This window comes from Suncus etruscus, chromosome 3 (assembly GCF_024139225.1).
Source record: "Suncus etruscus isolate mSunEtr1 chromosome 3, mSunEtr1.pri.cur, whole genome shotgun sequence".
NCBI lineage: Eukaryota > Metazoa > Chordata > Mammalia > Eulipotyphla > Soricidae > Suncus > Suncus etruscus.
This window is the reverse complement of record NC_064850.1, coordinates 147,908,479-148,052,657: the sequence shown is the minus strand read 5'-3', so window position 1 is coordinate 148,052,657 and position 144,179 is coordinate 147,908,479. Positions and strand designations below refer to the sequence as shown.

Genomic DNA, 144,179 nt, shown 5'->3' with positions numbered 1-144,179 from the left:
TGAGAGAGTTATAAATACAAAGATTGGTGAATCTGAACTTTTTTCTTTATATTTAAAAATAATTCATTAGGTAGAGTTGAAGCAATAGTATAGTGAGTAGGATGTTTGCCTTGAACCCAGGTGACAGGGGTTCAATCCCCAGCACCCCATTTGGTCTCCTGAGATAGCCCAGAGTGATTCCTAAGTGCAGAGCCAGAGGTAGACTTGAGTACAGCTGGATGTACTCAAAACCAAAAACCAAAAATCTAGTTTATCAGATTTACATTGCTTTACAGTACTAAAAATGTTTTGGATTACTATGTTATCATACCACAAACACAGCCTAAGAGCCATTATCCTTCTATCCCCATCTGCTGGACATATTCAGTCTTCCGTATACCCTTGCTAATCTTACTTTTACAGTCTAACCTAAAACTATAATCTAGTCTTTAAGTCTTTTTTAGGAGTGCTTGAGGTCATGGGACCACACACTGAAGTGCTCAGATTGGGGGACAGATATTAATCCAGGTTTGATGGAACTCAAGGCAAATGACTCCATTCTTTAAATTTTAATGATTTTAGGACAAAATCTTAAAAAATATGTTCTCTAACCACAGGATTAAATGAAATAGAATGGAAAATAAATAAAAGGGGAAATCACAAAATATTTCTAATTCAATGCCACATACAAAATGTGTGTGGATATTGCTAACATAACACCTAGAGAAGAATTAATAACACAGAGACTTAGCTTTATAAAGAAGAGTTATCTTGTGTGTGTGTGTGTGTGTGTGTGTGTGGCTTTTGGGTCACACCCGGCAGTGCTCAGGGGTTACTCCTGGCTCCATGCTCAGAAATTGCTCCTGGCAGGCACGGGGGACCATATGGGATGCCGGGATTCGAACCGATGACCTTCTGCATGAAAAGCAAACGCCTTACCTCTATGCTATCTCTCCAGCCCCAGAAGAGTTATCTGAAATAGGTTACCTTAGCTCTTACCAGAAACTAGAAAGAGGACAAAAAAAAATTAAGCCCAAAGTAATCAGGAGTGAAAAAATAAAGATCAAAGATAAACATAGATAGCTAATATCAACAAGGAGAGAATTAACATTATAAAAGTTCATGGATATTAAAAAGATAAATTTGAATAGCTTTATTATTTATTTATTGGTTTTGGGGTCACAGCTGGTGGCACTCAGGGTTTACTCAGGGTTTACTGAGCTCAAAAATTGCTCCTGGCAGGCATGGGGGACCATATGGGATGCCGGGATTCAAACCATTTGTTCTGAATAGGCTGCATGCAAGGCAAATACCTTTTTTTTTGTTTTGTTTTGTTTTTTTAGTTTTTGGGCCACACCCGGCGACTACTGTGCTATCTCTCCAGCCCCAAATTTGAATAGCTTTAAGTCAATACTTTCAAAAACTTTAAGGTGTTAGATTAAATCCTTAAAAACACATACTAACAAAGTTCACCCTGAAAAAAACCTAGATAAACTAAGCAACTCTAGGGCAGAAGTGAGAGTACAACAGATAGAGAAAATACTGTGGCTGACCTGGGTTCAGTCCCTGGGATCCCATATCATCCCTCAAGCCTGCCATGAGTGATCCTTGAGCACAAAACTAGGAGTAAGCACTGAGCACTGCCATGGGTGGCTTAAAAAAAAAAAGAAAGAAACCTAAGCAACTCTATAAAAGATATGAAAAATTACAGTTAAAAAATTCCTACTATGTTAGATAATGTTAGATCCAGATGACTTTCTTGGAGAATTCTACAATTTAAAAAAGAAGAAATGCGGGGCTGGAGAGATGGTGCAGTGGAAGGACATTTGCCTTGCACACAGCTGACCCAGGACTGACCGTGGTTCGATCCCCGATGTCTCACATAGCCCCCCAAGCAAGGAGCAATATCTGAGCGCATAGCCAGGAGTAACCTCTGAGCATCACTGGGTGTGGCCCAAAAAACAAAAAAAAAAAAAGAGGAAGAAATGACATCAATTTTATACATAATTTTAACATTGAAAAGGAAGATATCAGCTCAATTTACTGTGGTCCTCAGACTGTGAGCACCTTGCTCCAGAGTGACCCTTAGCAGCACTTGGGAGACCAGAGACCATATGTGTGTAAGGAATCAGCAAACAATATCAGAAAAAACTATAGACCCTTATATTACAATCTAGATGTAATATAGTTTAAGCAAAATTTTAGTAACTTCAAATTTACAGATATAAAAAAGATAATATAACATGATAAAGTAGAATTATCTTTCACCTTATTCTATGCTTTTCTAGAAAATATTTAACTTATTTATGGTTACCTATTGTATAATTAATTATCCCCAAAATTTGTGGGTTGAAGTAATATTTTGATTTTTTTTCAAGGCAATTTAACTTACTTAGAAAGATGTGGACAGAAGAGAGAAAATGTGTTCAAGAGAGAACATGGGCTGCAAAGAAACAGAGAAGTGAGAGATACAGGTTCAAGGAAAAATATGGGCTTGAAAGAACTAACCAACCACTGGATTTTAAACAAGTTTAATCTATTATGCTGAGTGAAGTAAGTCAGAAGGAGAGAGATATACACAGAATAGTCTATCTCATCTATGGTTTTTAAGAAAAGTAAAAAACATTATTGTAATAATACACAGAGATAATAGAGATGAGGGTTGGAAAGTCCGGTCCACAATATGAAGCTTGCCACAAAGAGTGGTGAGTTCAGTTGGAGAAATGACTACACTGATATCTACCATGACAATGGTAGTGAGTGAGAGAAATAGAATGCCTGTCTTGAATGCAGACAAGGGTGGGGGAGATGGAGGGAATTGGTGGTGGGAATGTTGCACTGGTGAAGGGGGTGTTCTATATATGTATGTATATATATATATATATATATATATATATATATATATATATATATAAAACTGAAACCCAACTACAAACATGTTTGTAATCATGGTTCTTAAATAAAGACATGAGAAATGAAAACAAGTATATTAAGACAAGGTTAGGACACTTGTAAGCCCAGGCAGGCTTGGAAATCATGGCAAATTCCACATAGCCTCTGATAGAAATCCTTTGATGGAGAAGTCTGATGACAGCGATCCTCATGTCTGTGTGACCTCTACTCTCTCCTGCTGGTTTTGTGACATCTCTTGAGTCCTGAGAAAGAGTCCCATACTTAGTAAACAGCTCTATCCTACCAAGTGTCAGGTGAAGTCATAGCAAGATGATATCTCTTCTGAATTTAGAAATCACAAGCAGCAAACACTCAACAATTACAGTTCAGTAACTGTGCATGGATATTGGGAAGTGGGGAAGAACTTTTCTTGGAAAACATCAGGAAACATTGGGGATAATCATAAATTCTTGGGCAAATTCAAAATATTCATTTCAGATAAGGGGGCTGGAGAAAGAGTATAGAAAGCTGAAAATTGCAGGAAGAAAGTTGAGGTGATTTGTACTTCAGAGCAAAACATTCTGATTAAACTGCATTTTCCTCTGAATTCATGTGTTGAATCCCTAATCCTCAGCGCCTCTGAATGAGATGTGTTTGAAGATCTGGTTTTATTTGATGAGAAATTATAGAATTCCATTATATGGAATTATATGGGCCTTAAACCTATATGACTCCTTAGGAAGAGGAAGGATTTGGAGACAGACACTCATACAGCAACATCAGAGAGAGTGCAATGGATTTATAAGCCAAGGAGAAAACACTGGGAGCTGTAACAATGACATCAGCTGTGTGAATTCCCTAAGTTCATACTTTCATACTCCAGAATGACGAAATGACAATAGATTTCTGTTGTTATAGCTTGTGATTCTTTTCCCTTTTTTAGTGGGTAGGGGTAGGTGTTTCCGGTGGGTTTGTGCCACACCCAGCCGTGCTCAAGGACTTTCCTAGCTCTGTGTTCAGGAGTGACCCCTGGTGGTGCTCAGGTGGTGTTGGAATATTAGGGCAGACCCAATGAGACTGGAAGCTGTCACATGCAAGACAAGAAAGAGCTTTATTTTACATCTTATACTATCTCCCTAGCCCTTCTTTCTCTTCATTTAAAAACAACATCTATATCAGCCAGAGCTCTCCAGTAGACTATATACCTGTATGTAAAGGGAGAAATGCAGGCAGAGATACATGAAGATACTGACATTCAGAAATACTGATATTCAGAAATTAGCTTCTGATATTGTGAAGGTTGTTAAGTCTCAATTCTACAAATCAGAGATTGGGGAAGAGTTGTGAAGGCCCAAGTCTGAAGACTTCCTGGAGGGAGAACTTGTGTGTGTGTGTGTGTGTGTGTGTGTGTGTGTGTGTGTGTGTGTGTGTGTGTGTGTATGTGTGCTTTTTGGGCCACACCCGGCAGTGCTCAGGTGTTATTCCTGGCTCCAGGCTCAGAAATTGCTCCTGGCAGGCACTGGGGACCATATGGGACACCGGGATTCGAACCGATGACCTCTTGCATGAAAGGCAAGCACCTTACCTCCATGCAATCTCTCCGGACCCTGTTTTTTTTGTTGTTGTTGTTGTTTTTTTAATAAAGACATGTCAGTCTTTCCTTTTGTTGGAAGGGGCTGGGCACCAACAGTGGCGTTCAGGAGTTATTCCTGGTCTGAGCTCAGCTCAGAGTGACCCCAGGCAGTGCTCAGGAGACAATAAATGGTTTGGGAATTCTTATTTATTTATTTGGTGTTTGAATTTTAATTGTGTCAATAAGATTTCAGATAATTTCATTAACCTTGGTACAATCTCTATGGTCCATTTCTTTTCTTTTCTTTTTTTTTTTTTTTTTTTGTGGTTTTTGAGTCACACCCGGCAGTGCTCAGGGGATACTCCTGGCTCCATGCTCAGAAATTGCTCCTGGCAGGCACGGGGGACCATATGGGACACCGGGATTCAAACTAATGACCTTCATGAAAGGCAAACGCCTTACCTCCATGCTATCTCTCCGGCCCCTATGGTCCATTTCAATCTTTTTAAGGGGTGGCTTCACCTAGCAGTGCTCAGGGTTTGCTCCTAGCTCTGAATTCAGAGATCAGTTCAGAGATCAGTTGAGGGACCATATTGGATGCCAGGGATCAAACCTAGGTCTGTCACATGCAAGGCAAACATGCTACCTGCTACTATTGCTCCAGCACCCACCTCAATATTTTTAAGGGCCAAGTCTTGTAATGCTCAGGAGATACTCTTGGCTCTGCACTCAGGATTGCTCTTGGAGGGGCTGGCGCCGTAATACAACAGGTAGGGTGCTTTCTTCTACATGTCTGACCCAGGTTCAATCTCAAGCACCCCAGATAGTCCCTGAGCACCATCAAGAGTGATCTCTGGGGCCGGGCGGTGGCACTAGAGGTAAGGTGCCTGCCTTTCCTGCGCTAGCCTTAGACGGACCATGGTTCGATCCCCCGGCGTCCCATATGGTCCCCCAAGCCAGGAGTGACTTCTGAGCACATAGCCAGGAGTAACCCCTGAGCATCACCGGGTGTGGCCCAAAAACCAAAAAAAAAAAGAGTGATCTCTGGGAGTTGGGAGTGGGCAAGAACAAAACAATCCTCTTCCCCAACAAAGCAATGTTTGGAAACAATAAATCAATATAACAAAGTAGCAGGGTATAAAAGAAATTATATCTGACAGTGCTCATGTGACCAGACCCTGAGCAACCACATGTAAGACAAATGCCCTGATCCCTATAACTCTTGTTTTTCTAATAGCTCATTTTTTCATATTGATGTTATATGACCTGAATCTATGTAAGGATTATAATTATAATTCAGATTGGCCAGGGTTTGGAGGGGGGTTGCTTAAAGGTAATTCTCTTTAGAAAATTTATAAATTTTCTTGATATCTTATACATATTAAATGTTTTAATATAAACAATTAGGGGCTACTTGGCTTCTTAAGGGCCAATGAGGGACTTGGGATGTGGTTCAATGGTTAAATGATGAAAGGCTTATGCTTATATATATAAATGTATATTTATATATAAACAGAATACATATTAGTCATATAATATATAAATATAAAAATATATATGTTTATATATATACCTGAGTTTAATCTCCTGCATTGTTAAGAAAAAGATGGACTACTTGGGGTCTGAGAAATACCAGGTATGACCCCAAAACCAAAAAGGGGGATAAAGGTAAGTGAAGCACCTACCGAAAGTTTCAGAAAACGGATGCAACACTAAGGGTTGGAAGCATCAGCAACTTCCAGGTGTGTGGTTGTGGAGCACGACCTGGGAGATGCAGACTCACCACTTGGCTGTGTATCCTGTTACACCGTTGCCTCTGAGAAACAGTCTCTCACTCTGCCTTCTCTCCACTCTCCAGCAAGAACTATCTCAGAATTCTCCTAGGAATTCTCCTTTACAATGCAAGTCCCATAGGAAGAAGAGTCTCAGACACTGGTTGACAGTATGTATATACATGCTGCCAACTTTACTGTCTTTGTTTCCATTCAAGGGGAGCTGCGTTTGCACATCTTGCTTTTTCCTCTTCCATGCCAGGTCTATGAATTTTAATGACAGTGGCTGGATGAACATTCTTGTATTTCCTTTGCAGACTTCCCATTTGTTGTCTTTTCTATCATGGAGCTGGGAGGATGAAAGCAGGGCTGGGAGAGGTTACAGCTGTCTGTGGAGGCCTTGATTCAGTAACTGATATAAGATTATATACTTTTTTCATTGGCTGAGATGTCTTGTTTTAAATCTTCTTCCAATTTCCTTAGTCCAAAATTGCACTCATTCTCTCCCATGCTTCTCTAAGAGATAAAACACATCCTGTCAGTTCTTTCTTGACATTATTTAGTTCTAGAATGAGTAACCTGGACCTTTAGTTTTCAAACAAATTTAGTGGCTACCTTCTTGTATATGCTAAACAAACAGATTCTCTGATAGTCTGTTTTCCACCCTTTTCTTCCTGTGTTTAATGGATGATAGAAGTTGCACAAATGCTTGGCTGTTGTTCGTGCAAATTTAATTGTGATGCTCAGGCATGTGCTGCTTATAGTGCTCACTGGGCTGGCAGTGGGGCTCATTGGGGGTAGCTCTGGGCCTCATGGTAACTCCTGACAGCAATATTTGAAAATATTTGTTTTTTTATTTTTGGAACACGCCCAGAGTGCTCAGGGGCTATTTCTGGCTTGATGCTCTGGATTCCATCTTGGTAGTGCTCATAGGGCCTTGTGATTCCAGGACAGAACTTAGATCTCCTGCATGCAAAGCATATGCCCCACTCAGTTCTCTCTCAGGCAGTTGTCCTTCTCTTTCAGAAATCACTTAGAGCACCAGTGGTCACAGACCACAGACTTTCCAAGATCATGCTTGGTAGCACTGGGCATCAAACTCATGCAAGCCAGATGCTTTAGTCACTGAGCCCTTTCCCAGATCCCATTAGTCAATTTTCAGAATTCTCAGAGGGTTTTCCTTTCTTTTTCTTTCTTTCTTTCTTTCTTTCTTTCTTTCTTTCTTTCTTTCTTTCTTTCTTTCTTTCTTTCTTTCTTTCTTTCTTTCTTCTTTCTTTCTTTCTTTCTTTCTTTCTTTCTTTCTTTCTTTCTTTCTTTCTTTCTTTCTTTCTTTCTTTCTTTCTTTCTTTCTTTCTTTCTTTCTTCTTTCTTTCTTTCTTCTTTCTTTCTTCTTTCTTTCTTCTTTTTTCTTTCTCTTTCTTCCTTCCTTCCTTCCTTCCTTTCTTCCTTCCTTCCTTCCTTTTTCTTTTTTCTTCCTTTTTCTTCCTTTTCCTTCCTTCCTTCCTTCCTTCCTTCCTTCCTTCCTTCCTTCCTTCCTTCCTTCCTTCCTTCCTTCCTTCCTTCCTTCCTTCCTTCCTTCCTCCCTCCCTCCCTCCCTCCCTCCCTGCTACTTCCTCTCCCTCCCTCCCTTACTTCCTTGCAAGTCCATGGGTTGTTAAATGAGATGTAAGTTTTGGTTATATTTTAGTGGGATTTATAGAGCTAGAATGTTATGTTCTGGACATATATTACAGCGGAAACTCTTCTGGAGCTGGGGAAATAGCTTAATGGGCTGGAGTGAATGTTTGCATGATGGAGCCTCTAATCTGATCCCTGGCACTGTATTGTTCCCATGAATGCTGAGCTAAAAGTTGTGTCTGAGTCTTGTGCTCCAAAATGTAAAAATAAATTAAAAAATAAAAATAAATGAGATTTGAACAATAGTCCAATGGAATGGTGCTTTTCTTGCACTTAACCAAACTGATTTTGATTCCTGAATTCTGTTGGAAATGATCACTGAGCACAGAGCCAGGAGTAAGCCCTGAGCATAGCCAGCTCTGGCCCCCAAATCCAAAATAAATAACTAGAGTCTTTTTTCAGTATATCGGCTCCTCACATTTTACTGGTGCTAGACAGATCAAGCCTGAGAGAAGGGTGGTGGTGGTATGAATTTAAAAAAGGGCCAGGGCTGGAGTGGTGGTGCAGCGGTAGGTCGTTTGCCTTGCATGTGTCTAACCTAGGACATACAGTTCGATCCCCAGGTGTCCCATATGGTCTCCCAAGCCAGGAGCGATTTCTGAGTGCATAGACAGGAGCGTCACTGGATGTGGCCCAAAAAACCACAACAAAAGAAAACAAAAAAAAGAAGAGCCAATTGATGAAACTCTCAACTTCTTAGAATCTTCTTATAAATAAAAACTCTCACTTAGGAATTTTATTCTTTTCCAGAGAACATCTGGATGGCATCATTGTCACTAACTCACTCTACTGTACTGCTTTCTGAGAAACAGACATGGAAGGGAATCTCTGGTAACCATGTTTTTCTTTGCAAATATAGTTCCTTATTATGGAGCAGTGTGATTACAGCTATTGACAGAGCTCTCAACATTGAAAACAGGAATTACAGTAGGTATCCACTGTTACAGATCACTAACTATGATAACTGCTATTGTTGCTAAGAACAAGTAGTCAGTGATGCAGGGTTTAAACACAGCTGCTGTCTGCAAAGAATACTTGGCTCCATGGTAGGATAGTATGAATGGTTCAGGGATACTTGGAGGCAATTAATGACGCAGTTCTGAAAAAGGGTCGAAAAGGACAGGGAATGCTTGGCGAGTAAGGATACTGAAAATTGATTATTTTTGAAACATGACATTACTTTTTGGCATAAACAATACTTCCCTGCCATCATTTCACTGTTTGTGGCCTGGGAATCTGGAAGTAGCACAAGTGAGTGATTTGATTCAGGGCATTTCAGGAAACTCCTATGGAGGCATCTGCAGAGCTGGAGAATCTTCTGAAGTCTCTGGTTGAGAGTAGACACACCTTTGAGCAGCTGCACCAAGATATTGTGTCCCCAGATGCTGCTGTACTAGGGGTGTCAAGCCTAAGTGGCTGCTGGTAGAGCAACTCTCAGTTCTTTGTGCCATAGGCTTCAAGAGTGTAGTGGTTGTTTCCAAGTGAGCAAGAGAAAGTCAGTCAGAAGGAATAGGACAGATCCAGAATGATGTCTTTCATATGTGGGACTTAAAGGCAGCAAGGAAGCAACAAAGGGTCAACGGTAACACCATGAGGGAACTGATCAACAGAACTGAGTTTGTGGGATAGAGGTGGTGGGGGTGTTAAAAAGGGAGGGCCTTAAGACCTTGCAGAGGGAAGTGGGTATAGTAAGGAAACCATCATTAGCAGTAATATAAACAAAAAACCAAACCAAAAAAACCCAGTAGGAACAATAAAACATTATTTTAATTCATAGTACCTCTATTAATAAAGATTTATTTTAAATAATTAAAAATACACTTATTTGGGGCCAGAGAGATAGCATGGAGGTAAGGCGTTTGTCTTGCATGCAGAAGGATGGTGGTTCGAATCCCAGCATCCCATATGGTCCCTTGAACGTGCCAGGAGCAATTTTTGAGCATAGAGCCAGGAGTAACCCCTGAGCACTGCCGGGTGTGGCCCAAAAACAAAACAAAACAAACAAACAAACAAAATACACTTATTTTAGAAAATGAAAGAAAGTGACTGCTGGAGATCACCACAACATAGTACCTAAAGGAGAAGTGATGCTGCTTCACTGAATACTCTTCTACTGGTCATAAGCAATTCCCAAGCTTTGTGACACACAGGGTCATGTTTACTGTGCTTACTGCTATGATTGTATCCATAGGGAAGAGATGCCTTTGTGAGGACAGCCACAGAGATGTGGGGCCATGAGGACACACATCAGATCAAGCTCCCTCAAAAAAAAAAGTATCTCAGCAAACAAACAACCTTAAAAATGAGAATTTTAGGTGAGAATTTCTCATTTCTTCAATAACTCAAGAAATAAGGGTGAGGGAGGCTTTAGATTTAGTAATACAATGCATGGATCATGAATCCCAAAAAATAACTATAGGAAGCATTTGGGGGAAATTATACCACTGGAGAAATTTGACTATGAATTGAACATTAGATTATAGTTGGCCAGTTACTGTGTGTTCAAGGATCACTCAATATACAGTTCCATGTGACATGAAAAAAAAAACATAAGAAATATCCATGTGAAGAGGCTGGAGACACAGTACGGGGGTTAAGGCACTTGCCTTGCATGTGTCTAACCTAGGTTTGATTTCAGGTAGCAACAGGAGTGATGATTAAATACAGAGCCAGTCTAAACCCTAACCACCATTGGGTATGACCCTCAAACAAAACCACATTGCAAAAACTTTGTAATTTGGGCAGGTAAGTGAATTCACTGGACCGAGCCTGGACTTTGTAGGGAGGTTTCGGGTTTGAACCCCAGTACCAAATAGTTCCCCAGATCTGCCAAAAGTAAATCCCTTCATGCACAGAGAGCTGAGAGCAGCCCCCAGTACTATCGGCTGGGGCCTGAATGACAGAAAATGAAATTATAAGTCAAACCTTTAGAATTATGACCCAGGCATAGTAATTCAATGCAAAGTGCTGATCTGGCAATCTTGTTGCTGCATATGTGACCCTAACATGGCCCACATTTGCCTAGTATGATCCTAGTAGCATTGTTTGAGATCTCAGAGGCACACATAGTGTGTAAACTCCAGCCCTCATCCCTCCATTCTTGTGGAATGGATGTTAATATTGCTTTGAGTACATTAGGGCTGGCACTTACCTTTAGGGGAACCGCAGATCTAGAGGGCAGGGCTGGCACAGATATCTCCTAGAAGCCTGTCTCCCTTACAGTAGTCAGTCTAGTAACGAGCATTCTGAGCTGCAAGGGAGTTTGGGAAGCAGAATTCAGCAACTTCTGCCTTTCTGAGGGCCAAATAATAAAAATGGCAATGTTTGAATTAAGAAGCACCTAGAAAAGGGATTCCCCATCCATTCCTTTCCTATTATTTAATTGCATTTTCTCAGGAAATCTTAAGGAGAGCTAGTCAAACTCAGAAAGAAAAATTGATTTGAGGGGCTGGAGAGACAGCACAAGGGTAAGGCTCTTGCTTTACACACTGCTGATTCTAATTTTATCCCTGACATTACATATGGTTCCCTAAGCACTGCCATGAGTGATCCTTAAACACAGAGCCAGAAATAAACACTGAACATTGCCAGATTTGGCCTAACACCAACCCTCCAGACATACAAAAAGAAAAATTTATTTGAAAAATTATTGAATTATTATAGGTACAATATTAATTTCTTCCATGAATATTTCACAAGCCACCAAGCACTTGGGAGACATAGATGAGTGAAGGTGTGTTCTTTAGCTGCAGCAAGTTGACAGAACAAAGTGATATTGCACCTGTAAATAGTTAGAATAAATGTCACAGTGAGGGAAGCACTAAGCAAGTAAATAAACTAACGGAGACTCTGAATTACTTTTTTAATTCATCACAAAGAGATGTGTGGTGACAATGACAGCTTAACACCCAGAGGAGCTGTGAGAGGCTTTGGATGATCACACTTGTATGAGATTGCTCATATTTCTCAAAGATTTATCCATGTTTGCTTTGCAGAAAATACTCAGAAAGGGCTGTAGAGATAGTACAACAGGCAAGTTCTTTGCCTTGTATATGGCCAATTGGGTTTGAGCCTCAACATCCTGTGTCCCACCAGTAATAATTCTTGAACACAGAACCAGGAGTGAGCTCTGAGCATCAGTGAATGTGGCCCCAAAACCAACAAACCCAACCCAACCAATCAAATAAACAACAGTAAAACTAAAGCAGAAAAAAAAAAACTGTGAATGAGAAACGGAGTCAGGAACCTACTCCTAGTTCTGCGCAGATTAACTGTGTTCCATCCTGGGCAAACCTCTCTGCTTTTCACTGTGATTTTAGGGCACTTTCCCTCACTTTCAGAGTGCTATGTGCTTCCTTTGCACTAGTTCTTAGCTGCACAACTAACATGGTGGTTGGAATCATACTACCTGCTAGCATTTGGTGTGCAGTGTGTGTGTGTGTGTGTGTGTGTGTGTGTGTGTGTAGGCAGACAACTTAATACAGAAAATTTGTACCTGGTGTGTGTGTGTGTATGTGTGTATGTGTGTAGCTAGACAGAACTTATTACAGATAATTTTGTACCTGAAAATTACTGAGCTATGAGAGCAAAACAAGCTTTGTAGCTGTCCAGGAGTCTCAGCAAAGCATGAAGCCAATCTGCATCTCACAGGCAATAATTTCCCTGACAATATTGACTTCCTGATGACTGGAGGCATCAAAACAAACCACGACCAAGAGGAAAAGGTGCTAAATCAGAAAACACTGAAATAACAATTTTTTCTGCCAAACCAGGATTGTGTCTTTGACACTTCAACTGAAAAAAAATTTTTAATAGAAATGTTACCTTTCTTTTGATTTGGAGGTTTCTTAAACTTTTTTTTTTTTTTTTTTGCTGGTGGCTTTAAAAATATCTTTTAGTGCATGCCATTATGGGAAAGTCACATTCTTAGCCACAGTTTGGTTATAAATGACTCTCGCACAACTGGTTTTTATTTCCATTTGTTTCACTGACTGAGAATGTAAATTGAACTTTAGTGCTATTGTGCTTTGTTCTGCCTCTCTTTGTGAAAATGTGTTCTGAATTAAAGCCCACGAATAAACCAGAGCAGTCCCAAATATTGCCCTTCAGCTTTTGAATAGTCTGAGAGCCAAGAAAAGATAGAGAATGTGGTTTTATGAGCCCCAGATGGCGTAGTGGGTGTCGTGAATGTCTTTATGTGGAGAGGTCACGGGTTCAGCTTCCAGCTGTAGTGGCTTCAGAGCCACTTGGGTCTGAAGGATGGGGACTTGGGAAGGAAGTGGCTGCTTTCTCTATTGGGGACTGTCCTTCTGGTCTCTTGTCTCTACTTTCTCTTGGCTATGATTCCTCTAATCAGCTCTTTTTTCATTTGTTCTTGGGAAATTCACAGCAGTGCCTCACTCTGGGACTCCCAGTGGAGATACAAAGGCTTCAAGGTTTTATTTGGGTCATTCTCAGTCCTTGCAGAGGGATTAATTAAAGAAATTTCTTTTTTTTTTCTCTTTTAACATTGTGATTTTTCCAAGTTGTCCATAATATAGTTGACTCAGGCAAACACTAATCCCTACTCCAGTTTCCCCAGTTTCCCACCCACCTCCCTAGCCTGCCCCCTTGCAGGAACAGACAAATTTACTTTATATCGTTTGTTACAATACAAAGACAAATAGAATTATCACAGTTTAGATCAATAAGGGTTAATTTGGGGCTGGAGAGATAGCACAGTGGTAGGGTGTTTGCCTTACACACAGCCGAACCAGGATGGAAGGTGGTTCGAATCCGGCATCCCATATGGTCCCCTGTGCCTGTCAGGAGTGACTTCTGAGTGCAGAGCTGGGAGTAATCCCTGAGTGCCACTGGGTGTAATCCAAAAACCCAAAAAAAGGGTTAATTTTTTTTTTTTTTTTTTTTTGGTTTTCAGGCCACACCTGTTTGATGCTCAGGGGTTACTCCTGGCTAAGCGCTCAGAAATTGCCCCTGGCTTGGGGGGACCATATGGGACACCGGGGGATCAAACCATGGTCCTTCCTTGGCTAGGGCTTGCAAGGCAGACACCTTACCTCTAGCGCCACCTCGCCGGCTCCCAAAAAGGGTTAATTTTTAATAACTGTAATATTTATCAATGGTGTTACTAAAGTCAGAATCTAAGGATTTATTGGGCTATGGTTGATGCTAGTTGACGTTCTTTGCTACTGTTTAGACTTACTGAGTTTGGTGGGCTTCTCTGCAATGTTCCCATCAGATTTGCTGTGAATCTACTGGGCTGACAGTGCTATGAAATTTTGAGGTGTCACATGGACACAGGCATTCCAGTATTTATAGATCTGGGCAAATTTGGTGACTTGGTAGTTTGATAAGGTTTTTGTTAGAGGGTGTGAGATTTGTTTGTGTGCTGCTGTGCCTTAGGCAAAAAGAAAATCCGCCTGCTCACATGAGAAGACCCCCTACATTATTCAATCCAGCAAAATGTTGGTGACCATAGTTTTCTTTTGTTTAAAGAATTTCTAAGTCCATTTTCTTCTGCTTTTCAGTTGGGACATAAATCTGAACAGGATTGGGTCAGAATGATAAAGCAGTAGGTAGGAAGTTTGCCTTGCACATGGCCTATTCAGGACTAATCCCTGTCACCACATTTAGTTCTCAGAGCCCACCAGGAGTACCCTGAGTGCAGAGCCAGGAGTAGTCCCCGAGCACCATCAGGTGTGACCCCCAAAAACAACTAAATAGGGGCCGGAGAGGTGGCGCTAGAGGTAAGGTGTCTGCCTTGCAAGCGCTAGCCAAGGAAGGACTGTGGTTTGATCCCCCGGTGTCCCATATGGTCCCCCAAGCCAGGGGCAATTTCTGAGCGCTTAGCCAGGAGTAACCCCTGAGCATCAAACAGGTGTGGCCCGAAACCCCCCCCCCAAAAAAAAACCCAAAAAACAACTAAATAGGGTGATGCATTATGTTGGACTTTTGAATAGTACTCAGGAGTCAGACCACCTAGATTTGTAATAAATGTGATAAATTCACTCATCTATATTTTTATACTTTAATTTTTGCATGGAAAAACATACCTAACATAAAATTGATCATCACAACGAAGAGCCAGCAGTCACTATGTGATTCTCTCTCTCTAGAATGCCTTGACTTGAATTCGCCTGTTGTTTCTCATGATGAGACAAGTTGCTGATTTTGAGGTAGATCAGTGTGCAAGTGAAGTTGTACCTTTCTCATGAAATGCACCCTGGGCCTTCATCAGGTTGATTCTTGGTGATGTTATCTGGATGTGGACATGTATGAGTCTCCACTCTTGGTGGCCACTATTGAGAGTGAGGGGACTTGAGACAATGCAAATATCCTGGTTGTCCACAAACTTTCCCCCACCAATTTTAGACTTATTGCTAAAGCTGCCTACATTGTCTACAGGTTTTTCCTAAGATGAGTCTTAACTGACCTTTTTCTCCTGCCCTTATTTACTGGAAATCACTTAAGATAAAGAGCTGTTTCTACCTCCTCTTGTACAAACTCATGAATGACTTTATGCTTCTTAGGGTTCAGCTCAATGACAGCTGCTACACATTTTCTTTTGAATTTATCACTGTTTTGTCCCAGAATTTCTGCATCATCTCCCTTCTGGCATGTGTGAAGAAGAGGAACTGTTTCTCACCAGTTTTACTTTGGTTAACATAAGATTTATTGAGCTAGAGTGATAGTACAGTGTGTACGGTGTTTGCTTGCGCACAGCCAACCCAGGTTTGATCTTTGACATCCTATAAGGTCTTCCGAGCATAGCCAGGAGTGATTCCTAGTTCAGAGCCAGGAATAACTCCTGAACATCATCAGGTATACTCCCAAAACAAAGAAAAACATGAAGGCTGGATTTCTTTTCTGACACTTGATATTTATTTTCTGAATTTCTTTTTGATATCTTTTTTTTTTTTTTTTTTTTGGTTTTTGGGTCACACCCGGCAGTGCTCAGGGGTTACTCCTGGCTGTCTGCTCAGAAATAGCTTCTGGCAGGCACGGGGGACCATATGGGACACCGGGATTCGAACCAACCACCTTTGGTCCTGGATCGGCTGCTTGCAAGGCAAACGCCGCTGTGCAATCTCTCCGGGCCCTCTTTTTGATATCTTAATATTACAATATTAAAATTACAATTTTGATTAAATGATTTCATTTGTCATTTATAATAGTTTAGAACATGTAGAGGAATAACATGTAGAGAAATAATAAATGCTCAAAGGCAACAAAAAATGAGAACTAGTGAAACACTTGTGGAAGGGGTGGGCATGGTAGGGAACTGAAATAATAATGGAGCGAAATGGACATTCTGGTGATGAGTGTGGGATTAAAAGTTTTATACGTGATGCCATGCCAATAATAATTTGGTAAACCATGGTGATCAAAATCAAAATCTGGCTTTATCCTAGGATCTGTGTAAAAACCAAGATCTATAATTATAGAAGACTGACTACAACAACCGTGACTGAACAGAACTTTTCCTGGGACCATAAAGAAAGACCTTGGGGTTAGACAACTAACATGCCCAGAACCTGTAGTCAGTCTTATGACAGTATGCTTATTGGGTAGAGACACCCTATGTCTCTTAGGCCAAGGGAATTTCCTTTCTAATTTCCCCAATTTTTATTGCACCTCTGCAAAAACCAAGCCAAACAAAAACTTGCAACATATGCCCCCTTTTCTTCTTATTTTTAAAAATTTTTATTTATATCTTCTAGATAGGGGCTCCTGCCTTTTTCATAGAACCTTAGAACATGAAGCATTTTGTTCTGCCTCATATTTCTGTCTTTCTACAAAATGAGAAGGAAAAAAAAGGGTAGATGGGACCCAGGGGCCAAGTGGTCTCAGGTGGATTGAGTGGAAAGAAAAAAAAAAAAAGGTCAGATCTTAAATACCCAAGCCAAAGTCAAAGACAATAGACTCAAGCGATCCAAACTATAACAAGCTAAACAAAAAATGGACTTATTACACTAGTAGTCCAGGGAGCTAAGGATGAAGGTTTGAGGTGTATACTGGGAACTATGGTAGAAAGAGGTCATCAATGGTGGTGGGAATGGCCCTGATTCACTGTCACTATACGCCTGAAATACAACTGTGAAAGACTTGTAATTCACAATGGTCTCAATAAAAAATTTTTTACAAAAAGTTTGCTATTCGAGAGCATAAAAACCGGCTAACCTTTGCGTGAAACTCTTGCGAGTGGGGCAAAAAGAGCCTCCAGAAACCTCGCTCGCCCAGACGCCATTTTCAGGGAGGGACTTCAGAGCATAAAAACCGGCTAACCTTTGCAAAAGCTGGCTCCCTGTGTGTGACACCAGGCGGGGAAAATCCGCAAAAGTACACCGGCCCAGTGGGGCTCAGCTGTGAAAGACTGTGAGTGTGACCTGTCTATGTCTGTCTACTGCCCTCTTGCGTGAAACTCTTGCGAGTGGGGCAAAAAGAGGCTCAGAGGAGCACGGCCGCTCCGCTTCGCTACGCGGCCGTGCACTCTTTCTAAGGAAAGAACTCCATTGCAACAAGAAGGAAAAATCACACTAAGAACGGCGCTATATCACAGAAGCAAACATTTCTCTCTGGACTGTCTTCTCTGTTGCATGCTCGGGCCTAAGATTTGTCCCAGTGTGAGGCTTCATCCACGGAGGACTCCCCTCCCTTAGAGGCAAGTCAGCCCATCCAGAAAGGGAGGAGCCAGAGGAGTGTGCTGCCTACATCATATAGACAATGAATACCACTACAACACGTAGAAAAACCCACAATACAAGTGTGACAATGGGGAAACAACGCAAACCAGCATCAGACATAGAGAATGAAGATGACAATTCTGAGGACCAGATAATGACTGAACAACTAATCAACCTCTCAGATAAGGACTTTAGACTAGCAATATGGAAGGTGCTCAACAGACTCCAAGAAACCATGGATCGAGTTGAACAGAACACTAATAAGAACCAAGAAAATATGAAGGCAGAAATGACAAAACTCCAAACTGAAATAACATGTCAACTAACAGGACTGAAAAAGTCAGTAAACGAAGTGAATGACAAAATGGATAAGCTCTGGGACAGGGTATCAGAAGCTGAGAATAGACTTGGTGCTGTGGAAGATGAGATACATAACAATTCCATACAGCAGGAGAGATTGGACAAAAAACTTAAAGCAAATGAGCAGACAATGGAAAAATTAGTCAAAGAATGGGAACAGACGAAAATAGAAGTCTATGATAAGATCAACAGAAACAACTTAAGAATCATTGGAGTCCCAGAGACCCAGGAAGAAAATTTCCAGGAAGAATCAATGGTCAAGAACATCATTAAAGAGAAACTTCCAGAGCTAAAGAATATATGTGATCAAATCCTGCATGCCCGAAGAGTACCAACCAAAAGAGACCCCAGAAAAACCACCCCAAGACACATCCTAGTCACAATGACAAATCCCACAGATAGAGACAGAATTCTGAAAACAGCAAGATCAAAAGGGGAAATCATGTTCAAGCAAGCTTCCCTGAGATTTACAGCAGACCTGTCACCAGAAACGCTCAATGCCAGAAAGCAGTGGTGGGATATTGTGACAAGACTGAATGAAATGAATGCTTCACCCAGAATACTATACCCAGCAAAACTCACTTTCCGGTTTGATGGAAGAATACATGGTTTCACAGACAAAAAACAGCTCAGAAACTTCACAGACACAAAACCAGTCTTAAGAGAAAAACTGAAAGACCTAATCTAAGACAAGACTACCCAAAAGACACACCAAATTTTGAAATAAAGATGGCATTAAATCCCAGGACAATTCTTTCTCTCAACGTCAATGGACTAAATGCACCAGTTAAGAGACACAGAGTGGCTAAATGGATCAAAAAACTCAATCCAACCTTCTGCTGCCTACAAGAAACGCACCTGAATAGTCAGAACAAACATAGACTCAAAATAAAAGGCTGGAGAAAAGTTATCCAAGCAAACAACACCCATAAAAAAGCTGGAGTGGCCATACTAATATCAGATAATGCAAACTTTATACTCAGGAAGGTTGTAAGGGACAAAGACGGACATTTTATATTAATCAAGGGGTACGTAGAGCAGGAAGAATTCACTCTCCTAAACATATATGCACCGAATGAGGGGCCAGCAAAATATTTAATACAACTGTTGACAAATCTGAAAAATAATATCAACAACAACACAATAATTGTGGGGGACCTTAACACGGCTTTGTCAACACTGGACAGGTCAACCAGACTGAAACCCAACAAGAATATACTAGACCTGAGGAGAGAAATGGAAGAAAGAGGCCTAGTGGATATATATAGGACACTCCATCCCCAGAAACCTGGATACACATTCTTCTCCAATGTACATGGGACGTTCTCCAGGATAGACTACATGCTGGCACATAAAACATACCTCCATGAGATCAAGAGGATAGAAATTTTGCAGACTACCTTCGCTGACCACAAGGCTCTGAAATTATTTGTGAACTCCAAAGGGACTCAGAAGAAACACTTTAACACCTGGAAGTTAAACAGCCTCATGCTCAATAACCAGTGGGTCCGAGATGAAATCAAGGAGGAAATCAAAAGGTTCCTGGAAACAAATGACAATAAAGACACAAACTCTCAGAACTTATGGGACACAGCAAAAGCAGTACTGAGAGGAAAATTTATAGCTTTGCAAGCACACATCAGGAAGGAAGAAGGAGCTTACCTGAGTAGCTTAATGACACAGCTAATAGAACTAGAAAATGCTCAACAAAAGGACCCAAGAATAGGAAGACAGAAGGAAATAACAAAGCTGAGAGCAGAAATCAACGAAGTGGAAACTCAAAAAACAATCCGAAAGATCAACGAAAGCAGAAGTTGGTTCTTTGAAAAAATAAACAAGATTGATAGACCACTGGCAAACCTAACAAAGAAAGAGAGAGAGAGAACTTGATAACTCGTATCAGGAATGAAAAAGGAGAGATCACTACTGATATGACAGAGATTCAAAGGGTAATCAGAAACTACTTTGAAAAACTCTACGCCACTAAAAATGAGAACCTGGAAGAAATGGATAAATTCTTGGACTCTTATAATCTTCCACGGTTGAAGGAAGAGGATGTAGCATATCTAAACACCCCCATCACCATTGATGAAATTAAACAGTAATCAAATGTCTGCCGAAAAACAAAAGCCCAGGTCCAGATGGATTCACTAATGAATTCTATGAAACTTTCCAAGAGGAACTACTGCCAATCTTGGCAAGACTCTTTCATGAAATTGAACAAACAGAAACACTTCCAAATAGCTTTTATGAAGCCAACATCACCTTGATACCTAAACCAGACAGAGACGCTACCAAAAAAGAAAATTACAGACCAATATCACTGATGAATGCAGATGCAAAGATCCTCAACAAAATCCTGGCAAATAGGATTCAATGCCTCGTTAAGAAGATCATCCACTACGATCAAGTAGGTTTCATCCCAGGAATGCAAGGCTGGTTTAACATCCATAAATCTATCAACATAATACACAACATCAATAACAAGAAAAATAAAAACCACATGATCATATCAATAGATGCAGAGAAAGCATTTGATAAGGTCCAACACCCATTCTTGATCAAAACTCTCAGCAAGATGGGAATGGAGGGAACCTTTCTCAATATAGTGAAGGCCATCTACCACAAGCCAGTGGCAAATATTATCCTCAATGGAGAAAAACTGAAAGCCTTCCCTCTAAATTCTGGCACAAGACAAGGCTGTCCTCTCTCACCACTCCTATTCAACATAGCACTGGAAGTACTTGCTATAGCGATTAGGCAAGAAAAGGATATCAAGGGAATCCAGATAGGAAAGGAAGAAGTCAAGCTCTCACTGTTTGCAGATGACATGATACTCTACTTAGAAAACCCTAAAGACTCTATCAAAAAGCTTCTAGAAACAATAGACTCATATAGCAAGGTGGCAGGCTACAAAATTAACACACAAAAATCAATGGCCTTTCTATATACCAATAGTAATAAGGATGAAATGGACATTAAGAAAACAACCCCATTCACAATAGTACCACACAAACTCAAATATCTTGGAATCAACTTGACTAAATATGTGAAGGACCTATACAAAGAAAACTATAAAACTCTGCTCCAAGAAATAAGAGAGGACACACGGAAATGGAAACACATACCCTGCTCATGGATTGGCAGGATTAACATCATCAAAATGGCAATACTCCCCAAGGCATTATACAGATTTAATGCCATCCCTCTAAAGATACCCATGACATTCTTCAAAGAAGTGGATCAGACACTTTTGAAATTCATTTGGAACAATAAACACCCTCGAATAGCTAAAGCAATCATTTGGGAAAAGAATATGGGAGGAATTACTTTTCCCAACTTTAAACTGTACTACAAAGCAACAATTATCAAAACAGCATGGTATTGGAATAAGGATAGGTCCTCAGATCAGTGGAATAGGCTTGAATACTCAGAAAATGTTCCCCAGAGATACAACCATCTAATTTTTGATAAAGGAGCAGGAAATCCTAAATGGAGCAGGGAAAGTCTCTTCAACAAGTGGTGTTGGCACAATTGGATAGCCACTTGCAAAAAATTAAACTTAGACCCCCAGCTAACATCATGTACAAAGGTAAAATCCAAATGGATTAAAGACCTCGATATTAGCCCCAAAACCATAAGATATATAGAACAGCACATAGGCAAAACACTCCAGGACATTACAGGCATCTTCAAGGAGGAAACTGCACTCTCCAAGCAAGTGAAAGCAGAGATTAACAGATGGGAATATATTAAGCTGAGAAGCTTCTGCACCTCAAAGGAAATAGTGCCCAGGATACAAGAGCCACCCACTGAGTGGGAGAAACTATTCACCCAATACCCATCAGATAAGGGGCTAATCTCCAAAATATACAAGGCACTGACAGAACTTTACAAGAAAAAAAACATCTAACCCCATCAAAAAATGGGGAGAAGAAATGAACAGACACTTTGACAAAGAAGAAATACGCATGGCCAAAAGACACATGAAAAAATGTTCCACATCACTAATCATCAGGGAGATGCAAATCAAAACAACGATGAGATACCACCTCACACCCCAGAGAATGGCACACATCACAAAGAATGAGAATAAACAGTGTTGGCGGGGATGTGGAGAGAAAGGAACTCTTATCCACTGCTGGTGGGAATGCTGTCTAGTTCAACCTTTATGGAAAGCGATATGGAGATTCCTCCAAAAACTGGAAATCGAGCTCCCATACGATCCAGCTATACCACTCCTAGGAATATACCCTAGGAACACAAAAATACAATACAAAAACCCCTTCCTTACACCTATATTCATTGCAGCTCTATTTACCATAGCAAGACTCTGGAAACAACCAAGATGCCCTTCAACAGACGAATGGCTAAAGAAACTGTGGTACATATACACAATGGAATATTATGCAGCTGTCAGGAGAGATGAAGTCATGAAATTTTCCTATACATGGATGTACATGGAATCTATTATGCTGAGTGAAATAAGTCAGAGAGAGAGAGAAAAACGCAGAATGGTCTCACTCATCTATGGGTTTTAAGAAAAATGAAAGACACCCTTGTAATAATAATTTTCAGACACAAAAGAGAAAAGAGCTGGAAGTTCCAGCTCACCTCAGGAAGCTCACCACAAAGAGTGATGAGTTTAGTTAGAGAAATAACTACATTTTGAACTGTCCTAATATTGAGAATGTATGAGGGAAATGTAGAGCCTGTTTAGGGTACAGGCGGGGGTTGGGGGGGGGGAGGAGGGAGATTTGGGACTTGGGTGATGGGAATGTTGCACTGGTGATGGGTGGTGTTCCTTTTATGACTGAAACCCAAACACAATCATGTATGTAATCAAGGTGTTTAAATAAAAAAAAAATTAAAAAAAAAAAAAGATATCAGCAAGGGGACTTCTTCTGAGAATTATGTTATGGGTGATTGTCCTTCCACTGTAACTTTACCTTGTCCTCTTTCTTTGCATCTTTGTTCTCATAATTAAAAATAAAAAATTAAAAAAAAAAGTTTGCTATTCATGGTAGGGTTTTTGGCTTTGGAAGAAAATCAAATAAGTGAATATAAAAGGTATTTAAATAGAAATTCTTCTAGTGTAGTTGCTCAAATCACTTGTGTTTGCAGTATAAATAGGATAGTTCATAAAGATCTGAGCAAGAAATTGTTTTCAAAAGTCTCTTCACTTTATAGAATAGGAGAATACCCACCCTACAGAATTAATTCATTATATATAGTTTGGGATATGATAGTACAGGAATAAAAGTGCCTGCCTTGTATTGTCCCCATTGTTTCCCTTCTCTCCTCTTCTTACTTGCCCTCTTGATTTTCTTCCTTTTCACTTGATCTTTATATATAACAAATATGTTTTTCTGTTTTTGTTTCGTTTTAGGGGCCACACCCAGGAGGGGTTTCGCTGGGCTCTGCATTCAGGAATCATTCCTGGCAGTTCACAGGGGACCACATAGGATATCAGAGATCCATTTCAAGTCTACCATGTGCAAGGGAAATGTCCTCTTTGCTCTACTATAGCTCAACCTCTCAGACAAATATTTCTTTACTTGTCTGGGAACTAGAGTGAACTCAAAGAGATGAGCATAGAGTTTGCATTCAGGAGACCTGGGGTTTATCTCTGCTATCACATGGTCCCTAAGCAGCATCAATAGCATCAATAGTGAATCCTGAGCACTAAGCTAGGAATAGCTTTGAAAACCACTTTGTGAGACCCCTCCTAACTGATAAAATGTCATAAATATTTCATACTGTTTTCTTAAACCCTGCTCAGAATGGGTGGAATCTGCATCTGTTGAGATGTTTTTCCCTTTTCTGCCCCCAGACCAAAAACGCACAGTTGCTTCTCTTGGGCACATTGTCCTTCTTTTACACATTAGTGTGGTGTTAGGGAGATTAGTTCACTTGTTAAACACTCTCAATTTTATTCACTGTTCTTTAGAAAATCGGACTTCCAGGAAAATGTGATCTGTTAAAATTTCCCCAATACAGTAAAGGATTTTAACTTACTTATGTTGGGCTTTGAGAAACAATATTGCTTAAATAAACTCACTCAAGACCTTGGCATGTTGTGAGCCAAGCCCTGGATTAAATTAAATAAGGCCTGACCCCTTACCTAACTGTAACTGTATCAGAGTATTAGTGTAGCTCTAAAATTGCCTTTGATCAGCACACTTGAGTAAAACCTTGAATGGACTTTTAACTTGAATGGGTTTAATTCAGAAAATTCTTTTCTCCAAAAAAAAAACACCGGAAGAACTTGCTACTTAGAACATTTGGAGTAAAGGTTTGAATCCCAACTAGAAGGAATGAAGCAAGTCTGTGTAAGCTCTCCAGAGCTTGATCAGGAGCAAGTAGGGGTAAACTCTGCCCACAGTGGTTTGACTGAGGCTAGGAACTCCCAGCAGAGCTGTACAAATGCTGGTTCTACATTTCTCATCTAAATTGACAGAGCATTAATTTGCAGCAATATCCATTCCAGTTAAAATCTGTGGTGCTTTCTTGTTTAATGAGGGCTCAGGAGAAAGGCTTAGGAAGTCTAAGCAGAAGATCTGAAAGGATGTCTGGGTCCAAAGTTGAGGACTGGGTCTGGATCCATAAGACAGTGTGGTTAGGGCACTTACCTGGCATGTCACTAAGATTAGATTTCCCACATCCCATATGGTCCCCAAGTACTTCCAGGAAAAAGATCCTTGAGCACAGAATCTAGAATAATCCCTGAGGGGCCGGTGAGGTGGTGCTAGAGTTAAGCAAGCGCTAGCCAAGGAAGGACCATGTCCCATATGGTCCCCCCAAGCCAGGGGCAATTTCTGAGTGCTTAGCCAGGAGTAACCCCTGAGCATCAAACGGGTGTGGCCCAAACAAAACAAAACAAAACAAAACAAAAAAAAGAATAACCCCTGAGCATCACCCTGTATGGAATACAAAACAAAACAAAACATAAAACCAACATCAAGTGAGGTCTGGTCCCTGTGCCCTTCCCTGTGCATTATCATGATGGGGAAAGTGCCTGACTCCCAGACCTGGTCTTTGTTTTATCTCACCCTGACACACTTGAATCATTTTCACTCACTCTCATGTGTCATCCTGTCCCCTGCATGATCCCTCTCCAGCGGCAAGTGCAAATCCTGACATAAGTGTGACCAAAGCCTATGGAGGTGATTTGGTGGGCCAGTATCAATGCACAATGCACTGGCTTGTTCTCCATCCTCGAGTGTTTGTCTTAGTCTCTTTACTTTGCCAGAATATTCTCTCTTTCTCTCTCTCTACCTACCTACACACACACACACACACACACACACACACACACACACACACACACACACTCATATATGCAGTTGAGGCACCAAGAGCAGCAGATACACAAAACTCCCTCTGCACCTTTTTCTACTGTTGTGTTAAATAAATAACGATGGGGCTGGATGGTGGAGGATGCCATCCAGCCCACGTGGCTCTGCAACCTCCATGCAGTCGGCGAGTCCCAGGCCCAGGTGAAATCACTCACTCACAGTCAGGCGTTAGGAAGAATCATCTTTATTCAAACCCTAGCCACCACGTGTGTGTGGCCTATTCATAACCTTTCAAGCACTAGTTATTCTTGGCCCTGCATCTAAACTCCTTTCAGCCATCTTCCTCAGAGCACCCAGCAGCGCAGAAAGGGCAAAGCGCCAAAAAGCCCGAATTCCCTTGGTCCATGCCTTATCTACCTTTTTCCAGACCCCTCCCAGGAATGGGAGGGGCTCGCAGGTAGGGTTACACCTACTATCCGGTCCCCAAGCCCCTCCCAGAAATGGGTGGGTTTGGGCACACTACATTCTACATTCCCCGACTTCTACCTAAAGCCATGTCTTAGGGAAGTTGACACAGGGATAGTTGTTGGAAAACCTGTTTGAAACTCAACTATGAATAACTTTTTAAATAATGAAGCCTAAATAAAAAAAAATTAAGGAAAAAAAGAAACGTCATATCATAAAATGTCCCCTGGGATATGTGCTGCCTTACATCAGATTTATTTGACTACCACCTTCTTTTCAGGAGAAGCATTATCACTGCACTCTCCTAGAAATTTATCTCCTTGAAGTGAACAAATAAACCAAAAAATCCTACCCCCATGGATCATTCCAAAATGTTCTGGATATGGAATCACCCACCTGGGAAGCACAGCTATTGCCACAGATGCTAACTAAGATGGAGCGTTACAAACAAAGCTGCTGACACGCTGCCTGTCTTCCTTTCGTTCTATGTGCCTGTTATCCACATTTTGCTGCCTCTAAACACTCAACTCTCCTTTCCTTTGACTTGTCTCCACAATTTATCATTCTTTGTTAAAAAGGGGATATAAGTTCTCAGGACTGCCTGCCTCTTTGTGGTTTTCTTTCCATTTCTATGATCCCTGCTTAGACATGTAAGACTAATCCCTTTATCCTGATCATCTATCTTTTGTACATTTAGTTTATAGGGTTCCCAAGCAGATGTGGGTGTGAAAGAGAGTAATTTGCTTTGCTTTATCAACTATTGACTTGCCACATAAGTTAAACTGCTCAAGGAACTCCAGAATTCAGGGACACTGGAGCTTTCTTTTTTTTTTTTTAATATTAAATTATTGCCTTTAATGTTTTGTGCTCTTGTGATGGAGCTTTCTTACTTGTACAAGTAAAAATAAGAGACCAAATGTACAGGTCAAAGGACTAGAGAATTGGCTCTGTGCTCTGGAGATCCAGATTTGATTCCCATCACTCCATGGTTCCCCAGTCATCACTGGGAGTTCCCCGAGCACTGAGACTGGAGTCGGCACCAGCACTGTGAATTAGGTGTAGCCTTATTACTCCCAGGACCATGGTACTCAGGGGGCCAAGCTGTGCTGGACATGAACTCTGGCCTCTAGCACATACCTCTGCTTCAGCTCTCTGAGCTCCTTCTGGCCTTAAATGGGTTTGTTTTGTTTTTTAAATGCATGGTTGTGAGTGTTCTTTTCTGCAGATAAAGAAGCAGAACTTGCAGTTTTTTTTTTTGTTTGTTTTTTTGTTTTTTTGTTTTTGGGCCACACCCGGTAACGCTCAGGGGTTACTCCTGGCTATGCGCTCAGAAGTTGCTCCTGGCTTGGGGGACCATATGGGACACCGGGGGATCGAACTGCGGTCTGTCCAAGGCTAGCGCAGGAAAGGCAGGCACCTTACCTCTAGCGCCACCGCCCGGCCCCAAGAACTTAGCTTTATACTACTGGTTTGTTTTCAAATTTCTTGACTTAGTATCTTAAACTCTTTGTTTTTTACTTTCCTGGTACGTAAAACTGGGGTAATAATTGTGTATCATTTGAAGATTGGATGGTCTATTATATTTTCTGATGCTTGATATGTTCTAAATGTCATTAATTCAAGAATCAATGAACTCAGAATTTCTAAGATTTCTCCCTGCTCTACTTACCCATAAATTTTAATAACTTTAGAAACTATGTGCAGGGTCTAGAGGGATAGCACAGTGGTAAGGTGTCTACCTTGTACGAGGCCAACCATGGATGGACCCCAGTTTGATTCCTGGCATCCCATATGGTCCTCCCAGACTCTAAGACTGTCAGGAGCTATTTCTGAGTGCAAAGCCAGGAGTAACCCCTGAATGCCACTGGATGTGACCAAACCCCCCCCCAAAAAAAAAAACTATGCCCATATATTCAAATTGACTATCCTGTCTCATCTACTAGTGGATAAACAACATTTCCCTTAGTTTCTGGAACATTCTTGTGATGTGGCTATATTTCTCCACTACTCAGGGAGGACATCAGAGTCAAATGATCTGCCTACGCTCACAAGTGTTAGGTTCATTTTCAAAGATGTCATAAGCACCAAAACAGCAATGCAAAAAAGGCATCTGCAGTCTTATGTTCATTTCAACACTATTTTTTGTGTGGTTTTTGGACAACACACAGCAGTGCTCAGGGGTTACTCCTGGCTCTGCACTCAGAAATTACTCCTGACAGGCTCAGGAAACTATATGGGATGCCAGGGCTCAAACCCAGGTCAGCTGTATGCAAGGCTAATGCCCTACCCACTGTATTATTGCACTGCAGCACTATTTACAATAGCCAGAATCTGGAAATAATCCAAGTGCTTGAGAATGATGAATGGATAAAGAAACTGTGGTACATATATATAATGGAATACTGTGCAACTATTAGGAATAATGAAGTTATAAAATTTGCTTATATATAGATGAATATGGAGAGTATTATGAAGAGTCAGAGGGAGAACAGAAATAAATGATCACACTCATTTGTGGTATATATATTCTCATACTATGTTTGTATATAAGACAATAATATATATGTATATATGTATATATATATATAACAATAATCAAAGGCAAGGAGGACGGGTCCATGGTAGGAAGCTTATTACAAAATAGGGAGGAATACAGTTAGGACAGAGAAAGAACCATTATGACTGTGGTAGTTGGAAGTGATCGCTCTGGACAAGAACTGGGTGCTGAAAGAAAGTAAAATGAGATGGATGATACACCTTTAGGAACAGATGCTTTGGCCTCAAAACCAACCAATCAAACAAATAAACAAACAAGATAATGAGCTATCACTGCATGCCTATCAAAACTGCAGGTGGGAACATAGGAAAATGGGAACTCTCAACTACTGGCTATATGTTAGTATTATAAATAATAATAAAAATAAAAAATAGGGTCCGGAGAGATAGCACAGCAGCATTTGTCTTGCAAGCAGCCAATTCAGGACCAAAGGTGGTTGGTTTGAATCCTGATGTCCCATCTGGTCCCCCGTGCCTGCCAGGAGCTATTTCTGAGCAGACAGCCAGGAGTCACTCTTGAGCACCGCCAGGTGTGACCCAAAAACCAAAAAAAAAAAAAAAAAAAAAAAAAAATTAAAAATTAAAAAAAATAATCTTATTGTCAGCATAGGCAGAAGCTTATGCTATTACTACTTACCATTTTGATTAAGGGTGATGGTTTAAGTAAAAAAAAAAAAGCTACAAAAGGGGGCAGCGAGGTGGCGCTAGAGGTAAGGTGTCTGCCTTGCAAGTGCTAGCCAAGGAAGGACCGAGGTTCGATCTCCTGGCGTCCCATATGGTCCCCCCCCCTCCCCAAGCCAGGGGCAATTTCTTTTTTCTTTTTTTTTTTTTCTTTTTTTTTGGTTTTTGGGCCACACCTGGCGGTGCTCAGGGTTACTCCTGGCTGTCTGCTCAGAAATAGCTCCTGGCAGACACGGGGGACCATATGGGACACCGGGATTTGAACCAACCATCCTGGATCGGGTGATTGCCTTGCAAGCTGTGCTATCTCTCCGGGCCCGCCAGGGGCAATTTCTAAGCGCTTAGCCAGGAGTAACCCCTGAGCATCAAATGGGTGTGATCCGAAAAAACAAACAAACAAACAAACAAAAAACTACAGAAAATATTTTTTTTTCTCTATCTGCTTTGTTAAGTTCTGTAGCTGTGATTGACAAATTACAACAAAAAATTAACAGAGGCTGAGAAGATGGGTCTGTTTCCCATGTCCCACATGGGCCTCCAATCACCCTGGAGAGAGAACAAAAAGCAAGGATTATGGTGTAGCTCCTGGCACTGCCACTCAAAAACAAAATTTAAAAGGTAAATAACAGGGGGCCGGAGAGATAGCATGGAGGTAAGGCGTCTGCCTTTCATGCAGAAAGAAGGTGGTTTGAATCCCAGCATCCCGTATGGTCTCCTGAGCCTGCCAGGAGCGATTTCTGAGCATAGAGCCAGGAGTAACCCCTGAGTGCTGCCGGTGTGACTCAAAAACCAAACCAAACCAAAACAAAAAGGTAAATAACAAAAAACAGCATAAATCTGGAGAGATAGCACAGCGGCGTTTGCAGCAGATCCAGGACCAAAGGTGGTTGGTTCGAATCCCGGTGTCCCATATGGTCCCCTGTGCCTGCCAGGAGCTATTTCTGAGCAGACAGCCAGGAGTAACCCCTGAGCAACGCCGGGTGTGGCCCAAAAAAACCCAAAACAAAACAAAACAAAAAGCCAGCATAAATATGGCCCAATCGATGACTCAAGGGCTACTGGGTTTACTCTCCTAAACACCTCTGGGAGTGATCCGTATTGCTGCTGTGTGTGGACCCACACCAAAGAGAACTAAAGGGAAAACAACCTAAGGACATTCAATATTTTCTTAATGAGAGGGTCTGGTCAGCAGCAATCCCAGGGTCAAATGCCACCTTCTCACTCACCAAGGGTCCAGGCTTCTGCCCACATTTTCCTCCTCCAACCTTCAGGTAATGAATTTTCTGTGTTTTTGGGTAGTAGTGGCGGGGGGAGAAGGAAAATCTTGGGACCTTATTGTCTTACATGGACGTGTGTACAAACAGGTAAAGAATCTGCATTCTGGATCTTCTGAACTCCAAATCTCTTCTCAAATCATTTATTACAAGACGTTTCCCTAGGAAAGCTCCTCAAAGCACCTCGTTCATCTTTGAAGCATGTGCTTGGAATTTGGTTTCTGTGAAAAGACTTGAGAAATGGTGGTGTGTTGTCCTATAGGAAAAGGCATCCATCAGAAAACACAAACAGCTGGTCAACTTTTCTAATGAGTTTTTCCTTCTCTATTTTAACCAGATTGATCATAAAAAAAATACAAATACTTCTTTGGTGGGGGGACCACAACTGGTGACGCTCAGGAGTTACTCCTGACTTTGCGCTCAAAAATTGCTCCTAGCTTGGGGGACCATATGGGACTCTGGGGGATAGAATTGCAGTCCGTCCTAGGTTAGCCACTTGCAAGGCAAACGCCCTACCACTGGACCACCACTCCATCTCCAAATATAAGTACTTCTTTTTTTTTTTTTTTTTTTGTGGTTTTTGGGTCACTCCCGGCAGTGCTCAGGGGTTACTCCTGGCTCCATGCTCAGAAATTGCTCCTGGCAGGCACGGGGGACCATATGGGACGCTGGGATTCGAACCGATGACCTCTTGCATGAAAGGCAAACGCCTTACCTCCATGCTATCTCTCCAGCCCCAATATAAGTACTTCTAACATACAAAAGCTCTATGTCACAGAGGCTGAACAGAGTTTAAAGCCGATGTGTACCTTCTTGGATGGCTGTGGTTGGGAAGGGTTTGGAAGAGACCTTTGGCTGTGAGCACTGATGGCTACAGATGAGAGAGAGAAGCTGTGGTCAAGTCAAGAGCTGCCACCACGCACCCAGAATCCCTTTGTAGTAATACCTTGGGGGTAATACCCCACTCACAGCTATAGTTATTTATTTTTTTTAGCCACACCCAATGACGGTCAGGAATTACTCTTGGCTATGAGCTCAGAAATCGCTCCTGGCTTGAGGGACCATATGGGACACTGGGATTTGAACCATCTTCTCTCCTGGATGGGCTGCGTGCAAGGCAAAGGCCCTACTGCTGTGCTATTGCTCCGCCCCCACAAAGATAACTACTTACTAGAGAACCTATTGAGTATTCCTTATGATTTTCAGAAAATACACTAAATAGCAATAAAATATTTGTCTTTGGCATGTAAGACATCATGACAAATTCAACCTAAAAGGTGCATTCTAAAATAAAACTGAGAGTAACTGAAACAAAATAAGAACTATACACTTTATTTCTAAGTATATGTTTTATTTGCTTATTTATTTATTTTATTGATCGCACCTGGCTGAGCTCTAGCTTACTTGTGGCTCTGTGCACAGATACACTCCTGGCCTGCCTTGAGGAGGGAACCACATTCATGCCTGGAATTAACTCCAGTTGGCTGAGTGCAACAGTGCCCTACTGCTGTACTCTCTCTCTAACCCTATTTCTAAATATATAAAACCCATATAAGGACCAGAGAGATAATACAACAGGTGACTGTAAACTTGCATGTGACTGACCCAAGTTCAATCCCTGACCCTACAAATAGTCCCCTGGGCCCCACCAAGAGTGAACCCCTAGCAAAGAGCCAGGAGTAAGCTTCCGGCACTGCTGTGTGAGCCTCCTCCAAACAAAAAACTTAGAACCCATGTTAATTTCCTAAATTATCTCAGGACACAAGCCTGCCTCAAGTAGCAACTTCACAGAGAAGTGGACGCCTGTACCCCACAACCCAATTTAAAATAATCAAGTCCAGATGCTGTTGCCCAGAAAAAGACTTGCACCACTCACTGCTGTGACCTGGATCCAATTTCAAAAGTGTCAGATCACAGCTGTCCCACCAAATCTGATTTCTTAATGAGTTCCTTATGCATTTCATCTCTGGTCTGAGAAAATGAAGGTATCCACTGGGAAGTAAAATTCAGATTTACCAAAACAAAGCTTAAACGATGTGATCCCTGGTAAAATACACCAGGCCCAGTTGATCCTCTCATTGTGAAATTATTTACTGCTTCATTAAGAGGCTTTCATTGTCAAAGCCACATCTGAGAGGCAAAATAACATTCACAGAGAAAAGGGAGCATGGATTGAAGGAAAACTCATTTAAACCTACAGAATTACATCATTTTTTTTATGCTGACATTCTGTCATGTTAATGTCTTGCAATTAAGGGTAAACAGTCTCAATTTCATCATTTCTATTAAACACCAGTATCTTTCCTATTAAAAAGTATTCCAGCGAATAATGTTTTTTGAGTTCTGACTTAAGATGTTACCTTGTCTGGATATTGAATAGCAAGTTTTCTTCTTTTCGAAAGGAATAAAGAAGAATAATCCTCATGGTGAGAGATTAAGAATACAGACAGAAGCAGTTTGACAGATGGAGAGGTGAATGGATCTGTATTTTCAGATAGTAGTGTCATCGGTGTTTAGAAAATAACTTATTTTATGCCCCTCTCAAAGGCAGGCAGGGTGGAGGTTGGGAGAGAAACTGGGAAATTGGTGGTGGGAAATGTCACTGGTAAAGGGTGTATTTTATGACAAATTCAATCATGAACAAGTTGGTATCAGTGGATAAAAACCCAACTATATTATGAACAACCTTGTAAGCATGGTATTTCAATAAATCAAAAAAAATTTTAATCAAATAATGAAAATAACATTCTCTTACTTTTAGATCTCCACTTCAACTTCATCCTTTACCCAAAAGATGAAACAAGAAAGTCCAAGAAATGCTTGCCAAGTACTTGGCATTCTACCTCACAAATACCTTCAGAATACAAAAACAGAAAACTCCATTCACCAATTCATTCAGTCAATAACTATGATGCTGTTTGCTCTCTGTCAAGGCACACTCACTCATGTCTCTTGCATTCGTGGAGCTTCAAGTGGCTCATTCCTGTTTCCAGTTTAAAATCGTTCAGTGCTACTGGTCCAGAAGAAGATGGCATTGAGGCATGATTCCTCCTCCGAAAAACAACGGAAATAATCCATGTGACAATAAAAATGATTTCAAAACATAGGAAGAACATAGACTTGTCAGAGACCTCAAGACTTTAGAAATGATGACTTGGTGAGTTCTTTCATCTCCCATCTGCACCATATGGGGTCAGAGAGGTCTAAAAATCTGAGTCTGCCAATGACTCCAGACAAGGAACCAAAACAAGAAATATCTGGCTAGCAGAAAGAACCCCAAAAGAGGCACCTTAGGATGCCTGATTGGCTTTCAAGATCCTGTTGGGCTGAATCAACCCTTGCACTATACCTGAGACACCCAGACCAAGCACCAGCACAATGCAGCATGTCTCTGCCTCTCACTGACAGGAGGGCACCTAGGCCTCAGCTTCAGACCCTCTCATGAACCTCCTGATAGCTTGATTTGGGATTTCTAGCCTCCACAACAGCTGGTTAATGTGTTTATGTGGAGGAAGTCATCAGTTAAGGTTTTGTTATGTATGGCAGCCAGAAGAGAGTAATATGTACAGACAATGGTTGAAGCTTTAGGAAAAGAACACAAGATAAAGAAGTAAATATAATTGGTTTTTTTTTCATCTACTTTTGATTGTAATAAAATTGTAATACCATTTAAGGTACTCAGTGTATGGAGTAGAAGCATATAGACAATTACGTTTAAGAAACGAGGAGATGGGGCCAGAGGGATAGAACAACAGATAAAGCACTTGCCTTGCCCATGACAGACCTGGGTTTAGTCCCTGGCAACACATATAGTCTCTCAAGCTCATCAGGAATGATCCTTGAGCAGAGATGAAGTAAGCCCAGAACACTGCTGGGTGTGGTTGCCAAACAAAACAAACAAAGTGAAATGGGGGAGAGTAGAAGGTTCCATCCTTAACTAACGGGAGTGAGAAGTGCTGACAGTCTGAGGTGATAAAGCACGACTTACTAATAAAGCTGTTTGTGGTCTATAGAAAAATATAAGTAACTGAATGAAAGAATGTTTAATTATCTTAGAAGAAAACAAAAGGGAGGAAGAGAAATTAAGAAAAAGAGAGAAAAAAGGCACAAATACTAAAATGGTGGGCTTAAGCTCTAACAAAGCACTGATTCATTTAAATATAAGTGGTATAAATATGCCATTTAAAAGACAGAGGTTAAGTATTCTTTAAAAAACTTAGAGAAGGGCCGGAGAGAGCACAGCGATGTTTGCCTTGCAAGCAGCCGATCCAGGACCTAACATGGTTGGTTCGAATCCCGGTGTCCCATATGGTCCCCCATGCCTGCCAGGAGCTATTTCTGAGCAGATAGCCAGGAGTAACCCCTGAGCGCTGCCGGGTGTGGCCCAAAAACGAAAAACTAAAAACCAAAAAAAAAAAATGTTAGAGAAAGTAAAGACTAAAATAAGATACAGATGGGGCCAGAATGATGGCACAACGGTAGGGCGTTTGCCTTGCATGTAGCTGACCCAGAATGGACCATGGTTTGATCTCCTGGCATCCCATATGGTCCCTCAAGCCAGGAGCAATTTCTGAGCGTGTAGCCAGGAGTAACCCTGAGTATCACCAGGTTTGGCCCCAAAACCAAAAACCAAACCCCCCCCCCCAAAACAAAACAAAACAAAACAAAACTGGGGACTGTCATATGTGGTACCAGGAATAGAGCCTGAGTCAGACTGGTAAGCTATCTGTTCAGTCCCAGATATAACAGTCTTAAATACATAAAGCAAAAGCCGATAAAATAAGATGAAAAAATAAACATACAGATTGACAATTATGGTTTGGATTTCAAAACCCACATGCCAGCACTTGGTAGAACTATTAGAAATAAAGTCAACAAGGCTATAGAATAAACACCATCAGGCTATTGGTCTTATTGACATTTATAGAAGACTCCATCTAACAGCAGTAAAATCCATATTATCTTCAAGTGCTCATGAAATGAAGTCACACAAGTCTTAATTTAAAATGACTGCAACCACAGAGTATCTTTTCCTTCCTCCCTCCCTCCCTACCCATTTTTCCCTCCTTGTCCCTGTTATGTCATGGCTTGGGAAAAAAAAAAAAAAGAGCTCCTATATGAACCAGAAATACTATTTCTTAGCATCCACTCCCAAACAAGACTCCATAAAAGGATGTATGTACTTATGTCTATGTTCATTGCAGGATTTAGTACAAGAGATAAGATACAGAAACAACCCAAATGCCCAACTAAAAGCAGCAAACTGCTGTTTCTTGCTGTGGGTAACTGATGAATGAAACCCCCAATCGCATGCAAAGTAAGAGTCTTCCCTACTGTACTCTCCAGCTCCAATTTACATGCTTAATATCTACTGGATTCGGATCTACCTTGTGATGGAGTTACTATTTCTGTCTTTCAATTCCCTTTTCTGAATTGTTAAGATAGGCATGTGTTGTGTTAACAGAGATGTATTTTCAATAAATTTAAATTTCTTATTGAAGTAGGTGTTAACTAGATGAAGTTATTGATAGTCTTAACTTGTGCTACTTCACTGTATTTTGTTAAAACATTATTATTGTTCATTTTTTATGAAGTCTAATTTTCTAGAAAAGAACCTAAGGCACTGATGATTAAGGCACTTGCCAAGCCAGTGGCAAGCCCTGGCACCTCAGCACCCCAAATACACCTGGAAGTGGCTCCAGAGCCTGGAACTAGGAGGAGTCCCTTAGGAACAAAGAAGTCCATATTTTTACTAGGTAGCATTGTACTAATTTCTCAGCTGTCACTGTTTTTTTCATAATATTCTAGTACTTTCTTGTCAATTCTGACATCTCTACATAATCCCTTATGCCCAAAATGTTATGCTTTTCTTCCTTCCCCCATTTTCAGTAATATGTATGTATATATATATGTGTGTGTATATATATACATATATATACACACACATATACACACACACACACACACACACACACATATATATATATATATATATTGGTTTTTGGGCCACACCCGGCGGTGCTCAGGGGTTACTCCTGGCTGTCTGCTCAGAAATAGCTCCTGGCAGGCACGGGGGACCATATGGGACACCGGGATTCGAACCAACCACCTTTGGTCCTGGATCTGCTGCTTGCAAGGCAAACGCCGCTGTGCTATCTATCCAGGCCCAATATATTTTTTCTTAAAGAAACATTTATGTAGTTTTCCATTTATTTCATCTTCGATGTAATTATGTTCTTGACTCATTTCTGTCTTTTTTTTTTTTTGTTTTGTTTTTGGGCCACACCCGGTGACGCTCAGGGGTTACTCCTGGCTATGTGCTCAGAAGTCGCTCCTGGCTTGGGGGACCATATGGGACGCCGGGGGATCGAACCGCGGTCCGTCCTAGGCTAGCGCAGGCAAGGCAGGCACCTTACCTCCAGCGCCACCGCCCGGCCCCCTCATTTCTGTCTTTCAAATAAAATTTCCTAATCATCCCCAGCATATTGCCCAGGAATGTTCCATGAATACAGTGCTGAATTCTGTTTATTTTCAACTGTTTTCTATAAACAGTTTGGCCTAATTAGTGTTCTACTAATAATAATTAGCAGTACTACTCAAAAAAGTACTGTACATTTTTTTTTTTTTTTTTGGTTTTTGGGCCACACCCGTTGATGCTCAGGGGTTACTCCTGGCTATGCGCTCAGAAGTTGCTCCTGGCTTGGGGGACCATATGGGACGCCGGGGGATCGAACCGCGGTCCGTCCAAGGCTAGTGCAGGCAAGGCAGGCACCTTACCTTTAGCGCCACTGCCCGGCCCCAAGTACTGTACATTTTCTATCCTCACTTGCCACAAGCCTGTTTTCTGGAACCTCAGTATATAAATAAAGGCAACAATTCTGTGGCTGCTTCTTGCTGTGGGCAACTGTTGAATGAAATGAATACCAAGTGATTTCCCTGCTGCTCACTCTACCTACCGCATTTCTAAGCAGATGGCAACAGAATCCCTCACTATTTATCTTTTGGTGTTTGGGTCACACCTGGCAATGCTAAAGGGTTACTCCTGGCTCTACACTTAGAAATGGACCCTGACAGGTTCAGGGGACCATATGGGATACCAGAAATTGAACCACTATTGGTCCTGGGTAGGCCACTTGCAAGGCAAATGTCCTACTGCTGTGCTATCTCTCAGCCACAAAAATCCCTCACTATTTCTATAAGATGGTAACATGCTTTAAGATGACATTTTTTTCCCCTCTACATTTTGCTTGACTGTTTTACACAACTGGCTCTACTATTTTTCTTTTTCGGTTTTTGGGCCACACCCGGTAATGCTCAGGGATACTCCTGGCTATGTGCTCAGAGGTCGCTCCTGGCGTAGGGGACCATATAGGATGCCGGGGGATCGAACCGCGGTCCGTCCTAGGCTAGCGCTGGCAAGGCAGACGCCTTACCTCTAGCGCCAACACGCTGGCCCCAAGGGTCTACTTTTTTTTTTTTTTGGCTTTTTTGGGCCACACCCGTTTGATGCTCAGGGGTTACTCCTGGCTAAGCACTCAGAAATTGCCCCTGGCTTGGGGGGACCATATGGGATGCCGAGGGTTCGAACCGTGGTCCTTTTCTTGGCTAGCACTTGCAAGGCAGACACCTTACCTCTAATGCCACCTCACCGGCCCCTACTATTTTCTTTCTTTTTTTTTTTTTTTTGTGGTTTTTGGGTCACACCCGGCAGTGCTCAGGGGTTATTCCTGGCTCCATGCTCAGAAATTGCTCCTGGCAGGCACGGGGGACCATATGGGGCGCCGGGATTCGAACCGATGACCTCCTGCATGAAAGGCAAACGCCTTACCTCCATGCTATCTCTCCGCACCCCCCCTACTATTTTCAATGGTTATTATTTAAATGTGGTCACTCTAACTTGATAACAAAGACCATAATGAATTAAAAGATATTGTGTTTGAAGGACTGAAACAATTTTCTCTCACTTTGTTTTGGGGACTACAACAGGTAGTATTATGGGCTAGTATGCTTGGAGGTCTCTCCTAGAGATGTTTGGGGACCAAAGCCTTAGCCTATTGAATCATTTTTCTGATCTGCCTGGGAACTTCTGGTCATTTATACAAAGTAGCACTCTACTTATAGATTTTGCCATTTGGAAATAAAAAAGTAGCAGAAAGGTTGCCATTCTTTTCTGCTTATAAAAACATTATTTTTAATATTTTGGTAATCATTAGTGGTCAAGGTTTAGAAAACTAGGACAATTCAGACACTAAGTACTTTAGTACTAAGATATTAAGATTTTCTAAACGTCAAACCAAAAATCCACATGCTATTAAAAGTATCTAAGGTTTAGAAAAACAGTCTATTTTGATTAAAAAATACATGCATACAACTGGTTATCAGGAATGTAGGTTTATTTCATTAAAAACATAGATTCACCCCAGTGCACACTGTAGTCCTGAAAGCAGCAGCAATCACAAGGCACATGTGTATGAAATACCTCCAGCAAAATAGAAAACAAACATTAAAAATTTTACAAAAGATGTTGAAGACCATTTGTTAATATGTTCATTGATTATAAAAATGACATTTTTAAACAAGTTTATTTCTTTAATAAGGAAAAATGACATGGTATTTCTGCAGTCTTGTGGCACAAATCACATTTATACCTAACTGCTAAAAAAAAATAGCCAAAGTATAGCTTAAAAATGTTATGCTTAATTCTTCACATCATTTTTTTATATATTTGGAATTTATAAGCTGAAAAAAGTATTTTCTTTACTTAGAAAAAGCCCATATATGCATATATATAGATATATACACATACATATATATATATTTATGTCTCTTGGCAAACCCACTATCCAAAATAGACATTCAAGACATTCTAAAATATCACAGACATGGTTATAATTTATGATCATCACACAATAACCCTCTTCCTGAAACAGATTAGAAGTCAGTACATAATAAATGTAATGGTCAATTATATTAAAACAAAATACTATTTGACTTAAATTATTGCCACTTAGGAAGCACAATGACTATTCTCTAGTTCAGTGTTTTTTAACCACTGTGCCGAGGCACACTAGTGTGCCGTGAGATATTGCCTGGTGTGCCAGGGGAAAAATTCCAATTTTATCCATAACATGCGGCTTCGGCTCACCAATAGACCAATCGTTAGATTATTTCATAATAAGTACTTATAAAATAACTTCTTTGTGTTTGATTCCTATTCAAGAGAATTACTTTATAATTAGTCAATATAGGCACAGAGTGAATTCTTTTTTTAACATTTTCTAATGGTGGTGTGCCTCGTGATTTTTTTTTTTTCATGAAAAAGTGCCTTTGCACAAAAAGGTTGAAAAACACTGCTCAAGTTAATATATTAAGATTAACTGTTAGGAATGATATAACAGCAATATTTATTTATTTAGTGCTCATGGCTCTGTGCTCAGGGTTCACTCCTGGCAGAGCTTGGAGGACCATATGGGATGCTGAGGATTGAATGCAGGTCCATGGCGTGCAAGGCAAATGCCTACTTTCTGTACTCTTTGCTTCACACCTATCAACAACATTTAGAGTATACAAAATTCATTATCACAGAATTCAAATATATTATAATAAAATTTATAAGTCACACAAAAATATTTATTAGCCAATACTGAGTTCCACATGATAAAAACTGAAAAATATGTGACTGAATTGATTATGAATTAGACCTTTAAGAATACATTTTCAACCATATGTTAAAGTATTCCTGTTAGCTTTGATGTTGCAGACACTTTCCTATGCGCAACCCTAAGGACTGCTCAGAGATTCTTTTCCATAGGAGATAAACTGAAGCTCCATTATCTATTTATTTACTTCTTTTTGGGTTTGGGGGCCACACCCAGTGGTGCTCAAGGGTTATTCCTGGCTCTGTCCTCAGAAATTGCTCTTGGCAGGCTCGGGGGACCATATGGTATGCTGGGGATTGAACCCGGGTCAGTGAAAGGCAAACACCCTATCTACTGTGCTACTGTGCCAGCCCCTGAAGCTCCATTTTTAAAACAACAGTAACAAATATAAAACACTAGTATCATGAAACGTTTAAATAGTACTAAATAGCACAATTTAAATTCTGTTTTTTCTATCCATATCAGTTTTTCTCTTCAAGAAATCAGTTCCTGGGCCTTCAGTTTTGTTTTCTTTTTGGAAATGTTCAGAATCTTCTAGGTCCTGCAGTGACCACAAACAAACTCCCACAGGCCTTTTCCCAGGCCGTTGCATGGTGACACTGAGGTCGGTCTGTGTGCCCCACGGTGGAGGCCACCACTGAGATGCCACTAATGAAGTACAGTCTGGGCCACATCCCTGATGGTGGCTGCAGCAGTCTTCAGCTCCTCTTCAGTCTGCTCTACTGTAACCACGACTCTAATGCTGAGAAGTAACAAAGCACACAAGATGTTACCAGACATCACCACTTGTAGGTGCAGCCCGAGAAAAGCATGTCTATTGTGACTGAGTGACCACTGGCTCCTTCTCCCACTGCAGCACTAGAGGCCGCCTGTGAGACAGCCTGAAAAATGGGCTTTGTGGCTCCCAGCCTAACCCAGAGCTTGTAATAGTAGGTGAGAGTAATAGTAATAATAGTAACAGTAGGTAAGCCAGGGCATGATGTCATTTGAATATTCTGTGTCAGGCAGTATACTAGGCCCCCAAAGCACCTGGACACTGTTTGAACTAATGAACATTTGGCTTTTTGAATCAGTGATTCAAGAAGTGAGGTAGATGACATTCTAACACTTCAAGGCATGGGGAGCATTCCTCATGTTTCCAGAAAACTGAAGGTAAAATATCAAGCTTGGAGCTGGAGAGTGCTCAATGAAATGAGTGCATGCTTTATATGCAGGAGATAAGGGTCAATCTCAGTAGCATTTAATATCTCAGCAACTCTAGGAGCAACCCTTGAAACTGAGACAGGAGCAGCCCCTGAGCACTGCTGAGTTAGGTCAAAACACCAAAACCAAACACCACCAGCAGCACAAAAACCAGGTTTGAGGGTATTTCTACTTTGTCCCTCTCTCCACCCTCATGACATGCACTCACTGAGCATGATGGTAATGAGAACGTGAGAGATGGGGCAGGAGATAGCCGACCTGGCACCCTATGAGCTTTCTCAGCTCCTTCCCAAGAGTGCTTAGCTCCACTCAGAGAAACCCATATAGAAAGGGGGACCCAGTAGTTCTACTGATGGGTTGATTCCAGGGGCATCGACAATTTGTGCTAAAGACACACAATTTACTTTATTCTGTGAGTCAGAGGAATTCATTTCATAAAGCACTACAGATAGGACACCAACCTTGGGGGTGGGAGGCACTTCTCTTCTTTCTCCAAGTAACGCGCCTGCGTCAAGGCGAGGCTCCTATTCATGCACTGTGAAGAAATGAAACATGTGGGCAAGTGTGCCGAAGACCCAAGAGAAGTCAGTACAGTTATGCCACAGTCGCCTTTCCACATAGCTGAGTGCTGAGTCATAAGCCCAGTAGTTGGCCAGTGGCACTTTGCAAAAGGTCTGTTGAGCTCATGGACGTAATCCTAACTTGAACTTTACACAAATGACTGGAAGCTGCTGTTACCATTCAAAAAAAGCAATGAGAAATTGGGAAACACTACGTGCAAAGATGTGGATGCTAACCAAGAGTGGGTCTCAGGAATAATGGCACCAAGAACCATTTTAGAGACTCACTTACTGACCATGGCAAAGCATCAGATGCCCACATGTGACATTTGGGCATGGAGGGGCTTGGGGTCACTCCCAGCCTGGCCATTTCAAAAATAAAAAAATAAAAATACTCTATTCAAATAAAAACAGCCTGACAAATCAAAGTCTTGAGTTTCTTTTGGGGGTCTTCTTTGGAAATAGACAATGATCTAAAATCTATTTAACTCTCTACTTGTAATTTTTGAAAGTACAGTACTTCAGTTTAGGGAATCTGAAGTGGGAAAAGAGAGAGTGGGAGAGGGGGCAGAGGAAACCCTTCCCTGAGCAATTCCACTTTCACTTTGGGCATATTACCTTATGTTACCTCTTATTTCTGCATTTTTTTTCTATAAAGTCAAATGGGGGAGATGTGGAATTAATTAGATTGTGAGAGTGATCTGATCCTACTCCACTAAGTAGACGCCTTCTCACTCATTGGTTGGAAACATCTTTGAATGTAGCACCTTGGATTGGTGTTTAGACCATCTGGTCCCACCTTCAGGTGTGGTCTCTTCTTTCAGAGTAAGTATTTGGATTTCCAGGAAAAAGCTCTCTTGCGTTTCTGGACTTCCACAAAACTTGCTACTTCTTAGGAGCAAAGGGCAAACATGTAGGAACTTCAGAAATCTGTTTTTCCCTCCTTATGTGTCTGTGTGTAATTATTTCCTAGATTGAAATTTGCTTCCAGACCTGCATCTCTCCAGTGTTTTGGCTTTAGAACCTGAGGAAAGGAATCCACATCCCAATTTAAGATGTGGGTGATCTCACAGCAGTGAGTGCTCTATAAAGTAAAGAAAAAACGCTGCATAGTCAGAGTTGAGGGATGTGGACAACTCCAAGAACGGATACTCTGATACCATTTTTGGAACTCAGGAGGCTCTGGGGCTACTGAAGGGCCTGTGGATGTGGAGCTCCCAGATATTCTCAGACTCTGTTAGAGATTATCCAGGACAATCCAGTGGTGCTTGGGGCTTTTCAAGGCTGCACTGTGTATGCTTAAGGGACCCTCTGCAGTGCTAGAGATGGAAATGGAGTCAGCTGAATGTAAGACATGTACCTTAACACCTGTACTAATTCTTTGGTTCTTGACTTTTGTTTGTTTGTTTTTGGGCCACACCCAGCAACGCTCAGGGGTTACTCCTGGCTCTATGCTCAGAAATAGCCCCTGGCAGGCAGAGAGGACCATACGGGATGCCGAGATTCAAACCACTGTCCTTCTGCATGAAAAGCAAACACCTCCATGCTATCTCTCCGGCCCCTGGTTCTTGACTTTTAAAGGCTGTGCTTTAGGGTCACATCTGGTCATATTCAGGACTTACTCCTGGGCAGGGGGCTCAGGGAACCAAATAAATGCTGGGGATTAAACCTGGGCCACATAAAGGCCATTAGCTACAGTACTATCTCCCTATCCTCAATTAAAGCTTGAGCTTTATGGTATGCAAATTAAGTTTTGTTTTTTTTTTTTTTTTTTTGGTTTTTGGGCCACACCTGGCGGTGCTCAGGGGTTACTCCTGGCTGTCTGCTCAGAAATAGCTCCTGGCAGGCAGGGGGACCATATGGGACACCGGGATTTGAACCAACCACCTTTGGTCCTGGATCGGCTGCTTGCAAGGCAAACGCCGCTGTGCTATCTCTCCGGGCCCAATTAAGTTGTTTTTTAAAAAGTCAATCAGGGCTGATGAGGTAAAACAGGGTCAAGGTTCCTATACTGCATATGGCTGACCCTACTTAGATCCCAGCATGACTAGTGCCCTGAGCACTGCCAGGAGTGATCCCTGAGTGTGCAGTCTGAGGGTAAAACCCTGAGCACTGCTGGGCATGGCTCCAAAACAAAACATAACAGACAAAAGTCAGAAGAACAGAGAGGAAGACAGTACAGGAAGTATTTGCCTTGCATGCAGTCAACCCTGATCTGAGTACTAATATTCCCTTTCCTGGAGCTGGGCAGAGAATGTGGAAAATGGAACCCAGCACCAGGCAGTTCGGAAGCTGGAAGACTGCTGATTCCATGCTTTGGAGTCAGTTCGGAAGCTGGAAGACTGCTGATTCCATGCTTTGGAGTCAGTTCGGAAGCTGGAAGACTGCTGATTCCATGCTTTGGAGTCTATTTGGTTGGAAAAGTGCACTTAGCTCAAACACATTTGCCTTGGCTGGTTAACAAGTATTACATACTATCAGTTTGTAAAATGTTTTGTCAAGTAACTTAACAAAACAGCTCAACAAAATCTCAACTTTAGTAAGAGTTATTTATGGTGACATACCGTAATACTTCCATCTATCCTAAACTCTGAAAAAGGGTGTGGGACAAAGGACTATGAGGATGGAAGCTGTCACAAAGTGAAAACACAGATATATTTTCTTTCTAGAGACACACAATTTTCAGGTAGGACCTGTTTCTCTGGCCCACAGTGCCTCTGGGCATCAGCCAGCAGCCAGAGCTCTTTCACAAAGCAGCATAAGCAGGTGTGCAAGAGAAGGCTGGGGGTCTGCATACAAGCCATGCTGCCATGTACAGAGTTGGGGTGCTAAGTCACTTCCATTATCCTCTACCCTCTTCTTACATGCTTGGGTACAGAGCAGAAGAAAGAAGAGGGATGGAGAACTGGCATTTTGACAAAGTCCATATCCCATGACACAAGTATGAGGAGAGAACTTTTCCTCTGGGCTCCAGGAAGACTCAGAGAACAGTGAGTGACAGTCAGGGTCTATGAAGTGAGGCCTGGATAGGAGGCGGCTAAACTCTGCAATGTTAGCACTGGATGCAACAACCTTACTGGGATAGGAAACTGGGTTAATAGTCCTCTGAACATGCAGTGCAACCCTTACTTTTACCTGTGCACCTGCAAGTGTTAGCAGCACGTGTTGGTAGGAGCAGACTACAGAGACACTTTGGGTGGACTGTTTTCCTATCGTGTGCTTTCCTTTTTGTTAGTGTGCGATTTTAAATAAGATTCAGTGGCAGTGACTTTGTTGTGAGTTGTGGTGCAGGGGTTTCAGACATGTGCTGTTGCCATCCTAGTTTCTTGAAAAGTGGCATTGACTTAGGCTGCAGTGGGGCCACAGCACATCCAGCTTTGGCTGAAAACAGCTGGGCGAGATCACCGGGAAGCCAGGAGTGTTGATGACTGAGCAGTAAATCACGCTAAGGGTGGTGCCCAACTCCCCTCACACCTACTGCCTGAGACATAGAAAGCTTTCCTACATGCACGCACAGTCAGTGACTCACCTGACTGACAATTTCCTGGAGGAGTCGAGCATCTTTTTCTCGAGACCCAGTGCTTTCCTCTAGCTGCAGATGGAAGGCAGGTGAGAAGGACTCCCCCACCACCTTCAGTCCAGAAATACTGCGGAAGAAAAACAGCAGAGATGGGTGCAAGCCTGAAGTTCTCTCATAAATTTCAAGTTACTGAACTGTGTGCATGGGCGTGTGTACAGAAACACTGTCACCTGCAATGTCCCATTGAAGGACCCAGGTCCTATTCTCACACCTCCCCACAAACCCTCTCCTGTCCTCCTCTGCCACAATGGTGTCAGCTTCTGGGAGTGGGACGTCTCACACCCACTTTTTGGGGGTGGGTCCTTGTCATTATGCCCTCCCTCCATACTGGAATCTTTGGATATTGTTTACTACAGTGCTAGTGCTCAGCTTTCAGGCAAACATTGTCATTGAACAACATTCCGGACCCACATGCCAATACTCACCCTATTCTGTCTCCTCTCTTCTTGTCTGCCACCCCCTCCCCAGGGATCATCAACTTCTATTACTTGTATCCTCCACAGATTCCTCATCACAATATGTTTCCATGCTATATCTTTCCATTAGAACTTAAATTATAATGTAAAATTTCTTTCTGTGCATTTTATCTTTACAGAAATTTCTGATATTTACAAAAACTTGTTTTAGGATCCATAGGAATGGAGCAGTGGAGGGGTTCTTGTACTGTATGTGGCCAACCCAAATGTGACCCAGGTATGAAGTCTCATCAGGAGTAATCCCTAAGGAGCAGAATAGGATGTGGCACAAAACAAAAATATAAAAAAATCAAAAAGCTTTTTAGGAATAGCAATATGTTTAAAGTTCCTTTCTTACATGTATACTTTTTTTTTTTTTTTTGGGTCTCACCCGTTTGATGCTCAGGGGTTACTCTTGGCTAAGCGCTCAGAAATTGCCCCTGGCTTGGGGGTCCATACGGGACGCCAGGGGATCGAACCGAGGTCCTTCCTTGGCTAGCGCTTGCAAGGCAGACACCTTACCTCCACCGCCACCTCTCCGGCCCCTTATATGTATACTTAATTAAAATTTTTACTCGAACTACTATGGTTTTTTTTCTCTTTCATAGGATTAACAGCACAGAAACTTATTGCTCCTAAGGAAATAGGAATTATTTGGAGGGGAGGGGGAAGTCTATATTTTCATATGATCATTACAGGAATTATGAGAACTATTACTCATATAATTTAGTCAGGACTTTTAAATGAAAGTCTCTTTTAGGGGCTGGAGACAAAGTACAGAGGGCAGGGTATTTGCTTTTCACATGGCTAATGCAATTTTGATCCTTGGTATCCCATATGGGCCTACAAACCCTGCCAGGAGGATCTCAGAGAACAGAGCCAGGAGTCAGCCCTGAGCACTGCTGAGTGTGTTCTACCTCAACCCATTCGCCTGTAAGGCCATTTTAGCTTATAGTAAAAGTATTATTTAATTTTTTTTTTTTTTTTTTTTTGGTTTTTGGGCCACACCCGATAACGCTCAGGGGTTACTCCTGGCTATGTGCTCAGAAGTTGCTCCTGGCTCGGGGGACCATATGGGACACCGGGGGATCGAACCACGGTCCCTCCAAGGCTAGCGCAGGCAAGGCAGGCACCTTACCTTTAGCGCCACCGCCCGGCCCCGTATTATTTAATTTTGGCCTAACTTCTAGAAGTCTTCACCTGGAATCCCTAGGATATTCCAAGGTGGCTACAGGTAAAAAATGCATACATGAGGGCAAAGGCACACAGCCCAGGGTCAACAGTAGGTTAAGTTGGAGGCAGGAGAGGCACAGAAAAACAAGGTCAAAAGGGGCCATGATCAGAAAATGGCTGAGAAGCTCTCCTTTTATATATATATAAAAGCATATATATATATATATATATATATGGGTAAATATTATAGAATGACTTTGTTTACTTTGTTTCACCTACAAAGATTTTGTTCTTAGACAATATGAGCAAGTACTGGGTGGTATGCTTGATCTATCTACAAATTTTGACTGAATCAGTTCTGTGTGCTTTTTAAAAATGTCAGGTGCCAAAAGCAACTCTCTTGTACCTTTAAAATCCCATGACATTAATAATGCTTGTCTTTCTTTAAATGTAACATGCCATGCAAAGTTCTCTTAAAAAACATGCTGCATGGGGCAGAGTGATAGTACAAAGGGTAGGGTGTTTGCCTTTATGTGGCTGGCCCATACTTGATCTCTGGCATTCCATATAGTTCCCCATGCCTGCCAGGAGTGATCCCTGAATGTAGAGCCAGTAGTAAGACCTAAACACTTCTCCCAGTGTGGTCCCGAAAATAAAACAAAAATAAACAAGCCAGGCTTTAGATCTAATTAATGGAATCTTTGTATCTAAGCTTTGGGAATGTGGAGAAACTTTTAATTAGTTCTTTTACTAATACATGGCTTTAAAACCTAAGGCCTGAGAGGTAATCAGCTGCTGCTTGCATGCCTAACGTTCGAGTTTGAAACTTGACATTCCCCAAACAGAAAAACAAATAGGTAAATAAAATAATACAAATGCCTATTACCTAGGTGATATTTGAAAGTGTTCAAGTTCCACATTTTTCAAGAGAGTTTCTTTAAGACATAGAAAGGCACCTATATTCCAACAGAGGCTGTGCTCAGATCAAATGGGTCCATTTCACAAGCTGGGTGGAAAAAGGATGAAAACCAAATGTCACCCCCACCCCTCATTTGGATAGTGTTTGGATAGTGAATGTCAAATACAAGTTTAAAATGAAACCAAATGGACAAACAATTAAGAGTTCAAATTTGGAAACTGAAAAGCTCTATTTTCAAAGACACTTAACTTCATAAAGAAAAAAACATTTGGAAAGCATATTACTGTATCCTAAACAGGCAAGTCATAAGCACTGGGCAAAGTCCCAGAGACAGAGCAATCGGTAACTTAGACATGGTTGCTGCCATGTGCTCACAGTCTGGGATCCAGAGACAAAAATATCTCTTAGAGCTGAGGACTTTTCAAGTTTCCAGCAACAAACCAAACTAGCAAAGGCTGCCAACTCGCATCCCCAAAATCAACCCCAGACATGAGCGAAGAGAATCACTGATTAGAGATACAAAAAGTCTAGAACTATACAACAAAGAGTATCTTTAAAATGCTAGCTTTTATGTTATTTGTTGTAAAATAAATAAAAACAACTTTGATATAAAAATCATTTTTGATGGAAACTGAGTAAGAAGACAATTCAATGAAAAAACTAAGACAATAAGGGAGAAAAAAAAAGAGTGGAAGGAAAAATTGATTAAAAAAAGAGAATGTGGGCTGGAGAGACAGCATGGAGGTAAGGTGTTTGCCTTGCATGCAGAAGGACGGTGATTCAAACCCCTGCATTCCACATGGTCCTCCAAGTCTGTCAGGAGCGATTTCTCAGTATAGAGTCTGAAGTACCCCTGAGCGCTGCTGGGTGTGACCCAAAAACCAAAAACCAAAAAAAAAAAAAAAAGAGAATGTGCCAGGTTAAGAGTCTATAAAGTGAGGAGGAAAAATACTATAACAGTGGAAAAGAAACAGAACATAAAAGAGATAATCACAGAAAATGACCAACCCAAAGGTTTCCAGACAGAAGAGCATTGAAGAAGCCCTCACCAACGAAGGGCCACATGTGGGCTGACATAGAAGCTCCACAAAGTAGGAGAGTTGACAGGGCAGTCAGAAGAAGATGTGGAGAGGCAGAGACTTGAGAGAAGGATGAAGGGATAGAGTCAGGCACTGCGCCTTTCAGAATGAAGAGAATCTGAAGCTGGATCTGATGACTTTACAAGTATCCAATATATCGGGTATGCCAGGATATTAATGTCTCAGAAACCAAGTATTAGAACAGTATAATAATATGTATCACAAATCATGCAAGAACATTTATATTGTCATAGAGACAAGCCCACAACTTTATTTTGCCTTCTGGTTATCCAGAGCATCGGTGATATTCATTTCTATTTCAGTGTTTTCTTCTGTTTTGAATTTTTTTTTTGGGGGGGGGGGCTACAAATTCTCGTTTCCAGAATGGGCAGCAGAGATAGAACTTTCTTTAACAGTAGGAAAGGCAAAGAAAGACCCCCCCCAAAAAAACCCCCAACCTCCCCCCTAACCAAATCCTGAACCCCAAAGGTTCCTTTCCTCTAAGCCTGAACAAGTCATCGGCTTTTTTCAGTTTTGGGGCCACACCACTGATGCTCATGAATTACTCCTAGGCTTAAGAAACCCTATCTGTCTCAGGGATCAAACAAACATGTAAGGCAAGCATCCTACCCACTGTACTATTGCTCTGGCCCAAAGAGATCACCAACATTAATTCCTAGGAATCTTTCAAAAGTAGTTTAGTGAGAACAAAACAACTATTTATTTATTTTTTGGTTTTTGGGCCACACCTGGCGATGCTCAGGGGTCACTCCTGGCTGTCTGCTCAGAAATAGCTCCTGGCAGGCACAGGGGACCATATGGGACACCGGGATTCGAACCAACCACCTTTGGTCCTGGATCGGCTGCTTGCAAGGCAAACACCGCTGTGCTATCTTTCTGGGCCCACAAAACAACTTTAATGTTCTGGTATTAATGTAAAGATCAGTCATTTCGGGCCCGGAGAGATAGCACAGCGGTGTTTGCCTTGCAAACAGCCAATCCAGGACCAAAGGTGGTTGGTTCGAATCCCGGTGTCCCATATGGTCCCCCGTGCCTGTCAGGAGCTATTTCTGAGCAGACAGCCAGGAGTGACCCCTGAGCACTGCCGGGTGTGGCCCAAAAACCAAAAAAAAAAAAAAAAAAAAAAATCAGTCATTTCTAAAAAAGTACTCATGTATTTCATAAAATATAATTCTTTGTATTTTGTATCAGCTTTTACTTATAAATTCTTTTATCATATACAGTAAGAAATGCTTCCATATTTATCCATAGTAGAATGTTCAGCTATTTATCAATATTTATATCTTCTGTACTGACAGAATATTTATTAATGAGCTTAGTTCATTTTCAGAAAGTTATAATTCTTTAAATAACAGAATGGGTGCACTGGTTCAAATCAATCCGAGTGAATTTTTTGGTATCTTACAAGTCAGTCAAATTCACCAAAGTCTATCAATATCAAAAGTAATTCAAATCTGAGGTGACAAGTTTATTCATTAGCCATTAAGTGTGGTAAAGATATGAACTGAAGCATTGCTTGGAAAGCATTGGCTGAAAATATATAAAACTTACCCCTGCAGAGCTTTATGAATATGTTCGCTTTTTTCCTTCAATAGTGCAAAAATACCTGAATAACAATAATAATAATAGTAACAATAAAGAACTATTGAATTTGGAAGATCTGACAATACTAATCTCAAAGTATTTTAAAGATCTAGCTCAAATTTACAAATAAAATGCTAAAAATCCTTTCATGTACTAATGACAACAAATGAGTAGTGTGACACAGAACACCCATCACACTTTATCCCTGGCAAATAAATTTCCATAATAAAACAAAGCCTTTTCCTTCTATCAAAAGTCTATCAGCAACTAAAAATTAAAGGGAGCAAACACATTACTTAATGGTAGACCCTAAGCAATTTGGTTAAGAAAAAAATAGCCAACAACAACAAAAATACCCTGACAACATAGTAGGGTAGTATTTATGATCTTTTCCTTTGATTTAAGAAAATGTCAAAGCAAAAATATCTGAGCAGGATGTACAGTGCCCAGCCATCTGGCTAACAAGCCTTTGAGTCTAAATACATTTCCTTTTGCCTGGATAAAACAAATACTGAAAATTAAAAAATAGTGCTGGAGTGACAGATTAGGGGGTAAGACCGAAATGTCTTGCATATACCCTGAACACTGCTAGGTGTGGCCTACTGATCTCTTCCCTCAACCGAAAAAAGAAGGCGGGGAAGAAAGTTAAAAACTATCACAGAAGACTGTCCCTCCCTTCTATCTGTTTTAATTTCGATAAAGAGTATCTCTGCCATTCAAAAGTCACATTCTAAATTTATAGCTAGCTATGCTAAGAAAGATCTTTATTGGCAAATCAGGTTTGGTTTTAGATGATGATTCAAAGGTTTGAGGGGGAATCCCCATTAACAGTGGTTCTATAAAAAAATCACTCCGCCAGCTCATTAAAAAAGAAAATCTTTGAACAAGTGATGCCCAGCTGTTCTCCCTGAAGAAAGTGCTGGGGCCCAGAGCTGACCTCTCCTCCTTCTTCTACTAGGGCAGTCTCTCCAGTTTAGAAAGAAATAAGCTCAGGTCAAATCCTCGATGCAGTGATAGCTTCTGGTGGGCACCAGAATTCAGAACCAGTTTTGTCTTATGCATAAATTCTGTTGGCTAATTCACCCCAAAAGAAAGCAGCAGCACTGCCCCCATAACTATCCTAGGCTGACCATCTATACCTGGGTTCTCTTCCATAATGTTGAGGGCCTCCATGGCAGCAGCAGCAATCATGGGAGGCAACGAGGCAGAGAAGCAGTATCCCTGGCCAGAAAGCCGCTGAGGAGAAACAAGGCACAAACCTAAGTATGTTTTCTTTCCTTTGGGGGATGGGAGCTACAGACTTTAAGGCAACAAATCTCTTCACCACCTACCAAATGGTGAGGTGGTGAGACCCAACATGTATAGAAATTATATAGGCAATACAAGTGTTTTCCTGCCCCTTAAGGGAAGCAACTGCTAAATATATAAATATTACAAATAACTAGTAACTAGCAAAACTGACTAAAAAAATACCCACTCAAAAAAAAAAAAACCCCGTGGCAAAATTTAATAGAGCTATACTAGTTTCAGTTTCTAATTCTGCTTAAGGAAAAAACAATAAAACAAACCAACACCTACCTGATGATCAATTACGAAAGATCTGCCACAGCAGAAGCCCCCAATGGAAGCAAGAGAATTCTCCATGTTGGCACTGATAAGATCAATATCATCAATCTGTCAGAACAAAGGGAATGGGAAAGTGATTTTTCAATATCAAGTGGGGGAAAGGACAATGTTCAGTTGTTTTGGGAAACAAAACCAGCATTAGTTGACATGTGGATTTAAGCAAAATGTGAACACAAAGGACACAATCACACAGAATCTATAGCTGAAAGGATGTATGCTTTAAAGACTATTTCTGAGAGTTTCACATTATATTTCCTCAATTTTATCAAACAGGGGAAGAAATAAAATTGAGATAAAAGCAGAGCTCTGATAATGCACCAATTCGTAAGTTCAAAATAAGATAATTTTCTTGCTGTAGTAGTTTAGCAGTTTCCCCACATGCACTTGAGATAAATAAGAAGCCATCTTTCAAAAGTTTTCAGCACTTTGGGGCCGGAGAGATAGCATGGAGGTAGGGCATTTGCCTTTCATGCAGGAGGCCATCGGTTCGAATCCCGGTGCCCCATATGGTCCCCCGTGCCTGCCAGGAGCAATTTCTGAGCCTGGAGCCAGGAATAACCCCTGAGCACTGCCGGGTGTGACCCAAAAACCACAAAAAAAAAAAAAGTTTTCAGCACTTTGTTCCTATAATTTGCCTTCAGAAAAATGGCAGCAGGGCTGCTGAGATCGTACAGTGGGTAAGGCATTTGCTTTGCAAAGTTCTCACCTTTGCCAGTATGTCATTCACTCATGGTTGTCCTCTACTAGGTTATGAAAGATCTGTTTATTTCTAGCTTGCCAAGGGATTTTATACTTTTTCAGTAATTAATGTTACATTAATACTTGAATATTCTGTCTATTCAGGTGATTTTATTATCTACAGATTTCTTTGAAAAAAATTTACTTATTAATGCAGACTTAAAACATTATCTGTAATATAGTATATGTATTTTTTGGTTTTTGGGCAACACCTGGTGACGCTAAGGGGTTACTCCTGGCTATGCACTCAGGAATCGCTCCTGGCCTGGGGGACCATATGGGACGCCAGGGGATTGAACCGTGATCCGTCCTAGGCTAGAACGGGCAAGGCAGACGCCTTACTGCTTGCGCCATCACTCCAGTCCCTAATATAGTATTTTCAAAAATAAAGCTTTTATTCCTATTTTATGTTAAACCACTTATAATTTTACAGTCCTAATCTCTTTTCACTTTTACTAAATTGCGTATTTCTAGGGTTTATCTATTTCACGTTAATTTAAAAAGTATTACAGAAATATTTAAACTATTATTTAAAATTTATATACATGTATAAAAGGAAAAAGATGGTTAAAATTTATTTCTACTTTTTTTTTTATTTACAATTTTGTGGATATTCAGTTTAGCTTTAATGATATCTATGTATGTAGGTGTCACTACTGCATTTTCTTTAGATTTTATTTTATTGAAACCATTGTGATTTACAAAGTCCTTTATAACTGAGTTTCAGACACACAATGACTCAGGGCCAATTACACCACCAGTGTCCGCAGAGTGCATCCTATACCACCGACCTTTGCCCTCTGGCCTGCCAGTACAACAGACCCATTTCATGTTTAGATTGTTAAAGTTTAGGTCTCTTGATCCTATTGTTGTTGACGTGGCTTGGATATTTAGTTCTGTTCTTACTGCAACAAATTTTTTTTTTGGTTTTTGGTCACTCATACCTGCCAGCGCTCAGGGGTTACTCCTGGCTCTGTGCTCAGAAATAGCACCTCGCAGGCTTGGAGGACCATATGGGATGCCAGGATTAGAACCACTGTCCCTCCTGGGTTGGCTTCGTATAAGGCAAATGCCCTACACCTGTGTTATCTCTCTGGCCCCTGGCAATGATTTTTTAAAAGTAAGAGCTTGCTCTGAAACTCCGATTTAAAAAAGTAGGAACAAATGGCCATAGTCAATGGAACTGCAGAATTTGTCTACAGAATTGAGTTTATCTGGGAGAGTGTAAATTGGGGTAGTGGCTGGGAGGGAACTTGGGACAGTGGTGGAGGGCTGTAGGTACTCTGGTGATGGGAATGATGTAAGCATGAAAAGCCTGACAGAATCCTAAATATTGGCACCTCAATAAAAATGATTAGAAAAAATGAAAGATGAAACCATGCAGTTCTCTATAGTGTGGATAGAACTAGACTAGAGGATAATCAAGTCAAACAAAACAAACCAGAGGGAAAGGGACAAATACTAGATGATCTAATTCCTCTGTAGTAGAGAGTAATAAATAAGGACAAACCCTTGGCTTTGGATGACAAAACTCAGATTATTAAAAAGTAGGTGGAAAATAAAAGGTGGACTAGTATAACGTGAGGACACTGGAGGATATTAGGCTCTTTAGTGGAGGTGAAAGTGTGAGGTGAAAGTGACTTTGTACATCATCTAAAAATAAACAATAACAGTATTACAGCCATGTTACCTAAATTATAATAAAACAAAAAGAAAAGCAATGTAAACATGAGGTTAAAAAGTAATGATTAGAATCTAGATCTGATTCTCCATCCAGGATTCTTTCACCATTTCAATTAAATCTCCACATATTTATTATGAGGTTAAAATATGACAGGGTATCCTGGCGGAATAAGCACCTGTGGTGATCAGTGTTTTCTCCTGGCAAGAGTTGGGAAATTGGGGCCGGAGTGGTGCCCACGCTACTCTACGACTGACCTTGGTTAGATTCTTGGTATCCCATATGGTCCCCCAAGCCAGGAGTAATTTCTGAGCACAACGGGTGTGGCCCCAAAACAAAACAAAAACAAAAAGAGCTGGGAAACTATGAAGGGTATGGAGGATCAATATTGAATCGTCATGTAAGGAAAACACCCCACCACTGTACTTTTCTCTAGCCCTATACATGAAAATCTTTGCCCCAAGAATGTATTTGAATGTTGGGCTTTTAAAAGCTACAAAATTGAGAAAAACATTGATCTATTGTAGCTTGAATTATGTTTTCATCATCTGATATGGCTCAATGCATTTAAGTGCTGAATGGCATTTTGACACAGAGAAATAAGTACACAACTAATTTCTGAAAATTTTATTCTACTGCTTTACTCTATTATGTGAACTAAGGTGATTTTATTATTATTATTATTATTATTTTTTTTTTTGGTGGGTCATACCCAATAGTGCGTAGGATTTATTCCTGGCTTCTACACATAGGGATCACTCCTGATGGGGCTTGGAAGATCATAAAGTGGTGCCAGGGTTCTAACCCAGGTTGGCTGCTTTAAAAGAAAACTTTTTATTTTCCCAGCCCTGATTTTATATTTTATGATTTCACTTTCTCTAGCTTGCAAAACTTTGATGCATGGAATCTGGGCACAAAAAGCTTCTATAGTTGAGCCATACTGGTCGTCTTTTAGACCCTTGAAGAAAAACTGTGGCCAATTGGGGCTTCTTTTTCTTCAACAAAAGGAAACACAATTCAGTCCAATCGTCTGGGGCCTAGAAGGTCTTTGCCCAGTCCATGCTAGTGACATTTCTAACTACATCTCTATGAATATCTGTGCCAGGAGGAAAGACTCTCTCCCACCATGGGTACACTGACTCTGGAGACACACAAAATCTCCAGAACATACTATCTTTGCCATAAAAAAAAAAAAAAAAAAAAAAAAAAAACTGCCAAGGAACTGCTGAGGAAATTCTTACTAATCTGAAGTTGGTTGTATATACAAGTTCAATAATTTTTAGTTACTTTTTTTTTTTTTTTTTTTTTGCCATACCTGGCGGTGCTGTTGGGTTTCTCCTGGCTCTGCACTCAGAAATCACTTCTAACAGGCTCGGGAGACAATATGGGATGCTGGGGATTTGAACCTGGTCAGTCACAGGTTCAGCTGTGTGAAAGGCAAACGCGCTACCACTGTACCACTGCCCTTATGTTTAATTATTTCTTAAGTACTAAAAGTCAGGGAATTACCAATTATACAGAAAGCATTTTGATTGTACAAGTTTCCAGAGGAAACAGCCCCTTAGCTACACCCAGACAAATGGTAAGACAGATCTCTCCCATGCACATGTGACCAGTGACTAAGAAACAGAAAGCTGCTGGGGTATATGAAGTCTTAGAGAGATTTAGAGAAAGGTGACAGGACAGCAGGCCCCAGCAAGTAGATAAGAGATAGGACTTCAGCTGCAGATTCCAGATCAGGAACATGTATATTGGACAAAGAATAGTGTAGAGCATTGTTAACTGAAGGTGAGCATCTGGCGAGGAACAAGAAAAATAATAGTGAGCTGGTCCAGGCACTGAGGGGCAGGACAAAGATATAGAGGCTAGGACTGGTCACTGACAGGTAGGACAGGAACAGAGAGGCCTGGATCAGTCAGATGGGCAAAGCGGCATCATACACAGGTATAAGGAAAACCCTGGGAAAGGGGCCCAAACTCATCCACTGCACAATAAACTTCAGCTTTTTTTTTTTGGATTTTGGGTCACACCTGGCAGCACTCAGGGTTACTCCTGGCTCTATGCTCAGAAATCGCATCCGGCAGGCTTGGGGATGGCATGGGATGCCAGGACTTGAACCACCGTCCTTCTGAATGCAAGGCAAACGCCCTACCTCCATTCTATCTCTCAGGCCCCAAACTTCAACTTCTTTTTTTTTTTTTTTTTTGGTTTTTGGGCCACATCCAGCGATGCTCAGGGGTTACTCCTGGCTGTCTGCTCAGAAATAGCTCCTGGCAGGCACGGGGGACTATATGGGACACCGGGATTTGAACCAACCACCTTTGATCCTGGATCGGCTGCTTGCAAGGCAAACGCCGCTGTGCTATCTCTCCGGGCCCAAACTTGAACTTCTTAAACTTCTGAGCTTTGTCCATAATTCTTTTTTTTTTTTTTTTTTTTTTTGGTTTTTGGGTCTCACCCGGCAGTGCTCAGGGGTTACTCCTGGCTCCAGGCTCAGAAGTCGCTCCTGGCAAGCATGGGGGACCATATGGGACGCCGGGATTCGAACCGATGACCTTCTGCATGAGAGGCAAACGCCTTACCTCCATGCTATCTCTCCGGCCCCTTTGTCCATAATTCTTTCATTTGATTCTGAAGAACCAACTAGCACAAGAATAAAACCACTTCCATGCTAATAGAACTAAGTGCTTTCTGAACAAGGGAAGGGCCAAAAAGCATAGCTTACATTGATACCAAAGTGTTCGGTGACTCCTCGGCCATGCTCCCCCAGTACTCCAAACGAGAGGCTTTCTTCCAGAAAGATCCTTGCCTTGTACTTGTATTTTAACTTAACCTACAAAATAAAATAAGCAACTTTGAAACATGAAGAACATATAAATAAAGAACATATAGGAAAGAACAAAATGAAAATTAGAAATAGGCATGGAAAGCTCAATATTGGGGGAAATCTATATTTACCAATCTACCTTCTTGCTAAAATGTATGTGATTCTAAATACACACTGAGGGCTTGTGCATAGGCAGTGAAAATGTTGAGTCAGAACATACATGAGTCCCCAGCCCATTATTTCAGTTGTACTTTACATAGGGGCTTTTCCTGGTCTCTTGACTACCATGCTTTCCACATTTGGTGCTTTTGTGCTGTTTTTGTTGGAAATATCTCAAGCATAAAAATGTGTTTTCAGAAAAGCTGTTTGTGCATGAGTGACAAAGCTGCCGGCTGAGAACTGGTTGTGAATATATCAACTGTATATTTCAAATAAGGATCTCTGAACAGAAAAGAAACAAGGCTGAGGAAAGTGTTGTGTCTGAGGATTTCATGGACCTCACCCTGCAGGTGCCCTTATAAAGTTTATTGTGTGCAAGTTGAGAGAGCAGAATAATATGTCTACTTTACCATAAAGAATTACCATGAATAAAAAATACCAACTGTCCTTTTAAAGATTCTCTAGAATGATCACCTAGTGGAAGAAGTACATGTCAACAGTATTTTGTGAAGGGTCACTTATATCAGTAGTGTGGGGGACAGGAGGGCCACTCCAGCAATGTCTCCCTAGGATGGATCAGGTAGTGCTAAGACTACCAGAGTCACACCCAGTGCTGGGGAGGGAGAGAATGTCATGTGGTGGTGGGGAGTGAATTCAGGGCTTCATACAGGCCAAGCATATGTGCTGCCACCTGAAGCCATATGCCCAGCCCCACAAATCAATGTTTAAAATGAAATGTTACAAAACATTGTGACTAGAGGCATGTAATCTGTTACAAGCTAATCTGTTTCTATTAAAAAATCCTATGGAAACGGACATAATCTTCCCTCCTTCAGACACTTCAGGAAGCAGTGACAGGAGGGGGTTTCTTCCTTCCACCCTTAAAATCATAAGGGGCTAAAGTCTCAAGGGGGTAATGCTGTGACAAGACAGAGGGAATGGGCTAGTACTGGGTTATTTGGAAATAATATAACTCAGGAGAAAATACTTTCCAAGTAGCCCAGATGCAAAAGGACCAGATCCCTTTGATACACAGATCCTGCTTCTTTGGAGATGAAAAAAAATAGGCCACCACCCAGATGCAGAAACTGAGGAAATATCCACAGGAGGGGCCCCTCCTCCCTCATGAGAAAGAGAAGCTAAAGGAAGATCTAAAGATCCTAAGAAGATAAAAGGACCATCTGGAGTTTATGGCTTTTCTCCTTCTCAATACCCAGATGAAATGCAGAAACTCTAGGCCAATGCAGTTTGGAGACAATACCATGAAAATTCAACTTTGTAGAGATTTGGGAGCTTGTTTTCCACCGTGGAGAAAAGCCAACAGCTCAATCTGAGAAGGATACTCTTGGCTTTTCTCTCTGGAGAACCCTGTGTTCTTGCCTGAACTTGGATCTTTCTCTCCTCGCATTATTTCTCTAAATAAAACTATTTTATAAGCAAAAATAAAGGGGGCTGAATGAGCATCTAGCAGTACTTGAGAACCCAAGGCTACTCTGAGCAGAGCTCAGTCTGTCATGAGACGTCAGGGCTCCCAGTGTCATACTTGCCCTTACAGACAGAAAAATGATTACCAGGGGCTGCAGTGAGGGAGCATGGAGAGTGACTACTTTCTGGGTCTGAGTGCTTCTTCAAGAGTAAGAGTAAGCAAAGAGGATGGTCGCACAACCATGTACTAAGTGATATTAAACTGTACATTTTAAAAGGGCTAATTTCACATGTGAATTTCACCTGCAAACACGCAATTTCTAAAAATCAGTATATTTCTTTTCTTCTAAAAAGCCGAACTGTGTTCAAATGTGTGTTTTGCGATTCCATTTATATGACATTCTACAAAAGGCCAAATAATAGCAACAGAAAGTAGATGAATGGTGACCCAGCTGGGAATGGGGAATGGACTAAAAAGGGCCCAAAGAAACTGAAGATTGTTCAGTCTCTATCTTGACTCTGGTGATGGTGATAAGGTTGTTTACGTTTATTAAAATGGACCCAACTTTTCACTTTATAAATAGAATACTTTAGCTTAAGTCAATGGAAATTCAACTAATATTAGTTTTATTTATTTGCATGCAAGGAACTGAACCCAGATATTCACACAGGCCAGCACTCTACTGCTGACCAACATTCAACATTGTTGGTCTGGTCAGAGAAGGTTTGAAAAGCTGAGTCTTGGTTCCACTCTAAAGGCCACCTCTTTGCTCTTGATGTTACTTTGTTCTCTGGTATAATCAGAATGTGCTCATGAAAGCTAGTATGAAAAGCAATACAAACAGTAAACATTAAAGTGACCATGAAAAGGCATTATTGCCAAATGGTCCCCAAATGCTTAATTAATGAATAAATGTGGTTGCTTACCAATTCTGGAAGAGGACAAATCATCCCAGTATTCATATACAACCCTTCTACTACAATGAAACGCCGAGTCACACGGGCCTTGCGAGGATTCTTTAAATACCAAAAGACAGATATTTACATATTAGTTAACTCCAGATATATTATCTTTACCTTAGCACTTTCACCAAGCAAGATTTAGCCACTAATAGTTTCAGTGACGTCAAAAGTCAAGTTTCGATACATTGCTCAAAGCTAAACAGTGTGTTCTCTACGTTATGTTCACAGATCAACTAGGCAAGCACACCCACTATTTTGGTATTGAAATGGCTTTATGTGGTGAGAGGAGTCAGGGTAGCCAAGTGATAAAGAGTATAGCCACTGGTAAAATGTGTGTGGTTAGAATTTGTGCCTAGAAATTTTACTTGGGATGAATGAATCATAGTGATACTGACAATATTGTTATCACCTTAGAGGTATAGTAGGAAAATCAGGTGAAATCTTAGAAGATACAAAAATGGCAGGATGCTGGGGGAAAAAGGATAAGTGGGAATCTTTTTATTTTTCGGGGGGGAGGGGGTCACATCTGGCAATGCTCAGGGGTTACTCCTGATTCTGAACTCAGCAATCACTCCTGGCAGGCTCAGGGGACCATATGGGTTACGGAATTGAACCTGGATCGATTGTGTGAAAGGCAAGTGCCATACCACTGTGCTATCTATCTATCACTTTGGCCCCATTAAGTGGGAAGTTTTAAATTATTGCCTTTCCATTGATTGTGTTGAAATTTTCTGCAAAAATAGTTAAAACAAACAAAACAAAAAAGTTAAAACAAATCCAAACAAAGAAGTCCTGTCCTCTTTTATTTGCATACAACCAAAGGAAACTCTTGCCCTTAGCATCAAATAAATACAGGTAGACCAAATGAATTTGACCAGGATCTCACCAAGAGAAGGTCCAAGACAGAGCACCACTTTCCCACAACAGTACACCAAAGACAGAGGTTATGAATCTCTCTCTAATGCTGCTGAGTTTCTTCTAAGTGCTTAGAGTGTGCTGTGCTGAAATTGTCAGGTGGAATTTGCCACTACCTTCCTAAAGAAAGGTTTCTTGCCTCTCTGCTTCTGTCTTCTAGAGAACTAGGATTCAAATATCTGAATTGAGGGATGGAAATACAGTACAGAGGAGATGGCACTTTCCTTTATATGTAGCTGAGTTGTGTTCATTCCCGGGAACCAACATGGTCCTCCCCAGCATCACTGGGAGTGATCTTTTAGGATAGTCAGGAGTAAACCCTCTTCGTTAGCGGGAATGGGCCCAAAACAAAACAAAACAAAAAAACAAAATCAAGAATCTGAGCTAAGTTCTAAGAGGGTATTTTAGAGCCCACTGATCACTCAGAAAAGAAGGTGATGGCATCTGCTAAAGTACACAAAAATACAATTACAGTGGTCAGAGAGCACCACAGGTAGGTAGCTTGCCATGCACACAACCAAACTAGGTTCAATACCTGACAAACTATACGGTCTCCCCAATCCGCCAGGAGTAATTCCTGAGTGTAGACACAGGAGTAATCCCCTTGAGCATCACCAGGTGTGACCCCCAAAACAAAACAAAACACATCACTGAGTAGGCACTGGATCATGTTTACTGTCACTAACCCAAACCTGAATGTTGGGAGGGCTAATGTTACATCAGCTGTGGGGAGGGGGGATAAAGTATGTGGTTTGGGGGACAAATGACAAAAAAAAAGTGTGGTAATGTGCCTCTCCCTAACTTTCAAAAATGAATGCAGCAATTTTGTGAAATGAAAAAAATACCAAAAGAATTTAATGAATTAGTTTGTCACTTGATATCCTTTACCTTTCTTATGTAAATTTGTTATAAATTATTTTGTTCAAATAATGTTTTAAATTGAGATTTAAAAACTGAGATCTTAAAAACAGGATAAGAGGGGCCAGAGAGATAGCACAGTGGTAGGGCGTTTGCCTTGCAAGCAGCCAACCCAGGACCAAAGGTGGTTTGAATCCAGGCATCCCATATGGTCCCCTGAGCCTGCCAGGGCGATTTCTTAGCACAGAGCCAGGAGTAATCCCTGAGTGTTGCCAGGTGTGACCCAAAAACAAAAACAAAACAAACAAAAACAAAAAAACCCCCAAAACCCAGGATAAAAGTCTTTACATACCAGATGCTTTATTTAAAACACGACTTTAATGAAGCTATAAAATTCTAGCTGTGGCTAGTACTAAAAACTAGCTAATCTGTTAGATTTAAGTTGCTTGCACCTCATTTTGCTTTATCATGGTTCATTCTTTGATCTTTGGGAGGTTTCTGAAAATTTGTAAAGACTGTAGCCTAGATACAAATGGGCTGAATATTTAAGAATCTAAAGACCAAATGGAAGGTTATATTCTAGCTCTTGGCTTTACTGAGTTTTAAGAGGCCCTTTTTTGTTGTATCTGTTTTTGTATGATTATTATTAAAAGTAGGTCCTAAGTGGTCAGTAAAAAACTCCTAGGAACATTCCTCTATTATTATTTGGGGGGGGGGGGCAGCACATCTAGCAGTGCTCAGGGATTATTCTTGGCGCTGTGCTCAGAAATCACTCCCGGCAGGCTTGGGGGACCATATCAGATGCCAGGGATTGAAACTGGGTCCCTCCCAATCAGCTGCTCGAAAGGCAAACGCCCTATGACTGTGCCATTGCTCTGGCCCCAACAATCTTCTATAGTTCGTAAGGTGTCAGTTATTTTTTTTTTCAAGAATCGTTATTTTTCTATACTCCTCCCCCCTTTATTTATCTCATTTGGGCTATTCCTGGTGGTGCTCAGGGCTTACCCCTGGCTCAGAGTTCATGGATCACTCCTGGTGGTGGGCTTCAGAATATCCATAGATATTCTGAAGATCAAACCCAGGCTGGCCACCTTGGTAATGCTCTGGGGCCCCTTTTTTGACTTTTAGGAGAATGAGACAGTAGAAAACTAAAGAAAAAGGAAATGAAGAAACACCCATGAATAACACTGCTCGGGAAATGATCTAACTCTGAATTAAATTGCAATTAATTTGCTTTCAAAGAGAAACATCCAAGTAAAAAATATTAAAAATGTTAATATTTATATGAAATTAAAAAGAAATTATTCCTGAAAACCAAAATATTTTTATTTAGGAAGCTTACTTCCTGTAAGAAAATGTAGAAGTAACTAGCAAAAATGTATAAAGTATCACATTTCAAGTTACTTAATTTCTTGTTCCTACTCCTATAAAAATTTCTGAGATCATTATCTTATCAAAACAGACATACACAAAGCTTGCATCTGGTATTTACTAAATTTGTACAAAACTTACTTGGCAAAATAAATTCTACAGCCCACTGATCACCTTTCCAAGGCCGTGTTCCTCAAACTTGTAGCGTTCCGCCATGGAAAGAAAGGAAAGGATGCTTTTTCACATTTTAGAGAGAATTCCTGAGTGGAATGGTCTCAATTTGGAGTTTCCCTACAGGTTTTCCTAAGTTGTGCAACCATGAAAATTGGCCTATACACACCCAACAGTGTTTATATAAATTCACCACAGGAATGTGTATGTTTATGCAGTGCTGCACTTAGGTTGTTGCTTCTTTAAAGGAGATGATGATAAAATTCTAAAGGAAGGACACACATCTTGAGAAAAGCAAAAACAGATATATGCTGAGAGTGAGATAAGCATTTTCACGAATCCTATTCTGAGATAAGCTGCCTGGGAAAATACCACTTGGAAATGGTATCTGAAAGAAGGGATAGGGTGGTGATCAGGTTTCGGTTCACATACAGTAAGCTCAGAACGCACCAGATGCACCTCTGGGGAAAGAAACCTCTGAACAAGTCTTGTTTTGCTCCTAACCAGAACACTCAGGACTAGTTCGCTCCACTTCCCATCACCACATGGACATGGCCCAATTCCCAGGAACTAGGTAAGAGCTAAAAGGCAGACAGATGGGCAGCAGGCTGAATGGAAACCAGGCTGGGAGCAGTCTTCACCCATTTGAAGCAGCTGCTCAGAGCTCCAGGATAAAGGCAGGGTGGGGTCAACAGTCTGACATTGTTCACAGATTCATATTCAGATCTGTAGTCCTCGTTTCCTCTAGTTGACTGACACATGATTTATTCTGTTACAAATAAGCATATTCTGAATTCAACAGGCACATCTTGTTAACACCTAATGAGTTGAGGTCTATTTCTGTCAAGGATAATCTCTCCACCCCAAAGCACATGCTTTTTCTCTCTTCGAGAATGCTGTCTGGATTATCTTCTCCTAAATCTGTCATATAATTTGTGGCAATGATGAGGCAATTACAATCAGACTTGGCTCTCCAACAAGAAGTATATTTAATGAGCAGTAACGCCCTTACTTAATATCTAAATAGGATCCGCAGGCAAGTTTTCATGACAAATTACCATTTCATATATAATTTAGCTGGTTGCAAAGTACAAAGGAACTGTATAATTTTCTTCAAAAGAAGCATACCTTTTGATCTTCGATCTCTTGTTCTTTTAGTAGTCGCTCCAGGTCAGCCATATCATTATGGTTAAATAACTTAATGTCACTTCGTGATGCCTGTAATCCTTTCTGAATGGCAAAGCAGGCAGCTCTATCCCTGCAGGAAGAAAGAGAATCATCAAAGTGAAGTTTCAGGGACCTTGTCAATTTTTAGGTAAGATATGCTCGCTTTTTGGTTATTGGTGTCCAATAACCACTTGCTAATGTAAACAAGATGAATATACTTCAACATTTATAAGCCATGCTTGCACTTCTCTCTCTGGGTTCACTTCACAGAAATACCATATAAGTTCTATTCTAGGAAACTTATTCTCTCTCTAGGAAATCAGCAGACATCTTACTACAAAGAGGGCACATGGGCTCACTTACCATGACATCTCTTTCTGAAAAATACATAGAAAACATGGATGCATCTCAGTGTCGAGAGTTGAACTAGATGGGGGGGACTCTACATGACCTGGGAAAACTGAGAGTTTATTAAAATTCAGTAAGCTTTTCTAGTCTGGGATGACTGTCAAAAAAAATCTCTTTTAAAATGCCTGTCTTGGGGGCCGGAGCAGTATTCCAAGCAGTAAGGCATTTGCCTTGCCAGCGCTAGTCTAGAACAGACTGCAGTTTGATCCCCTGGCATCCCATATGGTTCCCCAAGCCAGGAGCAACCCCCGAATGTCACCGGTGTGACCCCAAAACCAAACCCAAAAAAAACAATAAAGCCTATCTTGAAATACAAACGAAGGGTGGAGGAGGAAGAAGATGGGGGCATTGGTGGTGGGAATGTTGCACTGGTGAAGGAGGCTGTTCCTTTTACGACTGCAACCTAACTACAAACACGTTTGTAATCATGGTGCTTAAAGATATTATTAAAAACTCAGCCAGAGAGATAGCATGGAGGTAAGGGGTTTGCCTTGCATGCAGAAGGTCAATGGTTCAAATCCCGGCATCCTATATGGTCCCCTGAGCCTGCCAGGAGCGATTTCTGAGCACAGAGCCAGGAGTAACCCAAGCGCTGCTGGGTGTGACCCAAAAACCAACCGCCCCCCAAAAAAACCCCTCAAACAAATAAATTAAGTTACGTATTTGCCAGCGTATAAGACAACTGGTCGTATAAAACGACCCCCTAATTTAACAGTTAAAACATAGGTTTAGGCCTATATTCGCTGTATAAGACAGAACGTTCCTGTGCTGCAACTGTATATACCACAGTGAGCCAATCACAATAAGCAAAGGTTCAAAGGGTATACTGTAATAGACTTCCTCTCTGACTCTGGCCCATTTGAGCAGGCTTTTGACAGTGTAGATTCGGGTACAGAACATTGTCTAATTTGCATGCATCAAAAGCCTGCTTGGATTGGCCTAGTTAGAGAGGCGGTCCGAGCAGCCTGGCAGTGATTGGTGCAGGAGCGAGTTGGAAAATTCGTTTTGTGACAATATCCAGATGATTTTCGTTTAGCAGCATATCGAGAGGTTTTTCGGGATATACTCGGCGTATAGGACGACTCCCAATTTTCAGTTGACTTTTTTTCGTTTCAGAAGTCGTCTTATACGCTGGCAAATACGGTAGATTACTTGACAGTACATGCTAAGACTTTTTTGCTTCAAGGAAGATGGGGTTGACATTTTTGCTAGGAATAACTCAAAACCCTGCCAGAGCAAGAGATGATAAACCCAAGAGGACTAAAAAAGGTGAAGAAAGCAGACTATAAAGGAGCCAGAAAAAAAATAACTCCTTGGATTGTTTTTCAGTTGAAAAATAATTTTTTTTTTTTTTGGTTTTTGGGCCACACCCGGCGGTGCTCAGGGGTGACTCCTGGCTGTCGGCTCAGAAATAGGTCCTGGCAGCCCAGGGGACCATATGGGACACTGGGACCACCTTTGGTCCTGGATCGGCTGCTTGCAAGGTAAACACCACTGAGCTATCTCTCTGGGCCCGAAAAATCTTTTTATTTTAGTTACCATGGTAAATAATTCTGCAACACTGTCAATTGCAGGGCTTCATGCATAGATCATTCTAACAAACACCTGCTTCACAGTGCCTGTTTGAGGTCCTCTATCTCAAACCTTTCCACCTCATTCTCCAATGTCTCACTTTTCTGGTAAGCTCTATTCTGGAGAGCAGCTTTCATTTTTTTTTGGGTCACACATGGCAGCGCTCAGGGGTTACTCCTGGTTCTATGCTCAGAAATCGCTCCTGGCAGGCTCGGGGGACCATATGGGATGCAGGAATTTGAACCACTGACCTTCTGCATGCAAGGCAAATGCCTTACCTCCATGCTATCTCTCCAACCCGAGTTTTCATATTTTTGTAGCTTTGGGCCATTCATAGTTAACCATACTATATGTTTTTTTTCATCCCACATGAGAGAGATCATTCTGTATCTGTTTTTCTCCTTATGGCTTATTTTCACCCATGAAGCTCCTTCCATGTAGCATCAACATGATCTTCCAGCTCAATCAACATAGCAGCAACAGCATAATAACAACTTTCTTAGAGTAATGCAGTATTCCACTGCCCATATGAACCAGTCTTCTGTGTTTGAATATTGGGTTACTTCCAGATTTTGGCTACTGTGAATAGCCTGCAATGAGGGTACGAGTCTCTTCTGAATAGAGTTTTAGGCCCTTGGAGTAGATTCTTAGATGTAGGTAGAATTGCTGGATTGTACTATTTTCCAAAAGGGCTAACAGTTCCACCAGTGGTGACCCAAGATCCCTTTCCCCATATCCACCACACCAGTACTGATTGTTTTTGCTTTCTATCATGTGAGCCAGGCTCACTGGGGTGAGTTGATATTTCACTATTGTTTGATTTCGATTTCCCAGATAATCAGTGATGCAGGATATTTTTCATATATCTTGTATGTACTTGAATCTCTCTCTCTCTCTCTCTTTTTTTTTTTTTTTTGGCCACACATGGTGGTGCTCAGGGATTACTCTTGGCTTTGTGCTCAAAAATCACTCCTGGCAGTCCTAGGGGACCATACAGGAAGCCGGGGATTGAACTTGGGTCCATCCTGTGTCATCTACATGCAAGGCAAATGCTTATTATTGCTCCAACTCCTGAATCGTTTTTTTTTTTTTTTTTTTTGGGTTTTTGGGCCACACCCGGCGGTGCTCAGGGGTCACTCCTGGCTGTCTGCTCAGAAATAGCTCCTGGCAGGCACGGGGGACCATATGGGACATCGGGGATTCGAACCAACCACCTTTGGTCCTGGATCGGCTGCTTGCAAGGCAAACGCCTCTGTGCTATCTCTCCGGGCCCGAATCTTTTTTTTTTTTTTTGGGTCACACCGGCAGTGCTCTATGCTCTATGCTCAGAAATTGCTCCTGGCAGGCTTTGGGGGACCGACCATATGGATGCCGGGATTCGAACCACCATCCTTCTGCATGCAAAGCCAATGCCTTACCTCCATGCTATCTCTGTGGTTCCCTGAATCTCTTTTTTGAAGTTTCTGTTCATCTCCCATTTTTTGATGGCCTTTTCCCCTTGTTAAATTCTTTCAAGTGCTTTCTCTATCTTGAAAATTACACCCTTTTCTCAGATAAATGGTGAGAAAATATTCTCTCCCAGCTTTTGAGGTGTCATTTTTAATTCCGGTCACTTGTGTTGCAGGAGTTTCAAAATCTGATGTAGTTCCATTTGTCTATCTTTAGTGGATGGTACTGAACCACTGATCATCCCTCTAGATTCAATGTCAGAGTTCCTTGGATTTTTTTCAAGAACTGTTAAAAGTTAGTTATGCAAACACTAACAAGCACAAACAGAAAGCTTTATTAACAAAGCCTTCTCTGCTCCAGAAAGGGGCAGCCCAGCAAATACGTAGTCAAGCCCTAGGGAAAAAAAAAAGTTCTTTCCCCAGCAAGTCTGAGGTTCAGATAAACACTGAGACAAGATAACAAAATGTTAAGGCTTATCCCCATTGATGTGTGGGAGCAAAGAAAGAGCTGAAACTTTTCTTCCTGCTAGATGGTGGCTAGTGGCACCTGCTGTATCAGGTGTCTGTGCATGTTGCACGAATGACTGTAGCTTCCTTCCAGTCTGCATTGGAAGAATGGGCTGAGCTGAGTGAGGGAGGCTTAGTAGAGAGGAGGACTATGATATCCAAAGGGAATAAGAAAAACAGCCCACTCATGCTGGGATTAGGGGCCCAAGTATGGACCTAAAACGTGTGCCTCTTCAATTTGTAGGACAGAGCAGACTTCAGTGCCCATCTCTGGGGTAGAGACAATCCTTCAAAGCAGAAGTATCAAGTGATGTATGGAGTAAAGCAGCACGACAGGAAAATGTTCAAGTCTGTAAAACTTCCACAGACATACCAAAAGCTAGAATGGAACAAAAGAAAAAAATGAAGAGATGAATGAATGAACCAATGAGAATGAAGAGCCCTAGTGAGCTACAGAGGTCTATACTATCTGCCAACTCCTCCAGAGAAGTCATAAAAAAACTGTAAAGAGCAATTCTGAATATGCTTGAAACAAATGAAAAACAAAAACCTAAAAACTTCCCAAAAGAAACATTTAGCAAAGAAACAGAATTCTTCAGAAATACTAAACAATAGGGGGGAAAAATCCAAGTGGATGGGCTCAGCAGCATAGCCAAGAAGGCAGGAAAGAATCTGTGAACTCTGAGCCTCTGTGCTAAGAAAAGAGTAAAAGGCTTGGATACATGCAGCGAGCCAACCTTGATCCTTGCACCACATACTCCTCACTCCTGCAAGCCCATCACAACTAGGGGTGGTCTCAGTAGACTAGCACTGTTGGATCCCAGAGGCACAGTCTCACCAGTGGAAAGGCCTAAGCACTGCCACTCCCATCACCCCAAAGACAATAAACAAACAAAAAATTAGACACGAAAGAGACCTGTGAGAACATACAAAAAATATTTAACATTTGGGTTAAGTTTCACGCAGGGATGCAAATGCACCCCCCCCAAAAAAAAAACATTGGCTGAAAATGCCCTAAATTTGACAAGAGCTAAACTATAAAGCAAGTAAAACTTAAAAGAAGAAAACTCAACCAATAACTTCCAACTGTAGTCAAATTTCTGAAAGCTAACAACACAAGAAATCATTAAAGTGACCACAGAGAGGCTGGAGCGATAGTGCAGTGTTTGCCTTGCATGTGGCTGACCCAGGACTGACCTCAATTTGATTCCTGGCATCCCACATAGTTCCCCAAGCCAGGAGTGTTTCTGAGTGCATAGCCAGGAGTAACCCCTAGGCATCGCCCCAGGTGTGGCCCAAAAAACAAAAACAAACAAACAAAAAAACAAAAAAAAAGTGACCACAGAAATGACACCTCACAAAAGGGAAAAAAATAATCTGAATGACATTAAGATTCCTTACCAGAAACCAGAAAAACCAAAGAACCGTATGACAAAAAACCAAAGAACCGTATGACAAAGACACTACAAATGCCAATAGACAAGAACTAGTAACCAAGAATTCTACTACCGGCAACATATCCTTTAGGAATAAAGTGAAAGATACTGCCAACTGAAGGAAAGTTAGGAGAACCTATCCTCAGGTAAAGAAAATAAAAGAAAGTATCAAGAAGAATGAACACAGTGGGCTGGAGCGATATAGCAGTGGGTAGGGTGTTTGCCTTGCATTCGGCCGACCCGGCTTCGATCCCGGGATCCCATGTGGTCACTAGAGTGATTCTGAGAGCAGAGCCAGGAGTAATGTCTGAGCACTGCCGGGTGTGGACCAAAAACAACAACAACAAAGAACACAGTAAGTAAAAGGTATGGACATACCGTAGTTCCGTCTTTCTGAGTTTTCGTGTTTTGAAGTTAAAATAAAAACTGCAAACTTGTCATGATCCTCACTGTATACACAGGACTTATATAAAACAATTATAGGTGCTGAAGATAGTATTGTAGGTAAGGTGCTTGCCTTGCACATCACCAGCCTAGGTTTGGTCTCCAATATGCTATGTATCCAAGCACTGCCAGGAGTGATTCCTGACCATTGCTGGGTGTGGCCCCCAAATACCAACCAACAAAATTAAACAATTATGAATGAGGGGCTGGAGAAGAGTACAGTGGGTGGGGCTCCTGCCTTGCACTTCAGCACTATGTTTCTCTGAGCTTTACCTGGAGTGACTAAATGTATTTTAGACAGTTCCTGGATCTGTGTTTAAGTCACATGGGTTGGAGAGTGAAACCCATCCCTGACCAGTCTTATCGTATCAAATTTCTGTGACAAGAGATTATGGGCTATGGGTGACTGCTGTTCTGAGGACGGGCCTAGGACAGAGTGTTTGTCATCATGAGTACTGCCCCAGAGGTCAAGAGTCTCGAGATGAAGTTTGCTGAGGAGCAGTTACTAAAGCATGGATGGACACAAAGAAAGGCTGGGCCAGACGGAGAATGGGATCACCCATTGATGCTCTCAAGGTTACAAGGAAGCAGGATACTCATGGGGTAGACAAGACTGTGCTAAGGAGTTCACTGGTGGAGCAATACCAGCATGGTGGTGGAAGTGAATCAGGATAAAGTCCAGGTAAGATGTGTGTCAAGAGATTCCCCCATAACTAATCCCAAGCCCAGAAATCAACAGAATTAAAAGAAAACATATGAACAGAAACTAACCAAACAGAGAGCTAATTCATTTAAAAAAGGAATTGGGCTGGAGTGATTGCACAGGTTTGCCTTGCATGTGGCCAACACTAGGATGGACACGGTTCAAATCCCAGCATCCCATATGTCCCTTGAGTCTGCCAGGAGTGACTTCTGAGTGCAAAGCCAGGAGTAACCCAAACGCTGCTGGGTAGGAACCCAAAACAAACAAACAAACAAACAAACTAAAAACAAAAAAAAAGAAGAGTGAGAAATCAACAAACTAACCAACTTCTATCAAGACTGATAGAGACTACAGTAACTACCAATTAGCGTGGAAACCAGGCCTAATCACTTAAACTCTGTAAACAGAAAGAATACCATATATGGGACTGACTTGGATGACAGGTAGGTCCCTGAATGCAACGGACCCAGGCTTGATTCCTAGCATTCTATCTGGTCGTCCAAACACCTGTCTGGAATAATTCATGAGCACAGAGCCAGGAGTAATCCCTGATCATAACTGAGTATGACTGCAAAACAACAAAACAAGAATATCACATTATTTATAACTTATTAACTAAATTTCTTGAAAACAAAAACTATTTCAAGCCACCCAATACAACACAGATAATTTGAGCAGCATGACAAGTAAGTTTAAGAAAATTAAACTTGGGGCCGGGTGGTGGCACTGAAGGTAAGGTGCCTGCCTTGCCTGCGCTAGCCTTGGACAGACCGCGGTTCGATCCCCCGGTGTCCCATATGGTCCCCCAAGCCAGGAGCAACTTCTGAGCACATAGCCAGGAGTAACCCCTGAGTGTTACCGGGTGTGGCCCAAAAATCCAAAAAAAAAAAAAAAAAAAAAAGAAAATTAAACTTGGGGCCAGAGAGATAGCATGGAGGTAAGGCGTTTGCGTTTCATGCAGGAGGTCATCGGTTTGAATCCCAGTGCCCCATATGGTCCCCCGTGCCTGCCAGGAGCAACTTCTGAGCCTGGAGCCAGGAGTAACCCCTGAGCACTGCCAGGTGTGACCCAAAACCCTTTAAAAAAAAAAGAAAAAAAAAAAGAAAAAAAAGAAAAGAAAATTAAACTTATAATTATATATGTAAATGAAATCTCTAGACCCAGTTAGTTTCACTAGAGATTTCTAAAAATATTTAGGGAGTTAACAATCATTTTATGCAACTCCTTCAGAGTAGAAAAGGAAGGAATAGTTTCCAACTGATTTTTAACAAGTACTAACAGGTTTTGATGTCAACATCAAAGGAAAAAGTACTTAAGAAACAAACATCATTAGCCATCAGGAAACATAAATTAAAACCACTATGAGATCTAAATGAGACAGACCTAAACTTCGTATGTCTTTCAGAATGAATAGCCCAAGACAAAAAATAAATAAATAAAAATAAATGAAAGGAAAAAGGACAAAGAACAACAGCAAAAAAACTGTGATTACACCTAAGCTACTCAAATGCTTGAGATTCAGAGAAGCTGGATCTCTTCTGCACTGCTTACATGTGACAGAATGAAATCACATAGAACCATTGCTAACTACTAGTCAAAGCACTATCATCATGTAGTAAAAAAAGGAAACAGTGTATGGGACATACTGTCAATAAAAAGCCAAGTTATCTGTGTATTGAGTGCCAGTTTTACTTGCAGTTTTCCTAATTCAATGGATTTCAGGCACACTCTTTAAAATTATTAAGAGAGAATAAGAAGTCGTCTAAAGACTCAGAAACTAAAGGTTTCTACACTAGGTGTATCATATGAAAGTGCATTTAGTTTGAGTTTCCTAGCACTGAAAGCCAAAGGACAATATCAAACTACTTATATGACATAGGAAGCATAAAGATACAATTGTAACCATAATTTCTGTTACCCTAGAAGTGATTCAAATGACTGGCTTTCAACTTCATGACAAGACTTATTACCAGATGTTGCAAAAACATAAACTTTCATGAACACGTGAGGAAATTTATTGCTCAGCCCAGGCTGTTGTGCAGGCTACTCAGGTGGCTTTCTAGGAATGTGGGAGGAACACAGGCCATTAAGTGTCTGAAGCCCACTAGCACGAGTTCCCAGAACAAGTGAAAAGGAACAGGGCCCTACGGAAGCCCAGAAAGCAGCTCACATACACTCACCTGAACCCTGTCTTTAGCGCCACCTCATTTCCTCTTTTACTACACCACTAGAGGGAGCATTACTGATCTGCAAATGCTACAGGAAGTAATGGCCTCTCATGAACCTGAATGCAATAAATGAGAACAGTTGAGTGTGAAGCAAGACAAGAGTATAATGTGAGGTGTGCATCCATGCGCACACACGCACACAAGCGAAAAGAAGCTTTGAGGAACCATGACCATGACAAGCAGTGTGAGGTCATAGAGCTACCAAACTACTTTGGCTGGAAGGTTTTCTCTACTAGTACAAGGCTCTGTAGCAGAACTGACAGGGATAAGGTTTTCCTGCAACATGTGCACAGTAAGCAGGTGATCAACTTAGGGGTGAGCATGTGCAAAGGTCCGGTGCTGGAGGAACAGACAAGCTAAGTGTGTGAAGGTACAGCAGGATCATCTGACGGAAATGAAACTACAGAGCCAGGAAAGGCTTCAGAACACACAAAAGCCAGGAAGTTTTTAAATGTCTGAAATCTGCTATATACATTTGGGGGAAAGGGGGTTGGCAATACCAAGCAGCACTCATGAGTTACTCCTGGTTCAGCACTCAGAAATGGCTCCTGGAAGGCTCAAGGGACCATATAGAATACCTGGGATTGAACCAGGGTTTGTCCTAGGTGTGCTGCATGTAAGGCAAATGCTCTACCACTATTCTATCGCTCAGGCACTATGTGAATTCTTTTTGTTTGTTTTTTGGGGGCCACACCCATTTGATGCTCAGGGGTTACTCCTGGCTAAGTGCTCAGAAATTGCCCCTGGCTTGGGAGGACCATATGGGACACTGGGGGATCGAACTGCGATCCCGCGGTCCTGCCTTGGCTAGGGCTTGCAAGGCAGACACTTTATTTACGTCTAGTGCCACCTCACCGGCCCCCACTATGTGAATTTTAATGTCATTTGTGGGGTAGGAGGGAGTCAGGAGTCAAACTCAAGACTTGGAATATGTGATACAGCTAAGCTATATACCTTTAGGCTCTGCATCTGTATTTTTAAAAAAGAAAACTTTCACTTACTCAAGATATATTGATTTTATAAATAACGGTGTTATTTCTTTAAATAAAGACTTAATTTTATGTGAGTTTCATTTTACATTTAGGTGACAAAACCATGTAGACAAAAAGTAAATAATGTAAAGTTATATAAACAATATATATATATAAATATATATATATTTATATATATATATATATATATATATTTTTTTTTTTTTTTTGGTTTTAGGGTCACACCCGGTGTTGCTCAGGGGATATTCCTGGCTGTATGCTCAGAAATAGCTCCTGGCAGGCACAGGGGACCATATGGGACGCCAGGATTTGAACCAACCACCTTAGGTCCTGAATCGGCTGCTTGCAAGGCGAACGCCAGTGTACTATCTCTCCGGGCACCCCAAAATATTACTTTATGTTTTAAAACCACTAAAAAAAAAGGACAAAATAAGTATTTGGTTGTCCTGTTAAAAAAAAAGATAACTCTGGTTACGGTATTAAAGAGGAAGAGAAAAAACAAAGATAAATAAATTTAAGACCAAAAATTAAGTCTCACCAGGAAGAGAGCAGATACCTACCGTATTTGCCGGCGTGTAAGACGACTTTTGAAACAAAAAAGTGTCAACGGAAAATCGGGAGTTGTCTTATACGCCGAGAATATCCCGAAAAACTTCTCGATATGCCGCTAAATGAAAAGGTTTAATCTGGATATTGCCACGAAACGAATTTTCCAACTCGATCCTGCACCAATCACTGCCAGGCTGCTCGGATCGCCTCTCTAACTCGGCCAATCCAAGCAGGCTTTTGATGCATGCAAATTAGACAATGTTCTGTAACCGAATCTACACTGTCAAAAGCCTGCTCAAATGGGCCAGAGTCAGAGAAGTCTATTACAGTATACCCTTTGAACCTTTGCTTGTTGTGATTGGCTCACTGTGGTACATACAGTTGCAGCACAGGAACATTCAGTCTTATACAGCAAATATAGGCCTAAACCTATGTTTTAACTGTAAAATTAGGGGGTCGTTTTATAGGACCAGTCATCTTATACAGAGACAGGTACTGTTGGGCGACTCAAAATGTCTGGCCTTGAGCAGCTGTACCTCTGTTCTGTGCTCACCCCACTACATAGCCGGTGGTACCATGTATCCAAGCACACTGCATGGCCAGTGAACACCATGCAGGTGTGAAGATTTGCTTGGTGGGATTAATGAAGTTCCCAACCCCAGACGATGTTTTTCACGCTATGCATGCCATGAAATAATAACAGATAGATGATGAGTTTGGGGTGGGCCTGCTGATGAGTGGCATGAGTGGGGGCTATGACCCCGCACAGGGACATAGCAATGTAACAGAGTGCAGAGAGTATTGGACTCTCCCCGAGGTTTAATCTGGCAATGTTCACATGAATACATAAAATTACAACAGCAGAGAACTGAATGGTGAGTATGCATCCTTCCTGTGGAAGACTTACAACTTCTATAGAAATTCTTGGCTGAGGTGACTGTGCATTTCTTGAAAAAGAAACAAAAAGTATCACTTGTGTTTTATGTAGATAATCTTCAATAAAGCTATTCTCCAAGGGAGCCAGTATTATTTCCAAAGGGGCTTTGATCAAGAAGAAAGTGGTGGGCCGGAGCGATAGCACAGCGACAGGGTATTTGCCTCATATGCGACCGATCCAGGACGGACCTCAGTTTAATCCCCGGCCCCTGGCCCCCCGCATTCCATATGGTCCCCCAAGCCAGGAGGGATATCTGAGCGCACAGCCAGGAGTAACCCTTGAACGTCACTGGGTGTACTCCACCCCAAAAAAAGACAAGTGGAAATAAACTTACACAAACACGATGTCCCCTCTCTTGGAGTAGGCAGGAATAGCACTGGCTATGGTGGCAAATCCATAGGAGTAGATAATGGCTTCTTCTGTCTTCATGAATTTGGCCAGGCGGTCCTCAAGATCCAAGTGCACATCTGTTTAAAAAAAAAAAAAAGAACAAATGGAATGTAAAACAGTTCAGTTATAAAACTTCCTTTTTCTTTTTTTGGTTTTTGGTTTTTCGGGCTATACTCGTTTGACGCTCAGGGGTTACTCCTGGCTAAGTGCTCAGAAATTGCCCCTACCTTGAGGGAACCATATGGGGCGCCGGGGGATCGAACCGTGGTCCTTCCTTGGCTAGCACTTGCAAGGCAGACACCTTACCTCTAGCGCCACCTAAAACTTCCATTTTACTACCAAAATAACTTCATAAAATTGAATCCCAGTGAAATAGTTTAGTTAGAAAATTGTTGGGGGCCCGGAGAGATAGCACAGCGTCATTTGCCTTGCAAGCAGCCGATTCAGGACCAAAGGTGGTTGGTTCGAATCCCGGTGTCCCATATGGTCCCCTGTGCCTGCCAGGAGCTATTTCTGAGCAGAGAGCCAGGAGTAACCCCTGAGCAATGCCGGGTGTGGCTCAAAAACCAAAACCAAAACCAAAACCAAAAAAAAAAAAAAAATTGTTGGTTAAAGTCCAGTCATAAAATGTTCCAACATCTATCCCTTTACCAGTGTTCATTTTCCACCATTAATGTCTTCAGTTTCCTTTCTGTTTACAGCCCATTCTCAAAATAACAGTTGTTCCATGCTTATTCTAGGCCAAAACAACTTCTAAAATCTGTATCAGGTATTTTGTTACCAGATGGCTCTGACTCTGTATTTCGCTTGCTTATTACTGCACTGGAAGAGATCAAGATTGAGTCACATTCCCTGCCATATCCTCCCTCGAACATCAACACTGTGGTTCCTTCCACCAATACACAGCATTCAGTGGTTAATGCCTACTAGTGTTTTTCAGCACTTTAGCAAAAGAAACCAAATCATCTTGTAAGAGGAAAAAGAAAACATTAGTTTAGAAAGATTATACTCTTTATAAAGATTAGTTATAATCTAAAGATTATAACTTTATACAGTTATTATATAATAGATAAATATAAAGTTTATAAAAAAATAAAAAAATATAAAAAAAGAAAAGATTATAAAGATTAGTTTATAAAGCATTCCATACATATTGTCAAGACAGACTAAAGGACCTCAAGCAGTTGACAGGTGAGGTCAGCATCTCGTGAGGCACCTACGACAGCTCTGCAGGACTGGCGTCTGAACTTTCTATGAAGAGGCCTGTGGACTGCACTGAGAGTCCCTTCTTCAGAAGCACAGTAAGAACTTGATAGGACAATGGAAGAAATCTAAACTAAGGTTGTTGCCTCCCAGGCTTCCCTCTATACTACAAATCTTAGTTTCACTTTATGAAGCTTCCAGTGATATGTAGAAGCAGCAGCCCACTGAGTAGCTTTGAAAGGAAGTCAGAATGAGGGTGTTTCCCAGGAGAGAAGCATGTGGCTCTTCTACCATGGGAGAGGGCAAAGAAATGAACCTGAGGATCTGTTCTCAGAAGCAAAAGCCATGTGGGCCAGTACTGGTGGGTTGAGCCACAGAAAAAAGCTGTTTTGGGCCAATGGAACCTGAGACCTTCAAGTTGGGGATGGAAGAAGCACTTGTGACGGGGTAAAACTCAGAGCTTTGCATTAGCCTACATTAAATTAGTTTTACTGCATACTTTGCATAGGAGACACAGGAATAATGTGGTTCGACCCCTGACCTACACTGGAGAGATAGGGGACATAAGACAAACTGCAGGAAAACTGTGTGAGTGTGGGTCACTGAGGGGATCTCGACAGTCCAGTCCTTCCCCAAGGAGATCTCAGCAGTCCAGTCCTTCACACCCCATGGGAAGGTGGGCAGAGTCTGATGCAGCAGGACCCAAGCCCCTCTTCGGCATGGGGGAGAAAGTAGGCTCGGCCCTGCGGTCTCACCCAGGTCAGGCAGTCCTCATACTCCTGACAATGGAGGTGTGGGGAGTGAGAGGAATGAGGTCTGAATGGCTGGGACTTTAGAGAGCTGGACCCTGACTCAAGTGTTCCACAGAGAGACATAAAGACACAACTTTCAGGTGAGATTAAGGAGCAGCGACAGTCTGACTAGAGCAAATAAAGGAGCAACTCCTGTGAGTACCCGAACAAAGTGTCAGAGACCAAAACCCAGTGTCCTGGCAGTTGAAGGCTATGAGAGACCAAAGGATCATGAAAGCTGTAACCACTAAAATGATCCAAAATACTTACATGGGAGGGGGCCCCAAGATCAAATATACTGGGGCAGAGAGATAGCATGGAGGTAAGGTGTTTGCCTTGCATGCAGAAGGATGGTGGTTCGAATCCCGGCATCCCATATGGTCCCCCGAGCTTGCCAGGAGTAACCCCTGAGCGCTGCCAGGTGTGACCCAAAAAGCCAAAAGCAAAAAAAAAAAAAAAAAAAAGAGAGAGAGAGATCAAATATGCTCTAAATAAAAAGGGGGCCAGAACGGTGGCGCAGCTGTAGGGTGTTTGCCTTGTACGCAGCTGACCTAAGACAGACTGCAGTTCTATCCCCCAGCATCCCAGATGGTACCCCAAGCCAGTAGCTATTTCTGAGTGCATAGCCAGGAGTACCCCTTGAGCGTAACCCCTGAACTGCTGAGCACTGGATCAGGGAGGAAAACAGGTGTTGGTTATAGCTAAGAGAAGACTGTGCAGCTGCTACTGGAGGAATGTGCTCAAGTTGCCACTTGTTCTCCTGGTCTTAAGTTTCTGGGCCAAAACACAGCTACAATACAGCAGCAGCCATTTCTGACTGAAGACACAAGACATGTAATTGTAAATCAAGGTGATGTGTGAGGGGAACAATCCAGGTATGGGTGAGAAATGGGAAGACACAAATGGTCTAAATCAGGAACTCCCAACACAGGCATAACTGCCCACTAGAGGGCATGGAATAATAATGTAGAAGGCTGATGTAGTTCCCAGTGCTTTATGTTTGTTTGCTTAAAGAACGCAGTTTACAGGGGTGCACTGAAGAAATTCGTTTTTCGGAAAATGAAGTGGGAGGTCAAGATAGCACAGCGGTAGGGCGTTTGCCTTGTAAGCAGCCAATTCAGGACGAACGGTGGTTCGAATCCCGGCATCACATTTGGTCCCCCATGCCTGCCAGGAGCGATTTCTGAGAGCAGAGTCAGGAGTTAACCGCTGAGCACTGCTGGGTGTGACCCAAAAACCAAAAACCAGAAAGAAAAAAAAAGATCCCCCCCAAACCCTAAACCTCAATTATAGTAGGCAATTAAGACATTTTATACTTTACAAAAAATAAAATAAATTAAAGCTTACTTTATTTACAGACTGCTTTTGTGATGTGATGGGGGATTGGTGGACTACATCAGTCGTACTCCAGGATCTGTGCTCAGGAGGACCATGAGGTACCAGGGATCAAATCCTGGCCTATAAGTTCAGCATGAGCTCAGTTTGTTGAGCTACCTTTTACAGACACTTTTAAGGGTGCTACCACTCCACTAGAACCTGGTACTGATAAAAGTAAGCATCTAACTCCTACAACACACACACAACATATTTTATTTCCGTCATCATCATCATTTCATAAGACATGCTTATCCTATCATTAAACTAAACAAACATGAACTCTGTAATAATCATGTTTAGAAGTCTGTATTCCACTTGATCCAAAAAGTATTAAAAGGGTACTAGCTACCCAGGCATTAGACTTGTTATCATCCTAAACCTTCATTGAGATCCTGGGAGTTAACCCTGCCTGAGTGCTTAAAGTTCTTTCAAACATGTTGACAGAAAAGTTATAGGCACAATCTGGCAAGGAAGAGGAGGAGCAGAACACTGCACATGGGAGCCTTTGGGCGTGCCTTCCTCAGGAGAGCACTGAGTGACTTCTCTCCAGCTCACTAGCATGCTGCTGCCACCTCTTACTGCCAGCAGGGGTCTGTGCTAAGGCAGCCCATCCTTCCTGTGCCCTGAGTGTATCTCCTCCAGGTCTGTGTAGCTTAGCCATGTGGAACTGCTTCCACTTGGTATCTACATTTCACGAAGAGAAACATGCTATAGGTACAAACTAAACAAACAGTGCCTCTGCAACTCTAAATGATTTTTCTGGATTGGTGATGGTTTGGTAACATAACCTTGCTACAAGCCAGCTATGCACATGCTGCAAACCAAAACATCAGGAAGTCATTGCCTTATGAGTGTGTGTGTGTGTGTGTGTGTGAGAGAGAGAGAGAGAGAGAGAGAGAGAGAGAGAGAGAGAGAGAGAGAGAGAGAGAGAGAGAGAGAGAGAAGCAAAACAATTTTACTTAAAAGATTAGCTTAAAAATATGGGTGGAGAAAAGAAAGGGGAAGGGTTAGGGAAAAGGAAGAGAGGGCCGGAGAGATAGCATGGAAGGCAAGGCATTTGCCTTTCATGCAAAAGGTCATTGGTTCGAATCCGGCATTCCATATGTTCCCCCCAGCTTGCCAGGAGCGATTTCTGAGCGTGGAGCGAGGAGTAACCTCTGAGCGCTGCTGGGTGTGACCCAAAAACAAAAACAAAAAAGAAGGGAGAAGAGAGAGAACAAACAGAGGCTTTTTGAGAGAGGGGTGGGGGGAGGGAGAGGGAGAGAGAGGGGAAAGAGAGGAAAGAGAGGAGGGGGGGGAAAGAGAGGAAAGAGAGGAGGGGGGAAAGAGAGGAAAGAGAGGAGGGGGGGGGAGAGAGAGAGAGAGAGAGAGCGAGAGAGAGAGAGCGAGAGAGAGAGAGAGAGAGAGAGAGAGAGAGAGAGAGAGAGAGAGAGAGAGAGAGAGAGAGAGAGAGAGAGAGAGAGAGAGAAACAGGCCTTCTAACTTTTTAGAATGTGGACAGAGTGCACTGACGATTTGATTCTAGCCTAGTCCACAGTCTGCAAAGAGGCTTTCTTTTCCTCTTGGGAGACCCTGGTTTCAGCTGCAATTGGAGCTGCAGAGCCGGTTTTGTGGTGGGTAATTACAGGTGCTGCATGACTTCTCTGTATGTTACGAAAGCTCCTCTGTACCATGAAGAAATGCTCAGTCCCAGGGAAGGGAGGCGCACACAGGAAAGCTGCCAAGGCCTGTTCTCTGGTTCCTGTTCTTCTGCCTCTGCTGTGGATGATCTATTTATTTCACTTACTAGACCCACAGATATGCCTGTAGTGCAAGGAAAGTCCTGCCTTCTCCATTCACTTCCCCAATTTTACAAACATGGAGAGAAAAAAACAAAAAACAAAAAACAAGGAGGGAGATGCCAGAAGGTCCTGGAACCCATCTAGTATTCATTGCCCTTTCCGGCACCTGCTACTCAGGTAGGATGTGAGAGGGGGCAGTTGTAGGCAACCAGTGGAAGGCCGCGCCAGGAAGGTCACCTCAGAGCTTACAGCTGGGCTTCCTCACTACCAGGCATGCCCCTGGAAAGACCTGAAACTGGTCTGTGCCTCTTACGCCCCTCGGACAAACAGGAAGCATCTGGCTCTGTGCCAGAGGATTACTAGATCTGAGGGACTTAATGCTTGTACAAACACTCCAAAGAGTGCTTGGCCAGGGAAAGGAAAGATACTGCCTATCTGTCAAATAAACCAGTATTTATGAAACTGGAAATAGGTTTCCTTTAAAAACAGAAAAAGAATTGCACTGGCCCTAGCAATGCTTCAAAAGTCCTTGAAAATTTAGTTTTAAAGTTAATTGTTTCTTATTTACGTAACAATACCCCTATTCTGATAATTCAATCATCTAACATTATGACCTCTTATTTGTTTTTCCAGAGTCTGAAAGACTCAACTTTAGATCAATTTAAAAGTAATCAACCATCAAAATTTCTCTTAAGGCTTTTGAATTTGTAAAATATATATGCCAAGTTTTTTAAACATGGGCAATTCTTCTAAAAAGCACAAATAAAAACCACACATAGTCCTTAGAATGTGAACAGTGCCAATTTTAGTTTTTTCAAATGTTCACACACATTATCTTAATGTGATTCTTATCAAAAACATTCTAAGCTCTGTCAACCAGGGCTGTTCCCATTTCACACTTGTGAAACTGGAGCCATGACCGTGGGATGAAGTGACAGCTCTAGGAAAAAAAGCTCTTCCTACTGAAATGTGCAATCACAGTTCAATGATTGCTCACAACCGAAAAAGGAAATGTTTTTAAAATCCGTAAGTAAACAATTCATGGCTGGCTCTAGAAAAGAGAATTCACAGTCTTCCTTAAAATCTGGAAAACTGCCTTTCTACTTAGTGTAAGACAAAAAGGTCAGCAGGCTTTACCTAAGTGAGATAGTACCAGGTAATAGCATAGACGGTGGTGCTAAAAACCCAATATGAACAAGGAAGCTCAACAACCGAAAGTGGTCTTGGAGGATAACAAACCTCACAACCCTGTGGATGCTTTGCTGGGTTCTCAAACGTGCACTGAAACAGCATGAGAAGGTGGTGACACATGGCTAACCAGTGTGCTGAGAACGTTATCTAGTTACATTGCCCAGTCTCTTGGGGTAATATCAACATTTAGTCCAAGAAACTGATTCAATCAACTATTACCCTATTTTCCTTTACTGCCATCTACTATAACTGTGAAATATAAAGAATGTTTGAATTAGTAAATCTACTCTTGGAGGGAGGTTGTCTCTTGCTCGGGAGGCCTGAGGACCCCGCTAGTAATTCTCAGGAGTTGGGCTAGGCTAGTAGTTTAATAGGAAGGCCTGATGCTCAGGCCCTCGGGGACACCCCCACCTCCCCCAGATACTTAACCCTGTGTTCTCTGGCTTCCTTTGGGTTTTGAAAGTTTTGGGCCACACCTGGCGGTACTCAGGACAGCTCTTGACCTGTGTATTTTCTGCAGTCTACATGTCCTAGGCTGAATCAATCAGTCAAGAAAACCAATTAAAAAGTTATTAACCTCTTGGGGGGGGTGCGGGACTTGGGTAACCCCAGCACCCCTCTACCGCCTTGCTCCAGATCTCCAGGGCTTCCCGGGGCCACATGCCTGGGCAAGCCGGTGAGTTGGGCCCCTTGGCGGAGCTTGAAGGTACCCTAGGCTTTCTCCCATTATCCATTCTGCTCCTTAGGGAGGGTCTGGGTGGGGCTCCGAACTTCTGGTCTCCCAGCTTTTTTTTTTTTTTGGTTTTTGGGCCACACCCAGCGGTGCTCAGGGGTTACTCCTGGCTATCTGCTCAGAAATAGCTCCTGGCAGGCACGGGGGACCATATGGGACACTGGGATTCGAACCAACCACCTTTGGTCTTGGATCGGCTGCTTGCAAGGCAAACGCCGCTGTGCTATCTCTCAGGGCCCAAAATTCTTTTTTTTGTTTGTTTTTTTTGTTTTTGGGCCACATCCGTTTGACGCTCAAAGGTTACTCCTGGCTATGCGCTCAGAAATCGCCCCTGGCTTGGGAGGACCATATGGGACACCGGGGGATCGAACCGCGGTCCATCCTACGCTAGCACTTGCAAGGCAGACACTTTACCTATAGCGCCACCTTCCCGGCCCTCTCCCAGCTTCTTGATGCAGTCACTGGTAATCTCTTTCCAGTTTATATTTTCAGTATATTTTCAGCAAAAGATACATTAATAGTACTATCATTGAATTATGTTTTTATGTATGCAGAATGTCCATTTTGTACTCTGCCCTTTTGCACACCCCTACAAAAGATCATTTTTCTCTTTAACTTCCTTAACCCCTATCATCATTACTCCTCATTTACCCTTTCTAACTTAAGTACTGTAGAGTCCTAAGTCACAGACCAAAGTGGTGCCCTGGAGTTAACACCCACCCAACTATTTCAAAAGGCATAAAAAGGACACGTATGCCTTTTCAACATTTTATGGGTGTTTTCTTTGACTGCTATAACTTTTGCTGAATATTTTATTTTTCTTTTTCTTTTTGGTTTTTGGGCCACACCCGGCGTTGCTCAGGGGTTACTCCTGGCTGTCTGCTCAGAAATAGCTCCTGGCAGGCACGGGGGACCATATGGGACACCGGGATTTGAACCAACCACCTTTGGTCCTGGACCGGCTGCTTGCAAGGCAAACACTGCTGTGCTATCTCTCCAGACCCTGAATATTTTCTTATACAGTGACGATCCCCCGCACAACTTTTTTATCTTCTCTTTGTGAACTGCTCAATATGGAATTTGGTACGAAAGAATCCTTCAGTTTAATGCTTATGTTTGAACCAAGTCATGGGTATTGTTAGACGTGTTCTTACGCCCCCATATACTCAGATAACGTCATGTGGCTTTATTTCTTGTTTGCTTAGGTACACTGAAACGGGAAAATACTATACATACCAATAAGTTCTTATCTAATAGAGATGGGAACACACAAATCTTGTAGTGCAATGGGACCTTACACCCTGAACATTGACATAAAGACCTGGCACAGGCCTCAGAAGAATGGGCATTCTCCATTCACCCCTGATCTAGAGAAGACATCTACAAAACATCCAATGTTGTCTGTAACATCACCTGGAGGCAATCCTCTACAAGGGAAGACCCTACAGCTGCTCTGACACTGATCTACTCAAAAGAGACTTCCCTTAACACTGAGAAGACTTAACAAGAACAATGACCTGCTTACTGGACAGGGCTTTCTGTATTGCCCCTTAATTGTGAGGTGAAACTAGAGGATACTCCACACCAGCCTGACTTCAATGTAGGATGTGCAGATTCCAGGATTTTTAATACAGAAACCTGATGCCAACAATAGGACTGTGTGAAAAATAAAACTGTATTGGCACTACAGACAATGACTTGGATTGAATAAACTAGTTTGCCTGGAGCCTAGAGTTGGTCTTATGCCAGGAAACTTTAGGGGTAGTGGCCTCCTTGTATTTAGACCATGGCTATTCCTTTCTATGACCCCCATATTTTGGTGGGCCTATGAAAACAATATTTGCCACTCTAACACCGTTTTTACTGTGCCCTTTTGACTAACCCTTAAAAAAAAAAACCTCTTAAACTTTCGATGTTAACTTAAACTAATATGTATGTGCATGAATATATAAAAATACTATGCCTTCAAAGTTAAGGAGTTACAGAAATCTCATGGCTTTAGGTTGCTTTGTGTACTGCTAAGAAATGTTATAATGTACTACAATCTGGGGACTTGTGGATAAAGTAATTGTACGTGGGTCCTGCCTTATTTTTCTCAATGTTTTTTTGAATATTTAGGCGTCAGCAGGGGATTTCTTCTGAGAACTCTGTTTATGAGCGATTGTTCTTTCACTGTAACTTTACCTTGTCCTCTTTGCATCATTGTTCTCATAATTAAATATTAAAAATTAAAAAAAGTTATTAACCTCTAAACTATGTTTGGAAGCACCTACCTAGGCTACATCTTTAATTCTACATCTCTGAAGTTCCAAGAAAAAATGTTTTGAAAATTGAAACACATTTTTATTATTATTATTATTATTATTTTTGGTTTTTGAGCCACACCGGCGGTGCTCAGGGGTTACTCCTGGCTGTCTGCTCAGAAATAGCTCCTGGCAGGCACGGGGGGACCATATGGGACACCGGATTCGAACCACATTAGGTCCTGGATCAGCTGCTTGCAAGGCAAACACCGCTGTGCTATCTCTCCGGGCCCGAAACACATTTTCTGCAACTTGATTTAGCAATGAATTCCTCATTGGTTTTTTTCAAATCAACTGTAAAGTAGGGCCATGGTCAAAGACGTAAATAAAATCCATTAAAAAGACTTTTAAGAAAGCATTTTTCCCGGCAAGCAGATCACAGGAAGCCTGCTTGATCATGACAAAAAGGAAACCCATAAAAAAAGCCTTGTTTTATTTTCTAATACATATGGAGGGAATCATCCCCTACCAATAAAAACCAAACCACCAACATGTTTGCAAGAAACGAGGGGGAGAAAGAGAGAGAAAAGACAGTGATCTTAGTAACTTTGATGTTGCCTGTAATACTGGGAGTTGGGGCAGTAAGTTTTAGCACTAGGGTTAAAATTAATAAGCTGTGTGACTATAAGAAAGTCAGTCATTCTCTCTTTCAATAGATGAGGAATAAGCTTTTAAAAGATCCTTTTCAGCTCATGAGATTTGTGGACACTATTGTTTCTAACACAATTTTTTTTAAATTTTAAATGAAGACTTTCAAAGTATGATCTACACACCCTTCCTTCCTTCTTTCCTCCCTCCCTTTCTCCTTCCTTCCCTTTCCTCCCTTCCTTCCCCTTCCCTTCCTTTCCTTTCCTTTAGCACCATGATTACAAATGTTTATAGTTGGGTTTAAATCATAGAAAAAAAGTCCTCCCTCACCAGTGCAACATTCTCACCATCTCCCTCCTCCCCCACCCCCTGCCTGTATTTGAGACAGGCATTCTACTTCTCTCACTCATTACCACTGTCATAATAGTTGTTAGTGTGGTTATTTCTCTAACTATACTCACCACTTTGTGGTGAGTGCAGTATTGTGAGCCAATCCTTCTAGTTCTTATCTCTATTTTCTCTGGGTATGGAATAAAGCCTACAAAAAGCCAGCTGTGGAAATAAGGCTAAAAGACAAAGAAAATTTCTGAGTCTGTTTTCCCTTGCTCTCTGTGCATTTTATGAACTTTAGTGTTATGTCCCCGTCACACATTCATCTAACAATTATTTACGACACATTTGTAATGTTTAGAATCAAAGAATAACATACTCCTCACAAAACTCTCAAAAAAGCAAGAGTTTTCCTTCATGGCTTTAAGATCAATAAAGTTCCAAAAGCTGAGAATCAGATAGTAACCCCTTTATGTATGTATTCAGAAGAGAGAAAAAGAATGCTTTGTCTTCCTCCAGAAAGAGAAGAGCTTCAGAGCCTCTCCTGACCTATGTGGTTGCACTTGTCTTTCCTCCTGACAAGAGGTGATCATCTAGCCATAGGCCACCCAACCAGAGGTGTCTTTGCCAATAGGACATAAGCTGAGCTCGAAGCTTGCCAATTGGGTGCAGTCAAGAAGACCAGCGATCTACCTGACAAGGCACCAATATCTGACTGCTTAGAGACAGGGAATGGCACCTGTCAACAGTGTCTCCACATACTGTCTAGCAGGGCATGTGGCACAGCAGCTCAGTCTCTACCCTCTGTGACAAGGCACTCAATGTCCCTGCGTCTCCCCTAAGATTCCCACCACTGGTGCTCAACCTCAAAATGACTGCATTTCCCACAAACTAAACATTTTGTAGAAAGTGAGGTCAAAAATAGCACACAGTAGTAAGGCCACAGCTGATTAAAGGTCTTTCCAGGGAGATGTGAAACAAAATTAAAACTCTGGAAATCAGTGGACTGAAAAGAATCTAACAGAAACATACCAAATGTGCCATAAAATCCTCGAGGTCCGCACGTCCCCACGCCATACTTCTTTAGAGATGTCAAAGCTGCTGCCTTTGTGGAAATTTAGACAAGATTTTTTTAAAATTCATCTTTAAGATTTTGAGACCAACCCTTCTTACTGCCCCATAGCTCCTTTCTCTAGACCCCTTTCACTTCCCTTACTTTCTTAGAATTAAGACATTCTAGCAAGAGAAAATACAGGCAGGCAGGATGGTGAATTATAAGTACAAGATTTAAATCATGCAGAAGTTTACTAGTTCAAGTCTCACATCCTGGTGAATGACTATGCATACATATTTTTGTCTTTGTGAGTTTGTCTTTACTTAAGAAATGTGTTGATGGCTACAGGTCAACAGGGGAGTGGTGCAATTTCCTCCACCATCTCAAAACGATTCCCAGGCCTCATCCACACAGTTCACTGGCTGTCAAACAAAGCTAAGCCGCATGAGACACTCTGATCACCCTCTGCTGAAACCAGGTAATAACTGTCAGAGAAGAATAATAGCAAACACTGCAGCCAGCCGTTCTCACATTCTATGTCTTTATGACAAGTTTCTTCCCTTATTTTTTCCTCCATTTTTTATTCAACTGTTAATAGTTTAGGTTAACTTTACAACAGTGTTGATAAAATAATTTTGATGTACACAGGTACCATACCTCACTACCACCAAAGTGCCTAAGGTTCTCCAGCAAGTAAGTTACTTTTAATCCCCTTCTTCCCACCTTGCTTAGTAATCAGAATTTTGTAAACCAAGGCCAAAGGTATCATTCTTTGATACTGTATTTCATTTATTTTACTTTTCAATCTATCAAAGATGAATGAGGTGATCTGGTATTTGTTCTCTAACTTATTTTGCTCACAGGATGCCTTCTAGTTACATCAAAGGCGCAGTGAACTAAAAGATGCCATCTCTCTTTTTTTTACAGTGGCATAGTCCTATTGTGTCTGTATCCATAACTTTTTGTTTTATTTCTGAGCCACAACCAGCACTGCTCAAGGTTATTCCTAGCTTTGTGCTCAGCAATTCCAATGATGAGCTGAAAATAAAAGGTGGGTTCAGGAGATCATTTGGGATGCTAGGGCTGCAAGCAAGATAAAGGCTCTTCTTGAGGTACTCTTTGGACCCTGTATGTCAGTCACTCTTCTTTATTCATTTATGTCTGTCTTTTCAACACATGTGATACTTACCTTGACTCTAGGGTTATCCAACAATCCAAGAAAATTAAATGAGGCAAAGTTTACACACTTTTTTCCATTCACCACAATTTTGTGACTTGGAGGCCTAGAGAAGAGAGATAAGAGTGCACAATTCAGAGGACAGGTCAAACACTTTGATTTGATCTAAAGATAGAAACTGTATTTCAAGCAAACAAATTTTCAAGCAAAATTCAAGCAAAATTTCAAACTCCCTTAAAAAGTTTGGGTGGCTGGCCATACTTACATCAGATAATGTAGACTTCAGGTTAATAAAAGATATAAGGAACTAAGTGGTAATTTCTTAATGATCAAGAGATACATACATCAGGAAAAACACACACTCCTAAATACTTCTGCACCTAATGAGGGACCATGAAAATACTTCAAACTTGGGGCCGGAGCAATAGCAAGGCATTTGTCTTGAACACAGCAGAGTCGGAATAGATCCTGCCATCTCATAGGGTCCCCAGAGCACCAAGTGATCCTTAGTGCAAAGCCAGAGTAACTCCTGAGCTCTACCAGGTGTGGCCCCAAAAGAAACAAAGCAAAGAAAAAACACATATACTTAACCACAAAATCAAAATATTTCAAACTACTACTAAAAGGAAGATATGGATAAAACACATAAGTAGTTGGAGATTTCAACACTGCTCTATCACCTCTAGATAGAGCAGCCAGATTAAAACTCCACAAGGAAACACAAGTATTAAAGGAAAAAAATAGAAAACAAATATGTATATATGTATATATACAGAACTCTTCATCCCCCAATGTCGAATAAACACTTTTCTCTAGTGTACATAAAACATTCTACAAGATACACTACCTACTAAATCACAAAACATACTACCAGGATATCAAAAGGAGAGAAATCATATTAAATAACCTCTCAGAAAATGAATGATGAGTTGAAAACAAAAGTTAATTACAAAAAGAACTTAGGAAAGAAACTTCAACTACTTGGAAATTAAATAACCCACTATTAAACAACCAGTGAACTGAAAAAGAAAATAAGATAGGAAATTAAGATTCCTGGGGTTGGAGCAATAGCACAGCGGTAGGGCATTTGCCTTGCATGTGGCCAACCCAGGATGAAGCTGGGTTCAATCTCTGGCATCTCATATGGTCCACGGAGCCTGCTAGGAGTGGTTTCTGAGCTCAGAGCCAGGAATAATTCCTGAAGTATGGATCAAGATCAAAAACCAAAACCAAAACCAAACAAAACCCCAGACATTTATTTTAATGTCTCCTCTCCCCTATCACTTTAATATACAGTCAGGATAATTTGTAAGGTATTTCTCTTTATTCTTCTGGTTGTGAAGCCCTTTCTGAACACATGCCTGCATCAAGTATTTTGCACTATTTAAAGAAAAAACCATATGGATGTCGTCAGATTGTGCAATACAATGATACAATGGACAGTCACAATGGTCATCCTTGAGCCTATAATGTAACTAATAATTTTAACTGTACTATTTTAAATGTATAAATTTTCATCATGAGCTTGTTTTAAAAAAATCTAAACCGGACAGTCTCTCAGAACAACATAATAAAATTGAAATGAGACTAGATCCCCAGATATATGTTTAATCTTCAGTAAAGGAGTAAAAAAGTATGAAATTGAGCAAGGAAAGTCATCAATAAATGGTGTTAGATTAGGGGTTTGATCTAAAAGGGTTTGATCTAGAAAAGAAGGCAGACCTCCTACTTAACACCAGGTACAAGTCAAACAAAAAATAGATTAAGATCTCAGTATCAGACACAAATTAAATTATATCAAGGAAAAAAAACTAGGCTGAATACTCCATTAACAGTGTGGCAACAGGTATCTTCAATGAACCAGAACCAGCTAAGCAAAGATAAGCTTCAAAGCAAACTATGAAGCTTTTGCACCACAAAAGAAATGAGGACCAGAACAAAAGATATCCCACAGACTGGGAGAGAATTTTGGTCCACCATTAATCAAATAAATTATTATTAAAGATATTAAAAGTACTGGTAGGGACTACCCCTGGGCCACACGCCCAGGGGGCCAGTGAGGTGGGTCCCAAGGAGGCCTTCAAAGGGGACCCCAGGCTTTCCTCATTTCCCACCTGGCTCTGGAGGGAGGATTTGGGTGGGGGTTGGTGAACTTCCGGGCTTCCAGCTCTTGAAGGATCTCTTTCCTTCCTGGGAGCCAAGAGTTTTTGCCAGCATGGGGAATGGCAGTACAAAAGCACAATAGGTGCTGGCTTCAGGAGGTCGCCAGCCACTTTCCTTCCTAACCCTGTCCATTCTGAAACTGTGAGGGGGCTAGTGACCCCCGCGGAATGTATAAACTTTGGATATCATTGAGCTTAATCTGTTTGTCATATACAGAACGTCTATGCTGTATACTTCCCTTCCTGCCTTGGCTTACGACCCAGAAGCTTATTTTTAGTCCTTTACTCCCTCACTCCCACCGCCCATTACCCACATTTAACCATTTTTACCCTCAGTTCTTGGCTCCCCATGAAACACATTTTTATCCCCACCCAAGCTAGCTGCCAACCAGCTACCAAAGTGAAAAAATAGACTGTCAGGCTGAGAAGAAACAAGTACTCTGTTCCTACTTATCTACTCTCAGTAGCCTCTTGTTCTCCACCTTCCTTCACTATGTAACTGTGTTTGCTACCATACTAGGTTTTTGATTAGTTCCCACTCAAAGGCATTTCCCGATATGGAACTGATGGGAGTCATTTTGCAGACTCCAGAGGCCAAATCACAGACCAAAGTGGCATCCAGGATTCAGCACCCTCTTCCCGACTATTTCTAATGACATAAAAGGGACATGCATATCTCCTTTGAATATCCTAGATGTATTCCCTCAACCGCTATAACTCTTATTGAATATCCTCTTGTTTGTTTGTTTCTCTGTGATCTGTTCAACAAGGAATTATGGTAAGAGTCTTTCGCTTCGGACTTCATGTTAGATAGAACCAAGTTAAGGGATTGTTGAACTTGTTTCCTCAGCTACCCAGAAGCACCAACAATACATGGTGGCATTGCATAGGCGCATTAAAATGGGAAAACAGGGCCCGGAGAGATAGCACAGTGGCGTTTGCCTTGCAAGCAGCCGATCCAGGACCAAAGGTGGTTGGTTCGAATCCTGGTGTCCCATATCGTCCCCCATGCCTGCCAGGAGCTATTTCTGAGCAGACAGCCAGGAGTAACCCCTGAGCACCGCCAGGTGTGGCTCAAACACCAAAATCCAAAAACCAAAAAAAAAAAAAAGGGAAAACACTGCATATGAAAACAAGTTATTATCTTTTTTTTTTTTTTTTTTTACAGGGGAGAGCACGAACGCAGTCCCCCACTACCACAAATTATGCAGTCAAGTTTCCCACATTTGGGGAAATGGCAAGGGTCAGCACACCCGGAGTGCAATGGGTGAGCCTCGTCCTGGGGAAACCACCTTGGTGATCATGGTATCTCCCCTGCCAGGTAAGTATACAAGTTACTATCTAAAAGAGATAGGAAAACAAATTTTGTAATGCAGTTAGGCCTCATACTCTGAACATTGGCATAATGACTTGGCTTAGGCCTCCGAAGAATGGGAATTGCCCAACACCTGAACAATTGCTCATCTACGGAACAACCACAATTGTCTACAACATCACCAGAAGGCAAATCTCTACCAGGGGAGACCCTGCCGCTACCCTGGCATTGACTTTACTCACTCCAAGGAGTGTCCCCTTGACACCCAGATGACTCAGCGACAGCAGCAACTTGCTTGCAGGGCAGGATGCTTCGCCTCTGATGGTGAGGTGAAATTGGAGGACGCTCCACATTGACTTCAATGAAACACAGAAACCACACAGAAACCAGAATCCTTCTGGCACAGAAACCAGAATCTTTACAGAAACAGGACAACAATAGCAGCTAATGTGTGAAAAAAATTTCACCGTGACCACAAAGAATATTCAGGGGTTGGACAACCTAGTATGCCTGGAGCCCAGAGTTGGTCTTATACCAGAGAACTTCAGGGATTCTTTGTATTTAGAACGGGTTTTTTTTTTTTTTTCCATTTTACCCATATTTTGCTGGGCCTATGCAAACAACAACTGCCACTCTTACAACGATATTGCTGTATTTTTTTTTAACTCTTATCCTTTTTTTTTTTTTTTTTTTTAAAGAAGATCTTACTAAACTTTCTGCTGGTGCTTCAATGAATTCATTGTGAGTCAATAGTTTTCAAAAATATTCTTTTCTTTCTCTTCCATCTCTTTAGTTTTTCTTTCAATTTTCTTTCTTTCTTTCTTTTTTTTTTTTTTGGTTTTTGGGCCACACCCAGCGGTGCTCAGGGGTTACTCCTGGCTGTCTGCTCAGAAACAGCTCCTGGCAGGCACGGGGGACCATATGGGACACCAGGATTCGAACTAACCACCTTAGGTCCTGGATCAGCTGCTTGCAAGGCAAACACCGCTGTGCTATCTCTCCGGGCCCACAATTTTCTATTTTTTTTTTTTAAATGTTGCTTTTGGTCTTTCTAAAATTGTATTATTATCCGTTATGTCAACCATGTAATGCATTTTCTTTAAATTAATTAAAAAAACAACAAAGAAAGTACAATCTTTCCTTACTGCATGGACATACAAGTCTTTATTCAATTTTATCATTAATGTAAATATTTTACTCATTCAATCCTGTTTGCTGTGATCTGTCCATTAAATTACAAAATACTCTCTCAACAACAACAACAAAAAATAAAAGTACTGGTAGAACTTTAGAAGAGAAAAAAACAACCAGCTCATCAAAAAATGGAAAGAGTAAGGGAGATGAACAGAAACTTCCTCAAAGACATACAACAAATGGCCAAAAGGTATACAAAAAAAAAAAAAAAAAAAACCCCAATAGTGCAATATCATCAGGGAAATGCAAATCAAAACAACATGATATACCATCTCAACACCAAGAGAGTAGCACACAGCACACAAAACAAAAACAGTGTGTGGGTGGTTATTCTTTGTCGGAGGGAGATTGCGCAAACACAAAGACACAATGACAGACAAGAGTGGGAAAAGGATTCCAGATCCAAGTCCGTTTATTGATACTCAAGGCCTGGCTTCTATACTTTTTGTGAGCACAGTTCTGCTCGTAAATATGCCGATAGGGGATGGATACATTGGACAGGCCAGAATGTCCAGATAACAGGACCCATTGGCAAGTGGAACAGAATGTCCAGATCATGAGATCCATCTCCATCAGGCCAGGATGCACTGATAATGGAACCCATCTCAGGCAGGTCGGAATGTCCAGGTAACAGGGACCTTAGCTGAGATAAATTAGACTCAATTTCCAGGACCAAAATTCAGTGCCTTCTTTGTTTCTATACAAGTCTTAAATCTTAAATGTTTACATTCATTTCTCAAGGCTGCCTCCTTTTAGCACAGTTCTGTGCCTGTCACAAGGCCCTGCATTTCAGCTAAGTTTTCTGCCTGTTATAAGGGCTCCCGGCAACAGTGCTCGTGTAGATGTGGGGAAAAGAGACACCCATTCACGGTTGTTGGGAATGTCGACTGGCCCAGCCTTTCTGGAAGACAGCATGACTACTACTTCAAACGAAAATTCAAGCTTTCATAGAGCCAGCAATTCCACTCCATGATGTCTACTTCAAGATCCCCCAAAATTGATTCCAAAAAAAAATTTGCATCCCTATGCTCCTTGTAGGATTATTCACAATAGCCAGAATCTGTAACAACTCAAGTGCCCAAGAACAAATGACTGGATCAAGAAATTGTTGGACATAGGCACAATGAAGTACTTAGTTGGCTATAAAAAAAAACTGAAATCGTGCAATCTGTTGCTATATAGATAGAATGATCTCTTCTATGTGGGTACAACAATACAACAAGGTACGAGAACAACAAATGCTCAAAGGCAATAGGAACTGAGAATTAGTCTTCAATAGGAAGTTTACTACTGGGGAGAGGTGGGAAGGAAACTAGGATAACTGGAACCACGGGGACAAAATGTGAGGGTGTGGAGAGGGACTATGTTACTTATAAAACCCTACCATTAACAGTAATGTAAATCACAGTGCCTTAAGTAAAATTACAGTGGTGTTGAAAAAATTGGATCTTTAACCATTAATTCTAGTAGGTTACCATGACCTGCTGAAATAAAAAAGAAAAAGGAGATATGATTTCAAAATGGATAAATAGAAAGACTTTGATTTGGGTCTGAAAACCTGCTTAAAATTGAAGTAACTGGGGCCCGGAGAGATAGCACAGCGGTGTTTGCCTTGCAAGCAGCCGATCCAGGACCAAAGGTGGTTGGTTCGAATCCCGGTGTTCCATATGGTCCCCTGTGCCTGCCAGGAGCTATTTCTGAGCAGACAGCCAGGAGTAACCCCTGAGCACTGCCGGGTGTGACCCAAAAACCAAAAAAAAAAAAAAAAAATTGAAGTAACTAAATAATAATGTACTTCACTTCCAGGGCTGGAGAGACAGCATAATGGATGCTTGCCTTCCACTGACCAGGGTGTGATAACATCTCATGTCATCCCCAGAGCACCACTGGAAATAATTTCTGAGTGCAAAGTTATGAGTCATCCATCCTCCCCGCAAAAAAAGAAAAAAAGTACCTTGATGGGTACAGAACAAGTTACCATCTTCCTATTTATGAGTACTTAAAAATATTTACAGGAGGAAATATCTTCAATAATTGAATATGTTCCTGGGGCCATGAGTGATAGATAGCAATAAGGGATTTTGCCTTGCATGTGGCCAACCCAGGATGAACCCAGATTCAATTTCCAGCATCCCATATGGTCCCCCAAACCTGCCAGGAGTGATTTCTGAGCACAGAGCCAGAAGTAAACCCTGAGTACTGCTGAGTGTGGCCCCCAAAACAAAGCAAAACAAACAAACAAACAAACAAAAAGAATCGAGTATATTCCTGATACTGGTTAATGTTGGAATGATCTTTAGTTTGGGATGGAAGGGTCAGGTACACAGAAGCTGGGACAGGACAGGAGCTCTCGGCTCTGGCACACTAGCTGCAGATAGGCCATGCTCTAAAACAGTACTGAACTACTGACAGGTGTCTTCAGCTTTTCAGTTTTAGCCTAACCAACTCTATTGTTTGGGCCCACACTAGTTGTACTAAGGGGCTATTCCAAGCTATGCTCAGGAGCAAGCCCTAGTGATGCTCAGGGAATCTGAACTGGCAGCATGCAAGGCAAATGCCTTATTCCCCATATGATCTTGCTGACCTAGCAAGCCTATTTTCACTAACAGGGACTGAAAGAACAGCAAATACCAGGAGGTTTGAAAGAGGGCAAGGGAAAAAAACTGCAAAGCATTTTGGTGACATGCAAGCACTGTGCACTGGGCACTGTCTGCCTGCTCGAGTGCTCCATAAAATGCACTGCAGTCAGAAAAAAATTAAATTGCTAACCTTGGTCTAAAAAAAGAATTGGTTTCCTCTAAGAACAGTACCCAAAAATGCTGAGAAACTAGAGAACAAACAAATGACCACTTGTGGGCTGAGTGAAGTACAACTAGTAGGATGCTCGCCTTGCATACAATTGATTTGAGTTTGGTCCCCGGCATTCCATAAGGTATACCCTGAGCATCACAAGGAGAGATCCCTGAGTACAGAGCCAGAAGTAAGTCCTGAATACCACTAATATGCTCCCATCTCTTCCCCAACCCCTCCCCCTCAAAAAAAAACCCAAACATAAAAAGGAAACTATTGTGCTGGGACTGGAGCTTGCCTTTCATGCAATCAATTCTGGTTCAATCCCTAGCATCCAACATGGTCCCCTGAACCCAGCTACAAGTGGCATTGAGCTAAAAACAGGAAACAAGCATGGTACACTGCCAGACATACCCTCTTAAAAACCAAAAAGCAGAACTGTGCGAAGTGAAAGATGTCAGACAAATGGTCACCCACTTGTAAGACTACTTTGACAGGAAATGATCTGATTAGATGAATTAGTAAGGAAAGTGAATTAATGGTCACCAGAGGGTGGGAAGAGAGGAAAATGAAGGACTACTAGTATTGCATTGTATAGAATTGTTTTTGTCGGTTGAAGAGGTATTCTGAAATTAGAATGAGATAATGTGCTCTGAATTTGCTAATCTCCACTTAGATGCCACATTAGAACTACACTTCAATGAAGTAGTTTTAAAGAAAAAAGAAACAACAATCCATGTTAACTAAGTCTGCTTTCTTTTGTATCAACTCGTAATCAAATATAAAGAAATATTATACAATTGAAAAGTAACAATAAATGTATAGAAAGCAACAACAACAAAAAAAAACATTCAAGTTTTCCCTGAAGCACTTGCAAATTACGTGCCATTGGTTATAATTAAACGGTGCTACTTTTTTTAGCGCTCAGGGATTACTCCTGGCTCTATGCTGAGAAATCACTCCTGACAGCCTCAGGGGACCATATGGGATGCCGGGATTCAAATGCCTTACCTCCATGCTATCTCTCTGGCCCCGGTGCTACATATTTTTAAGTAATGATGTAAAATATCACCACTGAGAAAGTATAAATCACTCTAGTTATGAGTAACAGCAGGAATTTTTTTTCAAAGAAATAGATCAAATACTCTAGAAATTCATATAGAATAAAACTCCAAGAACAGCTAAAGAAATCATTGGTTAACAATGGCCTCTGGAGAGGAAGGCTGCAGCTGGACCCAGAAAAAAATCCCACATGCCAGGATTACTGCTCCTCATCTACTGGCATGGCTGGGAATCTGGACAGACAGCTGGCCAAAGGCCCCCAGTCCTGGAGACCGAGAGCCCCCACGCCAAGCTGGCTTTCAAGGCCAGGTCTGGCATCTGAGCTCTGGGGGGTGGGGAGGAGGCAAAGTCCTCCCCCATGTTTTTTCATACTAGAGAGGGAAGCTGCAGCTGGACCCAGAGGATCCCACATGCCAGGATTCCTGCTCCTCTCCTACGGGTATGTCTGGGAATCTGGGCAGAAAGCTGGCCAATGGCCTCCTGGGCTGAACACCTAGTCCAGGAGACCGAGATCCCCCCCATGCCAAACTGGTCTTCAGGGCCAGGTTTGGCAACTGGGCTCTGGGGGGAGGGGGTAGGAGGAAAACTTCTCCCGTATTCATACTGGACGCCCTACAGCGGTGTCTTTTCTTACTAATACTCATTTTTATAACCGCACTGGCGCAAATGCACCCATGCAACAAATATACTTTTTAAGCATTATCTAAAAATGTTCTTCATTCTAGACGGTTCCTAGGAAAGGTAACTGAATACCAAAGATTTGGATAACACTCAAATAGATCTTTAAAGTCAGTCTTTATGGATGTGACTTTCCATACTGACTCCAAGCCATAATCACAAACAATTCATATATATGTATTGTATGTAGCCCCTGTCATGTATTGCCTCTCCCCTAACCTGTGTCTCCTCTATCCCCTCATTTTTCAATCCTGATCCGTTATCTTCCCCTAATTTAACCCTCTTTACCCTCAGTTCCTAACTTGGTAGGCACCAAGATTGATCTCCTGCCCCAACAGACCACCTTCCAGCTCCTCAGTGAAAGACACTCTCTGGGTTCCCGTTCTTATGCCTCGGCAAAGAACTACAATCAGCACGCCTGCTGACTCATGCTTGATGGCCCCTCTCACCCCCACCAAATCGGGCTGTTGCACGATACAGGAATCGAACTCAGCAAAACTCCCAGCTCAAAGACACTATATGGTCTTGTAATGCAGCAAAGTATCTCTCAAACTCAATTCCAAGGCCTGTGAATCGAAAAGTACCTTGGCTTTTACTCCCCACAAGAATATATCAAAAGACTTAATTGGGAGTCTTATATTGCCTATGGAAGCTCAATACCTGCAAATACATCTTAAGATGTGTATTCCTAAATATACAAGTAGCCTCCTCCACCACTTGATTTATTCGAATACCTTTTCTTTTTAACTCAGTATTATTTATTTGTTCTATTTTAATATATACATTTTTTCTCTATCCTTACCATTTTTGGTGCTGTTTGGTACAAAAAGCCTTGACTGGGATAAAAGCTCAGAACAAAACCAGACGACAGAGACTGTGTGTGCAGTCTGTCATCCTTACCCAGAATAGCATCAGCAACACAGTATGACACCATATATTTTTGTATGGGCACAGTAAAAAAAGGGGAAACCATAGACACAGAAACAAATCTTATCTTCTAGGGATAAGAACTCACTTTTTTAAATACAATTTTTATTTTGATCATAGTGGCTTACATATTGTTGACAATAATATTTTAGGTACATATTTACATAAAATCAGGGGGGATTCCCATCACCAATTTGTCCTCCCTACACCTCCGTTTTCGTACTACCTCCCATATCCTCTTCCCTCACCCCCAGAGCTGCTAGAATATGTGGTCCCCTCTTTACCTAGCCTACTACTTAGTAGTCTTGCACCTGTTTGGTCTTGGTGCCTCCCTTATTTCCCCTTCTAACTGGGAGGCAGGACTAGCTAGTTCAAGTTACGTGGTTTTGTTTGAAGAAGAGAAAAGTAATAAACTGGAGTAAAAGTCTAATACGCCGAAAATGGGTGAAATCCTTCTAGAGGCTCTCATCATCAGTTTGAGAGACGAAAAGGAGAAAAAGAAGGTGAAACACTCCACCAGTACAAAAAGAAGTATCAAATATCCAGTGAGGACTCCATCAATAACGATAAGCACCACAAAAAAAAAAAAAAAAAAAAAAAAAAAAGCCATGGTCTTGAGATAAGAAACATGGCATAGCACATAAAGAACAGAGAAAATAAAATAAGTATAAATGGGGACAACAACTTCAATAACCACACCAAAACAAAGAAATCGACCAAAAATAGATAGGTAAATAAAAATAATAATGCAGATAAAAAATAATATATAAAAAATAAACAATGTTTTGTGCTTTTTGCCTTTTTTTTCCCCTCCTGCCCTGGCACAGTAAATATTGTGGTCATTCTTAAAGGAATTCACTTGGCCTAAGAGATATGAGGTTTCTCCACCCTTGGAGTATATTGTCATGGGATTAACTATAGACTCTGTTCAGGATCATTTACTCTCCCGGTGGTGCTTTCATGGTGTTTGGAAGACTTCTGCTCCGTCCTGGGTGATAAAATCAGACCTCTGTATCTAGAGATCTCAGTATCTGCACAGGTCCAGGAGTGGGACTTAATGATGAAGTCTTTCTTTGTGGAAGAACTCACTTTTTATAGCAGAAGGGTGCCTCCCATCCTGAACATGTGTCATGTGGATACAACCCAGTCCCCAGGAGATTGGACAGCATTAGTCCAATCCGAAACCCCAGATCACCAACGTAGAAATGTTACAGCTCCGGGCAACACCACCAGGAACTAAGCTTCATTGGGAGATTTATAACACTACTCTGGCACCAACTTGTGCCAGTTTTGATATGACAATGAGGAAAGGAAAACTTGACCTAAGACCAGGCTGTCCTATCACATCACCTAACACTAAATGGAAATCAGAAGAGCTATCGTCCTTTGAACTGTGAAAAATTAGAACACCAACAACAAAAAACTGACTTTGACAACTGTGACTGAACAGAGCCTACCTTGGGACTAATAAGGAAAACCCTACCCTAGGCTGTAGTCCAGGACACATAAAAACAACAACAACAACAACAACAACAAGATGTCTTATTGCAGAGGTCCAACTTGGACAACAGAGACTGAGCAGAACCTTTGGACCCATAATATCCTAGGCTTCGGCTTAGGGACTGAACGAACACAGGGAGCAAGTGTTATAGAAGACTGAACACCACAACAAGGATGAATAGGAACCTCTAGATAGAACCTAGAGACTCTATCTTAGACCCTGACCTATAACCTGTGCAAATACCAAGATCGCTAGCTACAGTGGCTTGATTTTCTCACACAGGAAACTTTCCTGGCATCACAAAAAAGCCTTGGGGATGGGGTAATGAGTATATATGGAGCCAGGGGTTGATCCCATGATGGTATGCTTCAAGGATGGAGAAACCCTGAATCTCTTAAGCCACGGGAATTCCCTTTCTTCCCCAATGTTTACTGTGCCTATGCAAAAAAAAAAGTGGGGGAACGCCAAACCCTACCACTCCAGCACCCATACTTTTTCTTGTTTTGTTTCGATTTGTTAGTTTTTGACTTTATTTTCCTTCTCTTTTTTTCTTCCACTTTTCTCTTTCTTTTTCACGCTTGTGATTATTATTTAGAGATTTATTTTTATTTTTATTTGCCGGGTCCATTTTATTTCTTTTTTCTTCCATTTTTCTTTTTTTTTTTTTTCTCTCTCTTCTTTCTTTTTTTGGTAGTTGTCACCAAATTTTTTTCTCCCCTTTTTCTTATCCTTTTTATCTCCAATGACGGTGGAATGGATGCTCAATCTACAACAAGCTGTAAAGTGGAGACCAGTTGCACTAGCATACTGGGGGGTAGAGGGGGGTGATATGGGATGCATACTGGGAACAGGGAGGACAGCACTGGTGGTGGGAATGCCCCTCATTCATTGTCACTATGTACCATAAATAATGCAGTGAAAGATTTGTAATGCACTTTGGTCACAATAAAAATTAAAAAAAAAAAAAAAAGAAATCATTGGCTAAAGGAAAATGGAAGGCATCACTTTCTCCAACTTCAAACTATACTATAAAGTTGTCATTAAAACAGCATTATATTGTAATAAAAACAGACCCTCAGATCAATAGATGAAACTTGAATATTCTGAGACTGATCCTGAAGTATATGAGCAATTAGTATTTGGTAATAAGGCAAAAATACAAAGTGTAGCATGAAAAGTCTGTTCAACAAACAGTGTTGGGAAAATTGGTTAGCTACTTGTAAAAAAGTGAGCCTAGACCTCTCTTTAATGCCATACACAAAGTTCAGTCCTTGATATCAGACCTGAAACCATAAGGTACATAGAAGAAAACTGTAGGCAGAACACTCCATGATCATGAAGCTAAAGGCATTTTCAAGGATAAAAAAACCACTGACCAAACAAGTAGTAGCAAAGATAAGCAAATGAGATGACATAAAACTGAGAAGCTTTTGCACTGCAAAGGAAATGGTGGAGTAGGATACAAAGATGATCCATGGAATAGAAGAAACTATTCATCCAATACCTATCTGCTAAGGAGTTAACATCTAGAATATAAAATGTACTGGTAGAACTTAATAGGAAAAAAAAAAAACTAACGCTATCCAAAGATGGGGAAAGAAATGAACAGATGTTTCCTCTGAGAAGAAATGCATGATGGCCAAAAGGCACATAAAAATATCATAAATCATCAGGGAGATGCAAAGCAAAACAATAAAATCTCATTTCATACTACAGAGACTGACACACATCAAAGAACAAAAATGACCAGTGCTAGCACAGATGTGGGGAGAAAGGGACTCTTCATAGTGAGAATGTCAACTGGTCCAGCATTCTTGGAAAACAATATAGATATTCCTCAAAAAATGACCCAGAAATTCCACTCCTAGGAATATAAACTAGGAGCCCAAAAAACACAATGCAGAAAAGCCTTCTGCATTCCTATGTTCATTGTAGCACTATTCATATTAGCTCAAATCTGGAAACAACCCAAGTAAATGACTGAGAACACAAGTGAATAAAGTGGAAAAAAAAACGGTTAATCTACATAATGGATTGCTATGTAGCTGTTAGGAAAAAAGAAGTCATGAAATTTGCTTATACATGGATGGATCTGGAGTGTATTATGCTGAGCAAACTGAGTCAGAAGGAGAGGGAAAGACATAGAATAATAGCACTCATGTTTGGGATATTAAAAAAAAGTATGATAATAGTATCCAGAAAATAAACAGGAGGGCCAGGACCCAGTCAATTACAGGAAGCTTATCACATATAGTGTTCAGTTAAGGCCCAGAAGGGACCACCTTAGCAATAATAGCTGAAACTGATCACTCTGGAGAAAAATTGAGTGCTGAAAGGAGATAGTGATGAGCATGATAGCTCTTCAGCAACAATATTGCAAAACAGGTAGAACCTGATTGCTGCCAATCACCTAGCAAGTGGCAGCTGCTGCCCTGACACTCCACTGCCTGTTTTGAGACCAAAAACAGAAGAGTCTGCGGAACCTACCTGATTGGAGGCACAACAATGGAGAAACAACACAGGCCAAAACCATGCATAGAGAATGAAGATGGCAGCTCTGATGACCCGAAAAGTGTCAACTATCTACTTAGCCACTCAGATATGGAGTTTAGAGAAGAACCATGAAGGATGTTCACAGAACTCAAAGAAAGCATAGATTGAGGTGAACGGACCACAAATAAGAGTCAAGAGGATATGAAAATAGAAATTAGGGGCCGGGAAGGTGGCGCTAGAGGTAAGGTGTCTGCCTTGCAAGTGCTAGCCTAGGACGAACCGCGGTTCAATCCCCCGGCGTCCCATATGGTCCCCCCAAGCCAGGAGCGGCTTCTGAGCGCATAGCAAGGAGTAACCCCGAGCATCAAACGGGTGTGGCCCAAAAACCAAAAAAAAAAAAAAAAGAAAAGAAAAAAAAAGAAAAGAAAAGAAAAGAAAAGAAAAGAAAAGAAAAGAAAAGAAAAGAAAAGAAAAGAAAAGAAAAGAAAAGAAAAGAAAAGAGAAATCAGAAAACTCCAAACTGAGTAACAGGACTGAAAAATGTGGTAGGCAAAATGAAAACCTCACTGGAAAGCCTCTCCAACAGAGTAACAGCAGCTGAGGACAGAATCAGTGCACTAGAAGATGATATGCATAACAACTCCATACAACAAAAGAATATGGAAAAGAACCTTAAAATAAATAAATGATCAGAGAATGAAAAAAAAATCCTCAAAGAATGTGAACAGATGAAAATAGAAACCTTTGATAAACTCAACAGAAACAACATAAGAATCATCGGAGTCCCAGAGACACAGAAAAAAACACCTGTAAAAGAAATCATTGCAGAGAAACTCCCAGAGCTAAAGAGTGCATGCAACCAAATCCGGCATGTAAAGGAAATCATTGCAGAGAAACTCCCAGAGCTAAAGAGTGCATGCAACCAAATCCTGCATGCCCAAAGAGTACCAGCTAAAAGAAATTTGGACACATCCTAGACACAGTGACAAATCCGAAAGATAGGGACAGAATACTGAAAACAACAAGATCAAATAGGGAAATTACATTTAAAAAAATCCTTAAAATTTACAGCAGACCTGTTACAAGAAACCCTCAAGGGCAGAAGGCAATAGTGGTATATAGTGACAAAACTCAATGAAATGAATGCTTTGCCAAGAATACTGCACCCAGCCAGATTCACTTCCAGGTTTGAAGAAGTATACATAGCTTCACAGATAAACAACAACTCAACTTAAAGCTAAATCCAACCTTCTGCTGCCTACAAAAAACACATCTGAATAGTCAGAACACAGACTCAAAATCAAAAGTTGGAGGACAATCATCCAAGCAAATGACTCCCTTAAAAAAGCTGGAGTGGCCATATTAATATCAGATGACACAAACTTTAGACTTAGAAAAGCTATAAGGAACAAAGATGGAGATTTCATAATAATCAGAATATATGTACAACAGGAACAAATTCACGCCTAGACATATACGCACCCAATGAAGGACCAGCAAAATACTGAATACAATTGGTGACAAATCAGAAAGAAGACATCAATAGCAATACAAAAATAGAGGGAGACCTCAACAGTGCCCTTTCACCCCTTGATAGATTGACAAGACTAACGAATTCTTTCAAACCTTTCAAGAGGAACTACTACCAATCCTTTTCAGGCTCTTTCATGAAATTGAAAAATCAGGTACATTCCCAAAGAGTTTTTAGAAGCTAACATCACCTTAATACCAAAACCAGACAGAGATGCTGCAATAAAAGAAAACTACAGACCAATATTCCTGAGAACACAGATGCAAGATCCTCAAGAAAATTCTAGCAAATAGGACCCAATGCCTCATCAAGAGGGTCAGAAACCATGACCAAGTAGGTTTCACTCCAGGAATGCAAGGATGGTTTAACATATGTGAGTCAATCAACATTATACACCATAGCAACAAAAGGAAAATAAAATTCATATGATCATATCAATAGATGCAGAGAAAGCATCTAATGATGTTGATAAGATCCAACACTCATTCACGATAAAAATTTTCAACAAGATGGGAATGGTGGGAACTTTTCTCAATATAGTCAAGGCCATCTACCACAAGCCAATGGCAAATATTATCCTAATGGATATAAACTAAAAGTCTTTCCTCTAAAAATCTGGCACAAGAGAAGGCTGCCCTCTCTGACTACTCCTATTCAACATAGTACTGGAAGTAATTGCCATAGCAATTAGGCATGAAAAAGGTATCTAGGGCATCCAATTAGGAAAGGAAGAAGTCAAGCTCTCACTGTTTGCAGTTGACATAATACTATATTTAGAAAACTCTAAAGACTCTACCAAAAAGCTTCTAGAAACAATATTCATATAGAAAACTGGAAGGCTACAAAATTAACATGCAAATGTCAATGGCCTTATACATAAGTAATGATAGAGAAGAAATGGGCATTAAAAAATTTTTTGATTCACATTAGAGCAGTGCTTCTCACATAGTGGGGCATGCCCCTAAGGGGCATGTTTGACCTCGACAAACACTGTCATAAGCTAAGCCCATGTTTATGACTCTGTATGTCTCTGGAGCTGAGAGTTGCCATGTCCTGCTTCAAACCCCGCTTTGAAAAGATATGCATTGCAAAACTTGCTCATTGTAGCCTTTAATCCAGACATCACCTCTGATTAAAAAATCAGCTCAAATTATTGTATATATTTTTGTTTTGCAGGTTAGTTTTTTTTTAATAAAGATACTATTTACAGTCACGTGAGGGGCGCGAAAAATGTTTCTTCTTTATAGGGGGGCATGACAGAAAATAATTGAGCTGGGCCCGGAGAGATATCACAGCGGTGTTTGCCTTGCAAGCAGCCGATCCAGGACCTAAGGTGGTTGGTTCGAATCCCAGTGTCCCATATGGTCCCCCGTGCCTGCCAGGAGCTATTTCTGAGCAGACAGCCAGGAGTAACCCCTGAGCACCACCGGGTGTGGCCCAAAAACAAAAAAAAAAAAAAAAAGAAAGAAAGAAAATAATTGAGCAGCACTACATTAGTGCCACACAAACTCAAATACCTTGGAGCAACTTAACTAATGAGGTGAAGGACCTATAAAAAGAAAACTACAAAATCCTACTTCAAGAAATAAGAGGACACAAGGAAATGGAGAAATATACATTGTTCATGGATTGGGAGGATTAACATTATTAAAATGGCAATACTCTCCAAAGCATTGTACAGTTTTAATGTAATTCCTCTAATGATACCCATGACATTCTTCAAAGTGGATCAAAAACTCCTGAAATTCATTAGGAACAACATACACCCACAAATAGCTAAAGCAATCCTTAGGAAAAAGAAGAGGGAAGGCATCGCTTCCCCAACTTTAAATTGTACTACAAAGCAATAGTCATTAAAACAGCATGGTACTGGCATAAGACAGATCATCCGATCAGTGGAATAGACTTGAGTGTTTAGAGAATGTTCCTCAGGCAAAGAATCAATCTTGATAAAGAGGAAAGAAAAGCAAATTGGAGCAAGGAAAGCTTCTTCAACAGGTGGTGCTATGACAACTGATCAGCAACATGCAAAAAAGTGAACGCAAACCTCCATCTAACACCTTGTACAAAGTTCAAATCCAAATGAATTGAAGACTTTGCTATCAGATCCGGAACCATAAGGTATATTGAAGAACAGGTAGGTAAAACACTCCATGACAATGAGACCAAGGCATCTTCAATGAGGAAACAGCAGTTCCAAACTAGTGGAAGTGGAGATAAATAGATGAGATTATATTAAACTGAGAAGCTTCTGCACCTCAAAGGAAATAGTGACTAGGATACAAAAGCCACCCACAGAATGGAAGAAACTATTCACCCAATACCCATCAAATAAGGGGCTAATATCTATGATATACAAGACAGAACTTAACAAGGAAAAAAAATCTAACCTAAAATCTATTATAATTCAAATACCTAATCTAAACTAAGAAAATGGGAAGAAATGAACAGACACTTTCTTAAAGAAATACAAATGAACAAAAGATACATAAAATGCTCCACATCACTAATTATAAGGGAGATGCAAATCAAAACAATGGGGTGCCATTCTCAAGCCACAGAGACTGGTACACATCACAAAGAACAAAGACAATCAGTGCTGGTGGGGATGTGGGGAAAAAGGAGCTCTTATTCACTGCTAGTGGGTATGCGGTCTAGTCCAGCTTTTTTTTCCCCCCTAGTCCAGCTTTTATGGAGAACAGTAAGATTTCTCAAAAAACTGGAAATTGAGCTCCCATTTGATCCAGCAATACCACTCCTAGGGACAGACCCTAGGAACTCAAAAACACAATACAAAAGTGCCTTCTGTATATCTATATTCTTTGCTATATTCACAACAGCTAGAATCTAGAAACAACCCAGATGCCGGACAACAGATGGTGGCTAAAGAAACTGTGATACATATACACAATGGAATACTATGCAACCATCAGGAAAAATAAAGTTATGAAATTTTCCTATACATTGATGGACATGGAAACTATTATTCTGATTGAAATGATTCAAAGGGAGAGAGATAAAACCAGAATAATTTAATTCACCTATGGGTTTTGAGAAAAATAAAATACATTATTGTAATAATTCCCAGGGAAAATAGAGATGAAGGCTGGAAGGACCAGTCCATGATATGAAGCTTACCACAAAGACTGATGAGTTCAGTTAGAGAAATAACTACACGAACAACTATCATGACAATGTCAGTGAGAGAAATAGAATTCCTGTCTTGAATACAGGCAGGGTGTGGGAGAGGAGGAATATGAGGAACACTGGTGGAGGGAATGTTGGACTGATAAAAGGGGTGTTCTTGTTTTTTTTTTATACTGAAACCCAACTACAAACACTTTTATAATCATGATGTTTAAATATATTCATTTAAATAAAACTCAATACTGAAAATATTGCAAACCGTGTCTAAAAGAAACAAAGAGAGAGAGAAAGAGAGACAGACAGATAGAGACAGAGACAGATTCAGGGACAGAGAAAAAATGTCTGCCCCATTGCAGGCATGGAGAGTGGGGAGGGAAACTGGGTACAGTGATGACAGGAAATATGCACTGGTGAAAGGTGTTGTACATTGTTTGACTGAAACTCAATTGCAATTGTGATTAAAAATCCAATTATATTATGAACAATCATTGCAATCATAGTGTTTTAAGAATGAAATCAGAGGCAAAAGAGATAGTATAGTGGGTAGGGCACTTATTTTCATGCAGTTGACCTGGGTTTGATCCTCAGCATCCATTTTGGTCCCCCGAGTACCACCAGGAGTAATTCCTGAGTGCAGAGCCAGTAGTAACCACTGACCACTGACTTGCAGGTGTGACCCAAAACTAATCAAACAAACAAACAAAAAAAAGAGTAAAAGCAATGTAATGATGTGTATGGTTTTGAAAACCTCTACAGATTGTTCTTAATGTGTATTAACCTAAGGGAATAAACCAAAAGCAACCAGTGAGAAACAAGGAGCAAACTCCTAAGCTGATGATGGTAATAGAATTTTCCAAGGCCAGCCTGGCAATAGTTTAACCCAGCAACCAGTCAGGATTAGAGCAGGACAACAAAGGTCACAGAAAATTAAAAAAAAAAAAAAAAAATGAACCCAGTTACTTTCAATTGTTTGATGATATCTGTGAACCAGCACCAGTCAAACTGTGGCTTAAATACATTGCAATGTCTGAGAAATACATGTGAACATTCTGGAGGGATATGCAGGAAGAAAATAATATGAATAAGCAGAGCGTGGATGGCTGACCAAGATTTTTGAGAGTGAAAGGTGCTATTTCTTATGGTTAATAACAGACATTTATTTGCCTATATACGAATCTCCCTTCTGCTGTATTAAGTGTGTATATAGTTGGACCTTTTACACACATAAAGATTTTTACAGGCAAATATAGCCTTCATTAATTTCTCTTTCCCTGGAAAACCCAGCACCAAATGATATCCAAAAACAACTTTATTTCTCTTTGTCTTCTATATCCCCTTGCAGTTTTAAACAAAAAGTAACGTTCTGCCTTTTGGACATCGCTAAAAGACTTTGAGCATTTGCTAACTAATTCTTGCCTCAGAACTTACATCCAAAGCTTTGTCCAGGAAATAACATTGGGCCATTGAGAAAACCTTCACCAGGTAGATTTGCATCTCTTCCAGATAAGTTTGATTTTTCCTAAAAACCATTTCTTAGTCAAGATCATAGAGTTATCTGTATTAGCCTCTAAAACAAAACATCTTCCCTCATAAAATAGGAAAAACCGGCTCCTTGCAAGTTCCCCTAATCAGTATTGACATCTAGGACTAGCCAGACAGGAATTGCTTTAAGATGTTAAAATTTGGGCCAGGAGAGATAGCACAGCGGCGTTTGCCTTGCAAGCAGCCGATCCAGGACCAAAGGTGGTTGGTTTGAATCCTGGTGTCCCATATGGTCCCTCGTGCCTGCCGGGAGCTATTTCTGAGCAGACAGCCAGGAGTAACCCCTAAGCACCGCCAAAAAAAAAAAAATTAAAATTTATCTTTTCTTTTCCCCTAAGCACCGCCAAAAAAAAAAAAGTTAAAATTTATCTTTTCTTTTTTCCTTCCTTCCTTCCTTTCCTTCCTTTTTTCTTTTCTTTTTTTTTTTTTTTTTGGTTTTGGGTCATACCCAGCAGCACTCAGAGGTTACTCCTGGTTCTATGCTCAGAAATCACTCCTGACAGGCTCGGGGGACCATACGGGATGCTAGGATTCGAACCACTGCCCTTCTGCATGCAAGGCAAACGCCCTACTCCATGCTATTTCTCTAGCCCCTTATCTTTTCTTTTTAACTCTGGATTCTTACTTGAAATGTATCTACTCATCAGGAGCCAAGTGAATTGTTTTGTTTTTATGTTTACAAGAGTTATGTTGTGATTTAACATAAGAGCATTCTCTTTGTGCCATAAAAAAACTGTGGCTGGCCAGAGATACAGCATGGAGGTAAGGTGTTTGCCTTGCATGTAGAAGGTCGATGGTTCGAATCCCCGCATCCCATATGGTCCCGAGCCAGCCAGGAACAATTTCTGAGCATAGAGCCAGGAGTAACCCCTGAGCGCTGCGGAGTGTGATCCTCCCCCCCAAAAAAACCCCCAACCCCCCCCAAAACTGTGGCTGGCTAATCCCTCATAAATAATCCCTTATTTATCACATTAAATTTAAGAATCCTATTTCTCCCACATGCATTATGTGGTCTCTCATTCGTTCATAAGCCGTTCGTGCATGCACTCTCCTCGAGGGAATTCAAAAAAGTTCTCTAACGCTACTGGACCAAAGTTAGTCCATGGAAAATAAGAATGAGCAGCAGAAACAAGCAAGCAAATGAATGAAATTTTCTACAGGGAAACTGAAAGGTGTTAAAAAAAAAAAGAACAACTTGGGGCCAGCGAGGTGGCGCTAGAGGTAAGGTGTCTGCCTTGCAAGTGCTAGCCAAGGAAGGACTGTGGTTGATCCCCCAGCGACCCATATGGTCCCCCCAAGCCAGGGGCAATTTCTGATCACTTAGCCAGGAGTAACCCCTGAGCATCAAACAGGTGTGGCCCGAAAAACCAAAAAAAAAAAGAAAAGAAAAAAAGAACTTGATTGCAGAGCACAAGCTTAACAATGATATAAAGAAAATTCAAGGAACCTACTCCTTAAATTATCTAAGAATTAGATATATTTAGATAAATAACCTACACCTTAAATATATCTAAGAATACATGATGTCCTGCATTCTGTGGGGAAGGAGGAGAATGGAAAAACTGCACCTAATTTGGAGTGTGGGGGTAAGTGCTGGGGCACAAAACAGCCACTGCCTACACCAGGCTGTTGCATTTGTGGTAAAGCAGTTTTTCCAATATGCAGGAGAGGAGAGAAATAAGATTTCTTATTTTAAAATAGATTTATGTTGAGAGCACAAAAAATTTTCATGTTGGGCTTAATGATAATACAACAGATAAGATACACGCATTGTATGCAGCTGACCCAGGTTTGATCCCTGGTGCCATCTATGGTCTATGTGTCTGTGAGCCCCACTAGGAATGATCCTTGAGCACAGAGGAAGAGTAAGCCCTGAGCACCACTGGGTGTGGCCTCCAAAAGAAAAATAATTGAAAATTTTAATGATCTTAAATCAGGGTAGTATGTACATATGTGTCTACTATTTTCTGTACAAGTAAAATACATTTTAAGTTAATCAAAATCTGCTAGTCATGCACACTAACAGCTGTACTGTCTCCCAGTTTTCATTTTCATTGTCATAGTAAAATATTATCATGAGTACAAACTAAAAATAATATTGGAGGGGTGCAAAGATTAATGATCAAATAGGACTCTAAAAAAAGTCCATGCCATCATTTCTACAAGAAAATTTTATATTCGGAATTAAAGTGGTTCGTTTTTGGTCTCCAAAGTTTTTTAGTGTTTTATATAAGTTAAAAAAAAAAAAATAGATGTCGGGGGTGGGGGGGCAGAGCAGTGGCACTAGAGGTAAGGTGTCTGTATTGCAAGCACTAGCCTAGGACGAACCGACGTTTGATCACCCAGAGTCCCATATGGTCCCACAAGCCAGGAGCGATTTCTGAGTGCATTGCTGGGAGTAACCCCTGAGCATCAATGGGTGTGCCCCCCAAATAGATGTTGGGGCCAGGGAGATAGCACAGCGGTAGGACAAACTAAAAATAATATTGGAGGGGTACAAAGATTAATGATCAATAGGACTCTAAAAAAAGTCCATGCCATCATTTCTACAAGAAAATTTTATACTGGGAATTAAAATGGTTCATTTTTGGTCTCCAAAGATTTCTAGTGTTTTATAGAAGTTAAAAAAAAATAGATGTTGAGGGGGCAGAGAAGGGCACCATCCAGGATGGATGGTGACTTGAATCCCAGTGTCCCATATGATCCCCCGTGCCTGCCAGGATTAACTACTGAGTGCCACCCGTGTGACCCAAAAGCCAAAAAAAAAAAAAAAGATATTGTGGAGACAGTACAGGATATAAAGCATTTGACTTACATGGAATCACTTTGGTTCAGTCTCCTGAAAAAACCCAAGATGAGTCAGTAAGCAAGGCCTGATGCCAGGCTCACCCAAACACCTCCACCTCAACACCCTTGAAAAAATAAACCTCTTCATACATTGAGAGTTTATAAGAGAGCAAACCCAAGTCCTTTGGAGGAAGGAAGCCAATTTACCCTGAAACGATGTTGTAGTTGAGAGCAGGATGGTCTTTGGAAACAGGAACAACAAGAGGTTCTGGTTGCCACTCTTCAATTAATTCTTCCTTTTCCTACAGGAGATGAGATGAGGAGGAGTAAGCAATATAGCAGATTGCAAGTCAAGGGCAGAGAACCCATCCCTGCAGGCTCATGGCTGTTTACTATTGAGAAACCCCCACAATGAGCAGCTGCCTATCAGTCTAAAGGGTCTTCTTCAACATAGAGCCTTGTAGGAAACTGAAAGTAAACTGCTAATGATGGGAAAACACAAAGAAACAACTGCAAGACAAAGGAAGAAGCAAGGCTTTAGGTAAGTGGGCTCATTTCTCTTTTCAACTATCAGAGAGACCACACCTTCATTCTGCCCAATCATAAAACCATATGTACTGTTTCTCTGAACCATCTGTAAAAGGTATTCAAAAATATGGGGGCTATAATTTTGTTCAGAAATTTGCTATACATAGCCACTTTGAGTCTTTTAAACCTGTGACTTCATTCTAAGTATTTAACTATTTTGAGTCTCTTTTCCATTCTTGCTTCAGAAAAAAAAAGTCATTTGAAAATGCAGCCTGGGTGAGATGAAGAGGAGATAAACATGAGAGCCACAGCCAATTCCTGTCTTACACACAGGCCTGTTCTCCTCAGTGTTAATCCTTTTCAATGTTTCTATGTAGATTCTCCCTGCAATGACAGGGCAGGACAAAGGGCAAATTCATCTTTGACATATTCACCTATTCATTTTTGACATACTCATCTTTGTCATGCTCAAGCAATTCAAAAATGTTGAATAAATCATCTACTCCATTTTTTTCTCCCACTGCCTGTGACACATAAGCAGTCAGGAGAAATCTGGAGTGCATGTATGTGTTGGCTGCTTAAGACTGAAGAAACAGATGTTACAATCAACACAGAAATCTGTTATTCAAAGAAAGCAGATTCGTGGAACTGAGAAGTACATGTTATTATGCTGCCACCAGTTTTTAAAATCCCTCACACTGATTTTTTTTGGCTGGAAAGTAGTGATTATTCAGACTCTGGCTCTAGCTAAGTTTTGCTTTTTGAAGATTACTCTTGAATTATGTTTAGTTGTCACTGTTCAAAATGTGTTTACGTGTGGAATAATGTTTAAAGTATAACATATTAGGAACAATCACGTTCGACTAGAAATTTCAAGGTCACTTAATCATTTATCAGGAGCTCCTAAATTCCAAGGAAACTTCTGCCATAGCTGGTCTCCAATTGTATTTTCTTTTTTTTGGTTTTTGGGCCACACCCGGTAATGCTCAGGGGTTACTCCTGGCTATGCACTCAGAAGTTGCTACTGGCTTGGGGGACCATATGGGACGCCGGGGGATCGAACCGCAGTCCGTCCAAGGCTAGCGCAGGCAAGGCAGGCACCTTACCTCTAGCACCACCGCCCGGCCCCCAATTGTATTTTTAATGCTACTAAAAATTCTCAGAGCATGGAAATCATGTAACGTCTTTTTTTTTTTTTAATGGAAAGAGAAGGGCTATTTGGTCAAGTTTAATTGATCCCTCTGAGATAATCAATGACATATTAAAGGTTATAAGAAATCTTGCAATAATGGTGTTTTTTTTACTCTGCTTTATCCATGCTTCTCAAACTCATTTACCATGTAATGCTGAACCAGGGTCTGACACACGCAAGGCATGCACTGTAACTCATGTACTACTTCCACCCCATCCCACCACTCTAAATGAGAAGCAGAGAAAACTTTGCCAAGATGTCAAAAAAGTGACTTTTCTGAGCACCTCATGTCCATATGGGTACTAAAAATCCAGCAGCTGTCCTTACTTCCTCTTATAATTGTTATATATAACACACATAAAGTATAAGTACTTATATAAATAAAATAAAGAAGTATTTTACATACATATAAAATATTATATATGTTATACATAACTTACTTCTTCTATAACTGTTTACCCATAGCAAAGTATCCCCTTGATACTTACCTCTGGCTTTGCCATTTCATCCCATTTCATTTTCTTACTTTACATAAAACCGTTTTATGTTGCTGAATTTAAAAGGACTCCCCCAAAAGTTCTTTTTGGAAAAGATGTAGCAACTATAATCATATAACAAATACTACAAATTCCAATTCCTACCTTGAGTGTAAGGTCAGATCGTTCTTGTAATTTGTAAGTTTTAGAAAAAAGAAGTCTGATTATCCAGAGTATCAGAATTCCTTCCAAAATAAGATGGTAAGCAGGAGCCTAAGAGTTGAGTCACAAACAAAAGGAGAGGAAAACAAAACAAAAATTAACATTTCTGAAACCTGTACTTAAGTATTATGCATCTAGAATACTGCCTTATATGATTTCTAGATTACTTGTACTGAAAATTTCATTTCAAAGTTCCTTTTATTTCTAACAACATAATGTCTCCTACACAGGAATAACTTAAAATAACAACTTTAAAACAAAAATTCAAAGTAATGAAAAAAATTGACAAAATTACTAGTATTTCACACAACACCATATTTCAGGTTAATTAATATTTTTAGTGAAGCAAGATAATTTTTATTGACTAAAATTTATTTATGAAGATCCAGGTGGTAGGGAAGGGAGGAAATAGATGAAGAGAGAATACAGGATGCTCCAGAGTGGCAAAAGCCAGCAAAAATAGACAAACTAGTTAGATACCTGTCCAAGGGAGAACAGGGGTTTGAAGAGCAACTCCAGGTAACTGAATTTTTATGACAGGAAAAGAACTGTAATAAACATTTCAGTTTTCCAAGTCCTCGACCACTCTCATTTATTCAGAATGAGAAGAGGTATTTAGAAATAAGTCTCCGGGCCCGGAGAAATAGCACAGCGGTGTTTGCCTTGCAAGCAGCCGATCCAGGACCAAAGGTGGTTGGTTCGAATCCGGGTGTCCCATATGGTCCCCCGTGCCTGCCAGGAGCTATTTCTGAACAGACAGCCAGGAGTCACCCCTGAGCACCGCTGGGTGTGGCCCAAAAACAAAAAAAAAAGTAATAAGTCTCCATAATTTTTCACAAATTGTATTTTCAACCTACATCTAGCAGTGCTCAGGAGCTTCTCCTGGCTCAATGCTCATAGTTCAGGGGAGCAAGTGGTGGGTGGCCAGAGGTCACATACTGCAGAGTCCACTGAACTGTCTCAGTCCCGAGTTTTCAAGTTCTTTAACTAACTTCCTTCCTTCCTTCCTTCCTGTGGGGGTTGTGGGAGTTGGAGGTGGGGTGGGTCATTGGTTCACACAGTGATCAGGCATCAGTCCTGACAGCTTGGTGAACCGTAAATATTGTCAGGTATTAAACTGAGGTCAGCTGTGTGAAAGGTAAGCCTTCTACTTAACTAGTATTATGGAGTATTATTGCTCCAGTACTAGTTTCCACAATTCTTAAAAGTTTTACATATTCTACTGTATGTTCTGCATCCTTGATAAGCCCCGTTAAATCCATTCTGGAATATTACAGAGGGGGAAAAAATCAAATTCCAAGTTTCTTTTCTACCAGTTTCCAAGAAGTATGTAATATGGCAGGGAAATATTTGTGTGACATATACAAAACATAAAACACTAAATATTTTGATGGCAAAATATAAATATAATCGAAGAAAAACAAACACATCATATCATCTATGTAAACTCATAGATTAGAGATTTGGTTAGCCAACAGCTGTGGATAATTAAGTTACCTACTTGAGATCTTTTAAATATATGCTTTCAAGATAAAGATCAGGCTGGCTTTTGTTTCTTTTTCCCCACAAACTAGACATACTAGCTAATCAGAAAATCATTTAAAAGGGCTATTTGGGGCCGGGCGGTGGCGCTAAAGGTAAGGTGCCTGCCTTGCCTGCGCTAACCTTGGACGGACCGCGGTTCGATCCCCCGGTGTCCCATATGGTCCCCCAAGCCAGGAGCAACTTCTGAGCACATAGCCAGGAGTAACCCCTGAGCGTTACTGGGTGTGGCCCAAAAACCAAAAAAAAAAGGGCTATTTTAGATATAAAAAACGCAAAACATTTTCAGACACAAGGGTTGCTGGGGGAGCATGTGCTGGGGATCTCCCAGGATAAGTTGCATACATAAAAGCGCCCAAACACCAAACCAGCTCCATGGCCAGCCCATCAAATGCTCTTTAGATTTGTTAACCCCTCCAATATAATTCCTTTAAGAATAAAATAAGGACCCTGGAATAAATGCTCCGCACCCCCGCCAACATGATATTAATAGAGAAACATCTGATCAAATAACCAATTGAATCTCAAGAAGAAATCTTTCCAAGAAAAATTCATATTAGAGACGGTGAACGCAGAAAAGTTAACAAGCCCAATTTTTACCCTGGAGAAAAATGGAGGAAACGTTACACCCTTTAAGGTTTTTCCTTCCAACTCTTACTCTCGGGGCAGGTTGAGGGTACATGAAGCTCATATAATCAAAAAGGGGGCAGCAACACAAAGTTGCAAGATGTTTTTCTTTTTTACACGAAACATTCCACTTTAGCGGCTCTGTCGTTCCCATCAGCCTACTAGTTGGACGGGACTTCTGTGCGTCTGTTCTCAGCTGCTGCTTTCCAAACCTCCGGCTCCGTCTTGCAAGGGAAGCCAGAGCAGCGCGAAGACCCCTTGCTTGGCAAGGAAGCAGCCCTTAGGTGGAGCTGTCTGTTTTTCTTTTTCCCACTTATCCAGAGAGAACTGACTAAAAGAAAGCGAAGTCGAAGGGAAAGGGCTGGGCGCAGGCCTGTCCAGGGTCTGGAACTGTGCCGCCCGTCCCGCGACCGCTGCAGCCTCGCCCAAGGGCCCGGACGGCGGCTCAGTGTTCAGTGCTCGCAGTGCTTCGCGCTCCCCGCCCAGCCTCCGAGGCGAACGCCGGAGTCCCGCAAGTCCTCTCCAGGGCCCCCGGCCGCAGAACCCACACCCCGCCTGCCCATGCCCCGGGCTGTTCCGAGCGGGCGCGCTCACCTCGTAGAGAGCCTGAACCATCTCCACCAACACCCACTGCTCCGCGGTAGCCGCCATAGTCAGCCGCTGCGGCTTCCTTCCCCACGGAGGGTCGCACACATGTCGCGTCATCCCGGGAGCGGCGCGGCGCGATGACGTATGCGGAGGGCGGGGCTACGGAGCTCAGAGACCTCCTGCTTCGGCGCAAGCCGCTGGGGCTTCCTTCCCACGGCGGGTCGCACACATGTCGCGTCATCCCGGGAGCGGCGCGGCCCGGTGACGTCACGGGCGGGGGCCACGGAGCTCGGGGACCTCTTTCGGCGCATGCGCATGCGCTGGGCAGCCTGAAACTGCGTGGGGCTGGAGTTGGGTCTGTCTGATGCCTGTTGTCTGTTTGTTATTGCTGTTACAGTGTAATCGCGAGCCTAGTGTTTTGTTTTGGGGTGCTCAAAATCTTCTCCGAGCCAGCCACATGCAAGGCAAGTGTCCTGCCTTCCCACTCTGGGCCCTGCAAGCATAGATTTTCCTTGTAAATGCTTGAGTCATCCAGGAGTCATTTTACTGATAAAGAGAGGTAAAGGGGCTGGAGAGAAGGACAGCGGGGATGGGACTTGCCTTTGCGCGTAGCTAACCTCAGATGCTCACTTAGGCTTTGATTTTCGGAACCCATATGGCACTCCAAAAGGGGCCCCTGAGTACCTCTGTTGTGCCTACCCCAGATTATGTAAATGGACTATGCACTAATGTAAATAATATGTAAATAGAACAGTGTACAAATATGCAACAATTTAACGTCAATTAAAAATCTGAAAAGCATACACTGTGTAGAAGTATCAATATTATATCGGATGTTTGTATAAAACCTGACACAAGCCAGTTATTGACTGAATAGATGCACTTGAATTCCTTTTCTTACAGGTAACTGGGGCTATAGAAGCAATACTGTGACAGGACTTTCAGTGACTATTTGTTTCTTTCTTTCCATCTTTTCCCCATGACAAGCAATGTTGCTATAAGCAGTGACATGTGCTCAACCTTGAGTTCCATAGGACCACTTCTGATGTTTTTTTCTCTAATTTAGAGCGTTTATATTGTAAATTTTGCTAAATACAGCCACAGAAATCTACTAAATGGCTGAAAATGTTTCAGAGTGTCCTTATATAGCTTGTGATGGATATTATACTTTTTAGAATTGTGATAATTTAATGGAAATAAAATAATCCTTTCTGTTTTGTGCTGCTGACTATTAATAAGATCGAGCCACTTCCCAATTTATGGGAAGTTGTCATAATTAGTCATAATCTAGTGACTCAGAACATAACTTTTTTTTGAAGGTGGGTTTGGCTCACACTCGGTTGCCCTCGGGTTACTCCTGACTGCACTCAGAAATCACTCCTGGCAGGCTCAGGGGACCTTATAGATTGCCCAGGATTGAACCCCGGTTAGCTGCATGCAAGGCAAATGCCACTACCTGCTGTATTATCACTTTGGCCCCTGGCTTTTTTTTGGGGGGGGGCACACCTGACAGCGCTTACTAGTTACTCCTGGCTCTGCGCTCAGAAATCGCTACTGGCAGGTTTGGGGGACCATATGGGATGCTGGGGAAGGGACTGAACTGTCCTGGGTCAGCTGCATGCAAGGCAAATGCCCTACTGCTGTGCTATCACTCTGTCCCCCCCCCCTTTGGCTTTTTCTTTTGAATCAAGGTGTCAACAGCCCTCCCTCAAGTTATTATTCACAGTGAGTCATTTTTACTCAGCTCTGGCTGCTGCAACATGTATCTCTCCCTTTGGGCTAGGACAACAGTGGCATTTATGTGTATGCAGCAAGTACAGAGTAGGAAGCTGACACTGAATGGGTGTTCCCTGCCCCACATACTCCAGCTATTCTGGAAAACAAACACATTTCACTCCCCCCCATGTTCCTATTACTCTTTTCTAAAAGATCGTCCCCAAATTATCTTCCTGAACACATCTCTGTAGACTAAGTAGACTAAAGTAGACTAAGACTTTTCTTTCTTCTCAGTGTTGCCTTTCATATCTGTATGCAGTCTTGACTGAGCTCTATTTTCTTGGGGGGGGGGGAACTTTGGCCTAGGAAACCCTGTATTTCAGGGGAAACCACAAAATAAATAAGAAACTATAAACAAGGGCATCTTGTCTTAGCTCACCTAGATGAATCTCCATTCAAATTGATCATTTAGTGCTAATGCTTTGGGCCTATTTCCTTTTTAATTCTACTAACTAAAGGAAAGCCTTATTGTTGTTATTTGGGAGGGCCACATGGGACAATACTCGGGGCTTACTACTTCTGTGATGTTTTGGGTTAATTCTTGGGATTATGGAGCCTATGTGATGCTAGGAATCAAACTTGACCTCCTGCAGGTAAAGCGTGTGAATTAGCTCTTGAACAATCTCTGTTACATATGACTTATATGAGAAAAATTTTATTCCCCCAAGAAGAATTATTAATAAATTGACAAAAATTTCTGATTCATCTTTTATATGACACTGTATTATATTTGGGGGGCACTTCTGGCAGTGCTCAGGGGTTTCTTCTAGTTCTGACTCAGAAATTACTTTGGCAATACTCAGGGGACCATATGGGATGCTGGATATTGAACCTAGGTTGACTGTGTGCAAAGCAAGTGCCCTACCAGCAATAATATTTCTCTGATGAGGTTGACTCTAAAGGCGATAGGCCTAGCCAGGAAAGGCAGTCAGGCCTCTTGTGGTCCGGGTTGTAAAGATGCATTTATAATAGTCAAGGTGGTTAGCAAGGGAGCAGAAAGAAAAGGCTGCATATAAATGAAAGCATTATGAAGTGCTTACTTTGAAAACAAGAACAAGGTTTGTTGATGGACTAAGTAGAAAGCCAGTGGAAGAGGAGAGTCAAGGTTTTGTACTGTCAACCTAAAATCATTCACTTAAAGATAAATTTCTTTGGGATGAGAGAATTGAAGCTATGATGGATTATAGGCAAATCTAGAGAAATAAAAGGAACTTCGTTATAGGAAGAATGAAGGCTGGAAGGAAAGATTAAGTTCCAAGTGACTATGGTGGCTTCTCATTGGCTGGCCTGTTTGTACATGCATGAACTCTGCAGGTTAGTGAAGCAGTCTAGTTCCTTCCTATAAATACTAAGGTGAACTCCTTCCTACTGGAATGTACTGTGAAAACTAGTAGGTGAACATACAGGAGCTACCTCCAAGCTCTCCTCAATTCAGATTTTTGTTGTGGCTTCCTGATTTAATTTTTTCAGTCCTGAGGAAAAAGTAGGAGACAGGAAGAACAGGTGTGGAGAGAAATATTAGGTGCTCAGTTTGAGGGATATTGCTTTCTACACCTAAAAGGAGAGGTACCATACCTGTTGGATGCATAGGTTAGGGATTGAGTGGAGGGATCTGCATAAAGGTATAAATCTGCAGGAGTCAACACAAAGACAATGGTAATATAATTCACCTAGTGAAATTACCCAAGGAAGTATGTCTGAGAGAGGGGTGGAGAAGAGAAATAGAGGAAAAGGAAGAGAGTTCTACCCTACCACTGTGAGTATACAATTAAGAATATGAACATTGATACAACTGTTTTTAGGAGACCACAAGCGAACTGGAGGGATATGCACACACAATATCACCACAATAAAAAAAATCTTTCCCCCATTTGCAGTATATACCATATATACTCAAGTATAAGCTGACCCAACTATAAGCTGACCCCCTAATTTTACCCTAAATTTAGTGACTTGAGTATAAGCTAAGGTGGAAAATGCAGTAAATTTCAAAAATAAAAATAAATACCCAAAACAATTACAATAATTCAGGAATCAGTAGGTTAAATGATTTTCAATATTTATTGCTCGAGAAAAACTGTAAACTAGCAACAATAACTTTAAAACTTTTCTGTACAACAACTAAGATCTCTAATTCCAGAGGTGTGACTGAGACAATTGCAACTAAACATATTTAGGAAACAACGACTCTATTTCAGGCCCCATACTAGGATCAGCACAATGAACAAGACTACCAACTACAGAAGACAGATTAAAACAACAGTGAAGAAACAGAACTTCTAGAACCACAAAGAAAGACTTTATCATAAGCTCCATTCGTTGACCTAAGCAGATACCAAGATCTCTAGATACAGAGTCTGATTTTATCACCCATAACGGAGTAGAAGTCTTCCATATACCACAAAGTCACCGAGAGGAGACTAAATGAACAAGCAAGGAGTCTATAGTTATTCCCATGACAGTATACTTCAATGGTGGAGAAGCCCTGTATCTCTTAGGCCAAAGGAATTCCCTTTCTAATGTTCCCAATATTTACTGTGCCTATGCAGGAAAAAAAAAAAAAAAACCACCACAAAATAATCTTTTTTATTTATCTGTTTTTTTTTAATTTTTTGTTTGTTTGTTTGTTTTTGGGTCACACCCGCCAGTGCTCAGGGATTACTCCTGGCTCTACACTCAGAAATCACCCCTGGCAGGCACGGGAGACCATATGGGATACCAGGATTCGAACCACTGTCCTTCTGTATGCAAGGCAAACACCTTACCTCCATGCTATCTCTCCGGCCCCTTTATCTGTTTTTTTTAGATCTTTGTTTTGGTTCGGATTTTGAAGTTGTCTCCATTTTTTTTCTTTTTTTCCCTTTTTGCGCTTGGTTATGTTTTTATTTCAGGACTGTGGTTATTATGTGATGCTTGTCTTTATTTCTGTAGTGCTCACTGGATTTTTTTATTTGATATTTCCTTTTGTATTAGTGTGGTGTCTCATTGCTTTTTTCCCTTTCCCCTCTCAAATGAGGTTGAGAACCTCTAGACAGACTCTGTTCATACTCGGCTTATTTGATTTTTTATCCCATTTTCTTGCTTTTCTTTTCTGTAAACAAAACCACATAACTAGAACTATCTAGTTCCGCCTCTCAAATAGAGGGGGAAACAATGGAGGGTCCCAAGACCAAATGGTTGTATGATCACTAAGTAGTAAACTAGACACAGAGGGGAAATTATACTAGCAGCCCGGGTGGGGGGTGAAGGTGGGGGATATGGGATGCTAGATGGGAATGGGGGTTGAGGGAGGACAACCTTGGTGATAGGAATTCCCCTGATTCAATGTTAACATGTACCTAAAATATTACTGTGAAAGATATGTAAGCCACTTTGGTCAAAATAAAAATTATAAAAAATAAAAAAATAGAAAGAAGTGCAGAAACCCATAGCTTAGGTAATTAATTAAGTTAAATCACAAAGGTTAAAATCCTTCAAAACTGGATTCCTTCTCCTCATCTGTTCATAGGTAGTGCTTGGGAAATCATATGTGGTCTAGGGATCAAACGTGGATCAGTTGCATGGAAAGCAGGTACCTTATCTGTTATCCTATTACTCTTGCTTTTTTACAGTACTCTTTTTGGATGGAGGTGCTAAAACTATTTTTTTTTCCAAAATAAATTCTTTATTTGAATCACTGTGAGATAGTTATAAAGCTGTCCATGATTGAATTCAACCGTTACAATGTCCAGCACCCTTCACCAGTGCTCATTTCCCACCAACAATGTCCCCAATTTTCCTTCAGCCCAGGCACCCTGCATTCCCCCTGCCTGACTTTTTCTTATAGACCCTTGGGTTTGCAATATTGTTAGAGAAAGAGTGTCATGTATATCCCTTTATCTCCTTCCAGCACCCAATTCTTGTCCAGAGTGAACATTTCCAACTATCATTGTCATAGTGGTACCTTCTCTAACCTAATGGAACTCGCCTTTTATTTGTGGCAAGCTTTTTACCATAAATTGGTCCTCTTGGCCTATCTGCTCCCTTCTATTTGGGTATTATTATTGCCATGATATCATTTTTTAAAATTCCTGCAAATGAGTGCATTCATTCTATGTGTATCCCTCTCCCTCTGACTCATTTTGCTCAGCATAATTCTCTCCATATCCATTCGTGTGTATGCAGATTTAATTACTCCATCTTCCCTAACAGCCGTGTAGTATCCCATTGTGTAGGTGTATCATAGTTTTTCTGTCAACATATCTGTTCTTGGGCACGTGGGGTTGGTTTCAGATTCTGCTGCACAGTGGTAATCTTAATAGAGGGAAATGAAATTTGTGCATAGAGAGATTGTCAAGAGATAGGGAAATGTTTGGAGAGTTCCAGAAACCACAATGATGTGAGTTTGGCACATGCAGTATACATGACAGGTGGCCGGAGTCAGATGTAGGTGGTAGAGATAGAGGAGGTGAGACTTTGTCATTAAGAGTAGATTTCCACTGGTGCCATTGCTTGGGGATGGAAAAAAATGATATTATGTAGTTTGTTCTCAAGTGTAAAAGGAAGAATATATTTCATCCATGACACAAAAAGAATATTTAGATAACAATAAAAAAAAACCCTGGGGAATTAATGGAAACATAAGGGGAAGTATGTATTAGGTCTTATAAGGTAAAGGTAGGGGTTAGAGTGATAGGGCATTTGCCTTACAAACAGTCAAATTGAATTCTATCCATAGCATCTCCTATGGTCTCCTGGGTAGCAGCAGAACTCTTCTGAGTTCAGAGGCAGGAGTAACCCCTGACCGTCACTGGGTTTAACCCCCAAAGACAATCAAACAAGCAAAATAAAAACCCTACAAATAAAAGATAGAGTTAAGGACATCTTCCAAAAATAGAATAAAAAGGCAGAAAGAAATTAGAGACAAGACACAAAGCTGAAAGGATGTGTTTAGGAATTGCAAAATTCAAGCACCCAATGGAATACTTCTCAATTGAAGGGAATGATGAAATCATGCAATTTATGCAACTTAAAACTGGAGGATAACATGTTTGGAACAGTAACATACTTTTCATGAAAAAGTATGAACATGGCATATAGCACAACAATGCAAGGTATCAAAGAAGGATACCTAGATTACCCTTGGCTCTAGTTTATTAAAATGAGAACTGTAGGGGCTGGAGAGATAGCATGGAGGTAGAGTGTTTGCCTTGCATGCAGAAGGATGGTGATTCAAATCCCAGCATTCCATATGGTCCCCCGAGCCAGCCAGGAGTAACCCCAGAGCGCTGCCGAGTGTGACCCAAAAACAAACAACAATAATAACAACAAAAACAATGAGAACTGTAAAGGAAAGAAGTAAGTAAATGGAGGGAGTTTATTGGGCCAGGGACCTCAGACTCATCTATAGCATAGAGGTGTGTATCTAAGTTGTTGAATTAAAAATGCCACAAGCAGGACACTAGACTAGGACAACCAAATTTAAAAATATGCCCGTTATGGAGGCATACTGGGAAGTGGGAGCGAAACATGGTACAATGGTGGAGGAAAACAGACATTGGTAATGATATTAGGATGGCTGAAACTATTATGAGCAACTTTTTGTATATCATGGTGCCTTAATAAAAATTTAAAGGAAGAATAAGGAAATAAAATTCCAGAGAGCACATAAATAAAGGGGGAGGGACGGATCAATAGCACATGTGGATTGGGTGATTGATTTGGGTGAGGCTGACCCAAATTCAATCCCTGGCATCCTATATAGTAGCATGAGCTTGCTGGTAGTGATCCCTGAATGCTGCCAAATGTGGGCCCTCAAAAACCAAACAAAAATTTTGTAAAGAAATGATATTAGGAGAAAATTCCCAATGCAATTGAATTTCTAGGTACATAGCCTCCACAAGTCCAGCACAGTCCTTATGAAAAATCTCATATTGGCTATTCCAAAGAAGTAAAGAAAAATAAGAATAGTGTTTGTCTCTCCAATAAAGGGATCAAAGAGAAAGTATAGTGGGAAAGGCCCTTGGTGTGTGCAGCACCTGGCCCTTGTTTGATCCCTGGTGCCACATAAATATGGCCCTAGAATCCTGACAAAAGAGTGCAGATCCAGGAGTAAGCACTGAGTACAGACATAAAGACCAAAGAAAAGATTTTTAAAAAATCAAAGGGATGTTTGCCTTGCATACGACCAATCTAGGATGGACCCAGGTTCGATTCCTGGTATCCCATATAAAAATCTTCAGAATCGGGCCCGGAGAGATAGCACAGCGGCGTTTGCCTTGCAAGCAGCTGTTCCAGGACCAAAGGTGTTTGGTTCGAATCCCGGTGTCCCATATGGTCCCCCGTGCCTGCCAGGAGCTATTTCTGAGCAGACTGCCAGGAGGAACCCCTGAGCACCGCCGGGTGTGGCCCAAAAACCAAAAAAAAAAAAAAAATCTTCAGAATCATTTCCATAAAAGTATGAGAAAAATGTAGAATGAAGACATCAGTGTTTATTGACCATTATGAGGAGAGTGCAGTCGTAACCATCTTTCAAATCTTTGTGGCTTTGAACAGTAAGTTTATTTGTTGGTCTTGTTACATGCTTTTATTAAAAGACCTGAAACAGGTCTCTCTTATAATCCAGACCAACGCAACAGCTGCCTACTCTCTCTATTAATGATGTTAGTGTGAGTTTCTCAGTGGCATTTAGATGTGCTAGCAAGATAATGGCACGTCACTTCTATTCATGTGGTCAAGATGTAAGGTGAATGTTCCTGAAGACATGCATGTATATGCTCACATGTGAGAGTAACTAGTTTTCATTCTATTCAGGGAAATTATTTGCTGGTTTTTGTTATTCATAGACTAGAAGTACCTCTGGATAGTACCTACCTGTTCTCCTAGGATGGTCGTTCTTTTGTTAAGAAAGACCTCAGGTCTCAGGGAGAGGCTGGTTGTGGTTTCTATTCCACAATTAGTCGATATACCTGCTGGTATTTCTTGTTAGTGAGTGGAAGACTCGTGGTGGAATTTTTCTGAACCTGTTTTATTCCCTTCCATCGGTAGGGATTATTTCCTGTGTCAGCATTTGCTTCCATTTGAGTGAAACTGTCATTCAAAAACACAGATGCACACACATGTTTGAAAACCTTTCATTAGAAGCTCTGGGTCGGCCTGCTGCTCCCCAGGGAGTGAGCCAACCAGGAAAGTTGGTCTGGGACTTGGCTCAGAGGAGGAGGAATGATGGTCCCAGGATGACAGCTGCAGACTGGGCTACACTAGGTTTAGGGCAGAGGAATGGAATCAGACAGATTCAATCAAACAAATTAATACATGACAAATCTTGGGCTGGAATGATAGCACAGTCTGTAGAGCATTGGCCTTGCATGTGGCCAACCTGGGTTCAATCCTTGGCATCCCATATAGTCCACTAAGCCTGCCAGGAATAATTTATGAGTGCAGAACCTGGAGCAACCTCTTGAGTACTGTGGGATATGTCCCTCAAAATAAAAAATAAGTAAATAAAAAATAAAAAATAAGATAAAAGACAAATCTTTGGGCTGAAGAGATGGTACAGTGGGCAGGCTACTTGCCTTTCACACAGTTCACCCAGGTTTGGTCCCCAGCACCCTGTATGTTCTCCCTGAGCCTAATAGTAATGAATCCTGAGCACAGAACCAGGAGTAACTCCTGAGCTTTGTTGGGTGTGGGCTCAAAAACAAACATAAACAAAGGACAAACCCAGAAGGAAAATGACAGAGTGACTTCTGGACTCAACACTGTATAACAGTTTTTAACATTTTTTGATCATGAAAATAATTTGAATGGACTTAATCAAAAACTGTGCTGACTGTATTGAAGTGATGAGAGGAGAAATGTGTGGAAGGGGCAATTTAAGAGTCCTGGATCATCATCTCCCTAATAAGGTCCTAATGTATAATGGTACCATCATAAATAGCCCGCTAGCACGCTGCTTAAAAGTGAAAAAATTTCCAGAAAGCACTAAAAGTGTGTGTGTGGAAGGGTTGGTTAGAATGATATTTTGGGGTGATAAACCTATGTTTTTACCTTACTAATATGTCTATTCTTGGTCAAAGTAAAACTAAACAAAAATTAATTAATTCACTTATATAGTTTGATAAAATATCTAGTCTTGTACTTTAATGCGACCATCCAAACCTGCCCGCAGGGACGGGGGTCGCCAGTTATTCGTGGGTCCCGAAGAGGACTTAACCTGGGTCCCGAAGAGGACTTAACCTGTAAAAGAATTGGGGAGGGGGACAGACAGAACTCAAGTCAAGAATCTGATCAAGAGTCGTTTATTACAAAGTTCACAGAGCTTATATACCAAGCCACAAAGAGGCAGGGGGGTGGGCCTGCGGGAAGAAATGTGTAACATGAAGGCATTTACCATGAAAACATTTACAATTACCCAATGTTTTTACTAAACATAAAGTTAAACCTAGCTCTTAACGCATGCTTGAAAAGTCAGCAGGAACAAGGCTGGCAACATAGTTTAGCAAACCTCCTCAGGCATCCTGTTAGGTAGCACAATTTGTGCTAACATTTTCTTGATTTTTTTACTCATTTCCTAAGCTCCAGGGGTGGAGGGCCTCCAGGGCAGCTATACCAGGAAGTTCTGCAAAGCAGCAGCAGAAGCAGACCAAGGGTGTGGGACTGTCAGGTCCCTGACACTTTAATGATATTTAGAATCAGTCACTATTACTAGTGACTTGTGAGAATTATGTGTGATATAAAGAGATTTCTGTTTGAGTATGAAATCACATAAATTTCTGACATTAATAAAGTTATCCTGAAAACATCCCATACTCTATGGTATATCAATACAGTTTCATAGTGAAAGGGACAAGAAGTTTTTGCTTTTCATAAATACGTATAGTTTAAGTTTGAAGTTTCCCTAAGCTTACAAGGCGTCCTGTTTTGTGACCTTAAGAGCCACAGGCTACCGTTGACTGAAGGAGATAAGAATCTGACTCTTGCTAGCACAGCGGAGTTTGCCTTGCAAGCAGCCCATCCAGAACCAAAGGTGGTTGGTTCGAATCCCTGCTAGGAGCTATTTCTGAGCAGACAGCCAGGAGTAACCCCTGAGCACTGCCGGGTGTGGCCTAAAAACCAAAAAAAAAAAAGAATCTGACTCTACTCAAGGAGGGCAGTATACACCCAATTTGCTCATGCTTTCCGTTATCTTTGCTTGCAAAAATTTTAGTAAGGTGGAGTAAGGCGGCCACCCCCACCTCCAGCCTTTAAGGTAAAGAAATGTGACCTTAAGTTTAATATTTTTCAGTAGGATAAAAATGTAACTTTTAGTGGTAGTCTGTTAAGTTTTAGCAATTGTCTCTGTGTAACTTTTAGTGGTGGTCTGTTAGGCTTTAACAATTGTCTCTGTGTAACTTTTAGTGATGGTTTGTTAGGCTTTAACGATTGTTTCTTTGTTTGCTAAATATTTCTTTTTTTTTTGTTACTCCTGGCTGTCTGCTCAGAAATAGCTCCTGGCAGGCACGGGGGACCATATGGGACACCGGGATTCGAACCAACCACCTTTGGTCCTGGATCGGCTGCTTGCAAGGCAAACGCCGCTGTGCTATCTCTATGAAATATCTCTTTCTTTTAACTGAGTTGTGCTGTATTCCTAAGTAATATGTAACAAACGGAATACTACTTCTGTGACATATGCTGTCCCTTTGGAAGAGTGCTCTATAAAAACACTGCTTCAATAATGGTTCGGGGTCTTTGCTCTGGGGTTCACTCCTGAGCACTGACTCTGGTGTCACCCTGGCACCAGAAAAATAAATCACCCTTTGCAAATTTGCATGGCCTCCGACTCTCCTTGAAACGCTCGAGACGCTGCTCCAATAAGGGGGACTGATCCCCCGTACCCAACAATAGCTTACATCCTTACTTTTGAGCACATTTCTGTCCTGTTTTAGATAATATTTAAGGTCTCTGATTTTTTTTGTTCTTAGAGGTATAAAATTAATTTCTATGACTGGTAAATCAGATAATATTTGTAGCCAATTGATTTATCCATTGATTTTATTTTTTCAAGTCTTCATCCTCAAAGCAGTTTGATTTCTGTAGAATATCCATTCTAATCTCTTTAAATATACTGATCATCTTGGAAAAATGGGGTACAAAACTTATTGTTCACATCCCTGAAAATTTTAAAACGTGAGGTGCAAGAGTTGGGTTGACATCTTAAAGAACTGGATTCATGGAAAGCATTTTTGGGCCCCAAGTTTTAACTGAGGCAGTGCAAGTCCCACCAACACTGCCAGAATAATCCTTGTGCCCCAAAGAAATGAACAGCACTACATTGCCAGGCAAAAATGCCAACTCTCTGGGCTTCAATAGCTGGGTCAAGTATATCTGGGCATTGCTACCCCCCCACCACCTTTTCCTTCAACTTTTAAAGCGAGGTTCAGTTCATTTCTTTATAATTCAAGTTTCTAACATAACAAAGTCATCAGAGGCTCTGGTTTTCCTGAGATGTTTGTTCCCTGCTCCAGACTTAACTTTGGTACCTACAAGACCACTACAGACAATAATAGCTCAGTTGGGCACAGCCAAATCACAGAAATATAAAGTGGATAAATAAATTTTTTTCTGGTGTGGCTTCAGATTTACCAGGAGATAACCAAAATTACGTTGTCTTCTCTCTCTCTCTCTCTCTCTCTCTCTCTCTCTCTCTCTCTCTCTCTCTCTCTCTCTCTCTCACACACACACACACACACACACACACACACACACACACACACACACACACACACACATATGTATAAGTTCAGGTTTTATTTAGCTGCAAAAAATGGCTCTACCAGAGGCCTTTAATGACCTCATATGTAAGAAACCTGGGCAGAGGCAGTTCCAGTATTTGACAAGCAACTCAGAAATGTTGAAGATCCAAACTCTTTGTTTCTACTCTGCCATCCTCAGTATGGTAGTTTTGTGTCTTTACTTTCCAGTGCTTACTTGAAGCTACCAATGGCAGGTCAGATGGAGAATGGTAGGGCTACAAGGACCTACACTTGGAGAGTCGAGGCTTTGGTAAATATTATTTTTCTCTGTTTTACCAAAACTGGCTGCATGTCACTGGGACAGTGGGGGATAGAATTATGATTCCTAGGTGTGGGTTTTTGCTCAGTTACATCAAGGGTCTCAGATTACTTCAAGAAAGAAAGCTTAGGGGCTGGAGTAGCACAGCAGTTGGGCATTTGCCTTGCAAATGGCTGACCCAGGACGGATCCAAGTTCGATCTCCTGCATCCCATATGGTTCCCCAAGCCAGGAGCAAATTTTGAGCACAGAGCCAGGAGTAGCCCCTGAGCACTGCAGGGTGTGGCCCCAAAACCTAAAACAACAACAAAAAAGAAAGATAGAAAGAACGGAAGCCTGGCCCTGAATCTTTCCCTTTTCTCTGTGCCTTTCCCTGTCCCCTCCTGCTGTGCATCTTGGCACATGTACTAAAAGGCATACCCCGTGTCAAGAACAGAGGTTCTCAAATTTAAATGGCGTATTGCCCCCTTTTTGGAAGAAACAGCACGCAGAACTGCCCTGGAAAGTCTCCCTTCCTTAGGAGAACAAATAAAGTGTCCCCCAACCTCACCTAGGACTGCACAGCCCCTTGGGCCTTTCCCATGCACTTGCCCGGTGGAGAAGTCTTGCACTTTTTGTTAATACTGGTCTAAAGTATCTTCCTCCATTACATTGTTCCAGTCTCAAGTGCAACACTGTTCTCAGAGTCTGTCCCTACTTCTCCCACTTCAGCGACCCACCCTCCACCAGCTTTTGCTCTGATATGCTTTAGAATAGTGTGTTTATTTTTGTTTTGAAGTAAAGTGCAAGTATAATTTATTAGCAACAATCCCCACACATTAACAATAGGAGTTATGACGCTTAATTTTGCACTATTTTTGCAATGGGTGCCACACCCGTTGACGCTCAGGGGTTACTCCTGGCTATGCGCTCAGAAATTGCTCCTAGCAGGCATGAGAGACCATATGGGATGCCGGGATTCAAACCACCATCTGTCCTGGATTGGCTGCGTGCAAGGCAAACGCTCTAGCGCTGTGCTATCTTTCCGGCCTCTGTTCTGTTTTCTCGAGTTATAGAATGGGGAAAAGACTTTCGAGATGATTTTTTTAAGTTCTTTTTTTTTTTTTTTTGGTTTTTGGTTTTTGGGCCACACCCGGTGACGCTCAGGGGTTACTCCTGGCTTGGGGGACCATATGGGACGCCGGGGGATCAAACCGCAGTCCGTCCAAGGCTAGCGCAGGCAGGCTCCTTACCTCTAGCACCACCGCCCGGCCCCAATTAATACCTCTGAGTCCCTAGGAGAGAGGCCAACCGCATCAGTCACTTCATTTAAACATGACTATTTCTGTTTTGCTTTCCTGGTATATTCTTTTTACTACAGTATGGCTGGAACCCAGTGAGGCTACAATTTGAGCCTTTCCCTCCTTTCAGTTTTGATTACAGAGTCCAGTAAACAATATCTTAGTACAATCACTGAACTCATTAGTATTAAGATCAGAATCCAGGTTTGCTTCTTAACTTACTCTTGATCTCTATAAATTATTCACTCTCTTTAAGCTTCTGAGTTCTCATTGGTGTAATGATGATACTAACCCTATAGTATAAAATGAGGCAAACTGAAAAAATAATTTGAATTTAATTTAATTTTATTGAAACCACTGTGACTTACAAAGTCCTTCATAGTTGGGTTTCAGACATACAATGAATCAGGGACAATCCCACCACCAGTGTCCACCTCCCTTCACCATGTTCTTGCATTTTGTCCCCCACCACCTGCCAGTATAAACAGACCCATTTAAAATTTAAGTTTAGATTGTTAGAACTTGGGTCTATTGATTCCATTGTTGATGTCTTTGGCTGGGTTATTTAGTTCTATCCTTTTCTTATCTCCACCAGTACACCTGAGACTGCTGGGGTCCTGGCCTCCATCTTTTCATATTTGTGTTTCTCCTCCTCCACTCAATTTGTTTCTTCTCCTCGCTATACTCTGGGGCCAAGGAAAATTATTTCTGAAAGTTCGAGAGGATTATAGTCTCTTACTAACAGCACCTCAGTTGCCAAAAGCTGCTCTCCCTGTCAATAGCCAGGACCTGGGAAGGATTCAAAAGCCATCAAGTTTAAAACCAGTCATTTTCAGAGGGAACAACTCATGACCAGAAGGAGAGGGAAGGTAACATGTTTAAAGTAACTTGGCTAATTAGAGACAGAGTTAGGGACTATGTCAGGGGTCTCAAACTTGATTTACCTGGGGGCCGCAGGAGGCAAAGTCGGGGTGATCCATGAGTGCAAAGTCAGTAGTAAGCCTTGAACTTTGGGGGGTGTGACCCAAACAACTAAAACAAAACAAAACAAAAAAAGATTCCTCTAGGGCAGGGCCACAAAATGTTGTACAGAGGGCCACAAACAGCCCGTGGGATGCGAGTTTAAGACCCCTGGACTATGTTATGAAAGAAAACTATTGTGTGTGTGACAATATACTTTGTTTTCTTATATTTACAGGGTAACCTTATGCAACTTCCTCTGACTGTAGGATCTGGAAACACTTGCTGAGGATGAATCAGCAGCTCCAGTTACTGTCCACATCCTCCTTCTCTCTGGAGCAGTCTCAGACAAAGGGTTTTTCCCACTCCTCATATGAGAAGGAGCCATCGACAAAAGGTTATTGGTACTCAAATTTTGGGGGTCCTTAGATGCCTTCTTTGGATTTTTGGTCTGTGTTCCTACAGCAGTACTTAATAGTCAACTTTGCTGTTTTGCATCTAAAGAGATGGCCAAGGTATCAGTTAAGCATTTGTAAAGCAAAAAATTATCCTCAGGCTTAATCTTTCAGAAGGACCCCTGTATGAACCCTCTGTAATGACTGTCAGACCCATAATTAGAAGCAACTCCAGGGCCCAGCCAGCACTGTCTAGGAAAAACTATGGAAGAGTACTGGGCCCTGACTCATCACTGGTCTGGGTGGCCTCAGAAGCCATAGTCCCAGGTGGACAATTTCTCTACGTACTTCTCTGTGTATTTTCTCCGTGTACTTTCTCTGTATAGAAACAGCAGCTCACCTACAATGGCTCATATCTGCCCTGATTTGGCTCCTGAACTCTTATCTCAGCCAACAAATAGAACTTGACCTGCTTTTCAAGTATGATTAGATTCTTTAAAGGAAGTAAAGTGTAACTAAATATTCAATGTTCAAAACAAAACAAAACAAAAATAAGAAGGATCTTATTTCCAAGGAAAGGAAAAATTAGTGAAGCAGTTATTCAAGTTTGATGATTCCAATTTAATAAATAAAAATAATTGCTTGGCAGGAAACATCAAAAGTAAATGTGAATAGGCCAGAGAGCTAGTACACAGTTAAGGTGCTTACCTTGCAGGTGGCTGACCCCAGTTCAAGACCTGGTGCCACATGGTTCTGGGTTCATCACCAGGGTGAGTCATTGAACTCTAGCACCTCAAGGCTTGAGTGGCACCACATTCTGGAGTCTTCACATTGAAACCTTAACCCAGTTGGCTAAGATTGTAGCATGTGCACTCTGGGACCCCAGTACCCCAATTGGGAATATCCCCCAGTTTTGAACTCCTGTAATAAACCCAAGTAGAGATAAAGTCCTGTTGGTTTCACTTGATACGTCCTAGTGTGTGCCCTTGAACTGGACCAGTAAGGAAGATGGTTTAGAGATTGAGACAGGTACATTTTGGTTTTCAAGAATGCTGATTGTTCTGATAGGGAGAAGCTTATGAACCAATCTGGGTGTCTCAATTCCCAGAGAGAAGAAATTCTTCCCTCCTCCTTCCCTCCCTCCCTCCCACCTTCCCTCTCCCTCCCTCCCTCCTTCCCTCTCCCTCCCTCCCTCCCTCTCTCCCTCCCTCTCTCCATCCCTCCTCCCTCCCTCCTTCCATCTCCCTCCCTCCCTCTCTCCCTCCCTCTCTCCATCCCTCCTTCCCTTCCCTTCCCTCCCTCCCTTCCCCTCCTTCCCTCCCTTTCCCTCCCTCCCTCCCTCCCTCCCTCTCTCCCTCCCTCCCTCCCTCCCTCCCTCCCTTCCTTCCTTCCTTCCTTCCTTCCTTCCTTCCTTCCTTCCTCCCTCCCTCCCTCCCTCCCTCCCTCCCTCCCTCCCTCCCTCCCTCCCTTCCTTCCTTCCTTCCTTCCTTCCTTCCCTCCCTCCCTTTCTCTGATAGTTCTGAATATTTTTTCATACGCTTGTTGGTCATCTACACCACCACCACCACCACCTCTTCCTCCTCCTCCTCCTCCTCCTCCTCCTATCCTCCTCTTCTTTCTTCTTCCTCCTCTTCCTTCTACTTCTTCTCCTCCCTCCTTTTGTTTTTGGACCACACCCAGTAACAGGGTTTACTCCTGGCTATGTGCTCAGAAATCGCTCCTGGCTTGGGGGAACATATGGGATGCTGGGGGATCGAACCGTCGTCCATCCTAGGCTAGCACGGGCAAGGAAGATGCCTTACTGCTTGCGCCACCTCTCCAGCCCCTGTATCTCTTGAACACATTTCTTTGTTTTATTTCCCCCCTTTAAGAACTGGTCTTTTTTTTTATTTTTCTTGAAATACAAAAGTTTTTACAGGTTCCTAGTGATGTGAACAGTAGAACATTTTCATTTTCAATGATACCACCGCTGCCAGCCAAGTATGCAGAACTCCCTTGTTGGGCCAGGGAGGACTTGCCTGTGCTCATGCTTGATCTACCCCCACAATGGTGGACACATGGACAAGAGTGTTCTTCAGCCAGGTAGCAATTTGCTCAGTGGGCCTGGGTAAGGACTTGGACTTCATCCTGCAAGTGTGTAGAAGATCAGATGCTGTCTGGAGCAGGAAGGTATCTGAGTCAGGCTTCAGTGGTGGAGTGCTCAGTTCTTCCCCTGGTCAGAGGATGTGCTCTATGGGACACCAGCAAAGTTGAGAGTTTGTAGATTCCACCTCCAGTTTCTGGGGTCCCTTGAAGGTAATTTTAAACCTCCACATAGTTCTCAGACGGTTTGCTCTCTGCTCTTATGACTTCACTGGTTTCCATAAAGAACTTTCTAATGAGATTAAAATAAAGTATTTGTGGGAGGGAAGTGATAGCACAGCAGAGAGGGACTTGTCTTGCACACAGCTAACCTGGGTTCAATTATTGACATTCCATATGGTCTCCCAAACTAACCAGGAGTAATTCCTAAGCACAGACCCAATAATTTCCCCTGAGCATTGCCAAAGCTAAAAAACAAACAAACAAAACAAACCAGGGCTTTATAACAGAAAGGCCTTGCATGCATTCAACTGCAGTCAACCTGGTATTTGATCTCTGGCTTCCCATAGGGCCCTGAGTATGCCTCTAGGGTGATCCCTGAGTGTAGAGCCAAAAGTGAGCCCTGAATACTACTGGGTGTGGCTCAAACTCTCCTACCCCAAAATAAAATCTCTTCTCTCATTTTTTGGTTGAGTTTTTTTAACTTGTTGAATTTTTGATTGCTTCATAAATATTGGATGGGTAATATATGAATATCTTCTTCTATAAGTAGGTTATCTTTTTTTTTTGTTTTTGGTGGTGCTTCTGGGCTTACTCCTGGCTCTGCACTCAGTAATCACTCCTGGCAGGCTCAGGTGACTATATCGGATGCCGGGAATTGAACCCAGATCTATCCAGGGTTGGCTGTGTGGTAGGCAAATGCCCTACCACTGTGCTATCTTTCCGGTCCCCAGTTATCTTCTTATTCTAGCAAACTTTTCTTTCATAGTGCTAAACTTTTTACTTTGATATACTCCCATTTGCTTATTTTTACCCTTTTTTTGGCCAATGGATCAGATAACTGAATACACCTCTGAGGTCTTGTCATGGAGAATTTTACTTGTTTTTACTCAATGATTTTATCTAATATTGAGGTCTTGAATATATTTGAACAAACTATTGTCTGTGGTTTGAGAAAGTCATTCAACTTCATTTATTGCATGTGACTAGCCAATTTTTCCAACATTTCATGATCCAGCTTTCATAGACAAACCTGTCTTTTATCTGGGAGATTAACTCTGATGTCTGCTACATCCCACATATTAACAAATCCTGAGGCCTAGGAAGGCACCAAGTTTATAAAGGCCCTACTTGCCAAAGGGAGGTTTTTTGTTTTTTTTTTTTTTTTATAAATCTGTCTGCTACTACAGGAACTTTTTCAAAGCAATCTGCACTCTCAAAAAGGATGTTTGAAAAAAGTAGCGCCTGTAAGAAAAGATGCTTAAAAAATAACCTTTATTCACAGGCATTAGGGCCCTGAAAAAACCTTGGTTGTTTGTCCATGAGACATTAGGGAAATAAAGGGATGTAGCATAAATATTATTTGAGACATTATTTAGCTGACATTAAAAATTACTTAGAGAGGGCCCGGAGAGATAGCACAGCAGCGTTTGCCTTGCAAACAGCCGATCCAGGACCAGAGGTGGTTGGTTCGAATCCCGGTGTCCCATATGGTCCCCAGTGCCTGCAAGGAGTTATTTCTGAGCAGACAGACAGACAGGAGTAACCCCTGAGCACTGCCGGGTGTGACCGAAAAACCAAAAAAATATTTACTTAGAGATATAAACATACCCTATGAGGAACATTTGCTTAGACTTAAGTATTTTTTAATTTAGTATTACATAATAAATAGTCTCAAATCTAACTTTGCTCTTAGCCTACTTATAGCCATAGTAAGAGTTAACATTTCAGGCCCCAGTTCAGTAAACATAAAACCAAAACAATTCTCAACTGACCTTGCTACTGAGAAACTTCTGACAGCAAGAAGGAGCCTCAAAAGAGAAACTATCCTGTGTCAGAACATGCTTTGAACAATTTGCTCCTATGTCTTTTTTCTAAATTACACTTATGTTCTGTCAAGATATTGAGTATAAGTATTCCACCTTGTGCTTTGAATAAACAGAACAGAGTTTGAAACCAACTTGACTCCTTGGCTCCCTGCTACCTATCAACTGACACTGGTCCACACCTTTCAAGGGACCCCAGAAGATTTCTTTTTGTCAAAGTCAACCGGTCTGTGACAGATGTCTCAATTTTATTCTAATGATCTGATTATCTGCCATTATTCTAAGACTATACTGTTATAATTAGTATAGATTCACAGTATAAAGTCATGAATCACAATGTCTCTCCCACCCTATTTTTTTCAGACTTGTTTTGGCTATTTGGGGTGTTTTCAGTTTTATAAAAATCCTAGTAGTAATTATTCTAGGGCCTTGAATGCCACTGTAATTTTGATAGAGATTATATTACTATTTGGACAAGATAGTCATTTTTATTAAATTTTCCCTGATTTTATTTATTTTTAAAAATAAATTATTTAATTGAATAACTATGGGATACACAATTATAAAGTTGGCCACATTACTGGAATCACCTTGATCAGCATCATATTTGGAGGGAGAAAAATGGATGGTACCAAGACCAGACAGTCGTATGTCCATGTGGTGGAAATAAAAAAATGATCAGACTTGAACATAAAATCCAAAGTCAACGACAACAGAAATGATACCTAATCTACATCAAACTGTTGGGGGGGGGGAACAGCTGCACTAGCATTACGAGGGGTAGACGATGGGGAAGAGGGATGCACGCTGGGAACAAGAGTGGAGGGAGGACAACACTGGTGTTTGGGAATGCCCCTCATTCATTACTATTATGTGCCTTAAATATTACTGTGAAAGATTTGTAATTCACTTTGCTCACAATAAAAAAAATGGAAAAAAATGGGATGCTTCAAATGGAGATTTCTGCAGTCTTGTGGGGTTTATGCAAAGGAACAAGCCAAGTTTATTCAGCAATCTGGCAAGGTTCAATGTGAAAGTGGAGAGAAAAATTATTTTTCTGTAGCTCTGAATTAAATACATTCTAGCAGACTTAACTTAAAGCTCACTCCTCTGCTGTATCCATATGAAAGTGTACTTACTGGTTGTAATAAACCGGTCATGAAGGAATTAAAAGCTGTGCATGCCATTGCTAGTCTGACTAGGATATTGGGAGCCAGAACTTTACCAGGGAGATCTTATGCTAAACAGAATAATAGAAGTATCTCAAGCTGTGTTTTATTTGCTGTTACTGAGCCTAGTAGGAGTCCTGGATCTTCTCTCCAGGTAACACCTGTAACACTTGAGAGCTTATCCTGAGGAAGACTGGCAGTGTGACCTTACACAAATGCCAAAAATAATGTTATACTTTGGTTTCTGTGACTTATCTTCTGTGTCAACCCAGACGGGCATCATCTATTGTTCTATCCTCCCAAGGATAGAAGGGACCATTTACTACTCCAAAGCCTGATTGGTTTAAATAATTATAGGTAGCTCTTAATGAGATTTTACCCATTCTTTTTTGGGGGAGGGATTTAGGTCACACCCTATGATGCTCAGGGGTTACCCCTGGCTATGCTCAGGGGTTACTCAGAAATCGCTCCTGGCTTGGGGGACCATATGGGATACCCAGGATCGAACCACAATTTGTCCTGGGTCAGCCATGTGCAAGGCAAATACCCTATTGCTGCGCTCACTCTGGCCCCAAGATATTTCACCCACTATTATAGGTAGAGCCTACAGTCCTTTGCCAGCCTTAAGAATTACAGAAGATGGACCTCTCCCACACTCTTCTATGACTCCTAAGGTGGTAAAATTTTTAGGGAATATGTGAAACAAGAAGATCAGCAAGAAAGCTATCAGGAATAAGGGCAGGAATAAGCCATGGGAACTCAACTAGCTAAGCCGTTGACATCAATTGGAAATTAAACTATGTCTATTTACCATAGAGGCCTGGACAAATGGAAAGAATGAACCTGACGCTAACATTTTAAAGATCATCAGAAACTGGATTCTCTTTATATCCCTTCCCTATATAATCTGACTTGTGACCTTGGCAGGGTTCATCTCTTGAGAGACAGGATTTGGGGATTGTGGCAGACAAAATAAAGTTTTGTTTAGCATTACTCCAATTGTGTGGTCTCATCCTTCGACTCGGGATCCTAACAGTTTCCATCAATATCACCCCAAGCTACCTGGCTACCAGGTAGCCTATCTGGAAAGGATATAAGGGAGCAGTAGGAAGTACCCTAGGTAACAGCTAATCATTTTAAAGATCATTAGAAACTAGAACTTCATAATACCTTTCCTATATAAACTGGCTTGTGACCTTGGATGAGGTTTGTCTATAGGAGACGACCCTGCCTGGTCAGCTTGGGAGCTGTTGGTAGATGGATTATAGTTTTGTTTTGCTTTACTCCAATTCTGTAGTCTTGTCCTTTGACTCCAGACCCTAACACCCTGATCTTAAAGCAAAAACCTTTTACAAAAATTTTCAGTGTTAACTTTTATTTTGCTTTCTCTTCTATATTTCCAAGAGTTAGTTGTGTTTTACACTTGAACTGTGTACATATTCATCATTATAACCTCAACATTAACGGTATAGAATAACTTTACAGTTTATATAATATTTTAAACCAAAGATAAAGAGCTGTGTTGGCCAGGGAAAACCTCCTGGAATAGACAACATTTAAGTGGGATCATTTAAGGAGTTGGAGAAAGAACTGGAAAGGAATAAGTAAGAGATTGGAAATGAGGTTTCTGAGACAAGTCTCAGAGGCAAGAATGGGCACATTCTGACCAGAAAAGTGATCTTCCCAGGTGACAGAAGATTCTTCAGAGTTAAACATTCAGGGGCCTCTCAAGAACCCTTTCTCATTCTGTTTCAAGTGCATATTCATATATGTATACTATTTAAATAGTACTTATTCAAAAAGTAAATCAAATAGGAGTAATTCATGTTGCAATGTTATGATTTGTAATTCAAGATGCTGCTTTGAAAATGCCCTAAACATTTCCACTTCCATAAGAAATAACTCTCTAGAGAGTGGCTTTGCATTTTTATCTGTCTCCCTGTCCTTCTCTTTTCTTTTGTTTTATATTTAATTGCCTTTTTTCTGTTTGATCATGACATTGCAGCAAAGTAATTGTGTTATTCCTCTGGATTGATTGCCAAGAAACCAGGGGCTTTGGTTCTTGCCTGGATTTCAGGTGTACTATTTTTGCAGAAATTGTCACCCTAGGGACAAGCTCCAAAGGTTGGAAGAATTCATGTTTGCTGCACAGGTAATCCAGCAGAGTTCTTGCTCCAAAGACTGGGCCCTGAGCAAAGGTGAGAGCTCTATTTTATACTCTCTGATGAGGCACAAGTTTTTGGCAGACAAGTGAAAGACTACAGAAGCAGAAATTCTCAGGCTTGTTGCCTTCAAAGCAAGGGAGAGACTACCTCAAGGGCATGAATGCCTTTGGAATACATTTCCAGATTACCAAGGCCATCCCAAATAGTTATGTCATTTCACCATGTCAGCTGCTGCTTGATAGCTCCTGCTCCTTTGGTGTTAGCCTGTTTGGTATGGTATATGGGTAGGAATTTATTTTTCTCATCAAAATGACATGATCTTCAGAGAGTAGCAATTCATATAAAGGCTTCTTCTCATCTGTACAATAAATGTGAATCATCTCTTGAATTTTTAAGATAAAATTATTTAAGAAATATAAAGTGTCTGGCACTTTAATTGATGAAGTGTCTGGCACATTAATTGATGTTGTGAACACGAAGCAGCGTCAGTTTCAGTGAGCAGAGAGGATGGAGACAAAGTCTTGAGCAGGGTGTAGTTACTTCAGGAAGTGACTGAGTGACTAGACAGGATCCCTAAATGAGATGAGAACTATCTTGCCTGGTGGCTTCATCAGGTCACTTTAGGGTGAGCAAGCAAACCTCTGGACCCTGAATAAGTGTGCTGAAATATAAGATAAGACCATGGATGCCAGGTCGTGTCTATGATTTCATTTCCTCTCTTCTTTCCATATCAATATCCTTTGTTATGTCCTTATTTAAAGGAGTCAGACGATTGTTTCTCTGAACACAAAGTCTGAGCTGGCTAAATTGGATTAATAATTTTTTGGTTGGGGGCTACATCCAGTACTACTAGGGGATGTTTCTGGTTTGGTGCTCAGGGACAATATGATCTTGGGAAATCAAACTTATACATAGAATGCTTCTAGTCCTTTGAACTCTCTCCCTGGCACTCACTCAGAGACTTAACATAAAATTCACTTAAACTTTGGTCAGCAACCAAGTGGTTAATGACCTTTTATGCATCAACCAGAGGAAATTAAACTCCCCTTTCTTCATTCCAGACTTGTGAGTATTCCTTGTTAGGTAATGCTAGTTCTGAACCTGGAGTACATCTTGTTTGGGTAGTATACAATGCAAATACACACCTAAGAAGGATAGGCGTGTCCTATGTTTTCTTGAATTTCTTGATTAGAATGCAGTGCAGGGTTTCTGGAGTTCAATATTTGGGATCAACGGGCAATAGGGCGTTTGACAGCATCATTATCACATTTGCTGCTTCCTATGGACTGGATTTCTCAATGGCAGATTTGCACAACAGCTGTAAAACTCTTCCAGGGCTAGGTGCTTTAACACAATATTCCCTTTTCATTCCTGTATTTAAATACAGTCATAAATCTAAATTTAAATATATTAAAAGCTTTAAATTTATATTTAAATTCTAAAGAGACTGCCTTCCTAAGGAAAGTTTTTCCCAGTCCAAACTACTATTGGGGCTGGAGTTCTGTTACAGGTAGGAAAGGTGACTCTAGCCAGAAGTTTGAGAATCCTGTTGCATGTCACCTGACCCTTTGCCATCTCTCCAAGAGTTATACTGGTGAGTTGGTAGAGAAGGCAGTGAGGGAGGTAGCCTCAAGGAATGAGTGCTTCTTTCTCTCTCCTCTGCACAACTTGGCAGGGGGCGGGGGAAGCCTTGCATGGGCCAGGACCCATAACTTGGATCTAAGTACCTATGGTGCAGGAATATTCCTGCAGTACTAGCTCCACGAGGCAGCTGTGCCTGAAGCCATTTGTTCTACAGGGCTTAAGAACTGCTCCCCACCATTGTACTTTAAGAGCCATGCACTCAAACTGGAATACTTTTCTTTTGCAGGAAAGGGAGATTAAGTCCCAACCTGGGCACAGATATCCTAGGTCTGTCACCTTCCTCTCAGAAAAGAATTCCAAGTGGCTTGCTCTTGTAAGCCTGTATTCTCTCTCAAACATGTATCTTTGCTTCCTTGCTTTTTCCATTTGAGAGAAGCCTGTGTTCTCTCAAACACATATTCCTCTCTTTCTTCTCATGGCCTTCTTTCTTTTTTAAACTTTATTGATTGACTGATTGTTTGTTGAGCCAAACCCAGTGCTTCTCAGGTGTTACTCCTGGCTCTGCACTCAGAAATCACCCATAGCAGGCTAGGGGACCATATGGGATGCCTGGAATTAAACTGAGTCCCTCTCCACTGTGCTATCTTTACAGCCCTCCTCTTATGGTTTTCTAAGTAAATTTTGTTTTTGTTTTTGTTTTTGGGTCACACCCGGCAGCACTCAGGGGTTCCTCCTGGCTCCATGCTCAGAAATTGCTCCTGGCAGGCTCGGGGCCATATGGAATGTCGGGATTCGAACCAATGACCCTCTGCATAAAAGGCAAATGCCTTACCTCCATACTATCTCTCCGGTCTCCAAATTTTCATTTATAAAAAAATAACTTGCTTCATACATACAAAAACCCAAAATATAAGAAAAAGAGAAAGAAAGGAAGAAAAAAATGAAGAAAGAAGGAAAAAAGAAAGAAGAAAGAAAGAGAAAAAGAGGGAGAGAAAGAAAGAAGAAAGAAAGAAAGAAAGAAAGAGAAAGAAAGAAAGAAAGAAAGAAAGAAAGAAAGAAAGAAAGAAAGAGAAAGAGAGGGAGAGAAAGAAAGAAAGAAAGAGAAAGGGAGAGAAAGAAAGAAAGAGAAAGAGAAAGAGAGGGAGAGAAAGAAAGAAAGAAAGAAAGAAAGAAAGAAAAAGAAAGAAAGGAAGAAAGAAAGAAAGAAAGAATGAATAAGGAAGAAAGGGAGGAAAAGGAAGAGAGAGAGAGAACAGCATTCCAGAGGAAAATATGGTTTTTGGGTGAAGGTGATATAGAATTCACCCAAATAGTCTTGGCCTTCAGTTCTAAATGCAGTTCTAAAGTTAATGTGGGTGTTGTCACCAGGAAACAGCCTTGTATTCTTGATGGTCCTTTATTATATATTTATAATATATAAATATTATTATATATTTATTTTATATATACTTGTTTAATCTAGACTTGTGGAATCTAATAAGAAGTCTGTGGTTAGAGTGTTAAAGATCCTACAATATGATAACCCAAAGGAATTAAGTTAAAATTAGGAGTTATTCTATGCCTTAGAAGGGTTAGAAGGTAAGAATGATAGCCATGGTTCCGTAGTTTCTTGACAATTTTCTTAATCCTCTGTTTAGTGTTTGATGAAATTGCCCTATCTTTTTTGATGATTGGGGGTGCCAGGCTTTGTGGAACTGAAAATTGATTTTTAAACCTGAAGCTAAATACTGGATGACTTTAGAAGAAAGAAGTAGCATTATTACTCTTTAGTGGTTTGACTAAATCAATCTAGGTTTTATTAGACATTTCTCTGGCTTTCCTACTACTGGTGGGCAAAGCTTCTGGTGTCAATGAGAACTAATAAATATTTGTACTCTGAACATTGAGGTATTTGTGTGAAGTCCAACTGCCAGTCCCCCGGGTAGGTTTCTGATGCTGAACAGGCAGTCCCAGGAGAGATCTAGCACTTCTGTTATGTTTGTTAATAGTACACAAAGCAGAATTACTTCTCTTATAGTCCTAAAACCATTAATTTTTAAAGTAGCTCTTCCTAAGTGGGAAGCCTCGTGTAAACCTTGAACTAATTCCCACTGTTTTGAACCAAGAATAAATAATGTCGTTTGTCTGGTGGAAATGATTTCAATGCCCATTGTTCCTCTTCTGCAGAACATTCTGACTTAATAAAAATATTCTCTTGTTTGGTGTAAGTTCCCTAACTGAACAAATATTAAGGGTGGTCTGCCTAGATATGGCATCCACTGTCTATTTCTTTTAATTATCAAGTCGTCCCCCCCTGAAAACAGGCTGACGCGAGGGATTGCAGAAATATTAAAGTCAGTACTAAAATTGGCAAAGGCATTCCAGGTCTGATATATTTTCTCAGGAGGAGGTGAAGCAAAATAGTTCTTTTGAAAAAAATTTACTTACAGTGATATGAGTAAGAGAGAGAGAGAGAGAGAGAGAGAGAGAGAGAGAGAGAGAGAGAGAGAGAGGAGAGAGGAGAGAGAGAGAGGAGAGAGAGAGGAGAGAGGAGAGAGGAGAGAGAGAGAGAGAGAGAGAGAGAGAGAGAGAGAGAGAGAGACTTGTATTCAAGACAGAAGTCTTTTCCAAAGGAGAAAAACAGAATGAATGGCATTTTGGAAGAAGGTCAGAAAGAGTTTCCCTAAATTGTCTTGGCCTGAGTTCTATTCATACATATAGGTAATCTGGGAGTTATCACAAGGAAAGACTTCTTCACATTGTCACCAGTATTAGCCAATTTGTTATCTTGATGCTACAAACTGAGCTCCTATTATTTTAATTATTTATCTTGTTATTTTGGGGCCACACCTATCAAGGTTTAGGGTTTCCTCCTAGCTATCTACTCGGATTATTTCAGGTGGGGCTCATGAGGTACTGGG

General features: G+C 41.2%; 1 protein-coding gene and 1 non-coding gene across 2 annotated transcripts; both read right to left on the bottom strand.

The window, feature by feature from the left end:
- Positions 1 to 38,585: 38,585 nt before the first annotated feature.
- LOC126003378 (serine palmitoyltransferase 1) lies at positions 38,586 to 116,926 on the bottom strand. The gene is made up of 15 exons (XM_049769561.1): positions 116,797 to 116,926; positions 113,977 to 114,084; positions 111,823 to 111,917; positions 88,499 to 88,592; positions 87,288 to 87,360; positions 75,903 to 76,035; positions 64,306 to 64,435; positions 59,827 to 59,916; positions 57,214 to 57,321; positions 52,022 to 52,117; positions 51,583 to 51,679; positions 50,411 to 50,465; positions 45,162 to 45,279; positions 41,534 to 41,607; positions 38,586 to 40,611 (listed from the first exon to the last, which is right to left on the bottom strand). The coding sequence occupies exons 1-15, from the start codon at positions 116,905 to 116,907 to the stop codon at positions 40,518 to 40,520; spliced, it is 1,476 nt and encodes a 491-aa protein (XP_049625518.1). The 5' UTR covers positions 116,908 to 116,926; the 3' UTR covers positions 38,586 to 40,517.
- On the bottom strand, positions 91,814 to 91,977 carry LOC126004611 (U1 spliceosomal RNA). Its single transcript, XR_007493880.1, has one exon. It is a non-coding gene; the product is annotated as a U1 spliceosomal RNA (small nuclear RNA).
- Positions 116,927 to 144,179: the final 27,253 nt, after the last annotated feature.

What these genes read in the sequence shown, in the direction of transcription:
- LOC126003378 (XM_049769561.1), bottom strand. Translation starts at nt 116,907, where the DNA reads ATGACGCGACATGTGTGCGACCCTCCGTGGGGAAGGAAGCCGCAGCGG. An exon ending in AACTACAACATCGTTTCAGG is followed by an intron (nt 88,593 to 111,822) that starts GTAAATTGGCTT and finishes TCTCTTCTCTAG; the next exon opens with GCCTCCAAGTCACAAAATTG. An exon ending in CTTTCGTAATTGATCATCAG is followed by an intron (nt 51,680 to 52,021) that starts GTAGGTGTTGGT and finishes GTTTCTCCTCAG; the next exon opens with CGGCTTTCTGGCCAGGGATA.